Below are 108,900 nucleotides of genomic sequence, written 5' to 3' on the forward strand. Positions count from 1 at the left end.
ACTAGTTCTTGGCAGGAGACCGACCAATCAGAGGCTCTGTGTTTATAAATAACCAATGGGGGGATTACGCTCTCTAATTAGGCCACTGCTCTCTGCAGGCCTGACAGCCAGATGTGGAGGCTTGCCAAGTGCTCTGCTCAGTTTCACAGACGCTGTTCCAGAAAAGAGAGCACTCACTCCGAGAGGTCTCTGCGTGTTTCAGACCTGACTCCTGATTATCTTAAAAGCTATTGAAAGACTCAGGCCCTGCCAGGGTGGCTCAGTGGCTGAGCGTCAACCCATGAACCAGGAGGTCATGGGTCTATTCCTGAGCAGGGCACATGCCTGGGTTGCGGGATTCCTCCCCAGAAGGGGGAGTGCAAGAGGCAGCAGATCAGTGATTTTGTTGCATCCATGATGTTTCTCTCTCTCTCTCCCTTCCTCTCTGAAATCAATTGGAAAAAAAAATTTTTTTTAATTTTTTGAAGAAAGACCCAGGTTCTCAATGGACTCGCTAACGCTTCGGCCTCCTCTGCTGAAGAACCCTGACCCCAGACCTCCATCGGCGAATCACCAATGACCACAGACGGTCAGCGAGAAACACTGTGCTCGGCAGTAGTGACACGTGGCAGCTCACAGGCGGGACCTTTCATTAGAAGGAGAGGAGGCAGTGCCTGTGTGTACCTGATAGACCATTGGCAATCTCTACCAACCAACCCTTAACCCATGGCAGACAGGTATCTTTTTCCTTTTTTTTTTTTTTTTTTAATCTGCAATGGATTACAGAATAAAGAATGAACAGAAAGGTCTTTTGCTAAAATAAGAAGCCAGCCCCATCTTGGCACAGTTCTCATGCGAATATTGCACCCAGTGTTAACTAACGCTAGAAGCTTCCCACTGTATAAATTTAAATGTATTTGCATATTATAAAAATAAAGATAAACATGTACATATTTTACACTAGTTTACACGGAACAGCGATGCATGGTCGGGCGCGCCCTCGGTCACATTGGACAGAACTGAAATCTGAGTGCTCTAACTACTGCCACCTGCACTGGAACTATGGCTTATATGTGCACAGAAAACAAAATCCCTGAGAAGCCATTCGACTTTTTTTTTTTTTTTTTTGTCTTTTCTTCAAGTAGCGCTCTCTTTGGAGGATCACAGTTCTGAGGTTCAGGTTGTAAAACACTTGCTCCACAGTCTTTCTCCCCCGACTATCCCCCACCCCTCCCCCAGCTTGTCTGCAGGTCAGGCGTGCTCCCTCCTCTGAGGGCACCCTGAGCCGTGCCCCCAAGTTCAGGACACACTGGGAGTGTGGAGGGTTACCAGGTACGAAGCATGGTCCGGGTGGGTCTCTTCATGGAAATTCCACAGCAATAAAGGTCACTGGTTTCTGTGCTTTTCACCAACGTTCTTCCTATGTGGGTGGACAAGAAGAAAGCACAGCAATGACAACAGGCAGGGAGCGAGACTCTAAATCCACTTTTGCACAGGTTTTCATTTCTATTTTTAGAGCGCCTTACATATGCCTAATAATGTTCCTACCAAGCAGAGTCCTTTCACGAGACACCTGTAGAACATTTCTGTGAAAGGAGGCTCAGACACAGAGACTAGACCAGTGGTCAGCAAACTGCGGCTCAAGAGCCACATGCAGCTCTTTGGCCCCTTGAGTGTGGCTCTTCCACAAAATACCACGGCCTAGGCAAGTCTATTTTGAAGAAGGGGCGTTAGAAGAAGTTTAAGTTTAAAAATTTTGGCTCAAAAGAAATTTCAATCGTTGTACTGTTGATATTTGGCTCTGTTGACTAATGAGTTTGCCGACCACTGGACTAGACCAATGACACAGAAGCACTTACTCCACTGCAATCACACAGAGCCCTGGATTTGTGATGAAGAATCTCGAACTCTAAGCATATCACGCCCCCTGACCAGGAATTCACAAGGACACACGCTAAATAACCCTCCAGGAGTAGGGATGTACACTAAAGAGTAAGAAGGATTTTCTTAAAGTGTAAATGAGGCTGTTGGAACTACACTCAGGAGTTGGGTGAATATAAAATGAAGAAGCTACTGTGTCTTCGGTTAAATGAAGTGACCTTCAATTCAGACAAAAGAGGAGAAAATGGCAAATGTCCCCATCCCTTATTTTAGCTTTTCTACAAAGGCAAGCTGTGATGTTTTAAGAACTGGTTTAGCAACGTTTAAAAAAACATACACATACCTCTTCCCTTACCCTCCACCCTCCATCTCTCCTAAGGCTACTTGATTTTAAGGAAACTGGTAATTCAGTATCTTCCTAAGACATCTCTCCGGCCCATACAAGAATCTGCTGAACATAACATTAATAATAATGTCACCAAAAACAGACACCTTCTACTTACTAACAACCCTCTACACGCCAGGAATAGGATTGTTCACTCTAGCTCAGTGGTCGGCAAACTCATTAGTCCACAGAGCCAAATATCAACAGTACAACAATTGAAATTTCTTTTGAGAGCCAGATTTTTTAAACTTCAACTTCTTCTAATGCCACTTCTTCAAAATAGACTCGCCCAGGCCGTGGTATTTTGTGGAAGAGCCACACTCAAGGAGCCAAAGAGCCGCGGTTTGCCAACCACGGCTCTAGAGCATTTTTTCAGGAATCATCAGCTCAGCTCATCCTACCAGGCAAGCACCAGTTTCCCCTGCGTTTTACCAAGAAGCGAACCAAAGCTCCACGTGGTTAAGTAACTTGCCTGAGGGTCCACACCAGAGAGCAGCAGAGCCAGGCCTTCAAAGGAGTTACCTGACCCCAACCGGAGCTGGATGGGTTAGAATATTCAGGGCCCCAGGACAGTCTCCAGTTTCTATGGCACTCCGCCAGAGGCCCCTCTGAAGGCCTGGCATACGGTAACTTTGCAGGAGAGAAAGATTGGAAGACCGCCTGAAGTTCAGGTCATAATACAACACATCTCAGCGTAAAGAGGATGGCCCCGTGAAAACACACGTTTCAACCACGCAGTTAGCTTCGGTGCTGGGAGATGTGGGTTTGTGCGAGAGAAGTGCTATGTAAATGTTTTGTTCTCAGAATCCAAGGACCTGCGGAAATGCCGACAGCTGTGTCTGGCTATCGGCTCACGTGAGATTGAGAAGCACCAGAGTCCCTCATCAGGGGCTCCTCCAGGGAATACTCCAGCGTGGGAGGAAGTGAAAGGAAAAGCGGTGTGAACACTGCCCCACATGAATACCACTCTTCACGTTCAGGCTCTTAGAGAGAAAAAAATCCTTCGAGTCACCGTTTCCCCATCTCATTTAGCTTGTCCTCACCCATCAATCAAGAAGCACTCAAGCTCCTAGAACTTCTCCCAGCTCTGGCTGGTGGTGGTCTTTCTGCCCTGTGCCTACAGGACTTTGCCGATACACCGGTCAGCGGGTATCGCATTTTGGTTGTAATTACTCACAAGACTGCCTGGTTGTATTGTAGCTCTGGTTCTCATTCTCCCCTAAGGAGGCTATTAGGTTCTTGAGAGTAGAGTCTAACTCAGTTATTTCTGCATCAACACCTGGCACAATGCCTAGCAGAGGTTAAACACTCAACAAAGACCTGCTGGATGAATGATTAATAAGATGGGATGAAGAAGTGAGAGGTAAAAAACAGCCAAGCTACTGTGAGCTCATCAGAAGGCTGACGGCTTCTCAGAGGTGACACGGGCCTTGGTCTTAGGAATCATGGGCCTTCAGTGGGTGGGAGGGGGGGGGGGGCTGCCAGCTGAGGACTGAGACCCAGCCAGGGATGCAGAATGGCTGACCCCTCCCTCAGTGAGAGGGTATCACACATGTCTGATTGTGAGTCATGCCCAGGATCTGATCCTGAGACTATAATCACTAGGAAGCCATTCCAAGCTTTTTGACCGGGAGAGAAGGAACAGGGTCGCACACTTGAGCTGAGACTTAATCCCAGAAATCCTGGCAAAGACAGGTGGGTGTAGAGAACAGCGTGGGCCAAAGAGAAAGTCCCACAGCGGGATTCACTCCTGTTGAGACACGTGGATATGACCGCAGAGGATCTGCAACCTGGAGAAGAGGCACAGCGCTGAGGCTGACAGATCCTTAGCTTCACAGATGGTGCAAAGCTAGAGTAATTCACACCCATGAAGCGTACCTCCAAGGGGGTTGCCAGTAGGAAGTTGGAAACAGAGGCCTGGAGAAGAAGGGAGAGATCAACTTGGGGGCGGGGAGGGTGTCTTAGACCCAGCATCCTCTTGGGTTTTTGATAAGGTGACCAGACGTCCCAGTCCTGATTTTTAACAATTTGTCTCGTGGTGTTTTAAAAAGTGCCGATTTTTGCCAAAAATCGGGACTTTTTTAAAACGCCGCGGGACACAGGACAAATTGTTGAAAATCGGGACTGTCCCGCCAAAAGCGGGACGTCTGGTCACCTTAGTTATTGAACATGCATTCCTGGGATATGTGTTATTGAAGGTATTGAAGGCCCAAAACTGAAGCCACACCATGAGGTAGTAGCCGTGCCTTTGACTTCCTGTATTCTGAAGTTTTGGCATTGGGATCTTGCTGCCGCTGGAGGGGCTGCCCTCCCAACATGAGCCAGTTGCCAGAGATGGTAAACAACTCAAACGTGAGTGTACTTCTCACATGCAAACCAGAACCCACCACCTCCTCACCCTCTGGGCCACCATCCACCTGCCCCGAACACGGCAAGGGTCCCAGACAACCAGGGACAGTCCTATGGCCCAGAGCCCCCCGAAACTACCCACACTGGCCAGGGCTTAGCCTGTCCCTCCGCCTTCCCACAGAAACAGGCCCTTGCCCAGTTCCTCCCTCCCCCTCCGCCTCGTGACCGACTCGGTGATTCCCCATGTAGCTCCCCGCCCCGACCCCCCACGGCATGCCAGTCCTCTAAGGAAATGTGAGTCATCAACTATCTGTTCACTGGCAGCCGTTTCCTGATCTGTTGGCCTTACTGTATCTCTAATGTTCTATTAATACGCTACCAGTATAGTTTGAAACCAACGTGAAAGGAAGAGCTTGCTGTGAAAACAGCCCTGACTGGGAGCCACGATGCGGATAGCAGCCCAGTGGTGCACTCAGGAACCGTGCTGTGGGCTCAGTGCCTGGCCCTATGGAACTTACAGGGCTGCTGGGAGGAGCGAGGGAGTTGGGGTCCCAGGCCCGTGTGACCACAACACAAAAGACATGCTACCTACCGCTCATCTCTTTAGCTCCTGAAGCCCGGGCCGGGTATTGATGCCCCGCGGTAACTGCAGGCGGCTTTACCCACAGGTTCCCGTGCATTCTACCCGGGTCCCTTCATGGGCAAGGAAGGGAAGGGAAGCCCACACGCTCACCCACCTATCCCGCACTCCTGTGGGCCTTCCCTGAGCAGAGACCTCCATGAATAAGTCAGAGGGTGGATTTTACTCAAGTATCTCTATGTGTCTTATGAAATTTTTTCATTATTACTTGTATGTGCCACCCCCAGTGCACACCACTAATAATTCTGAGTAGAAATAAGAGCGACTGGGTTTACTGAGCATTATTTACTCAGTGCAGGGAACAACACTGAATGCTTTCCCTGTGTCAGTCTCCCTCAATGCTCCCAGGAACCCCGGGAGATGAGCGCTCCCGTAATCTGCGTCTGACAGATGCTACCTCACAGCTGAAACTAGTCAAGGCGGGAAGATTCCAACTCAGGAAGTTAATTCCAGAACCCACCAAAGTGCCCTGAGAAAATAAATACAAACACTGCTCTTAGGAGGCCATCGGCTGTGCTGATCAAGTGAGCTTTTCCTGATGTTATTATCTTGCCTAATATTGCAGTGATTTTTTTTTTTTTTTTGGATGACTTCTTTTTTCCAGTAAGGATCTGATGACTGATATATGCAGTATTTCAGAGAATTGGGTGAAAGAATCAAGCACTTTCCTTCTCCTGAATTCCCATGTGGGTGTAGAGGGCCACCCAGGGAAGGCACATGGGCATTTTCCTTCAATTGTCAGCTGAGTCCGAGACAACTGGCAGAGCCGAGGCTCAGATACACATTTCCCCAAAGTATAATCAGCCTGGCCTTCATATCAGCCCAGGTGTCCGCAGGGGCAAGTCTAAATATGTAAATTCAGGCAAGCTAGGGCCTACTTAAGAATGCAAATAAGCTCCTTTGATCCTAAGTTGTGGTGTTACTGTCTGATGTTCGGGGTATAAAATAAATGTGCTGGGAGGGGTCTTCATTGTCTTGCAGCCTCTCCATCAGAGAGGAAGGATGGCGTCCCACCCAGCTCCCAGCTTTAAATCTACTTCTGCGTCTTTTTTCTTTATTTCTATTATTTCTCAATCCCTGGCCGCCTCCCCTTAGAACCAGTTTGTTCATCTCTCTTCCCACGCTAGATGTGGAGAAGGGAGATCCCCGCCATGTCTGATTTTGATTTCTGGAGAAGTAAAAGATGTGTCATCCGTCCTTCTCTATACAATCGTTCCATCCCAAACCCAATCCCCCCACTTCCCCTAAACTCCCTAAGTCGGCCGTTCAGAAACCCTCTCTGCTTCCCAGACACTTACCCTTAAACACTGGTGCTCCTAAAGTCAGAGCGGGCACAGTAAAAATGGTGGCATGGGGGAAAGGAGCACTATCTTTTCCACTTAATTTTCCAAGAAAGGATGGAGATACCTAAGCAGAGAGGGAACAAACGCCAGTATCAATGTGGCTGACGGGAGACTACGTCATCCAAGAAACACGACTGCTCCTCGCCTGTAAAAGCTGCGAGGCCAGGAGCTGCCTCCCTCTGGCAAGGAACAGGGCACATCAACGCACATCAACCTGCTCCAGCCTCTGCATGCAGCCTGCCCCGCCCTCTGCATTTAAAAAATGCTGTCATCAGTGGGAAAGTCTCCGCTGTGATAAAGCCAAATCTATCTCATCCCATTGTTTAGGAGAATTTTTTTTTTTTTATCAGGTTCATATTAACGAATCTGAGTGCGATTAAACACACTTCGCCTGTTTATTTGGTGAGATACACAGGCCCCAGGGTCTTCATCCTACTTTTTATAAAAGGCTGTTTCAGTTGGTCTTAAATGTCCTTATGTCATAACAATATACCTGCCAACATTCCTCTGCAACGTGATCACTATATTTTTGAGCATACTTACAACAGTGCACAACTGGAATTTTCCTGGGATCTTGCATGAATGGAACGCTACACTATATACACAATAGCCTATGCTAAAAAGGCAGCTTTGAAATGCGGCACCTCAACCTTGCCTCCTATTATTGGTAGTACTTTCTGGAAAAGGAGGAGGCTCAGCCCATCAATTTTCAAACAGTTTTTTTTTTTTTTCTCACTCGGTAACACATGACCTGCCAAAACCAGGATGAAGGTCCTTTTTCAGTGCTGCCACCCCGCAAATGATGGAGCCCAGACAGACAAGGACCAGCACAAGAGAGATTGCAGCTGTCAGGAAATAAAAATGATAGATTCCCATTTCCTGTACATTCAAGGAGCAGTCCATTAACAAACCACAGGAAAGAATGTGGGCTGCACTCTAGTGCGGAAGGTCAAGCATTTTCACATGCTAACCTGTTGAATTCTACCTTTCACATGAAAATCAGGTGATACACTGGGGTGTCTGGGTGGGGGGGGGGTAGGAGGTGTTGTCCTACATTTCTTTGGAAATGAGGAAGAGAAATAAATATCCTGCAGGGAGCCTAACAATGAAAGGCACAGGCTGCTCTTTGCTCAACGTGTGCACCTTCCCTTCAGAATCAGAGTTTTAAGAGGCTCAACATGCATAGCAACAGGATGGAGACAGGGATTCACAAATAAACACTTTTTCAATAAAATTTAACCATTATCAATCTCCTTTCTCCTTTCTTTTCTGACCGAAAGTATATTTTTGTCCCTTATGACTCTTAACACCCAAGGCTCAGCATCCCTTTAAGGCCTGGGGCCAGCTGGGCTGCCATTCAAGAGCCCTGAAGGGTAAACATATGAGAGGGGATGGGTGTTTTCCTTCACCAGATGCCAGCCAACTTTCACAATGTGCATCAGGGTGCAAACTCTAAACATCTTACAGCTTTATGTGCCAATCACACCTCAATGAAGCTGAAAAGACCAAGATCAGTGTGTGCCAAGGGTTAAGGAGGCGGGGCACATAGAAATTTCAGGGCAAAAAAATCCCGTATACGATACTGTAACATGTATGATATATGTCACTGTACACTTGTCCAAACCTACAGAATGCACACCACCGAGTAAACTCCAACATACACTGTGGACTTGATGATTACTTGTCAACAGTGTCAAATGTGCCCTCTGTGGGGGTAAGAGTGGTGGGGAGGCTGTGCGTGTGTAGAGGCAAAGGGCGTATGGGATCTCTCTGTGCCTTTGGCTCAATTTTGTTATGAACCTAAATGGCTCTAAAAGATAAAACCTATGTTTGAAGTTGCTACCTAGACTAAAAAAAAAAAAAAAAAAAAAAGCAAAAAACAACTTCTAAAGGAGGTTGATTTCCCTCCAAGAAGCTCTATTTCCCCTCTTTGTCCAGTCAACTGGTGGGGGCCAAGTCAACTCGCTGCCTTTAGACTGAATGGGACAAGGAATGAGTGTTTATCAGCATTTCGTTAAAACTACAAACATGTTTAATACCATCACCACCAGCAGCAAAGCCATTCCCGAAAGGCCTACTGAGATGTGTACTGACCGCAGGAAGCTAGGTGTTATATCAAACACAAGCATCACACATGGGCCGGAAGTTTCTCTTTGGAGTGTCGAAAAATGTTCCAAAATAAGACTATGTTGTCAGTTGCAAGTATCTTCATAGTCTCTCAAGGGGCCAGTTTTATGGTGTGAAAGTCTACCTCCATGGAGCTTTAAGAAACATACCCTTCAGAAGGTCAGCATTTTTTAGAGCAACCCACCCAGCTTGCTGCTGGATAAATTTTCATCTCATCTCAAATGCAAATCTTGGAACATCAGCTCCAAAGGGCAAAAGTATGGAAATGACTTGTAGCTCTATCTGATAACCAGCCTCTTGGGGTCTCCCTGGGGGCATACCCCTGGAGGCTGAGGTGCAGGAACAGAGGTTGCACTTCATTCCCTTCAGGACAGGTACCCTCTCCCCAGGGCAATATCTGTCCAGACCTCAGCCACCCACCACAGAGACCAGCCAGGAGGGTAAATCAGTCCCTGTTCTTTGTTCTCTGTCCCTCCCGACTCAGGAATGAAACACCTAGAACATTTGTAAATGAGCAACGGAAAAGCTTAGAATTCATAAGGAATATCCGATCAAGTAACAGTCCTCCGTGGATTTTTTTTCATAAAGCTCACTGAACACCGCCGCTGTACGCATCCATGGTCAAAGGCAGGCAGCTGCGTGGCCAATAAAGGGAAGGAGTAAACTGGTCAAAGAAGAGCTTGGCATGTCTTAGACCCGTGACCCGAGAGCAGGTGATTACTCTGGTGTGCCTGGGACAGCTCTGGACGATGCCTGGAATTCTGGTGAATAGCCCTCCTGCTACCCTCAATCCTTCCCGGATGTGAACAACAAATTACGTTCAGCTCTGAAGGTGAATGGAAGGTGGAACGGGTGTGCTCATCCAGGCAGCATGGCTCCGTGTTGCTCGGTGAGGCCCCCGGGCCCGGGGCCCACCCGTAGAGCCAGCCATCCATCCACCTGCACCGTATGGGCTGACAGAAGTCGCAGATCGCTCTACAGTGACCTGCTGCTTACGTTCACTTGGCTGGGGCTGCAAGGCCAGTGCAAGAGCCCCCCAACTCCCCACCCTGCCTCGTCTCCCCGTTTCTCCTGCCCGTTTGGGCCCCAAGTCTAACGCTCAGGCTCAGCCCCCGGCTGTGTTGACGTAACGGCCATCTCCTGTGACAGCTTCCCTCACTGTCTCCTAAATCGCCTGCTTCCACTATATTGTCATCTACTAGTAAGTGAGAGCTCCCACTGGGCCTGGCCTGGATGTGTTTTGTTTTCACAGATTTCCTTCATTTAGAATAGAGACCTACACTCCAAATCTGCCACCCACTGTAGAAGGCCTTAAAAAAAAAAAAACCCATTTCAAAATAAAACCATTCACAGAGCGAGGCCAACAGCGGTCCAGTCCTCAAGGCATTCCCCTCCAGCATCTAGATGTCTGAGGCCAGGGCGGCTCTGATTACCTGGGGCTGTAAAGAGCTGTTCATTTAAGAATAATAAGCTGTGGGAGAGACGGGGCTGATAGCATTTTTCCAGGACGGTGTGAGTGTCTTGCTGTGGCAGTACAACAAGAAGCCCCTGGGAAACACCGATAACGCTGGCTCCGGGCCACTGCGGTTTCTCCTGCAAATGGATCTGTAAATCCCAGCTCTCTCCTGCCTATTAAATGCCACGTGGCTGGGGCGAAACAATAGGTTAAAGCCTCTCCCGGCTCAGGGATGTCTACACCGATGCAAAGTGTATTGAACAACGGTTTCTCTCCCTCCCACTCCCCGCTGTTTCTGTACTGTCCCCTTGTCCTCACCCCACTGGATCTGAAAGAATGGGATGAATTCAAAGACCGGGAAAATCTCTTTAGTTTGACAGGTTCAGGACTGGAGAGTTTCTGGTTACTATGAAGTTCCTGTGTGATTCTACTTAATATGTAAGAAGCACTGCAAGGTGTGACCATGTCTTAGGGGCATATGAGTGAGGCATGACACTCTATTCGTGTGAGCTAAAACAGCATTCTGAATATAATGCTTTAGATATGCGTTTCTTTGATGCTCCTGTTTCCCAGGAAAGAGGGGATGGGACGGAGATGTTCTGTCTAATGAGTCAAAGGAGTGTGCCGCTGAAGGCCCCTTCTCCCTCCGCAGAGAGCCCCACAGGCAGGAGAGCTGACACCCCAGGGACACAGCTCTCCCCAACACAGCTTGACAGCAAGCTTCTCCAGAGGAGATGACCATCCTCAAATGTGAACTTCCCAACCTCCCTGTAAAAATCTTATATATGAAAGAAAAAAAAAAATCTATGTGGTCAACTAGGAGGGAAAAGTGCAGGTTTCCGGCATGAATGCTTTGCTGAAATGACAGCACCCAAGATACCAGATCTGCTCAGGAAGACAAGTTTTACGATAAGAATGCATTTCATCTTAGTTAATAAGTGAAGCCTCTTTTCAATACCACCGGAAAAAAAAAAAAAGGATGAATTTTATCTATACTAAGCTAACATTGCATCCAAAAGTTAATTCAGCCCTAGCCAGTTTGGCTCAGTGGATAGAGAGTCGGCCTGCAGACCAAAGGGTTCGATTCTGGTCAAGGGTATGTACCTCAGTTTGATTGCAGGCTCTTCCCGGGCCCAGGCCCTGGTCAGGAGGCAACCAATGGATGTGTCTCTCTCACACCGATATTTCTCTCTGTCTTTCCCTCTCTCTCCCACTCTCTCTAAAAATCAATGAAAAAAATATCCTCGAGTGAGGATTTAAAAAAAAAAGTTAATTCACACAGGGGAGTTCTCTGTCTTTAAGTCCCTTTGGGGGAAGATGAGAGCAGACAATACAGCCTCTGAGTACCAAGGACTGACACAGAACCAAAAGCCCAGAGGAAAAGTAACCCATGGCAACTTTTCCGCAAGCTTTTCTTACGTAACGGGCCCTCACTGTTCCTTGAAGCAAGGGCCCACTTACCTCTGCAATAGCAGAATTAAGACTACCCGTGAAAACAATGCTTTTTAAAAATTGCATTTAGCTGCAAAAATGAATTATACACTTCTGATGAGTGAACTGAATGGCATATAAATAACATCTCAATAAAGCTATCATTAAAATATTCTGCCTTTTTTTTCCAGCAGAAGCTTAAAAATAATCATAAATAAGAAAAAAATAAAAGCACGGTGTTGGCATCACCTAGATAACTAGGTCTGTTCTGGGGGCCTGGGGGAATACTTTATAAGGTCTGTTGAGATATACTTGAACTTGGCTTTTTGTGATCACAACTACGGAGGCAGGATCCGGAGGGAGGGGCAGGGGCTACCACGTTGGGAACTCACTTGGAACAGGGGCTGATCACAGTCGGCGTAGGTGGGTAAACCAAGGCAACATTCACTCGCTCACTGCCGTTCTTGGGGCAAATGATCTCCGCCACTCCTTCGGGTCTGGGCTGGCTCAGCAGCTCCCCTGCAGGAGGAGAGAGAGAAATGCATGAATGAGATCTGCCGTAACAATGGGACCATCTGGCAGAGGAACTGAGCTGGGGATGAAGGAAGCAAGGAGATGGCAGGTAGTGGGGAAGCCCACGAGTGCCTGAACAAATATGCAAGGAGGACAGCAGCCTTGGCTCTGCGGCCACCTGCGCTGCCGAAATTCTCATCTGCATCACCACGGGGAACGTGCTGCGGGCTGTGGCAGGAAGGCCATCATTCCAGACAAAGGCAGCATCTGCCACCAGTCCCCTCACCTTCCTTTTCGCAGACTGACTCCCGGCATCTTTATCTACACGTCAGACGAACAGAGCCAGGATCCCCAGAGCCCAGAGAAGCTGCCAAGGAGGTAGCTATGCACCGTGAGGACGGGGCAGATGGGATGCGGGCGGAGGGAGCAGCCGGTCCACAAAGCCCCACACAGATGACCTGGAAAGGCGGCCACCAGAGGCGTTATCAAGGTGAACAGCCCGGCCTCGCACTGGCACGAGGATTTCCTGGGTAGGTCTGTGTGCGGATTTGAAAAGACCAACACAATACTATCTTGTTAGTAATTGGGGTCTAGGAAACACAGATAATTAACATAATGGGTCCCCACAATACTCAAAGGAAACCTGTGTCCCCAGCACGCCCGGGATACAATTTCTCTCCAACTGGATCATTAAATCCCAAATCCCTAAGAGCCGGATGAAGGCTGCTCCTTAGTCCCCCCCTCCCCGCCCCCCACTCCACCGGCCCCCCCTCCCCATCCAGCAGCACTTTCTCGGTTGCCATGGCCAGCACAGCGCTCTCACTCAGTACAACCGCACACTCCTAAGGGCATGGTGACAGTATTCTTAGGATTTAAGAAATGTGCTGAATTGCTAAATTAAGAAAATAACAGAAACAGCTTTTTCACCCCCCCACCCCCAAAACCCATCTTAATCATGAGTGCAAAGAGTGGTTCATAACATGAGCTATCTGCTAAAATAGAAGCTCGTCTTCTCAAGTGTCTTTAACACAAATTTGATTTTAAACCAAAGCTCAGCCACTCCCTGAATATTTACATAGAGAGACGGTGTTGTGTGTGAGAAGCTGCAGGAGACGCAGGAGATAAGGAGTCTAAGGCAGGGTCTCTCGTGTGGAGGGTCAGTCCTGCATGATGGGTGCACGCAGCCCAAGCACCCATCAGCGCTACAAAGGCTGTGGCACATTTACACCATGGACCACTGCGATCGGCTCTAACAAAAGAAGGAGGTCTTACCCTTTGTGACAACAAGGATGGACCTGGAGCGCATTGTGCTAAGTGAAATAAGCCAGTCAGAGAAAGACAAGTGCCCTACAATTTCACTCGTATGTGGAATTTGATGAACAAAATAAACTGACAAAATAGAAACAGACTCATGGATGAAGAGCAGACTGACAGCTGTCAGAGGGGAGGGGGGTTGTGGGGCTGGGTGGAAGAGGTGAAGGGGTTGAGGAAAAGAAGCATGAACACTCATAGACACAGACACAAGCATGGTGGTGACCAGAGGGGGGAGGGAGTTTGGGGGAGGGGGAGGGGGAGGAGAGCTAAGAGGAGGTAGAAGAGGGTACAGGGAGGGGAAATGGTGACTGAAGGAGACTAGACCTGGGTTGGTGAATACACAATACAACATACAGATGAGGTGTTATAGAACTGTGCACCCGAAACCTATATCACTTTATTATAACCAATGTTACCCCAACAAATTCAGTAAAAAAAAGTAGGCCTTGCTTTCTGACAAAAATTATACAGTGATTACTCCTAGCAACACTATCCACAACAGTGAAAACTTGATAACCCTCTTAGATGTCCAACAACGGGGACATGACAAACTATGACCCTTGAATCAGATAGAATTGTCTGTGCTCACAAAAAACTCCGAGACTGACACTTCAATGTGGAAATGTAAACTTGAAAGTACATTCTAATTAGAAACATAAATTGACAAAGCACACACAGGAACTCGGAGCGAAATGGGTCATTCAAGACCAAGAGGCCCTGGGGCTGCCGGCTTGTTTATTTTTACGTGGAGACGAGAACAGAGTCCGCCTCACACTGAAGGGACAGGCCAGTGCTAAGGGCCAACGCTTTCGCCTCCACAGGAAACTGTCTGGTCATGTGCAACGTATAATGAACGCAGTGGAGATGCAGACACTGGGCCTCGTAAACAGACCCCTCCATTAGCTGGAGCTGTGTTAGGCCACTGAACTGCCTCCTTGTGCCCGTTAACGTTATGAAAAACTGTTCTGAATTGCCCTCGCTCAAGATTTCTGGCATTAAAATGTGAGCAAGCCCTTATCAACTGTGTTGCTCCCTGTGAAAGAGCAGAACACCACATTTTATTACGGTTTTTCAAAGTAAAGTCAACAGAAGATAAAGTAAAATGAGCTCAGATTTTTCCCTCCCTCATCAGAACTCTCCAATATTAGGCACATGATGAAAATACTAAAAATGTATCACACTGACAACCCAAACCACAATATTAAAAGCCCCAAACCTTGCTTTTTAGTGCAAATAAAATAAAATAAAAACCTACTTCCTGATGCAGGATAATGATGTAGGTTGTGAACATCCCTCCAAACAGCAAAAGGAGTCTTGAAACTAACCAAGTATAGAGGTACTATTAAACAAGACAGTATCTGGGTATCTTTCAGGCCTCTTTCAGCTCCAATGCTGTAAAATTCATACCCTCTAGCCCCAAGGGCCACTCCTGTCTTTTAATTAATTTAATTCAGTGAGACTCTGGACATAGCTGGAATGAGGTACAGGGATGCATCTTCCATGTCTCCTCGGGGCAAAGGCAGCATCCACTGCGACCAGTGAGCAGGCAGGATCCCCGCTCGGAGGGCCCAGCGTCACCGGGGGCCTCACGCACTGGAGAGCTCCTCGGTCCCTATTGTGTGGAACAGGAAAGCCAGAGACAAAAGGACACCTTGTCTTTTTAAGACAAAATAAAGCCCATCCCTGACTGGTTTGGCTCAGTGGATAAAGCATCAGCCTGCAGACTGAAAGGTCCCAGGTTCGATTCCGGTCAAGGGCATGTACCTTGGTTACGGGCACATCCTCAGTAGGGGGTGTGCAGGAGGCAGCTGATCGAAGTTTCTCTCTCAACGATGTTTCTAGATTTCTATCCCTCTCCCTTTCTCTCTGTGAAAAAAAAAAAAATCAATAAAATAAAAAATTTAAAAATAAAAATAAAGCCCAGAAAGCAAATACAAGGGAGTAGAAATACAAGGGAGTAGTAAACACAGAACGTTAACACGTTCCATTTAAAACCGTGTCACGGCATCTGCTGGTTCCAACGTCGCCAACCGTCTACAAAAGGGGCTGCCCAATGCGCTCCAGGGCGGGTCCCAATTCCTGCTCCTCCTGGCACCATCCCGGTGCCTCCCTCCAGACCGCAGCTAAATAAATCGAATAAGTAGGCCAGGTTGTACTTTTGCATAGTCTTGGTTTAAAAAAATACTCCACTGTGTGAAGGGACTTTGGTCTCAGCCCTTGATGATGAACGGTAACTTTTTTCAGAAGAGAAAGTGACGGCAGGAAGGAGCAGAGCGAGTCTGTGTAGAGAGCAGAAACAGGTCTGGGCCTTGGTCGCCGAGCCCAGGGCTGTGCCCATCTCGGACAGTCAGAAGTAAAAGCTATGCATAATCTGAGCTCTAGCTGGTTTGGCTCAGTGGACAGAGCATCAGCCTGGGGACTGAAGGGTCCCAGGTTCGATTCCGGTCAAGGGCACATGCCTGGGTTGCGGGCTTGATCCCCATTACGGGACATGCAGCAGGAGGCAGCCAGTCAATGATTCTCTCTCATCATTGATGTTTCTATCTCTCTTTCCCTCTTTTCTTCCTCTCTGAAATCAATAAAGATATATTTAAAGAGAAAACAAACTATGCATAATTTGGAAATAACTTGTAAAAATGTTTTTTAAAAATATCCAAAGAGTTGCAGGTCATGAAATGCCATGTAAAAGTATTTTCTATCAGACCTAAACTAAAGGTGACGTTTAAAAGAAAAGTTTAAATGCAAATGAATTAAGGTAATACAACTTCGGAAGTGTTTTAAGAAATTTTACCATAACCTCTAAGTAAACAGCAGATATCAAGAACTTGGAGCCAGGAAGTACTTCATTGGCAAAAGACATCCTGGTATAAATCAGAGGAGAAATGAAAGGGAAAAATCCTATGTCCCAGGCCTATGCCCCAGGCCTGGCTCTGCCACTGAATTCACTCATTCATGCAACAGCTGCAAACCAGCCCCTCACTAATGTGAGGCAGGCACCACTGCAGAATGAGAGAAGGGCAGGGAATAAGTACACAAAGATCCCTGATTTCATGGAGCTTACAGTCTACAAAGAACACTAGTAAAAAACAATCTGCATAACTGATAAAAACTTATTATCCAGCCTGGCCGGTATGGCTCAGTGGCTGAGTGCCAACCTATGAACCAGGAGGTCATGGTTCGATTCCCGGTCAGGGCACATGGCCAGGTTTCAAGTTCCATCCCCAGTAGGGAGTGTATAGGAAGCAGCCGATCAATGATTCTCTCTCATCATTGATGTTTCTCTCTCTACCCTTCCCTTCCTCTCTGAAATCTATTTTTAAAAATGTATTTAAAACAAAAAAATTTTACCGAAACCGGTTTGGCTCAGTGGATAGAGCATCGGCCTGTAGACTGAAGAGTCCCAGGTTCGATTCCGGTCAAGGGCATGTACCTTTGTTGCGGGCACATCCCCAGTAGGGAGTGTGCAAGAGGCAGCTGATCAATGTTTCTGACTCTCTATCCCTCTTCCTTCCTCTCTTTAAAAAATCAATAAAATATATTAAAAATAAATAAAACAAAAAAAAGTTGTTACCCAGGTAATTAAAACAGGCTAATGAATCGGAGAGTGACTGAGTGCCTGCTTCCCCTGGCATGTCCAGGACAGGATGCCTCTCTGAGGAGGCACCAGCAAGCTAACTAAACCCTAAACAATAAGGAGACAGGAGCTACAGGAAGAACATTCCGGGCAGAGGGAATCTCTCAGGCAAAGACCTGAAACGGGATGATGCTCGGATGCCCAGAAAAGAGCCCTGGTGGTGAGATCATGGGTGAAGGAGAAAGCGGACAAGGGGAGGAAGCGAGGCAGTGAGGGCCAGACCAGGGGCCTTGGTTTTCATTCTAACTGGTAGGGAGCCACATGCAAGATTTTACACGGAGTAACGACATCTGATCTGTTTTTATGAAGGTCACTCTGATGAGGGTAGGGACACTGTTAGGAGGCTCACACTCAGGCCCGGAGAAGAGGTGGTGGAGGCCTGGTGTGGACAGATGCTGGTGGAGACAGGGACCCTGGGGTGTGTTTTGTAGACAGTCAACAGGACTTGCCACTGCACTGGATGTGCAGGTCAGAGGCAGAGAAGAACCAAGGATAATTCCAAATCTTTGGTTTGAGACACTGGCAGATGGTGGTGGTCCTATTTGCAAGACCAAGAGAAAAAGGTGGCTTGTGGGAAGGGGAGCAATGAAGAGTTTTGTTCTGGCCAAGTTAGATTTGACTGTTAGACACACATGGGACTAGGTATTAAATGCGTAATTACATAAACAATTCCGATTTGCAGGAAAAGGTTAAGGCTGGAGGTAGGGATCTGGGAGTGATTGGCCAATAGATGATATTTAAAGGCAAAAAAGTAGATGACATCACTGAGAAAAGTGAGGAGATAAAGAAGAGAAAGAAACCATAGACAAACTCCAGGAGTGGCTGAAAACTTAGAGGCTGGGAAGAAGAAAAGAGCAGCCAGAGCTGCCAGAAGGCAGAAGGAAAACCAGAATGTGGCTTCATAAAAGAAAACAAACTCCTCAACAAAAGGAAGTTATCCATGGTGCCAAATTCTGCCAAGCAAAATAACAGAAAAGGGACCCAGGGTTGGAAGGTCCCTGCAGGCTTTCAGTAGGAAGGTGGGGTGGATGTGTGCGTGAGGAGTGTTTGCCCAAGGAAGTTTGGAAAGCGAAGTGGAGACCACAACCAGAAGCGGTGAATTACGTTGTAAGCATCACGTGCAATCTATGAGCTGGACAAACCACATCTGAAAAAAAACAATCAGAAAAACGGACTCGTGCCTCCTGGTGTCTGACGAGGCTCCGCATCTGAACTACCAAAAGGAATGAAAGATCCCAGGGCTTAGGAGACCAGAAGAGGAAGGAGCCCCAGAGGGGAAGGCACTAGATTGCTATTTGGAAAAGATAAACAGGGACGTTACTCCTGTTCTGGATGGCTTCCGTGAGAAGGAAGCCAGCCATCAACACGGTACACGTCTCCGTTCTTAAAAACGATGACCATGAAATGACAACTAGGTGCTACTGAAAACAGATTTTAATAAAAAATGTAAAAGCAGACTAAAACTCCTTAACCACACTAACCAACTTAACGTATTGGAAATGAATGGTCCTTGAGAGACAATCAGACAGAGTCGAATCTGCAGTCAGACAGCCTTAGTTCCCACCCAGTCTAAGACTGAAGGCTGCATGGATCAGCCAGGATCTAGTCACGTGACAGAAACCACAGCATGGGGCTTCATTTACAGGGAATCTATTATCACGAGGAAAGAGACTTCTACAGACCACCTTGAGACGGAGGGAGATTATCTAAGGAAGAAAACCTTGGATGTGGGGAGATCCCTCCCCAGACCTGGTTGGATAGGGTATGGCAGAGGTCGGCAAACTCATTAGTCAACAGAGCAGCAAACCGTGGCTCGCAAGCCTCATGTTGCTCGAAAGCCGCAGTGTGCCGACCACAGGGGCATGGCAAGCCTCCTATATAGTGGAGAGGTGGGCTGGATGGCCCCGGGTCAGACTTGCCCACGGTCAGCTGACCAAAGCTAGCAGGGATCCGTCCTCTGAGTGCCAACAAAATTCCCGGAGAAGCTGGATAGGGTACCCACAGATTCAGCAGGAACTTCTGCTGGCCACTGGGAAGTCAGCTGGGTGGCCAAAGATATTGTCCGGCACTTGGTCACATATACTCTTAGGGAGTTCTGGGATTCAGAGCTGTCTCCCAAATCACAGGGGTGTGGCTTTCTTCTCCCAGTGAGTTCTAGGCCAGTGGTCGGCAAACTCATCAGTCAACAGAGTCAAATTTTTTAAACTTAAACTTCTTCTAACGCCACGACTTCAAAATAGACTCGCCCAGGCAGTGGTCCTTTGTGGAAGAGCCACACTCAAGGGGCCAAAGAGCCGCATGTGGCTCGCGAGCCGCAGTTTGCCAACCATGGTTCTAGGCAATTGGATGAGGTCCAGCCATTGGTTGAATTCTCAAATCCGGTTTTGATTCTGAATGCTGGGACTTCTTAAAACACACACACATACACACACAAAAAACACTCTATGACTTGAACTTTGATGACAATTTTGTGTTATCTTATCAGTAAGAGAGTACAATCTATAAGCCAAACAGAAGCAGGCCAGCGGGGTTCTTAAAGATGCCCTTGAATTAGGGGCACAGCTCAGTACTATCTTCTGAGAGTCTGTGTGGCCTGGTCATCAGGCTGCAGGAAACAAACTAAATCTCAGCACTTCTTCAGCTCCTTCCCAATATTCTCCAAAGTGGTGGCAGGGGTGGCAGTTACAGGCAGAAGGAACAAAAGTCACGCTCCTGAGCACCTCCATGACGCGCACGATGACCCCACCTTGCGAAGTCCTCCTTCTCCTGATGAATAATGCAATGGAAGCCCTCACGCTGGGCACAAACGCTTCTTGTTTAGCCCAGTTCCTGTCAGAAGGTGACTGTCCTAATAGTAATGTCTGCTTATATAATCACATAAAGCATTTCTGTTTGTGTGCCTGAGGGACAGGAGATGACTAAGGAGCTCAGGTGTCTATGCCGAGAAGCGTGGCATTTGGTCCGTGGGGCCCCTTCCCTGACGGGTCATCGCTGGGGTCTCTTTTGGATCAGGAGCTGTGAACCTCAGGTCACAGCACCTCTTCCTGAGCATTTGGCTCAAGTTCAGCCATAGGGAGGAAAATCTGTTGACAAAATTTGTTTTCAAATGTCTGAGTGCAGTCACATCCCTCGTATTACAAGCTAACACTTCCCTTAGCTAATGTCTCTTTTTGTCTGTTTGTTTGTTTGATTTGCACACATCCAACCTGCTTTCCTATCAGCTACCTCATGTCTGGCTATTTGAAATTCTCTCTCCTATATCTTCTCCGCCCCGTGCCCCCTTCCTCCTCCCCCCTCCCCACCACCCCAATTCCATCACCTGCAGTGGAACAAGAGGCTCATCTCACCTCCTCCAGGCTGTTCTGCCTAGACCCTTTCCATCTGCTCAATCAGCCTCGGGTTGATTCAGAGTTCCTGAGAAGTTTCCTAGGACCACATGCCAGGTAGAAACTTCTGGAAGATTCCACTTGGCAGTGAGGCTTCAATGAAACAAAATGAATCTCCCTGGGGCCAGAACAAACATCCGGGACAGCAGGTGAACTTGGCTCCTTGTGGCATTTATTAATACGCAGGAGAAATTACTCCAGGGAAGCTGCAGGAAGCTAAGGCGCCTACCAGGAAGGGCTTTGCTTTTGGTTCTAGAAAAGTGAACAATAGCAAATAAAAGACAGTTTGATATCAAAGTTTCTTCTACTTGCTGTGCTCAGCATCTTCATCGGTTTCACATGAGGCCAGAAAATATACAAACCGCAGCAATACAATAACAAGAGGTCCTGTCTTTCAATTCTGTGTGAGATTTTTCTAGAAGGTCTAAAAATGAATCACCCTGCATCCCAGAAACACAGAACCACAAGGAAACCACATGAAGCTTAAATGGAGTGGTTTCATGACAAGAAAGCTTTCGTATTGATGGCAAGCACACTTTCAAATTGCACTACCCACGAGAAGTAGCAGGGATTGGCCCCAAAATGGTGTAGACCAGGGGTCCTCAAACTTTTTAAAGTGGGGGCCAGATCACGGTCCCTCAGAGAGCTGGAGGGCCGGACTATATGAACTACTAATTCCTACTGTAACACCTCGGCTGCGCTCACTGCCCAAAAAACCTGGCGGGCCGGATCAGACTCCTCTGCGGGCCGAATGTGGCCCGCGGGCCGTAGTTTGAAGACCCCTGGACTGTAGACAAATCCATTTGTCAATCTACCGTGGGACACACAGTGAGAAGGTAAAGCTTCCTTCTGAGGCCAAGTCAGAGAAAACTAAGTCTTCCACATCTCCCTTCTCTTAGTCACAACAAAGAAATAAAGTGACTGGTTAATTCATAGTCATACAGGATGGGGCAAAAGCACAGTTTACACAATTTACAGTTGTTTGTGTAAATATAATAAATAATACTAACGCAAGAATAAACTCTGTGTTTCACGTACTCACTATTGTTAACCCACTTTTGCCCCACCCTGCACAGACAGCTCAGTGGCGTCATTGTCAGAGGTTAATGGACTGGCTGCTGCTTCAGCCTACGCTGTGCTATAATATAATGGTCCACACAGAGGCACGTCCTTCAGAAAATGCATGTAAGCCGAAACCGGTGGTTTGGTTCAGTGGATAGAGCATCTGTCTGCGGACTAAAAGGTCCCGGGTTCGATTCCGGTCAGGGGCATGTACATTGGTTGAGGGCACGTCCCCAGTAGGGGGTGTGCAGGAGGCAGCTGATCGATGTTTCTCTCTCATCAATGTTTCTAGCTTTCTATCTCTCTTCCTTCCTCTCTGTAAAAAATCAATAAAATATATTTTAAAAAAAGAAAAAAGAAAATGCATAAGAGGTCTCATACTACCCTCTCCTCGCTGACCCCTCTGCCACCATCTGGCCCACGTCGAAGCTGCCTCTTCCCGCCATTCATTCATTCATTCACTCATTCCACCTCGGCTCCCGGTGGACGTGAGTGCGCCTGCCACTTGGATCTATTTTCACTGCTAAGGGTTTATATAAATACAAATCCATCCAAGAAAGGAAAAATATTTCCCCCTTTTCCTGCTCTGGATAAAGTTCCAGCAGACTTGGCTGAGGATTAGACATGCTTCAGAGATCAAAGGGAGTGGGGGGGTGGGGAGGGGAGGCGGATCAGAGCCGAGGCCCTCCAGGTCTGGCCTTCCCTTTCTCCAAAGGCGAGTGAGGCTGGAGCAAAGCCCTCCCTGCCGCTGCCTGCCGGGGTGAACTGCTGGCGGAGGCTCCTCTCGATCGGGGCGGCCTGTCACCTACTTCTTCCTGGAAGTGGTTCCAGGCTCAGAGATGAGCATCAAAGCGTTCAGGCTGAAACCGTCTCCCTCCATCATCAGTCTTCCTTTCAACCCAAAACGGGAGGAACTTTCATGACCCGAACTGAAATTTGAAACGCCGGCCCAGAGGTCTTATCAAAATCGACCCGATTCTGAAATACTCCAGGAGCCGTTTGAACTCCTTAGCCACGATCAGAAACCACCCATTTTCTTCCCGTTCTCCTAACAAGGAGGATGACAAGAGTGTCTGCAAATTCATTTCCTTGAAGGGAGGGAAGGTGGGGGAGTGGATGTGGGGCTGGGCAGGGGGAGCTTGAGAGACAAAAAACCCACGTGAGTGAGAGCTGGACAGGACCTCAGCGCCTATGGCCGGAAGGAATCTCGAGATGGTTGACCTTCCTTTGCACATGAACAAGGTCCCCCACACGCACAGCCAGCAGTGCAGGGGATGGGGCCAGCTGGGCCCGGGCCCAACACGAGCTTTTTCGGATCCAGCCCGGACCTGAGGCCACTTGAACCAAACAAAAAGCATCTCTGATGACCTGAAAAGCAGTAAATTGCATGAATAATCGAAGCTGAGCACTCCCCAGCCCCTGCAGCCTCCTGGAGGTTGTGATTATGGACAAGAAAGGCTCTTTATGTGTCTGCTGAGCTCCACCTGCAAAGCCGAGGCAGCTGGCTTCCAGACCGGAGCCCAAACGCAGACAGGCCAGCCACAGCCAGTTACCAAGTTCGGGATCACCACACAGGCCCAGCACACAGGGGAACCACCGCTTAACTAGGCCACTGGCCTGGCCAAGGTCTCAGTGTACCTTCAGTCCTCAACTCTCGCCTAAATATCAGACTGAGACTGAAATATCCACTAAAGCCCCAGACGGTCTGGCTCAGTGGATAGTGTGTCAGCCCTTGGACCTAAGGGTCTCAGGTTTGATTTTCTGTCAAGAGCATGTACCTCAGCTGCAGGCTCCATCCCAGGCCTGTGTCAGAGTGTGTCTGGCTCACATGGATGTTTTCCTCTCCCTTTCTTCCCCTCCCCTCCTCACTTCCACTCTCTAAAACATCAATGGAAAAATATCCTCGGGTGAGAATTTTAAAAAATGAAAAAAAAAATTTAAATACACACACACACACATGCATATATACTATATAAAACATTGCTACTTGGATACTGATGTGTTCAAAGTCAAACTCTTAATGCCCACTGGCCCCATCTGCCAAAGTTACTCCTTCCCCAGACTCCCCCATATAAAAAAAAAATGTCCACTCCGTGCTTGCAGTAACTTTAGACAAAAAATGTGGAGTCATCTTTGCCCCCCCCCCCTTTCTCTCTCACACACAATGAACCCATCAGCAAGTCCTGCTGCTCTGCCTTCAGACCATCCAGCCCCTGACCACTTAGCAGCTCACGAGTCCACACCGTGGTCTCCTTAATCCAGGGGACCTACTGGGCGCTGCCTCGGCTCCCCCTCTCTGCACCACAGCGTGCACACTTCCCAGGCCCTAGCTGAGGCAATTCTGGGACTTGTCCCATTTCTGTATCTCAGGATACGGTCCTTTGTTGCCTGATGCTCAGGGTCTTGAAGATTATTATTTTACTAGAGGCCCAGTGCACAAAAATTCGTGCACTGGGGGGTGGGGAAGAGGGTGTCCCTTAGCTCGGCTTGCGCCCTCTCACAGGGAGTCCTCATGGGATGTCCTACAGATGGCTGATGGCTGAACCACAGTCTGGCCTACCTCTGCAGGTGACAGGCCTGCTGATCAGGGGATGGCGCCACCCCCATCACCCCGCCTTGCCGCCCAGACTCCCTCTGCAGAAGGCAACCGGAAGGGCCAATTAGGGGATGGTGCCCGCCCCCACAATCACCCCTCCTGTGAATAAAATAGTATCTTTCTGTATGGCAAGCCCATCATCGAAGTGAAAATCCTATACTCTTCCAAAGACACTGAATGAAAAGACAAGACACCGGGAGGGAATAATTGTAAAGCATATATTTGACAAAGGGTTTGTACCCAGAATATATAAAGAACTCTCAAGAATCATTAAAAAAACAAAACAAAAAGAATCATTAAGAAAAAAATATAAGCAGCCCAATTAAAAAAAATTGGGAAAAATTGGAAAAGACATTTCACCAAAGGAAGTATACTAATAGTAAATAAGTACAGGATAAGACACTCAGCATCATTCATTGTTAGGGAAATGCAGGCAAGACCACAATGAGATACCACTTCAGAAAAATTCCCGTGCTGAGTAAATGAAGCCAGACCAAAGAAGAGTCCGTGAGTATATGATTCCACTGTGTAAAACTCTATTAGATGCAAACCAAACTAACCTATCGTGACAGAAAGAGGATCCGTGGTTGCCTGGGGTAGGGATGGGGACAGAGAGGGCAGGAAAGAAGAGTGTGAACAAGCGAAAACTCCAGAGGGAGATGCATTTGTTCATTATCTTGATCAGGGTGATGGTTTCACGGGTCTAGACGTATGTCAGAAGTTATCAGATTGTACACTTTCAAACTGGGCATCCTACTATATACCAATTATATCGCATCTGTGTCTCAATGAAAGACAAAGCCCTATAGTAAAGCAACAATCTGAACTAGAAACACCAACTGGGGTTTCAGCATGACCACCCTTCCCAAAAAAAGGAAAGGCTTGACAGATGTCAGGAAGGACAGATTTCATTTACCATATTATTCAAGCCAAAAAAATATATATATATCAGGGACTCTCACAGATCAATCCACAGAAGGCAGAAATGCCATGAACGCATGTGTCTTTTGCTGAGATTCTTTTTTCAGCTTATACTTATGATTATTTCATTGACGCCTCACTGTGATAGTTATAAATAAAAGGGAAAATACATATTCTATTAGATGAAATTCAAGCTGAAGCTATACTCAATCACGTAGAAAATTCCAATATTGATAGTACTAGACACATACTATCTAATGTCTAATAATGATGGGTAGGTGACACTGCCTGCTAATGGCTATTAAATTAGCAGGTCCAAATAGGCAAAGATAACTGGTGGGTGTCAACTATCAAGAGGCAACAATCACATGAACATGTTATGGGAGGGAAGGTTACGGGGAACATACTCCCAGCACCTCTAATCAATTAGAGACAACTGAGCTCGGCTTCTTCCTCCTCTCCTTCCTCTTCCACCTCAGGAAGTTACTCCCTGCCTACTGCAAGGTTAAGCGTGTGCATCTTAGAAGTGAAACCTAAGTTTTCATCCAACACTATCCCACCAAACCTCCAGAAGACAGGGCTAAGGGTGAGAAGAGATAAGGGCACTGGCTCCCTTCAGTCTGGAAGCCAAAGGTCATCTACTGGCCAACTCACACAATGAGCTCAGAAGCACACCATCTTCTCTCCGGCTAGACTGGCACCTACACCACTTTTGATAAAATGAGTAGGAAAAATGAAAAATTACCATAATAATCCCTACTACCCATGAGAAAATTTATCTTGGCTTGGATGGGAGGGGGGGGGGGGAAAGCTCCTTATCTCTTGAGCTGAAAAATTACACCAAATTATAGCCAAATTATTTAACTGAAGTCCATTTGTATCAGAGGTCATTGGCTTAATAAAGTCACGTGGAACAGAAAGCAGAGGCATAGTTGCCAACCTACAAACATCTAACTTTCAAAAATAACAAGTGGCCCCATTCCTTACGTAGTGATGTGGTAGCACCTAAGCCAGCCTCTACTGTCCTGTATCCCTGGTCCCAGCCCCCAGACTCTGCAGCCAGGCCCCAGGTAATCCAGCTATTTACTCTTAGGGATTTCACCCGGAAGAATGTGAGGTCTCTCGCCTCTCCTATTTTCTTCCCTGCTGTGACTCTAGCCTTTACCTATCCATGCATCCTCCCCACGATGGACTGAGCCCACCAAGGAATTATGGCCACCACACTCTCAGAATACTGTAGATTATGTGGGAAGAGAACCAGCATTCAGAGCATCGCTGCTTCAGGTCTATCTTCTCTGTTAGAGTTAGTAGACAAATAATAATAATAATAATAATAATAATAATAATAATAATTTTTTTTTTTTTTTTGAACACAGCCCTTCGGTTAAGGACAATCCTTATAACCCAATGGCAAACTTGAAACAGATGTACTGAAAGGGACTTCTGAGGTACAAGCAATGTCACACATTATAGGTCAATCATAGGTGACTCCTACCTTCTATACCTAGTTCATGCTCAATGCATCTCCCGATTTTCTGCAATGCCAGAGCTACAGAGATTTCTAATTTTTTTGTTTTTTGGGTGGGCCGGGGGAATCAATGAGAACCCCAAAGATCACAAGTTCTTTACCAAAGTCTGAAATCTGAGTCTCCATGTATCCACAACTCCACTTCCAGGTATTTGCTCCATGGACATACCCATACATGTCAAAAGATACAGTCATAAGTATTTACTTCAGTGCTGTTTCTAAAGTAAAACACCAAAAACCAACTCAAATGCTCAATAGAGAGCTGGTTAAATAAAACCAGCTTATGCCACAGAATAATATACAACCAATAAGAAAGGAATCAGACAGTTCCATACATATTCATATGACCAGTAATTGTATATATTTTCAATTTTTAAAGAAGATACAGAACAATGTTTTTCTTTGGGATATGGGGGTGGGGGGAGCTCGCTCTTCTCCTTTTACACATAAAAATATGTACATATTTGTAAAAACATAGAGCATCCTGCAAGGACACCCAAGAATCTGGCAAAACTGGCCTCGGAGAGGGAAGACGGATGGCCTCCTTTCCCCACAGCGCCATTTGTGGCTCCTGAATTTTGTGCCATTCACATAGACCACATCTTAAACATGAAACCTAAAATGATCTACTCCAGTGTGCAAATTACAATATTTTTCCTTTTTTTTTTTTATCCCTAAAATGGCTTTTTGGTTCTTTAAACCTTACCTTAAATCTATTTATTTTTAATTACAAAAGTCACTATGCAGTCATTTTAATAAGTAAATTAATAGGAAATGTGCAAAGAAGGTAGAATCACTTTGCCCTTCACCCCTCGGCAAGGATGCAGGGCTGGGCTGGCCTGAGTGCATCCCTCCGTCCCTTTCTCCCGCTCTCTGACGTTCTGAGAGAGCCCAGACACGGACCAGTTTTTGGCTGATTTCCCTCCTCCAGGCAGCAGAATCACATGGTAAGCATAAATGCAACATTCCTTTCTTTCACCTGACAGGATGTTCTCTGACAGCCACGTGAAAACTGTATTTGTCCCCAATTCCTTTATTCAACTGATCTCAATGTCCTCCTCTTCCCTGCCCATACAGATATAAGCAATCTATATATATAAAAGGCTAATATACAAAGTGTCTCCTCGGGAGTTCAACCAGGAGTTCGATCACTCGCTATGACGTGTGCTGGGCCACCAGGGGGCAGCGTGGAACAAAGGAAGGCCCCAGCTGGCAGCAGGCAGTCAGGGAAGGAAGGCCCAGGCCAACAGCCAGAAGGCCCCAATCGGCCCTGTTCACCAGCCAGGCTAGGGACCCTACCTATGCACAGATTTCATGCAATAGGCCTCTAATTTTATATAAATATGCAAATAGACTGAACAGCAGAAAAACCAATCTAAGTGTAATATGCTAATGATATGTTAAGGCTGCTCAAGTGCTCACTGTGATGTGCACTGACCACCAGGGGGCAGACAGTCGACCAGTCGCTATGACATCCACTGACCACTAGGGGGAAGATGCTCCGACCAGTAGGTTAGCTTGCTGCTGGGGTCTGGTCAATTGGGACATGCCCTGGAGCCTCCTGTAGTCCCTCCCTGGCCCGATCATGCACCAGTAGGGTACCTCAGCCTGACTTGCACCCTCTCACAATTTGGGACCCCTTAGGGAATGTCAGAGAGCTGGTTTCAGCCGGATCCTGCAGGCCACTCCCCTTAAGAGGGCGCCAGATGCTGGGCTCATGGCTGGTGAGCGGCAGTGAGAACCTCTCCCGAATGGGCGTGAGCCCACAGCAGGCACAGTGGGGCTGGGATGAGCAGGAACAGCAGGTAGGAGATGCAGATGGCATTGGACTGTAGGTTTCAGCCTGATCCCTGCAGGCCACCCAGAGGGATCCCACCTGTACACGAATTCGTACACCAGGCCTCTGGTTTTATATAACTGGATTCATGTCACACACGAATTTTTTTTTAAGAGTTTTAAAAATATATTTTATTGACTTTTTACAGAAAGGAAGGGAGAGGGATAGTTAGAAACATCGATGAGAAAGAAACATCGATCAGCTGCCCCCTACACACCCCCTACTGGGGATGTGCCTGCAACCAAGGTACATGCCCTTGACTGGAACTGAACCTGGGACCTTTCAGTCTGCAGGCCGACTCTATCCACTGAGCCAAACCAGTTAGGGCACACACATAAATTTTTTTAATGGGGTCCTTTCATCTGTCTGATTTTTACCACCACTCTCTAAACAACCTCGCACCCCCTGGCAGGTGAGTCTGGTGCCCACATCCCACTTGACTGTTGGGCCTCCAGGGCCTCTGTGCTGGGGCGGCCTCCTCCCCTGAGGGTGGCTGAGAGCAGAGGATGCCCTGGGCAAACAGTGGCCAGCTGGCCAGTCAGGGAAGCTGGGCTCTGGCCACATCGGAAGTGTGATTCCAGACTCAAGCCCAGGTGCCACTTGCATCACAGGATTAAAGACTCTAAAGGGAGAGGCCACAGGCAGCCTTTCCCAGACCGACATCACATATCTGATTGGGACATAGCAGTACAGGGACAGAGAAAAGCTCTCCAGCAAGTAAAGGCTGCTCGTGTCAGCTGCCGGCCCTATCCTCTTCCTTTAAAGCCAACCGAGATGAGAGAGGCAGATCTGGACAGCATCTGGGTCGGGCCGCCCACTGGGGTCCCAGGCCACTCCCTGCCCGGCCTTGGCTGAGACAGGGAGCAGCTGTGGGAGAGCCAGAATGAGCTGCTGGGAGATTAGTGGCTTCTGTGCAAAGCTCCTGGGAGGCCAGGGCCCACAGCAGGAGGTCAGTGCAGGAGGGTCAGGGAGTGGAAGTGAAAGCTCTCTGACCACTAAGCCCATTTCCACCCTCTATTTCTTGGGTCTTAGGTTTCATCATGGCAAATTTCACGGAACATAAAAAGTACTTAAAATCTTTGTCTGCAAGGAAGATAGTGGAGAACTGATCACCGCCCTCCCAAGTATACCTCCAATTCTTTTCTTTTTTTTAAAATATATTTTATTGATTCTTTACAGAGAGGAAGGGAGAGGGAAAGAGAGTTAGAAACATCGATGAGAGAAAAACATCGATCAGCTGCCTCCTGCAAACTCCCCACTGGGGATGTGCCCACAACCAAGGTACATGCCCTTGACTGGAATCGAACCTGGAACCCCTGAGTCTGCAGGCCGAATCTCTATCCACTGAGCCAGACCAGTTAGGGCTATACCTCCAATTCTTATGTCCATATAAAACCTTTATGGATTCCAGGGTTATGAAAATATAGGTTTATTATCCCTGATTAATCAAAATTTGGTTTAGGCCAGAGCTTCAGATATTCTTTAAAAGGAGGGTAGGGGTTTCAAAACCAACTAGCGATGTTTAAATGTTTAAACCGTACTGGGTGTTTCTACAAGGTCTTGACCTAGATCCAAGAAATCCTCTTCATGCCCCAGCTCAGTGCATAGAGCACTAGCCTGTAAACTGAAGGATCCCAGGTTCAATTCCAGTCAAGGGCACTAACTGGGTTGTGGGCTTGATCCCCAGCAGGGGACGTGCAGGAGGCAGCCTATCAAAGATCCTCATCATTGATGTTTCTTTTTTTTTTTTTTTTTAATATATTTTATTGATTTTTTTACAGAGAGGAAGGAAGAGGGATAGAGAGTTAGAATCATCGATCAGCTGCCTCTTGCACACCCCCTACTGGGGATGTGCCCGCAACCAAGGTACGTGCCCTTGACCGGAATCGAACCTGGGACCCTTCAGTCCACAGGCTGACGCTCTATCCACTGAGCCAAACCGGTTTCGGCCATCATTGATGTTTCTATCTCTCTCTCTCCCTCTCCCTTCTTCTTCTTTGAAATCAATAAAAATATAGTATTTTTTTTTTTTTTTTAAAGGAATCCTCCTCGGGCTCGAAGCATGTGAAGCTGTTAGCAGGTACCATGCAGGGTTTCAAACAAGGTTTTCACAGAATCCTATCGCGATGGAGCCTCTACTGACAGCTCAGGTGCCTTCACGGTAACTTCCACGTACAGGAGGTGCACAAGAGAGTGGGGCCTCCCGGCATGAGGACATTGTGACTCATTAGCAGTAACTGACTCCCTGCAGGAAAGCCGAGCCCCAGGAGGTCAGTGCAGTGCTGACCCCAACGCTGGCTCCCAGCTCGACCACCTCCTGGCCATGGAACCCTGAGATATAGGCTTTAAGGGTGAGGCCTGAGTGTCCACACCCCTTCAGTTGTCAGGAGGACTGAGATCACACACACTATTTCCCAAAGGCAGCTGCCTCCCTCAGCACTCCTGCGGCCCCGGGACCCCGCTCCACCTCGCGCAGCACTGGCCACCTGGCCCCGGGCGGCCCATGCCTGAGTGCGGCAGGAACCAGCCTGGTGAGAAGCGCTGGGGCAGATGGATCCGGAGGCTCCCCGGGGCACGGGAAATGGGGTGAGAGACAGAATTAGCCTGCGGGAGTGACGGAAGCAGAGAGGCTGGTCTGAGGGGAGAAGGAAAAGCAGGGCGAGTCGTTAGGGACAGAAAGCAATGGCACTGAGAGGTGACCACACCGAGGTGGAAGGACAGAAGCTGGGAGGGGGACAGGGGACTGAGGTAGGCCCAGGGGACCGGGAGACAGAGGCCCGGGGGAAATGGAGCTGAGAGTCAGGGTGATTGACAAGTAGAATGACAGACAGGACGGGGGGGGGGGGGGGGGGCGGATTATACCATCACACAGGAGATCTGGGGCAGGGGACACAGAGAGAAGCTGGGACAGAGGGACAGAGACACAGACCAGTCCCACGTTCCAATTCCCATCAGGAACAAAGCCTCTACTTTGCTTCCTTTCCTGGGACTCTGGGGTTCGCTCTACTGCTGACAAATCCCGCTTTTCCCCCCTTAAATAAGCTCGAGAGTTCTGACTAGGACTTCATCATTAATGCATAGCTTTTATTGAGCATTTCCATTTCTTTCATTAACTATAAATGATTACTTACAACTAATTATGGTGCTCTGATGAATTATTATAAAAATAGCTTTTTAAAAAAACATCCTTTTAAATGTTTTTTATTGGTTTCATAGAGGAAGGGAGAGGGAGAGAGCGAGAGAAATATCGATGATGGGAGAGAATCATCGATCGGCTGCCTCCTGCCTGCTCCCTACTGGGGATCGAGCCCACAACCCAAGCATGTGCCCTCACTGGGAATCAAACCGTGACCTCCTAAACCTGGCCACACCAGCCAGGTTATAAAAACACCTTTTAAACCCTTGGTTTTAAGAGTAACAGTGTTACTCCTCTGCATTCAGGGAAATGCTTGGCAGAGGCTGAGTGAGCATTCCTGCAGGGAGGGAAAGGGCCAGGAGCAGGCTCTGGGTCCTGGGTTCTAGTCCCGGGCTGCCCTAACACCCTGCGAGGTCCTGACACACCCTCACTCCGCTGGGCCTCAGTCCTGCAGCTGCAAAAGGAAGAAGCTAAACTGGTTTACCTCCAGGGTCTGTTTAGCTCCAAATAGTCTGTTCCGGCTTAACACGCTGTGAAAATGTTATTTTCTACTGAATTTTCCAGGCTTCTCCAGTTAAACGCCTCGCAAATTCAGCACGATGTAGAGCAATCTCTTAAAGAGGCCAAACAAACGTGTCCTGGCCTCTCCCCAGCCACCTCCCTGGTTCCCGGCCTGGGCCCTCCACACGAGGTGCTGCAGCCTCCTGGCACCCAGGAAAGTGTCACCTGATCCACTGCTTATACAAACGCCTGTCTTCCTATTGGGCTTGTTGTAAGCAAGGCACAGAAACTGGGATAGCATATGCAAATGGAGTTACTAAAAAGTTTTAATTAGCCCTAACCAGTTTGGCTCAGTGGATAGAGCGTTGGCCAGCGGACTAAAGGGTCCCAGGTTCAATTCCGGTCAAGGGCATGTACCTGGGTTGCGGGCACACCCCCAGTAGGGAGTGTGCAGGAGGCAGCTGATCGATGTTTCTCTCTCATCGATGTTTCTAACTCTCTATCCCTTTCTCTTCCTCTCTGTAAAAAATAATTTAAAATATATATATTTTTTTAAGTTTTAATTGTATGTTAGGAATGCAGAGCATCCATCGGGAAAAGCAGCCCAGGTGATCCGTGTGCACACAAATGTTGGCAGAGCACGGACTTAATTCTGGGAACCACTTGCTTTTTTCTCAAAGAAATCCCTGGATGCTGCCTCGTCTTTATTCCTCCTGGTGCTTCGGGGCATACAGATGCTTGTGACATTCCACATTACCTCTCAACGTTCTCCCTTATGGTTTGCAAATTTTGATTTACAGATTAGGATGGTTTTAACCAACATAAAAACAAGAAAGGGGGTGTCTGCTTTGCATGTAAGAGTGTGGGAGAAAAAGAAGGGGTCGGTGTGAGAGAGAAAGGGAAAGAGCAAAAGGTGGGTAGATGCAGGGTAGATAGCGCAAGGCAGAGAAGAAAACGAGGAGAGAGGAAGGATGGTAGAGGAATGGTCATTCCCCACCCCTGGACTTCACCTTACGGCCCCTCCCTCTCCATAAACACTAACAAATTCATCCCATATTTTATAGACTGAAAATAAAACACTAGCATTCCTCTTGAATTTAGCTTTTGCACTGATGATGAACCAAAAAAAATGGAAAGGTAGAAGAAACGAAAGACTTATCTCTCTGTTTTATCATTATCTGGGGCAGGATTAAATTAAGTAGCAGAAATCTGCTTTTAAATTATTGTAGAATAATCCTATATAATAAAGGGCTAATATGCAAATCAATCAAACAATGGAACGACCGGTCGCTATGACGCACACTGATCACCAGGAGGCAGACGCTCAACACAGGAGCCGCGCCCACAGAGTGGGCCTAAGCCGTCTGTCGGACATCCCTCGAGAGCTCCCGGACTGCCAGAGGGTGCAGGGCAGGCTGAGGCCCTCCCCCGCACCTGGCCCAGTGCACAAATTTTGTGCACCAGGCCTCTAGTCTATAATAATAAAAGAGTAATATGCTAATTAGACCGGATGTCCTTCAGAGCATCATTCTGGACGAAACTGGGGCCGGAGGGAAGCCCGGGTCCTGGGTGCCAGAGGGAAGCTGGTGCCAGCAGCCAGGGGAAGGAAGGCCTAGTCTTGCATGATTTTCGTGCGTTGAGCCTCTAGTTTAATATAAAAATCTACTCTCCTCTGGGACTCTGACGACATGGATGTCATGCTGAAAGACATGAGACACAGATGCTAATGGTCTGGAAAACTGGGATGGATGGAGAGGAAAAGAGCCCTGAAGTCAGAGAAGCCTGGGCTGCAGTGCCAGCCCTTCTGCTCATTGGAAGGGTGACCTTGGGCTCAAGATTGCCAGGCTCAGCTTTGTCATTCCAAGAAATGGAAGAAATCAGGCCCGATGATTTCCTAAGGTCCCTCCATTTTATCCCTTAAAAAACATGATTCTATAGCATATACCTATTGTTCCAATATTACCCCATCTCTTAAAAATGGGGAAAATAATCCACAGATGTTCTCACCAGGTGCAGGCTTCACATGTGTTATTTGTTCAGTGTGGGAAACAGAACAGCCCTCTTCAAGATACGACTCTATTCACATTTAACCAGGTTTCTTTACAAAAATACAAATAAACGGGCATCTACGTCACTCCTGTCGTTTAAAATTAGCATGCCTGCCGAAACCAGTTTGGCTCTGTGGATAGATTGTCCGCCTGCGGACTGAAGGGTCCCGGATTCGATCCCGGTCAAGGGCATGTACCTTGGTTGCGGGCACATCCCCAGTAGGGGGTGTGCAGGAAGCAGCTGATCAATGTTTCTCTCTCATCGATGTTTCTGACTCTCTGTCCCTCTCCCTTCCTCTCTGTAAAAAATCAATAAAATATATATATTTTTTTAAAGATTAGCATGTCTTTGCATCAGCTTCTCACCTGGAAAGGGTCTAAAAGCACACGATTGAGATGCTATGGTTCTGCAGAGATGAGGCTGGCTTCCCTCCACCTTCTCTGTCAGAATCCAGGAGACTGGTGAAGGTGAGATCTCAGCCTCAGACGCCTCCTTCTCAGATCCTCCTAGGCCCTGCACCTCCCATCCCTCTCTCACTCCGGTCCAGCCTGCACTCCCAGCCCATCAAGGTGCTGCACAAACGCTGCTAAATAAGCAAATTTAAGTTCCAACACCGGTCATATAAGAAGGCCCAAATACTATCGGCATAAAAGAGCAACACTTAGGTAAAGTTAAAAACAACTGCCACCACAAAAAGTAAAGATGAAAAGAGAAAAGAGTCAAGGAGGACTCTGAGAACAAAACAGACTAAGCTATAACTTCCCTCGGTGTCTTAAATGCAGACGTGTTGTTTTTTCCTTATAGCTAGGGATAGAGCTTTAAGCTGGCTGCTTTCAACCACAGGCAAACAAAAGAAACTTGGTAGAGTGAATGTTTCTTCTTCCACATTCTGCTTCAACTGCAATTCTTTCTAGGGGTGAATACGCTGAACAAATAATGAAGTTTTCTAGCGTTAGTCTGTATAGATTCAGAAACAGTTCCATAAAAAAAAAAAGAGAGAGAGAGAGAATAAAAAAGCTTCTTTCACAGTGATTGCCAATACTGGCAAGATCACAACAGATTCATAAGGCACCAAAAAAATCATATTCCTTTTTAGCCCCGTCACATAGCACGTCAGGTAGCCAAGTCCAAAGCTGGGTGCACACCAGCCAGAGCCAGACATAGGAACAAAGGATCATAAAAGACATTTGTGAGACTGTCTGCAAAGAGGTCTCAATGAGAAACCTACAGTTTAATTAAACTGCCTGTAACAGACCCGGGCCCAAATAATACTCCTTGGAGACACCTTCTCCTAACTGGTCTTTTCTGGCCTTTCCCTTAAATTTTCCTTTCCATCACTTAATGTTTCCATATCTAAAGTTAGTGTTGCCCTGATATTTATTAGGAAAAGCACACTGATCCCTTTGGGAAAGCACTGGGAGGATTAAATAAGACAATAACAGGTTTTCGTAACAAGCACAATAAAAAAAACTAAGCTGGTTCCAACGCAACGTCTGACTTCTTGCTCAAAATCCCAGCTGTCTTTTCCCAGCCCAATGAATGGCAATTATCATCTTTCTGGTTGCTCAGACCAAAAACCTTATGTCTTCCTTTCCTTCCTTCTCTCATGACCCAGAGCCATTCTGTCAACAAAGCCTTTAGCTCTGCCTTCTCCCAGATTTAGAATGTGAGCGCTTCACTGGCTCCACTGCTCGAATGCAGTCCACAGGGCCACGTGTCTTCCTGGACTACTTACTGCCCCGTCCTACCTCCCCTCCCTGCTTCCCCATCTATTCACCACACACCCTCCAGGGTCTCTGAAAACTATTTAATTTAAATTTTTCTCAGCGCAGAAACCCCCATTGGCTCTCCAACTCTCATCCATAGCGCTGGTGAGATTACAAGTGACTTATCTTCGCCTTTCTCGTTTCATGCATTGTAATTAACATACTTTATTGTCCCTGAAAGGAACAGTGACAGGGTCTTTGGTTTTTGTTTTTCCAATACACTCGTTAGAAATGTCATGAGAGAACAAGATTCTTCGAAGTGGATAGAATGCATTTATTTTTTTTTAAATACATTTTATTGATTTTTGTACAGAGAGGAAGGGAGAGAGATAGAGAGTTAGAAACATCAATGAAAGTCATTGATCAGCTGCCTCTTGCACACCCCCCACTGGGGATATGCCCGCAACCAAGGTACATGCCCTTGACCAGAATCGAACCCGAGGCCCTTCAGTTCCCAAGCCGACGCTCTATCCATTGAGCCAAACCGGTCCTGGCTAGAATGCATTTAAATCGTAGAAAGAAACTGTGCGCTGGGGTAGGAATTCACTATTGACAACTAGTGGTTATTCACTAAGAAATAAAAAACAACCTCTATTTTAAATTGTCATCCATGAACTGAAATGAAGACACCTCGTCCTACAGGTACAACTCATTTTGCAATCAATTCCTCGCACACCGCCTAGACCTTCAGAAAACACGTCTTGACTAAAATTCTGTCTTACCATCAATGAAGGGAATGTTTCCATTTCCAACAACTTCCAATAGCAGGTGCCTGAGTGCCATCAGGGCCCATGCTGCCTAGCATACACTAAGCATCCCGAGTGGAGGAATATTCGCTGTAGCCACAACCTCAACTTCCCACCTCGTACACGCGTCGGAAAAACGCTGCGGATATTTGGCATGGCACGAACAGGTGGGACAGAAAGCGGTACACACACATCCCTCCCTCTGGGGGGATATCCCCCCTCGTGACAAAGGTGAGGTAGGAACTTAGCCAAATGCTGGGGAATCCACCCGGCGCCACCTTCCGATTGAGGTTCGGTAAATCCCTTGCTCCCCAGCCTCCTGGGGCTGGACGCAGAGGATGCGCTCCTGACACCATGGGGCTTGAAACGGCCCCCGTGTCCCGCTGTCCTCTCCTCTTTCATCACTGCCAGCGCATTTCCCACAACAGCACTCCTCCAGTTCTTCAAAGGGAGGATTATGACCCCAATCTACACACAGCTGAGCATGTCAGCCATTCGGAGGGAGCGGCTCTCCTCTCCGTTTTATAGAGAGCCAGTCAGGCTTACCAATGAAGAAGTCATCCAATCTCATTCCCTCTGCCATCCCCAGCCAAGGAATAGCAGTGAAAGCCATTAATATAAGGAGACACAAAAATAACAGCAAATGGAGCTCAGGGGACTCAAAAGCTCCTCGTCATTAGGTCTGAAACTGAGATATTAAAATATTCATGAGATGAAGAGAGCGGGATCATCATTCTGAAACAATAGTAAAATATTCAACAGAGGGAACTGAAAAAAAAAAAGCTTTGTGTACTTACACTAGGACTTTTTTAAAAAGCAAACATGAAAAAAAATGCAGACGGCTGTAGCAAGCCACCAGCCCGCAGGCTGCGTTAAGTATTAACTTAGAACTGAATGTCCACAGAAATACTTTTTCAAACCCATTGCAATGCCGGCTTCCACACACAAAACTGGTTTGGAGAAAAGTGGTTAGACCAAACTTTTTTTTCTGACGATGAGAGATTTACTTCTAATTTCAAACCACCCTTTACACTTCCTTTCCTCTTAGTTGCTAACTGATTGAATTTATCATTTCCCCCCAAATATCACAGTGAAGATGCATAGCTAAATGTAATCCAGCTCTCTGAAACAACTCTGTAAGTTAACAACTCATGGACTTTTATCTCTTCATCCACCCATGCATATATGTGTGTAAACATACAGACGTGTGTGTATACACACATATATACACGTATATATGTATGTGTGTATATTGAATACATATTGTCAGTAATGTTTATTACTATAATGATATAGTGAAGTAACATACAGAAACACATTTAGCATTGCACATTGCTAACTATTGAGATTACGTATTTTCCTCTGTCAGGAAGAAGAATGTGGGTTTATTATAAAGGCATTTATCCAGTTCCACATTTGTACCTTCATGGGTCCCTCAGAATCCGGCCCACCTCGAGCACCCAGCACCTCCCAGGTCTCACTGGCTGCTGCACTGTGGTCAAAGAAACCAAGCTCTTGAATGAAGAAACGATCCCTTTCTTTAATCCCTTTCTGTAAAGTGCACACAGGTAGGGGGAGATAAGCTTTACTTTCTAGCAAAAGCAAGCGTTATCTCCTTTCCCTTTCCCTCCAAGGGAACCAAACCCTGAGAGGGTTCACAGCTCACAGCCGATTGCCTGGCCTGACCCAGGAAAACGCCCTTTTGACAAAACGTGCTTTCCTCTGGCACTGCGAGCACACAGCAGCCCGGTCTCTGAAGAAGCCGGGGACTTCCTCAGGACGGCAGACACTTCTAGAAAAGCAATGGAAGTGAAGGTACTTAAACCTAACAGAGTTTGAAATCCTTATGAGTAACCCTGATCGCTAATACCATGCCCGTGCTTGCGAAGATAATTTTATATGCACCACCTCTGCCTGACTGGTTTTGAGGCAACACACACTAAAAATGAGACTGTCAACTTCTGCATCCAGCGGCAACGACCAGCTATTACACTAGTTAGCACTTAGACACCATTAACGCTCAGCCACACCCCTGGGTAAATGTTCACAGTCACGTAGGGTTCTCTTCCAAGAACTGGAATGCAAATGGGTTAGCATGGGTGTGACGGCGCACACTATGCTCCCGCTTTTTATAAGTGTTAACAGCAAGAGTAACGCTGGCTGGTACCCAACCAAAAGATCCTTCCCACGTCAGGGAGGTGGCTGTGGTGCTGTATTTTCCTAGTGTGTGTGCAAATGACAGCAGAACGTTTGAACTGAAAGAGACTTTAGAGATCACTTAACCCCGCCCCTCCTTTTCAAGATTCGGAGACAGGACCAGAGAGTTGGAATGTCCACAGTCCACAGAGTTTATTAGTAGAAATAGTATCCAAAGACCCTGTATTCCCAGGCCATCGCATTACACACCAATCCACACAACGCTTCACCACTCATGTAATCGCAAGAGAACTCTTCTCCTTTCTCTCCTCCATCTCCAAATTCACACTGCCTCTTCTCTTCCAGCGAGTTCCATATACAGCACATCCCAACCCAACGGCTCCATCATTGTACCGCCCTGGGAACCAATCACCTGTAGCTGATCGGCTTTTCCTTAGAGTAAACCTCCTCTTCCTAATGCAGAAGAGCTTACCTAAGTTAGGGAAGTATATCTCCCTCGTGGACTTAGGGGCAAATTCCAGAACTAGATGAATTACTGGAAATTGAAAGTACCAAGTTCAATTTCCCGATGTATTAAGCTTGGGTTGTTTTCAGGATGCCCAACTCTGCCAACAGGTGTAGAGGGCCCCTGGGAATGCAGATAAATGACCTTTAAATTAATGTCAGCTGAGTCCAAGGTGACTGGCATGGGCCGTCACCAGAAACAGCCTCCCAATGAGACTGTTATCAGTACTGATTTCTTATGAATAGGACCTTGACTTACCCAGATCTTGATATGCTAAATCCTGTCCTAGTACCAGGAATAAGGAATGAATAGGACCTGGGCACACCCAAAACTCCTTTGACCTTAAACCCGCCTTTGGACTGCCCCTCCATCAGAGTGACAGCCCCTCACCCGGGTCCCAGCTTGTCTCTATTTCTGTGTCTGATCTCATTTTTTCTTTAATTTCTTAATCCCCAGCTCCTCCACTCAGGAACCTGTCGTTTTCCGAGCAGGTCGAGGAAAACAGAGAAACAGCCCCCCACAGACAGGGGTCTGCGCTTTCTTCTGTGCAGTGGTTTGGAGATGGGCTTCTGGTCACCAGGAGCTAGGTTTAGCCATCTGATCCCAGATGTTGGTATTTAGTATTCTTCCGGTGCTTACAATTGGCAGTTTCTGTCATATAAATGAGAAGCACCACTGGCAAGAGGTGAACCCTGCCGCTCTCAGGGACACGGGGTGCCAGCGAGCAGCAGCTCCCCGGATGGGTGGGTCCGTGCAGGAGAACCCTCTCCAGAGTGAGGTCTGGAGTCCCCCCCAAAGCAGCCTCTGCAAACTCCACATCTGGAGTCGCGATCTACACAAGAAGACTGATTCACTTGGCAGTTTAACCAAATGCACCATGTCACGTAGCACTACAAAATAGCGTTCTGTGGTTTTACATATGTACTAGCAGCCCTGCGCACAATTGAATGGTGCGGTGTCCCTAGGCCTAGCTGCACTCCGGGTCACGTCTGCTGTCCAGCGTCACTCTTCCACCTCCGTGGCCCTGTCCTGTGAACCTCCACACTAACAGCCTCCACCCTGCGAGATTCCTCTGCCTCTGCTGCCCACGCCCCAGGATGCTCCTCAGCCTCAGCAGCCCCACAAAGCTCCAGCTCACAGCTCCCACCCCACTCCTCCACCTTGCCTCTGCCGCCCTCACCCTCGAGGTTCCTCAGCCTCCGCAGCCCCGCCATGCCACACTGTGAGAGCTGGACCGGTCCTTTGGTCATTTGGGCCCTCAGCTCCCTCCTCCCAGCCGCCTCGGGTGGACAGGGGCCCACAGCTCCAGCTCCCTCAGCTCCCTAGCCTGGCATCCGGTCGAGCCTGCGGTCATTACTGGTCATTACGGACCCAGGGTTTTTATATATTAGGACTAGAGGCCAGGTGCACGAATTCATGCATGGGTGGGGTCCAGCTGGCCCGCCTCAATGGGGGCTGATGGGAGGAGGGGCCACCAGAGGTTGACTGGCCGGCCCTGCCCCCGTAGGGGGTTGGGGGCTGATCAGGGGTGGGGCCGGCCAGGGTAGTGGGGAGGCCGTGGGAGGTTGGCTGGTTGGCCCTGCCCCAGATCTGGGGAAGAAGGGCCGGTTGGGCCCTGATCGGGCTGGTTGGCCGCCGCAGTGCGTGTCATAGCGACCAGTCATTCCCTAGTTTTGGTCGCTGGGCTTTGATATACAGAGATTTTATTTTATTTTATTTTATTTTATTTTATTTTATTTTATTTTATTTTGATTGATTTCAGGTTGTAAGGCAGAGGGCGGGAGAGATTGAAACATCAATGATGAGAGAGAAACACTGGTCGGCTGCCTCATACACACCCCACACTGGGGATTGAGTTCACAACCCAGGCATATGTCCTGCCAGGGAATCTCCTGGCTCATACATCAACACTCAACCACTGAGCCACAGCAGCCGGGCCGGAGTTTTAATGTGTAGTTAAAGGACCGGAAGACACAAAAGTTACAGGACTTATCTACTATTTCAAAACAGATGGAAGCAAACCTGTTGTTTAATATTCTATTCCTGCCCATTTCACCCAGTGCGTCCCTCCGAAGGACTGAGAGCTCCTCTGAACACCTCCGCAGAGCCCAGCTTTAGAGGCACAGGGAGGGGTGGTGCCGGCTTCTTCTCACGGAGAGTCACACCATGCAGACCCCATGCCTAACCTTCCCCTCCAGGGAGCTGAGGTTCCAGAACTGCCAGGCACATTACGCAGCATTCGTGTGACTCCTTAAAACACACCACACCAGGTTCTGTATCCAGCATCTGCTGGTTCCGATGGCTTCCAAACAGATGGGAACATTGTTGCTTTTCTTTTTTTAAAATCTTCACCTGAGGATTCTCTTTCCTTTAATTTTTACTGATGGGAGGTAGGGAGGGAGGCATCGATGTGAGAGACACACATGGACTGGTTGCCTCCTGCATGGGCCACAACTGGGGTTGGGGATTGAACATGCAACCGAGGTACATGCCCTTGACCAGGAATCAAACCCAAGACCCTTTGGTCTGAGGGCCAACGCTCTAACCCCTGAGCAAACCATCCAGGGGCATTTTGTTTTTTTAAATTCTGTGTTCTCAGGACACCATCACCCTTCATCAAGGCTGGGATTCCAACTTCTGTGGCCCTTTGCCACCAACGCTCTTAATAACCATACATCGATGTGGTTCTCGAGTCTAGAGAAAAAGCTCTCTATTTTTTGTTTACCCTCACGGGGTTCAGCCCACAGGGTGCACCCACCGTGCAGAGCTCTAATTTGGCTGACACAGAAAAAAGGCTGTTCAGTGCCATCATTGTTTTTAGCCCCAATTAGTCAGATTTACATTCTGGGAAAAGGGCATGGGTTCCCACTTCCAAATCCACACTTTGTGGGCAGGAAGATGACCTAAAAACACCAATGTGACCCAAAGGAGGGGAGCTCCCGGCCTGCTCTCAGCAGCACCTCCTGCCTCGGCCTGTGTCTGCTCTCAGCCTGACCTCACCCCTCCCTGCCCCCTCTCTCCTACGATAAACATGGGGGTGTTACCATCCACTCACACTTAGTTGCATTATACACTGAGTGGCCAGATTATTCTGATCTCTGAACGCATAACAATCTGGCCACTCAGTGTATATCCTATATAATAAAAGGCTAATATGCAAATTGTCCCCTTGATCAGGAGTACGACCAGCAGGCAGGCTGGCCAATCACTCATGTCCCCTCCCCCTGGCCAGGCTGGCAGGACCCCACCCATGCATGAATTCATGCACTGGGCCTCTAGTGTGTGTGTGTGTGTGTGTGTGTGTGTGTGTATATATATATATATATATATATATATATATATATATATACACACACATACATATATATATACACACACACACTTGAGTGGCCAGATTATTATGCGTTCAGAGTTCATAATAACCTGACCACTCAGTGTACAGTTACACTGACACACACAGAGAGACTTACAGCACCCCACGCTGCCACAGCCCACTCGGAAGCTATCTCCCCCAGCTCGACAGACGACAGCCCCCTCCTGCCTGCCCCTGCCCACCTCCCAGCAGGGGTGGGGAGCAGGGGAGAGCTGCACAGGGAGAAACAGAAACCACAGTTCCTTAGCCAGACAACTACTCCACGAGGTGCCATGCACAGCCTCAGGGCGGCTGGTCACAAACATGGAAAACCTGGGTTTGGACGGCCTGGCTCACAGTGGCCAGGAGCACCCGCAAACCCACCCATCAGGTCCTCCTGCCCATCGAACTCCCGGTTGAATAATTTGCATATTAGGCTTTTATTATACAGGATACCTATTTTGGTTTTTTTTAAAAAAGTTTCTTCTAAGTAATGAATTTTCTATAGGTTTGCCTAATTTTGCAAGTAAAAACACAGGATGACCAACTACATCCAAAGGTTGGATGGGATGCATTTATATGAAAAAGTTACTTGTTGCTTATCTAAAATTAAAATTTAACAAACATAGGCACGAGATATATTTAGGATAACACTTAGTCGATGTTTATCTGAAGTTCAGATTTCACACAAAAATAGAGCATCTTCCGTTTCATCTGGCGGCCCTACCACGGCTTTAGGACCTGGGAGAACAGAGGTGAGTGAGACTCGGCATCTGACTCCTTGGAGCTCACTGTCCGGAGAGAACCAGACCTGGACGAGTACAGCACAGGTTACAACGGAGGGAGAGGTGTCTCCCAGGTGCTTTCAGGAACTCAGGCAAAGGAGCCATTAAACCCTGATTTAGCGCCTCACGTCCCTATCCTTCACAACGAAGATGAAATTATGGAACTTCTCATTCTAGAATTCTCAGTATCCTACAGATTCTACAATCCTGATTCACGACCTCAGTAAGCATTCCAAATGTTCCTCCCTGACGGGCCATCACCCCCTTCAGGAGTAGTGTCCACAGCAAAGGCATTTTCTGACACATCTGGGACGCAGGCAGCTCTCTCCTTACCCCGGGGCTGCGGCGGTCACCTCACCAGGACCCACATAAGAGCCGAGAGCCACGTGGTTTGCACGGCTCTCAGTAAGGGTCCTCTGGGTAAGAAAACCCAACGTCACTGATGCCGCCCATCTTCATGTGCAACCCCAAAGTCTGAGCAACTGTGAACGACATTCACGGTGCCTGCGCCACGGCTCCCATCAGAATCAAGCGGCTGCCAAGGGCATCTGAAACAAGGTCATCTGAAAGGAGCTGGAGAACACCGGCCGCAGGGCAGGTGTGAGAAGACGGGGGAGGAAACACACGGAGCTGCACGCACTGCCACAGAACCCCCGCCACGCACATGCTGAGAGCGAGCACGGCTGGAGGGTTGGCCTATTTCAGATCCATCCTCGCCACGTCAGCCGGGATGTCATACTACTCATGAGCACACTTCTGAAAGTACAAGTTTTGGGCCCATATTTGGAAAACTTACTCTCGGGAGCTCTTTTCTGAGCCAGCGGCTGAGGGAGCTGGGCACGGAGCAGGCGGGTCAGGTGGGGTCAAGCAAGGACAGTGCCCGAGGGACCTGCCCAGGCTCATGTTATTCCCTCCTCGGGGCCCTGGGGCAGGCGTGATGGGCACAGCCTGGCACTGAAGCGGCTCCAGCCAAAAATCACCTGAACCGTCTCGTGAAGAGCTGCTCCATTTCCCCAGGATTTCAAGATCACAGGAGACAAAGCAAAAGAAGGACAGGATGTGGGGAGGGGGGAGCAAGGAAGCTAAGAAACAGGTGGTATGTTCCTATTTTCTGCCAGGATTGGCTTAGTCTGGTGGTCGGCAAACTCATTAGTCAACAGAGCCAAAGGTCAACAGGACAACGACTGAAAAGTCTTTTGAGAGCCAGATTTTTTTAACTTAAACTTCTTCTAACGCCACTTCTTCAAAATAAGACTCGCCCAGGCCGTGGTGTTTTGTGGAAGAGCCACACTCAAGGGGCCAAAGAGCCGCATGTGGCTCATGAGCCGCGGTTTGCCAACCACAGCCTTAGACCACGGAAAAGAGGGCATGACCCAATATTGCCAAGTGCATTCGGTAAGACTTTGGGACCCACGGTGAGAAACCAAGGACATATTTCATGTCCAAGACAACCATTTGAAGACTTAAAATGGGATAATTAGATGAGTGGTATTTTACTTACAAGGGCTCAGTTTTCCAGTGTTAAAAAATAAAATTGGTCTTCCATTCCTAGCCTATTCATGTCTGCATCCCCGGCATTGAGTACCATGTTGGCACTAGCAGACGTCCCATGGTGTCGGATAAATTGATAAGTTGCAGTGTTTCCCAAACTTCTGACATATGTGTACCCCTTCTATAATTTTTGTAATGCTGAGTACCCCTCATACTCATGAGAACGTAGAATTAGGCGCAACTAAGCACGGTGCAGTGCATATCCCCACCAAACTCCGGTGCAACGTGTACTCCCACCAAACTCTTCCCGTACCCCTAGGGGTATGCGTACCACACTTTGGGAAACACTGAGTTAATGGATGGTGTCCAGGACGTTTCAATCCTGTGAGCCAGACCCCCTCGAGGGGCATTCGTTAGGGGATGACTGAACCTGGGAAACTGTAGCCACATGGTTTTGCTTATACATTTTTCCTAACAGCCACGGTGGTCCTCCAAGTGATAGAGAAACAAGTAAATGCAAATTCTCATCTTTCAAGGCCCAACATTAAAACTTACTCAAAATAAGATGCTTTCACAAGTCAGAAAAGTGAAGGCACTTTTACAACTTCAATATATTAAAGAAACATCAACTTGTTTATAATTTAGTTTTATTTTTACTTTTTTATAATATATTTTATTGATTTTTTACAGGGAGGAAGGGAGAGAGATAGAGAATTAGAAACATTGATGAGAGAGAAACATCAATCATCTTTCTCCTGCACACCCCCTATTGGAGATGTGCCTACAACCAAGGTACATGCCTTTGACCAAAATCAAACCCGGGCCCTTCAGTCCAAAGGCTTTACCCACTGAGTCAAACTGGTTAGGGCTATAATTTTATTTTAGAGGCAGTGTAGAAGAAAACATTTTGAAAGCACTACCAAATTCTAAAAAAAAATTAAAATAATTTGTACAAATCCCAAATAAACCCAGTCCATTAAAGAACACACACACACACACATACACACACAGTTTCAATTCAAGACAATAAAGGTTTAGACAGAAACTTCATAAAAGATTAACAACTAAATTCCAAATATGACTCCACAATTTAACTATTAAACAGTCAAGCCAAATATAGGACAGGTCTGCTTCTAACTCAATATCCCTATTGGATCTCTGACTCTACAGCAAGGTATCTTCCAAGCCAAAATATGCCAACTACTTCCGCCTTGAAATAAATACTGTCTGTGAACTTCCTGGGCTTAGGTACTTCCTTCTCTGTTATTCAGCCACAAACGATCCAGTCATCTCAACCACATTTAATAGTAAGTAATCTATAATAATAAAAGTGTAATATGCTAATTAGACCGGAAGTACTTCCAGAGGAAGCCAGGGCTGCGAGGGAAGCCCGGGTCCCGGGTGCCAGAGGGAAGCCAGTCCCGACAGCTGGGGGAAGGTAGGCCTACTCTTGCATGAATTTCGTGCATCGGGCCTCTAGTGTGTAAATAAAAACATACACATGTGTACGGTAGCCTCCACATCCACAGTATCGCTTTCTATAGTTTCACTTACCTATCGTAACCAATCATGGTCTGAAAATAGTAAATGGGAAAATAGTAAATTTGTCCAGAAATGAACAAATCCTAAGTACTAACACTCTGAGGAGCATGATGAAATCTCAGGGCATCCTGCCCCATCCCACAGGGGACATGAGCCACCCCTTTGTCCAGAGTGTCCATGCTGTATACACTCCCCACTCATTAGCTACTTAGCGGTGGTCTCACTATCCCAGTGCTGTGTTCAAGTCCCTCTTGTTTTACTCAATAACGGCCCCAAAGTATAACAGTAGTAATGCTGGCAATCTGGATAAGTTTTTAAGTGGAAAAGTGAGTACAGTACATTATGATATTTTAAAGGGGGGGGGGGAGAGACACACAAATTGTATTACAATGTGTTGTTGTAACTATTCTATTTTATCATTAGCTATTATTGTTCATCTCTTACTGTGCCCAATGGGCTAATGGTAATTCAAAACAGGGAACTACTATACTGCACTTTAGTTAACAAGTTAAAAGCCCAGGGATTTTTTAAAAATATATATATATATTTTTTTACTGTTTTTTATTGATTTTAGAGAGAGAGGAAAGCAGAGGGGTTAGAGAGAAAAACATCCATTGGCCTGCACGCCCCCTACTGGGGATCAAGCCTGCAAGCTGGGCATGTGCCCTGACGGGAAATCACACCTGAGACCTCTTGGTGCCCGGGACCTGAGCCACTCCGGCCGGGCCAAAGCCAAAGTCTCTCTCTCCTCTGAACTCGCATGGTGTTTGCCTAGAATCCATTTCACAATGCATCGCAGCTGCGCACAAGCCCCATCTCCCTTTCTGGACCGAGGTCCCCGAGGACCCTCCCCTGGTGCCCGTGCCATGCTGGAAGGCTGGAGCCCATCCCTGCTGAACAAAGACAGGATTCGCCAATACATACCCTTACTGGCTCCCCGTGCCTTAACCCTAATGCTATTCTACTTCTCTGTACTGCATGAAGAATAGTTAATAATAGAGTGCTCTTAGTTATTAATAGAGACAAACTAAGTTAAACCATGTTTCTTGTAAAGATTCTTTTCGTCTCGTGTGAGCTAAACCCATCCTAACCCCTGAGAAGGCAGCCCCAACCTTTTCCAGCGCCCGGGAGCTGGAACTCCGGCGTGGGAAGCTGCCCTCCGTGGACGTGGACTTCATAACAGAGGCGGATTCCCCTCCTTCGGAGCCACGCCCGGCTGCTGGGACCCCTGCCTCTGATCACCCCACAGACGGCCCTCCTGGAAGGTGAGACAGCTCACCAGCCCGCAGTTCGATCCCCGGGAAGCCGGTTCCAATTAACCCAGATGAGCCAGGCGGACGCCTGCCCGGGAGGCCCTCCCCGCAGAGCAGGCCCTCCCTGTCACACAGACATAAGCACCGACTTAAATGACTCAACTGAGCAGCGTTACAAGCGGCTTCCGCCGAGAGTCATCACAACGTCATGTGTGAACTTTAAACAACACCTTTGATATCATCACGCAGTTCCCAAAGGAATCTTTAGCAGAGGGGGAAGGGTCACAGAGCACACACTAATTCTCTGCTGCTGGCATCGTTGTTTTTTTGTTTGTTTGTTTTTTGTTTTTTTAAATATATATATATATATGTAATATTTTATTGATTTTTTCCACAGAGAGGGAGAAAGATAGAGAGCTAGAAACATCGATTCAGCTGCCTCCTGCACACCCGCCACTAGGGATGCGCCCGCAACCAAGGTACATGCCTTTGACTGGAATTGAACCCGCAGGCTGATGCACTGAGCCAAACCGGTCCTGGTTGGCATCGTTTTTAATCCCCTGGTTGCAGCTAGAGGCTAGAGGAAAACAGTGGGAGAAAAGATCGTGGGCGTGCTCTTTGTGTCTTATTCCATTTTGCTTTCTCATTACGCGGTTAAAAAGTAGTGAAGGCTTAAACTGCTTTTTCTTGGAGCCTGAAGATCTTCGTGGGGGCCACTGCCCTGGAGATGCCCAGGGAGCAGGAAGGAAGAGGAAGGGGCAGGAACAGAACTGCTTTACAGCTGCCAGGAGCCGGGAGAGGTGTGCCCGCTGTCTGCTGGGTCATTAGGCCAAACCTCAGCTGTTAACATCAGAGGCCGCCTCCTCCCACGGCCCCCCAACCCCGCCCTGCCGGGGACCAATTTGATAATGAATAAACAAGGCACCAACAAAAGCCACCAAATGAAGGGAGTGAACAGCAAAAACAGATCGTCTTACGCCAAACAGATTTCTTGAGTAGATGTGCTGTGACCTCTTCTTTCACCAGCACCACCAGCGAAAATGAGCGAGAACAAAAGAGGCCTCCACGGGCACAGCCCTGGAGAACTCCGGGCGCGCGGCATGCATAATTCATGAGGCAGAGCCAGCCGCCATCAGCATCGGTTATCCTTCCAATATTTTACAGTGGCGAGAGGTTACTAGATATTCATAGAGTCGCTTCTTTTCTTCCGTGCGGCTCTTCCAAATGTAAGAACAAATTGGGAGCTTTATTACCTGCAAACGACATTACTTACGAACCTGACACTATAAATCTGCTAGAATTTCGCTCCGTATCCATCATAGGACGGTGGCTAAGCAACCCTAACCAACCAATTAAGTCAGCAGGCGATATATATCAGCCCTGTTGGAACTGATCTGATCAAATCACTCCCGCTTTGTTTTAAAATACCCTCCCTCCCCCCCGTTTTCTTCCCGTTGCGGTTAAAAATTCACCCCATACACTCAAGGCAAAGACACACACAGACGAGGACTCTGGAACCAGAGAGGTCACCTGTCTGTCTGAGATCTCACAGACAGGCCCAGAGGCCCAGGCCCCGGAGTGCCTCCTGCCTTCCCAAGGACCTGTCCAGGGCCTGTGTCCCGTGCAGCGCTGTCTGAATTAGCCCAGGGTGGTCCCCCTGGCTCCATCCACATTCCATCCGAGGCAAAGGTCCCTGCTGTGGTCCTGAGTGTTCGTAAACACTGTAAATTTGACATTTCACCACTTGACCCTCTCCAATATTTCCCCCCTCACCGAGAGGGGGGAAAAAATCATCAAATCAAAAAAATATTTTAGCTTTATACCAAGCTGCCAAGAGTTCTGTTCTAATGAGAGAAGGGGAAAAAAAGTTAGCTGATAGGATAGAGAGGCTAAAAAATACTTCCAAGGAATGTGCACCTACAAGGGATTTCCCAGTAATGTGGCTGATTCCCAGTAATGGGCACGACCCTCCTCCCCTGACCTCGACTGCATCGAAGTTCAATGGCTCTCATGGTTTGCAGAGAGGCCCCCAGAAATCACCTCCACGTTGCTGGAGACCTGCTCCTATGCATCCAACCCCAGCCACCTGGCCCAGAGGGCAACCTTCCCCGGGCCTCTCTTGGCTCCTGAAGATCTCATCTCAGCATTCACCACCCAGCCCCACAGCTCTATGTCTACTGATTGCTCCCTTCCCTGGACTGCAGCTTCCGGGGACAGGGCCTGCTCGCCCTGACTCTCCCTGACCTACCCAATGCCTCGTCATTGCAGTTAATGTGTACACAGGGATAAGCACGTGCCTTGCGCACACACTGTTTTGTTTTCCATTCAACCGACCACCCATGTGTGACAGCCGGAAAGCTATCGTTTTCCCGAGAGGCATTCTATACAGGGTGGTGGCAGAGAGCGCAGGTTCCGAGTGGGCAGCCTGGGCGCCGCCACGTACGTGGCGGTGCCCAGGCCACGTGACTCAGCCCCCCTGAGCCTCAGCGTTCCTCACCTGTACACAGGGATCGTGATGATCAGAGCTACCGTTTATTAAACATTCGGCAAAAAACGACTGTGGTTAATCCCCACGTCACCTGAGGCGGCTGACAGCAGGAGCAAAAGCGTAGGAGCTGCTAGAATGATTCCCTTTGTTCACATATAAGGAAACGGAGACCAGGCTCCTGGAGCCCCTGATCCACAGGATCTCAGAGATAAAAGATGAAAGGCCGCTTTATCAGATGCTGGTGAAGCCGGCATGCTCACCTCTGTCCACAGCAGCAGTCACCAACCTTTCGGACCCCGAGGGCCACCGGTTAGCGACTGCTGGTCTAGGGGACATCTGTCCTCTGTCCCCCTCCAGAGAGAAGTACGTGGACTCCTTGGGGTGGAAGTGGAGGAGGAGGAAGAGGGAAATTACTCATACGTGACAATCTGAAGTTACACACGCGGATTCCCAGCATGCCACACTTATCTGCGTGACGCCCAGGTCCCTGGAAGGCCAGCGCGTGTCTGGGCACGGCTGAGAACAAAGCCACCAGCACCCCACCAGAGCCTTCAAAAGCAAGTATGTGTCTGCAACTAAAGACACGGGATTCTTTTCTAACAAAGGCTTCCTCCCGGTTTTACAGTGGCTCTGCCTTCAATGCAAACCCCCCCTCCCCACACCCCATCCTCGGTGAGTTAACTAATGCGCCTTGAGTCACAAACGGCACCACAGGTCAGGAGATTTATGAGCTGCAAAAAGGGACAGCGGGCGGGTGTATTCCCAGCTTTCGGTGAACACCTGGTGCCAGCTACACTGCACTCGATCACTTCCTGGAAACAGGACCTGTGTTTCTGGCTCGGACACAGAATGGTAACAGCCCTGCTCATCGACCAGATGCAACCACCCCTGCTATGTGGATCAGCTTCTCTCTCCCTCTTTTTTAAAATATGTTTTCACTGATTCCAGAGAGAGGAAGGGAGAGATATACAAACATCAAAGATGAGGGAGAATCCACTATGGGCTCCCTTCTGCATGCCCCCTACCTGGGATGGAGCCAGCAAAAAATTAGCAACCCAGGGATATACCCTGACCTCCTGGTTCATGGGTCGACACTAAACTACTAAGCCACACAGGCAGAGCGGGGTCTTCTCTTGCTGCCCACGTCACACAGACAAGACTCGGAGGGGCAGAAACAGTCCTCAAGAAGCGGCTGGCACAGTCCTATTCAGGGGAAAGGCCAGCTGCAGGAAAGCTGGGCCCAACCGTCTCAAAAGCCAATTCCTCACACAACCAAACAGAAGACAAGCGCCCTTTCCTCTTGCCCACACCAAGAAAAAGATGGAAATACGGTAGCCACCAGGAAGAATGCACATGAGGAGAGGAACCAGAGGGTGTGCATGTGTGCGGGGGGGGGGGGGGGGGGGGGTTTGGGGGGCGGGGAAGAAAAGGCACACACAGTCACAGAGGATTAACAAACGAGAAAACTCAAAGGAAACACCTGCCCCAAGCTAGAGGGGCACAACCAGGGCCAGCCATCTGGGGTGTGGGCGGAGGGGACAGGTGCAGCCGCCAGGGGCTGTGCGGCCCATTTTGGTTACTGTGCCCTGGGCACACAATGGCCCGGCTCTCCGCAGACCCGGGAGCTGTTCTGGGCATCCCAGCATTCTGGAAAATTCACATGTCTCTCTCTCTAGTTCATTCTCTCGCAATTTATAGGCACCAAGCCTCCTGAATCCGAGGCACCGCAGCCATGCCACAAAGACGTGTAGCTTAGGTGAACTAAGAGAAGCCCAGGATTAACACGTATTCTTCATGCCGTGTTCGGAAAACGTGGCTGCTCTTTCCTCCTCACCGTCTGCACTGATCTGGACACTCGGTATGAGATGGAGGCTCTATGTGCCGTTCTCTTTCTCCAAGAACCTGACGGGGATTTTGTTAGCTGTGAATAACATTTTAAACACAAAAGCCACTCTAGCAGGATTTGACTATTTACCTTCTGTGCAAGTCAAACACATTTTAGTGGGCTGGGTTAGACCCATCCTTTTTTTAAAAACATATATATACTTTATTGATTTTTTACAGAAAGGAAGGGAAAGGGATAGAGTTTGAAACATCGCTGAGAGAGAAACATCGATCAGCTGCCTCCTGCACACCCCCTTACTGGGGATGTACCCGCAACCAAGGTACATGCCCTTGACCGCAATGGAACCTGGGACCCTTCAGTCTGAGGGACCGAGCCCACAACCCAAGTATATGCCCTGATGGGGTAGCAAACGGTGATCTCCTGGTTCATAGGTCGGTGCTCAACCACTGAGCCATGTAGCCTGGGCTAGACCCATGATTGGCAAACAGCAGCTCGCGAGCCACATGCAGCTCTTTGGCCCCTTGAGTGTGGCTCTTGCACAAAATAACACGGCCTTGGGCGAGTCTATTTTGAAGAAGTTTAAGTTTAAAAACTTAGGCTCTCAAAAGAAATTTCAATCATGGTCTTGTTGATATTTGGCTCTGTTGACTAATGAGTTTGCCGACCACTGGCTAGACCCAATCTTTATTCACTATGCTCACGGAAGAGCAAATGGTGCGGATGATCTCTTAAATTTTGAGTACAGGATCCACCAAAGGCACATTTCCCGAGGCTAATTCCCAAGCTGAAGTCTAGAAATGGGGTGGTGTGGACTCCGAAGGCTGGTTGTAGGGCGGAGAAAAAGCCGCCCCCCTGGCTCAGGCGGGTTTTCCCGGGGGCCGAAAGCCAGACACGAGGTTTCCAGTCAGTGAAACGCGGCTCATTATCAATTCTTTCCCACTAATTCCTCACCTCCACACAGCGTTAGTCTATCTGCCACTGTCTTGTTGAAATCAGCAGCACATTTGTTTGCAGGCATGTAAGATTTGCAATTATTGCTGTGTCTAAACATTACATCCCGTTATAATGGATGAATTAAGCTGTGAAATGCATAATTATGCTGAAAACAGTGGTATTCCAATATGCATCACAAAAGCCAATTACAAAGATTACTCTTCTTTTAAATCACAGAGGTAAGCTTTTTTATACCTCCCAAGCCCCTTTTTAAGTCCCACCGTTTTGACTCAGTCATTTGTCTTTTTCTAATTGCACCGCCACAGTGTTCTGAGCACAAGGAGGGGTTATCAACCCTGAAGGAAATAAGGTTGTTTCTCAAAATTCTGGAAAGTGGAGAGCTTGCTCAGCTTAAAATCTGTAAAAGAATCTTGAAAGAATCAAAGACCTGTCACTTTAGGACTAAGTAAGCAGTACTTCCATTGTAGAATACCATGATATATATACACACACACACACACACACACACACACACACACACGTACATATATGTACGTATGTATATATGTATACTAGAAGCCTGATGCATGAAATTTGCACAGGGGCGGAGGTCCCTCAGCCAGGCCTGCACCCTCTCACAATCCGTGATCCCTTGGGGGATGTCCAGCTGCCGGTTTAGGCCCAATCCCTGCACTTTGGGACTGCTCACCTGCCTGCCTGATTGATTGCCCCTAACCACTCTGCCTGCCTGCCTGCCTGATCACTTCTAACCTTCTGACTACCTGCCTGCCTGATAACCCCTAACCGCCTCTGCCTGCCTGCCTGATCGCCCCTAACTGCCTGTGCTTCAGCCCCTTCTGCGGCAGCTTCACCCAGAAGGAAGTCCATAATGGCATCCAGAAGGTCATTCGGCTATCCAATCTAATTAGCATATTTACATTTTTGTTACTATAGATTATCTATAGGTTTGTAACTGTTCATATAGAAGCATCTTGAAAATATATTGTAAGTGATCAACAGCAAGGCACAGAACAATGACTATAAGTGATCTATTTCAGGTTAAAATATATGCAAATATGTTTTCTTTTCCTTACAAGAAATTCACAAGAAACATTTCACAGAGGAGAAAGAGACCTAAGGAGGGACTAAAAAAGATGGGCTTTTGCTTCTAAATATATCATCCAAGTACAGGTATTACTTTTTATTGTCAGTCAAATTTATATTGATGGAGAGATTATGTTACACTGTGTGATTCCCTCTCTTACATCTTTGAATTTAGAAAAATAATAATACTTCATTTAATCATAAAGGAAGCTATCAATAAATTGTACCCAATGAAATTTGAAACTTCAAAACATGTTTTTTAAACACTGAAAAGGCAGATAAGCTAGAATGCCTGGCAGGTGTGGCTCAGTGGTTGAGCATTGATCTATGAACCAAGAGGTCACCGGTTCGATTCCTGGTCAGGGCACATGCTCAGGTTGTGCACTTGACCCCACTAGGGGGTGTGCAGGAGGCAGCCCATAAATGTTTCTCTCTAATCATTGATGTTTCTCTCTCCCTCTCCCTCTCTCTTTCTCTAAAATCAATAAAAACATATTTTTAAAGGCAAATAAGCTAGAAAATAAATACCTTAAATCTGATAAACAAAAGGTCATCATCTTTAATACATAGTGTTCCTATAAACTGAACTCTGTGATTAGATCACTGTGATTAAAAACACACAGCTAAGATGATGATGCCAAAAGACATGATCAGACAACTCACAGAAGCAGCTGCACAATCAGGCAACACTCAGAGGAAAACATTCACGTTCACTAACTGAAATCTGACCCCTCAGTGAGGCGTGGTTTCCCGTTCACTGTCAGTGCACATTTAAGATGATGCCCAAAGCTGAGGAAGGACAGCGAAATGGACCCTGCACGCTCACAGGTGGGAGTGTGAACTGAGTCCTCCCATGAAAGGCAATGTAAACATGAATGACTGCGCCTACACAGGCTTTGCCTTTGCCTTAATGACTCCACCTCGAAATGGGGGGTGGAGGGAGGAGGAAGGGGCGTGGAGGACTACTGCCCAAATAAGAGCGAGCTTTTACATAGAAACTAGAGGGCCAGTATGAAGTTTCCTCAAAAAAACTGAAAATGGAACTCGCATTCGACCCAGTAATCCCACTCCTAGGAATATATCCCAAGAAACCAGAAACACCAATCAGAAAGGAAATATGCACCCCTATGTTCATAGCAGCACAATTTACAATAGCTAGGATTTGGAAACAGTCTAGGTGCCCGTCAGCAGATGATTGGATCAAAAAACTATGGTACATCTACACAATGGAATACTATGCTGCCATAAAGAAGAAGGAATTCTCATCATTTGCAGCAACCTGGATGGAATTGGAGAACATCATGCTGATTGAAATAAGACAGTCAATGAAAGAGAAATATCACATGACCTCACTCATTTATGGATAATAAAGAACATTATAAACTGATGAACAAAAAGATAGATACAGAGACAGTAAAGCAACAAACAGACTGTCAAATTACAGCGGGGAGGATAGGGAGATCTGGGGGAGATAAGAGATCAGAAGGACTTGTATGCATGCATATAAGCAAAACCAATGGATGAAAAACTCTGGGGGGGGGCATGTATGAGCATGGGGGGGTGGGGGCAATGGAAAGATATGTACACATATAATATCTTAATAATAAAAAAAAAAAGTAACTAGAGGGCCGATGCATGAAACTCGTGCAAGGGGCTCATCCCTCGCAGCCACGATGGCTTGCCTCGGCCCTTGCAATGGGAGGACAATGGTAACCCCTAGCTCCTGGGAGGCCTAAATGAGATCGCCCATAAGAAGCACTTAGCTGTCTCTGGAACATGATGAGAACTCAACAGTCGCCGACTCTTATATTTTCCCCCAAGCCTCCACTCTTAGACAGACAGATGTGATAATCTATATAATAAAATCCTAGTGGTCATAACGCCGTAACAACCAAACAACCAGTCACCAGGAGGTGCATGGAGTACTTCTCGGTCCCTTCCCCCCAACCCCCATCCCTGAGCCGCTTGCCATGAGGGGGTGGTGGCAGCAGGGTGGGACTGGAGACTGTTGAGGGACGGCAGCTGTAGGGAGTTTCTCAGAGCAATTGTGGGATGGGGGCAGTTTCATGGGGCAGTCTAGGGGCAGGGGAGCCTCGAGGAGCATTCACAGGGTGAGGGGAGTTTCAAGGGGCAGGGGGAGCCTCGTGAAGCAGTGGTGGGGCTGGGGGGGGGGCCTCAAGGAGAAGTCAAGGGGCAGAGGTCACGAGCACAGACTAAGCCTAGGGATCCTACTTGTGCACGATTTCATGCACTGGGCCTCTAGCTAATACAATAATAGCCCTATGGCATGAAAAATAAGAATCTTATTGAAACTATCATAAAGTTTGATAGCCAAACGGTACCTAGGAGAAATATGATTTTTCTGATTTTATCTCTTCCTTCTCCATTCTCTTTCTTTTTAAATCCCCCTTTTCAAAATCAGAAAGGAAGGAGGCTTTGATCTACTAAGCCCAATTCACTAGTGCCGTAACAATGTATTAATACTACGTTCATTTATATGCACCTTGTTTATATGCATCGTTTTAGCTGTGGGGAGGATCTAAGAAAAGTTAACTCTTTAATTCTCTCAACGTTAAACATGCTAAGAATGAAAAACCACCTCAACAACGTGTCCCTTCATCAAAGAAATCTGTAAGTAGCAGCCATATATTTTCCTGATGACAGGATCCAATTTAATTTATACTGCCTTTGGAGTGACTGTGCGTGCCGTCTTTGGTGTTCAGAATCACTGATGACTTCAATCCCTCTCGATACAAAAGCAAATCCATAAATAGCTCTGAGAAATGTAAAGCCTTCTGAAAGAGGAGGCAGCACCCCCTTCCCTCAAAAAGCTGATTAGTTTTGGAAGTTCTTAGAAATCGTCAGATACCACACATTTTCCTATCTCAGCAGCCTGCCTATTTTGAGATCTGCCTGAGATTTCTTGAAAACAAATGATCTGAACTGAAAATCAATGGGAAAGAATGACCTGGGTATTACTTCACACCTACTCACACAAGTCATCAAATTCAAAGCTGTAGCCAATCTTTCTCAGTATGATCATATTTTCAACAAAAAAAAAAATCAAAAGCCAGTTTTTTTTCAGTAATTACTCAAGTATGCAAGTGAATTTCTGTGTACATGTCAGAGTTCATATATACAAGAATCACCAATTACATCAACAAAGTCCCTGCTCGGCTCCCCATGGCCAATGCCATGTTTTTGTGGACAAAAGGGGCCACATGCTAACCTGCCAAGCTCAGGGAAGGCCTGCATGGCAGTCTTGCAAACCCAAAGACCTGGAGTAACCACAAAGCACTGTCTGAAATTAAACTTTAACTAAAAGCAGTTAAGGTGGGTAGTCACTTCCTAGGCCCTTATCTTCCCTGACCTAGCCAACGTTTACCTTAACTGACCTGATAGTCTTTTTTCATCTACAATAAGATAACGTATCATTGAAATGTCAGGGTAACTTGTAACTTCTCTTTCCCCCCTTCCTCTCCAGGACCGCTGGGAACAAAACCAGTACCACAACAGACACCACAAATTCCTTTACTGTCAGTGGTATCATGTGAATTGTTGACTGTTAACCATCCTGCACCCATCTAAGTAAAAGAAGTGTATGTCTATCCTTTTATTTTTTATCCAATCTCAGAGGTTTCCCCCTTTGCTTTCTCCTGCCTCTCTAATCTATCACCAATGGATTTCATGTAACCCACCTACATCTCCTCCTTTGATTGTAATGCACAAAAAAAAAGATTTAAAAAATTCCATTTTCTGGAGCATTATCCCAATTCACTAAGATTCTGCTTTCTGGCAATTGCCGTCAGTCTGGCTCAAAGAAACTTACAAAAGCTGGTTTGGCTCAGTGGATAGAGCATCAGCCTGTGGACTGAAGGGTCCTGGGTTTGATTCTAGTCAAGGGCATATGCCTGGGTTGATTCTCTCTCATTGTTGATATTTCTAACTCTCTCTCTCTCTCCTGTTCTCTCCAAAATCAGAAAAAAATATATATATATTTTTTAAATGAAGTGCAACAAAGCACATACAGACAATAGGAATTGCACAGCACTCACATGTGTTCTTCTCTGGTCCCCATTAACTCACAAATGCCACAGACAGACCTTCTGTCCTTCTGTCCTCACATCAACTAGGAGTAAGAGGGTGTCCATTGCAGCCAGGTTAAAAGATGTTAAACAGCGTGGCATCTCAAGGCCTGGCTAAAAAGCCCTTCTCTCCTTCCGCCTGGTCTTAGTGTCTCAAAACTTGGCAAAGGAATTCCCAGTCAATCCCCCACCCCTGCCCCCAGGCAGGAAGCCAGCAACTGAATCTGCTCCTAGCCTCCTAGCACTTGGCTTAAAGTGTGGTTGTACAGCACTGGATGCACTAAATGCCAGGAACTGCTGCCTCACAAATGGTTACTCAATTTCCATAAAAGGAGGAGGAGGAGGAGGAGGAGGAGGAGGAAGGAGCAGCAGCTGGGACTCAGTGAGCCACTCCGCCCAGAAGCAGAAAGGCGCACACAACCAAAGAACAGCCTTGACACAGCTCCAGTTTTCCTTTCCTCCTAGCCCTTCTCGCAAGCGCCCTTGTGCACAGATTTGCAAAAGCAGAGGAAGCAGCTGGAACAGCCTGGGTGCCTGGGGCTGCCAGTCCAGAGCACGAGTTCCTTCCTGAGGCCCGTGACACAGCCTCCAGGCTCACCGTGCCCCTGGGAATCCACCGCCGGCCGCCCCCCCTCCCAGCCCCAGGCCCCCCCACCCCACCCCCCCGCCAAGACCCCGGGACCTCTGTCCCGCTCCACTTCCCCCCTGCAACGTCCTCTCTGCTTCTGTAAACCTATGGCCAAAGATAAACATTTGATTTTTGTTTTGTCTTGTTTTGTTTTGTTTCACTAATTTACTCTCTAAGTAACAATACGTACTTTCAGCTAAGAGATTATGTTGAGGAAGGAACATGAGAAAATGTTTTCAAGCACTCGGTGCCAAAAATAAAAAATAACTACGAATGTTCCCTTCTCCCTCTCCACGCAAGTCGGCCCGGCTGGCGAGGGTGTCTGGGAGTCGTTACGCATAGTAAACAGCACGTACAGCTCCATCTCTGCGCTCACTGCAGGCAGCAGCCTTTCCAGGCGCTTCCGTGAGCTCAAACCAGCAACTTTACTCCGTCCGGAGCTTCGAAAGACCAGCACCTGGGTGAAGAGTAAACAGCTGGTCCGCACCCTGAGGAACATCTTCCCGTACCACCAGCTCCACCCTCCTCCCCATCTAGTTTCCCTCTCTGAGAGGCCGAAGTCAAAGTCAGGGTTGGGGCGGGGTTAGCTGGAAAGAGCTCCGGAACCTTAACTTAGTGCTCGGTCCTGCAGGCTTGGGGGAGGGGGTGCTCACTGCTAAGGAAAGAGAAGGCAAGGTCAGGTGGCAGAACGCAAGGTCAGGTGGCAGAAAGCTCTCTGTATTCTGGATGTTGAATGCTTGAAAACTTTTTCTCATTTTCCTTCATTCGCTTTGCATCCTGATAGCTGCCCCCCTGCCCACTCTTGCCCCCACCACACCTTTCCTGAAAGAATTAGGAGTTGGATATGGAGGACAGGAATATATGTACCAGAAGTCACATGGGAAAGTTATATATGCTTACTTTAAAGTGCACACTTTAAGCAACCTAAAAAAAAAATAAAAGCACTTTGCCAAGGAATTAAGAAACACCAGAATGGCCGAAACCGGTTTGGCTTAGTGGATAGAGCGTCGGTCTGCGGACTGAGGGATCCCGGGTTCGATTCCGGTCCGGGGGCATGTACCTTGGTTGCAGGCACATCCCCGGTAGGGGATGTGCAAGAGGCAGCTGGTCGATGTTTCTCTCTCATCGATGCTTCTGACTGTCTATCCCTCTCCCTTCCTCTCTGTAAAAAATCAATAAAAATATATTAATTAAAAAAAAAAAAAAAGAAAGAAAAGAAAAGAAAAGAAAAGAAAAAACACCCGAATGTCTTGAGTTTTTTAAAAATAACCAATCCGCTCTGAGCCCCTTCCTACCTGCTCAGCCCTGCACCCGGCTCTGTCTAGGGCATGTGAGCTGCCGGCACAGGAGACATCAGGCCTCAGAGAGGAGAGTGTAACTGCAGGGGAGAACTGCCACACTTACAGAGAAGAGGGTCTTCGTGGTTCAACAGAGACCTGTCCTCATGTGTGTTCGGGGCTGTCCGGGATGCCTGTCCATCACTGTGGGTTCTGAGCTGCACAGACATGAGGAGCCAAACGGGGCTCAGAGGGTCGGCCTCACTAAGGCAGACGCAGGGCTGGAAGGCGGCCAGAACGGGGCCTCCTCACCTCCGATGAAGGGCAGGAAAGCGGCCCCCGAGGGGAGGGAAACCTGGCCGCCACCGGCAGCTGGTTCTGCAATCAGAGCAGCTGGGCCCGGGAGCACAGACCTGGGAGCACAGACCTGGCCGGGCCTGCCCCGGAGCAGACCCACCTGGTGTGCTTTCCAGGCGCCCGGAACACAAAGCAGCTCAGGAGCGCCAAGCAGAGGGCCAGAGAAGAGGGCCAGAGAAGAGGATGGCACCTGCCCCCTGGATTAAAAAAAAAGGGGGAGGAGGGGGACTGAGGGGGGGGGGGGCGGGTTCTGCCAGTGTTGCTCGGTGGTTAAAACATCATCCCATACCCCAGTGTTTCCCAAACTTCTCTCATGATGAGAATCACCTGGTGGAGTTAAAATACAGATTCCTGAATTCCAACTAAGAAGTGCTAAACTAGAATTTTTGGGAACATATAGGTAAAATTGTATACTTAACTTAGTGCTTTAGGGTAAGCATATATAATTTTCCCACGTGCCTTTCCTGGTACACATATTCCGTTCCTCTGCATCCATCTCTGTAAGCACTAAATTAAGTATACAATTTTACCTATATGTTCCCCAAAATTCTAGTTTAGCACTTCTTAGTTGGGATTCAGGAATCTGTGTTTTAACAACTCCACCAGGTGATTCTCATCAGGAGAGAAGTTTGGGAAACACTGCTTTGGGTTCGGTTCCCGGTCCAGGCACATACCCAGGTTATGGGCTCAATCCCTGGTTGGAGCACATGCAGGAGGCAACCCATGGATGTTTCGGACATCAATTTCTCCACCCCTCCCCCTCTCTAAAATCATAAATAAATAAGTAAATCGGGCCCTCATGGAGGGATAGTCAGGTCCTCGATCCTAACAGGCTCCCATGGCGACAAGGGAGTTAATGGGTGAATGGAAACAGCAACCAAAAATGTAAAAGTGTTCGCTCTAGCATCAGCCCCACTCCTGCCCCCACCCCCACCCACCTATGGAGCAGAAGCCCCTCACTTCCTTACAAACACACCGAGAATAACCACTTCTCAACACGTCCTTTCACCTAATCCCCAAAACAGCCTTGTGAGCACACTAGATGTTTTAGGCATTAAAATGAAGTAAACGAGTAAAAATAAGAGTTACGTGAGGCTTACTGGGAGTGAGACTAGCAGGCAGCAGAGGAGGCTACAAACCCTCTGTGAACAAAGAAAAAACACTTTCTCAAGGGAATCTGCGCTCCTCAGGCAGGGATGGGCTTGCGATTTAAAGAAGAGACAGCCACCACTTGATGCAACACTTGAAGGCCTTCCCAGCCTTTGCATTCTACCAGGCACAGCATTTGTTTCTCCCGCTGCATGACTAACGTTTTAACTTTTATAGGAAGCAAAGCCCCGCAGAGCTCAAAGAGGACCCTTCACAAAAATAAAAGCCAAGAGGCATCAATATTAATAGAGCTGAACTCAAAAGATAGTTAATGATCTTTGTGAAATTAAAAACAATGACTAATCCAATCCAAACAACTAGGTCAGCTCAAATCCCAGTCGCTCTAAAACTGAGATATAACAAGGCGAGAACTTTGCTTTGCTTCAGTGGTCAGAATGAAGGGCCTATTCAGGGGAAGGACCAGCAATGCAGCGACAATGGGAACACTGGGGCATCTGGGGCACAGGGGAAGGAAGATGGGACGGGGGACAAAGCCAGAGGATCACTACAGAACCACCTGGGAGTTTGACAGAATATGTGACTGTCCAAGAAAGAAGACACTTCTCACAAAGACCAAACAGTCATTCAGCCAACATGTGACAGGCTCACAGAAGCCACAAAGCCTCAGGCGAGTCTCCTGCTCAGAGAAGCGAACCACCTCATCAAAGAGCAATCAGGGCACATACACAGACACCAGCAGGACAGGGCCTCGGAGAGCTACCCAGTGGGCAAGAACTTGAACTCGGGCAAAAGGCACTTGATGGGAGACGTACACAGGCATGGAGTTAACTAGTGAATGAAAGAAACCAAATCTAAAGTGTAGAGGGCCCCTTGGGAATGCACATGGATGACCTTTAAATTAATGTCAGCTGAGTCTGAGGTGACTGGCATGGCCGTCCCCCGGAAACAGCCTCCCAAAATGTGGGAGACGGTCATCAGTACCGATTTCTTATCTTTATCCATGTGCTTGGAATGAGGAACGAATAAGACCTTGACTTATCCAGGTTTTGATATGCTAAATCCCAGGAATGAGGGAATGAATAGGACCTGGGCACCCCCAAAAGTTCTTTGACCTTAAATCCCCCTCTGGAAATCAATAAATGCGCTGTGTGGTCTGTGGTGGGGGTTGACTGTCCCTCCACAGAGTTGACAGCCTCCACCCGGCTCCCAGCTTTTGGATCTATTTCTGCCTCTTGTCTCTTTCTTTTATTTCTTAACCCCCAGCTCCTCCACTCAGAAACCTGACCTTCTCCTTTTCCGTGCAGGACACAGAAAAAGAAGTACCCACAGCACTAAAGACCATGGACCAATGCTCTGTCTACCGGCTGTGGGTGCTTCCCAATTATCCTTAAAAATAACCTTTAATGATCTGGAGAGTAGGATGCTCAGTGAAAAATTACACTGACCCAAGTTCAACTCATTAAGATGCACTCTTTCCACTTAAAAACACACAGCATTCATTCAACTGCTTAATTCAGGGGTCCTCAAACTTTTTAAAGTGGGGGCCAGATCACGGTCCCTCAGAGAGCTGGAGGGCCGGACTATATGAACTACTAATTCCTACTGTAACACCTCGGCTGCGCTCACTGCCCCAGAAACCTGGCGGGCCGGATCAGACTCCTCTGCGGGCCGCATGTGGCCCGCGGGCCGCAGTTTGAAGACCCCTGGGCCTTAAATGGAAGAGCAAAGCACTAGAATCTTGCTGAAGGCCGATGTCCTGGCCTCAATAATCCACACGCCCAACCCTCCGGAGTATTCAGCTTTTCTGCCATCTTGGTAGGAAAGAAGAGAAGATGCCCGGGCAGTGTGGCTTAGTGGTTAGCATCAACCTGGGAACCAGGAGGTCAATAGTTCTGATTCCTGGTCAGGGCACATGCATGGGTTGTGGGTGTGGTACCCCGTGGGGGGGGCTTGCAGGTGGCAGCCAGTGAATGCTTCATCCTCCTCAATGATGTTTCTCTCACTCTCTCCCCCTTTCCCTTCCTCTCTGAAATAAAAAATACTTTTAAAAAAAGAACAACAAATAGCCGAAACCGGTTTGGCTCAGTGGTAGAGCATCGGTCTTCGGACTGAAAGGTCCCAGGTTCGATTCCGGTCAAGGGCATGTACATTGGTTGTGGGCACATCCCGGTGGGGGGTGTGCAAGAGGCAACTGGTCGGATGTTTCTCTCTCATCGACGTTTCTAGCTCCCTATCTCTCTCCCTTCCTCCTCTTTGTAAAATATCAATAAAATACATTTTTTTAAAAAGAACAAATAAATATCGCACAAGAAGACACTCCAGGACACCAGACAAGGTGGAGGGAGGCTGGCTGTTGGGAGCTGGCAGTCGTCAGTGCCCGCAGAAAGCAGGGGCAGGCTCCCACACCTGACCTTTAGGCTCATTAAAGCCTCATTCGAATTTCCTGTCACTCCACCCATTTATCTTAAGTGAGATAAATCAGTAATCTCTCTGGCCACATAATTAGATCTTTTTTTTTTTTTAAAGAACTTTGAAAACCAAGAGGTAGTCAGCTGAGTTTTCCAAAACATGGCACTTCTTTTATTAGTCAAAATAAAAAAAGAGAAACACTGTACTTCCCTAAGCCAACTGCATGAGTGCAGCTTAGGCTGGACTTAACGACCCATGGACATGACAGGGCCAACGCAGACTTTTCACAAAATAAGGTTTAAAACTGTCCATTCAGCATTTCTTCTCTGTAAACACAAGAGAGACGGTCATTTGCTTTTTACTCGCAATGTCCCAAAGCTGAAAAAAAATTCAAATTCTAAGTTTTTTTACATTGTGTCAAAATTATCAGTTTACAGGAGTAGTTGACACTAATAAAATGTAAAATTAAGTAACCAACTTTTTCAATGTTTCTAAAAGCAAAACGACTTCTTAAAAAAGACAAAAGGCTACCAATAGAGTCAAAGGTTTCCGCCCAGGGAAAATACATTTTAATAGTCTAGGGACTGAATAAACATATTTTAAAGGGTTAGGACCTAACCAACTGAACACCCAACATCATAATTCTGTTCCTACATCACCTTCTAATTTCTTATTACTTTAACTCTTCCCAAATCTTTTTTTTTTTTTTTTTCTTTCTTAAGCCTCACTTGAGGGCATTTTTTCCCACTGATTTCTACAGAGAACAGAAGAGAGGGGGAGAGACAGAGATAAACACGAATGTGAGAGAGACACATCCCTCCTGAGCCCCGACCAGGGAATCAAGCCTGCAACCAAGGTTTCTGCCCTTGACCAGAATTGAACCCACAACCCTTCAGACTGCAGGCTGACGCGCTAACCACTGAGCAACCGGCAAGGGCATTCCCAAATCTTTTGGAAATGTGGCAAATACTAGAGGATGATGGCTATCACAGAAAAATATGAAAGAAGGAAATATGTTTTTTTTTTCCTTGCTGTCTTAATGCAATGAATGTACTATAACCACCTTTTTCTATAGATTTTGTGCCCTCTGCTACTTTCAGAATAGAAGCCTAAACAAAACAAAAAGATAACTTATTTCTCTGCCCATAAATACAATAGAAATAGACAGTCTACATGATCAAAACACCTGGTAATTTATTCCTATTCAATATGTAAGATAATTTACAATTTTCAACCATTTCTTTGTTGAGAGGGGGGGAAAAAAATCATCTCTTCCTTGAAGCCTGGATTGCAAACCAGGTGTGCCTCCTTTAATTGGCAGGCAGGCCAAATGATAACAAGAGAATGGACCTGTTTGGGGAATTTTTGACTATTACCAAAAATAAACAGCTGAGGTTAGGGGGGAAAAGATTCCAGCCTCACTGTTTACTCCTCAAAGTTCTTGGAATTCCTCTGCACAGATAGTTACTTGGCCAATAACCTATGTTGCTAATAACCTCAGCTGTATGAATGTTCCATCTGGATGGAGTTGGCTTTCGTTAGCTCCTTCAATCAGCGACTCTGAGAATATGTAACCCTCAACCACTTCATTCAGTTTGGTCAGACAATAGAGAAGTGTCTGCTTTCGGGAAGAACATACAATGGCAAATATAAAACGAACTGAAGCATCTACCAAAGCCTCGGGCTGTGAGAAGACACCAGATAATCATACAGAGTGGGCAGCTCAGTTGACAGGTAATCGAATACGATGGCTTTTTTTTCAAGTCGAAGAATTAAACTCAGCCTAGATCTAGGGCAAAGGGAAGATGTTACCTTCGGAAATATTGGTGTCGGGTTCCTCCCCGATACTATGACGAGCTGCATCGGCGGAGGACAAAGATCACAGTGGTACAGTTTTCCGTTTCATCCCCGCTCAGGGTGCTGGGGGGGGGGGGGGGGGGGGGGGGAAGGGACCGAGGCGAGAAGCTGGCAGTGATACTATCATGGGGTTTGTCCTCAGGATGCCTGGAATGTTGTGAGCCGAGCCTGGGCTTCACAAATATCTGAGTTGTTTAAAGAATTGCTCCAAAGAATGCCTTCACATGTGGGAAATGGACATAGTCCAAACTCAATGCTCAGGAAGCCAATTAACCAGAATCAGAAGTCCCATACAACGTGTTCTGTGTTCTCCCATTCATTACAATGGTGTGTGTAGATAGATAGGTAGATAGGTAGGTAGGTAAGAAGGAAGGAAGGAAGGAAGGAAGGAAGGAAGGAAGGAAGGAAGGAAGGAAGGAAGCTGGAAAACATTCCCAGAGGAGAAAAAAATTATTGGCAATATTTTATCTCTTCTCTCTTACAAAGTACTTCCAAAAAGCTCCACTCTCTTAACACTTCCAAAAAAAAAACACAAAACCACCTTAAGACATCTGTAAAGCGCCAAATTGCCAGGAAATACCCGAGGAAAGTCCCCTGAGAGGTCTCAGTAGGCTGCGGTTCCTGCCCATGAGTGTGGTGAGTGAAACTGTGATCCCAGGAGTTAGTCATGCATGACAGGCTGAAAGTTTTGTCTTCACTAATTCATCATTAATATCAGTATCATTGTCTTCATTAATCCAAGGCCGATTACAAAACATTCTTCTCTGGAATTTCTTAGGAAAAGTGAGCTATACTTTCTACTTTATGACTCCCCTCTCTAAATCTAAACAAAACAAAAATGGCAATAGACATGTCAAACTCAGAGCATCTCAAAGCCTCCGGATGCGTCTAATAAGCATTAAAGCCCAGGCTCAGCAAGAGACTAACATCAGACACCACATTCTGTTCAACAACCTGACATTTCCTCCCAGGGAAGGCGGGCTGACTTGGGAAGAGGGGAATAATGGAGATCCACATGTTTTGACTAGAACCCACTTGGGAAGTCTGAATCTTTCTTGTACGAGAGCATGAGACTGGGGACCGTATGTCATAGGTGCTCCTGTACTTACTGCCTTTTGCTTGTCCCCACACCCCCTTGTATTATTATTATTGTTTGTCTAAATATATTTTATTGATTTTTTACAGAGAGGAAGAGAGAGGGATAGAGAGTTAGAAACATCAATGAGAGAGAATCATTGATCAGCTGCCTCCTGCACACCCCATACTGGGGATGTGCCCACAACCAAGGTACGTGCCCTTGACCGGAATCGAACCCGGGACCTTTCAGTCTGCAGGCTGATACCCTATCCATTGAGCCAAACCGGTTTCGGCCCCCTTGTATTATTTACCTTGAGAAGCTTTCCTGGGGGGGGGGGGGGAGGGGGCCTGTGAGGTTAAGCATCTTACATATGGGAAACAAAAATCTTCTTAAAAAAATGCATCTCAAAACAACACAGAAGACCCCTCCCCCCCGTCCCTCTCTCCACTCACCTGGGAAAGCGTGTGGATTGGGCGACCCTCTCTTAAGGCACTTAGAACAGAGGATGTGCACGGTGTAGTGCAGTCCGGGCCATTCCTGAAGCAGGACGTTCAGTTCTTCCACCAAGGGGGTGATGGCTTGCCATGCCGTCCATATGTTCGGCAACGAGGCGTGGCTGGCGATGGACAGGGTATCTGGCTGCAGGGCCCCCTTGGCGGGTCTGTAGCTCACCACCACAGGGACCTTCCCTCGGTAGGCGAAGATCTGCAGCTTCCCGTCCGACCTCTGCACCACGTGGCTGTTGATCTGGACACTGTAGCGTGCAAACAGCCCCGGCGGGAAGGTGAAGGGGAAACTGTACTCAATCTGCAACTGCTCGGCCACAAAGGACTGCCCGGCCAGGTTGGTCCCGTTAATCCAGGCCTCGGCGTGGGGCACCTCGTTCTGCACGTAGCAGGGGAACTTGTACCAGGCGGTGGAGCCGTTCAGGGGCTTGCCCTTGGGTTTGTTGAGGCAGTAGCAGAGCCCCATCTTCTCCAGCAGCTCCAGCAGCAGCTGCAGGTCCTGCTGGGCCTGGACGTGAGGCTTCAGCAGCAGCCGAATGGCGTGGGCCGGCAGGAGCCCGTGAAGCAGGAAGCCCTCCACGTAATGGTGGAGCTGGGTGGCCCGGAGCAGGTCCTGGCTCAGCGGCGGCAGCGGTGGCACGGCCATCACCAGGGAGCTCTCCCCGTCTCCCTCGCCCTCTCCGCTGGTCCCGGCGAGCAGCTTATGCAGCAGCAGGGAAGGATCCCTCTGGAAGAAGACGTTGAGGATGTCGATGAGGCGGCTGAGGTTGTGGAAGACGTGCTCCTTGAGGGCCGGGCTGTCCTCGAAGTAGAGCAGCTTGCCGCTCTCGTGCAGGTAGGACAGGGCGCTCTGCAGCCGGTCCTCGGTCAGGCCCGCCTGCAGGCCCAGGCGCGCCGAGTCCCACCAGCTCAGCCAAAGCCGCTGCGCCTGCGGGGGCTGGAAGTGCAGCTCCTCCAGCACCTGCCAGGACCGAGGCAGCACTCGGTGCAGGTTGGGGAAGATCTCCCGGTGCTCGGCGACCGACAGCAGCTTGTCCCGGAGGCGCTGCAGCTGGCGGGGGTCCCTGCAGCTCACGGGCAGCACCGGGGAGAGGATCTGCAGCCGGTGGTTGAGCAGGTACTGGAAGTGCGCCTTGCGCCGCCGGAGGTTCTTGTCCGAGACGCCGTAGTAAGCGGCGTGCGGGCTGGCGGAGCGCAGCTCGAAGTCGCGGGCCAGCGCCTCGTCCACCACGCGGGCCAGGCGGCTCAGGCCCTCGGCGTCCCGCTTCTCCTGCAGGGCGATCTGGCGGTGGATGTCCAGGCACTTCTCCTCCAGCTCCCTCTCGGCGCACAGGTCCGCGTGCGTGCCCACGATGCACACCACGGCGTGCGGCACGCGGGCCCCCACGCGGTGCAGGAAGGAGCCCACGGTGGTGGGAAACCGCGGGGGCTCGTAGGTGGCCAGGTTCACCACCAGCACGTACAGGGCCCCCGGGGAGAGGAAGAAGGGCTGGATCACCTCGTAACTCTCGTCCCCGGCCAGGTCGTACACAATGAACCGCAGGCCCCGGGAGGCGTCGGCTGTCCAGCTGGTCACCTCGATGCCCTTGTTCGCGGGAGGCGGCGGCGGCGGAGGCGGCGAGTAGCCCTTCTCCTGGTCGCCTCCTTCGCCGGAAGCCTCCACCCGGTCCTCGGTGAGGCAGTGGCGGAGCAAGGTCTTCCCCGCAGCCTTGTGGCCCATGAGGAGCAGCTTGAGGCGGGGCTGCACGGCCGGCTGGGAGTGGGCCAGCTCCTTCTGGTAGGCCGCGATGTAGGGGATCCCCTTCATGCAGACCTCGTAGGGCGGCTGGATCAGCGGGTTGTCCTTGATCTTCCACAGGCCCACGCGGGAGAGCTGGCCGAAGTTGTCGGGTAGCACGGCGATCTGGTTGCCCTGCAGCACCAGCTCCTCCAGGCCCGTCAGCTCCACGATGGCGTCGGGCAGGTAGCGGATCCGGTTGTTGTCCAGCCACAGGGTGAGGAGCCGGCCCAGGCCCGAGATGAGGGAGGGCACCGAGGTGAGCTGGTTGCGGCTCAGGTAGAGCTCCTCCAGGCCGGCCAGGGGCAGCAGCGCGGCGGGGAACTCCTCGAAGAGGTTGGAGGACAGGTTGAGCATTTTGAGCCGCTGCAGGCGGCTGAACTGGGCGGGCAGGGCCTGCAGCCTGTTGTTGTCCAGCATGAGGCTCTCCAGGCTGGCCAGCTCACAGAAGCCCTCGGGCAGCGTGCCAAGCTCGGCCCCGCTCAGCCAGAGGATCTTGAGGGCACGCAGGGCACTGATACCCTCCGGGAGGCCTCGGAGCCGGTTGCTGGACACGTCCAGCTCCTCCAGGGCAGCCAACTGCAGCAGCTGGCCCGGGAACGCAGTGAGCTGGTTGTGGTCCACGTCCAGGGTGCGCAGGCGGCAGAGGCAGGACAGGGAGTCGGGCAGGTGCGCCAGGCGGTTGAAGCTGACGTCCAGCTCCTCCAGGTGGGCCAGCGCGCCCAGCTGGGCGGGCAGGGCGGGCAGCTGGTTGTGGCTGAGGTTCAGCTTGCGCAGCTCGCGCAGGGCGCTCAGCACCTCGGCGCCCAGGGCCGCCAGCCGGTTGTGGCTCACGTCTAGCTCGGTGAGGTGGTGGCCCAGCTCGGCCACGGCCGGGGGCAGCCTGGCAAAGCGGTTCCTCCGCAGGACCAGGACGCGCAGGCTGCCCAGCGCCGAGCCCAGCCCCTCGGGCACCTCCTCCAGGCCGTTGTTCCCCAGGTTCAGCACCTCAACGTCCCCGAGGTTGGCCGGCAGCACGAGCTGCGGGGGGGAGCTGTCGGGGGAGTCGTCGATCCGATCGGCCCCGACCCCCGGGCAGCTAAGGGTGAGCTGGCGCAGGTTGCTCCGCAGCTTCCTGGCGCGCAGGGCGGCGTCCCGCCACAGCCGCACCGTCTTCAGGTTCCCGCCGTCCTTCCCGGCCATGGCGGGGCCCCGGGCCCACAGACAGCCTCGCTCACAGCTCCATGCCGGGCGGGCGCCGGGCTCCGGGTCCCTCTGGCTCCTCTCTCCCCACCAGCCCTCCGCGATCGGCGGCGGCGGCGGGTCCTAGCGCAGCAGCCGGCGGCCGGGCGCCCGCGGCTGGGGGCCGGCGGCGGCGGCGACGCGAGCAGCTCCGGGGGGCGCCGAGCCGGCGGGGCGGGGGGCGGCGGCGGCCGGCGGGGAGCGCCGCTCGCATGCTCCTACCTCCGGGGCCATGGGCGCGCCCGCCGGGAGGATGCCCGCGGCTCCGCCTCCGCTCCGCCCGCCGCGCGCTGCACCCTCCGCCGCGCCCGCCGCTCCGGCTCCGCTACCGGCGCAGCCGCGGCCCCGCGGCCCGCAACGCCCGCGCCTCCGCGAGCTCCGGGAGGAGGGCGGCGGCGGGCATGGTGCGCGCACAGGCCGGGGTGCAGCCGGGAGGAGGGGGCGGCGGCGGTCCCTGCTTTCTCGGGGCCCCGGCGCTGGGAGGGCGCGATCGGGAAGCGGCAGGCAGCGCCGCCCGGCGGCCCGGCCCCCACGTGACCGGGGCGGCGCCGCGGTTCCCGGCACCGCCCCGGGGGCGGGCGCCCCGCGCGAGGACCCGGCGCCTGGCCGAGTGCGGGCCGCTGGGCGGGGACGTGTGTGCGGGGAGCGGGTCCTGGCTGCGCGCCCGAGGCCCCGGGCCCTCGTGTTTGCATTCGGTGCGCTCCGGCTCTTTGTTGCCCCCGAGCCTCCAGGGACTAATTTCCCCTCCGGGTGTGGAGGCTGCGCTGTCTCCCTTTCCTCATTCTTGACCGTGGCCCCCCTCCCTTCCACTCACCCTGCATCCATCCACAGGGTCCTGGAACCGGCAGGATTCAGGGGCCTGGGTTTCATGGTGGCACCTAATCACTACACAAAAGGAGACATGCAAACAGCCATTCACTCATCTGATATGTATGTATTGAGGTCCTATGTTGTGCCAGACCAGCTGAGACAGGTTCTCAGAACACCTTTGAGCAGGCTCCGCAGGCCTGATTGGGGGTTGGGCTGCGGGGTGGGGGACTGTGCTTGGTAAAGCACAGTGTTTTATCTGGGGAGGTAGGGGGGGTCCCATTTATCATTACTACAACCTGGGAGGTAAGTACCATCAAACTTAACAGCCCAATGCTCCACTCCTAAGGTTGATATTTTCCTTTTTGAGGAAGTTTCCTTGTCACATCGATCCTAAGTAAATAATTCCTTCAAGAATTGGCCAGAATCTTAAGACTTACTGAGTCTCTGGGTATCGCCTCCCTCACTGCCTCCAGTTTAGTTCATAATTAAGCAAATTCTTTTCGAAGACGCAAAACTGAATTAATTGGTTAAATCCACCGCTTAACACTTGTGACTGCTCCCCACGCATGGCAATGCTGTCCTTGGGGTCCCCATATCCAGGTGAGAGGGCAGGGGTCCGGTGGGAAACAAAGGCAGGTGGAACAGGGGTGGGGGCAGACAGGGCAGTTTGCAAGCCTAAGCACAGAAACTAACCATGCAGGAATCTCAGACTGTTTTTAGACTCAGAGCCAGAGGCATGTGAAACTAGGGAGGGACAGCAACAAAGAGGTGAACTGACGCATAGAAACGGGGAAATTTCAGGCCCTTACCAGGCAAGAACCACTGAGGGAATCTATCAAGTGGTGACACAGGCTTGTAACACATATATACACGGGTGCAGGCAGTCTGAATCCACTTGCAATAAGTTTCCCATGCATCTGCTTAAATCTTCCGAGATCTCATTCTTCAGCTTCGGGACATGGCAGGGGGACAACTCAGCTTGCCGTTCCAGTTATCACTGGGGCAGTTATTGCAGTTATTTTAGTAGTTATAGTTTGTCTCTTCAAAAAGAGCTGGAAATTCGCCCCAGGGTTGGTTATCAAGCCTGGCTCAATGATCAGACGTCCGGCTTTTGGGGAGACAGTCCCGATTTTTAACAATTTGTCCCGAGTCCCGTGGCTTTTTAAAAGTCCCGATTCATTTTTAAAACGCTGCAGGATGCAGGACAAATGGTTTAAAATCGGGACTGTTCTGCCAAAAGCAGGACATCTGGTCACCTTATCCTAGGACAATGGTTGGCAAACTGCAGCTCGAGAGCCACATGTGGCTCTTTGGCCCCTTGAGTGTGGCTCTTCCACAAAATACCACGTGTGGGTGCACATGTACAGTGCGATTGAAACTTGGTGGCCCATGCGCAGAAGTCGGTTTTCGGCTCGCAAAAGAAATTTCGATCGTTGTACTGTTGCTATTTGGCTCTGTGGACTAATGAGTTTGCTGACCACTGTCCTAGGATGTGCCCTCGGACAGGTGGGTCCCAACTATGGGCATATTACCAGGGATAGCTGAGCGGTGTGTACCTGAAGGATTTCCTGGAAGATCAGATTGCTGGAATATTCCTTGACCTCCCACTCCAAGAAATATTCTCAATTATCTAGACCACATGTGTCAAACACAAGGCCCGGGAGCCAAATCCAGCCCGCCAGGCCTTGCAATGTGGCCCGCACCGCGCTGTCATCACTGCACTCTGCTGTCAGTTTATGACATTGTCAGTTTATGACTGTTCAGTAAACCATTCGGCCCGCGATTTAGGCTGGATTTTAGATTTTGGCCCCTTCTCTGATTGAGTTCGACACCCCTAATCTAGATTGACTTTTTTCTTTTTCTTTTTTTTTTTTTTTTCACATAGAAGAAACCAGGCCTAAGACATGAAGCAACTTCCCAGCCAGGTAAAGGGTAGAGTCAGGTGTGTCAACTCCCCTATGGAGTGATTCCCCTGAAGGCGTTACCTTTGTGGTCAGACCCCAACTCTCCATCTTTGGCTCCTCCTAACTCCAATCTGAGCCTCAGCCTGCAGCAGGAGCTGGAGAAGGCGTCGGCTTCCTACCTTCAGTGGCTGAATCGAAGTCCTAGAGTGGTTTGGATTCGATCTAAGTGACCTGTGCTAAGCTGGTCCCCTTCGGAAGCCATCAGAAAATTACACTTCCATTTTAAACGTCTCTGAAAATTGTGCTGTTGCTCTGCCAGGAGATAATGTGCCGTTTGCTTTATCTAATGAAGAGAGCTCGCGAAGACCAGACAACGCCCTGTTTGGAGCCACTCCTAGCCCTCCCAGCACCCAAGCCTGGTGCGCATGCGTTTGCTCAGCAGCAATATTCTTTTTTTTTTTTTTTTTTTTTTTTAATATATTTTATTGATTTTCCACAGAGAGGAAAGGAGAGGGATAGAGAGCTAGATCGACCAGCTGCCTCCTGCACACCCCCTACCGGGGATGTGCCCGCAACCAAGGTACATGCCCTTGACCGGAATCGAATCTGGGATCTTTCAGTCCGCAGACCGACGCTCTATCCACTGAGCCAAACCGGTTTCGGCAGCAGCAATATTCTTTTTGAGCCCCGTGGCCTGCTGTGTGCTGTTGCCCCCAATGTTGTGGGAGGCCTTGCTGTATAAAGTATGGTCCGAGAGTTCATTCTTTGGAAGTTAGATCAGGAGAATACCGTGTGCCCAGTGTGGCTCTTAAACCCGGACCAGAAGGATCCTGCCCTGGGCTCCCAGCCTGGTCCTCCTCCTGCCACATCCCACTCCTTGTGGTAAAATTTCTGATGGGCTGAGGGGCAGGACGGGTGAGCCCCTGAAGCCTTCTAGAACATGCTTGGCGTGAAGGACACTGAAATCCCTGTGCAAACAGCCTCCAGCTGGCTTGCAGGAGGCGGGGCAGTCTTTCAGAGCCATTCCGGAGTTTAGCGGCCATTGGAGGCCTCTGGAGTGTGGGTGGAGTTGACTGTCCCTCTGTGTCCACAGGCTCCTCCTTGTGCTGGATGGAGCCCAGGTTAGGATGAGAGGGGGCATGGGTAAACCACATTTGCTAGCCTTATATAGCACAATTAAACATTTAAACATATGGTATATGGGCCTTCATTTGTAGTCCTGCCCCAAGCCCGTGGCCCTGGACCTGTCAGGATCTTCCTAAAAGCATCAAATGATCATCTCAGTTTGGAGTAGAGGGATTCTGATTATTTGATGTTTTCTTGCCTTGGATATCTATCCAATGCCATGGTCCTAATCTATAAACTTTCCCAAATCTTTTCAATAGATTTTTATTTACTTCAGAGAGAAAGGAAGAGGGAGAGAGAGACGGAAATATCAATGATGAGAATCATTGATCGGCTGCCTCTTTCACGCCCCCTACTGAGGATCGAGCCCATCATCCAGGTATGACCAGGAATCGGTTCCTGGTTCATAGGTCTATGCTCAACCACTGAGCAGTCATGCCAGCCAGGCTCCCAGATCTTCTCATTTCTCCTGTTTTTCTTACTCTGAGGCTGTTTTCATTTTAGTCACTGCCCTATGATAGCAATTGTATCCCATGCACATTGGCTTCCTCCCAGAGTGCAGACACGCTGTTAGGGCACAAGTCTCTTTTGTGAAATGCATTGTGGGCACTAGTTTTTTATTCAAATACCCATCGATAGCAGTGTGGATGGTCCCAGGCAGCTCCAAGGAAGCTTTCATCCCTCACTTACTTTGTTCTGCCTTCAACATACTTGACTTTCTTCCATCTTGACAGATTTTTTTCTTGACCTTGCTAACTTCCTCGCTACTGTCTCATTGCCTTATTTCCTTTCTCTGTCAAATACCTTACATAAGTGGTCTGGGGCCAGTCTGGTTGTCTCCACTGGTCCCTGCTTGGACCCAGTCATCTGGCTTCTATCCCCAGTAGCCAGCTCATTGCTCTCTAGAAGGTTCACTCACGCTTCTTCCTTCCTTGACCGCCCATCATTGAAAATGTTAAGTAACTTCTTCACCTCCGTGATTTTAACCATTTTTTGTTTTTGTTTTGATTTTGTTAGATGAAAGTGTAGGCAATCCAAAGAAAGACAGAAAGAGGAGGAGAAAGGCTCCTCCCTCTAAAAGGTGTTAGGCCTGTTCCAAAGAAGAGGATTAGAAATAAAAATAAAGGCAAATTTGGCCACAACCGGTGTGGCTCAGTGGATAAAGCATTGGTCTGCAGACTGAAGGGTTCCAGGTTCGATTTTGGTCAAGGGCATGCACCTTGGTTGCAGGCACATCCCCAGTGGGGGGTGTGCAGGAGACAGCTGGTGGATGTTTCTAGCTCTCTATCCCTCTCCCTTCCTCTCTATAAAAAATCAATAAAATATATTTAAAAAATAAAAAAATTAAAGCCAAATTTGACACAAGGCAGTTTAACCACAGGGATCTTCAAGGTCATGTCCTCGAAGCTCTTGATGTTGGGGGTGGCTGAGCTGTCTAAGAATAATCCCCAGCAATGGCAGCTAACAGGCATGAAGGTTCCCCGTGCACTCAGGCTCTGTGCTGTAAGCTTACGGTGCAGTGTTCCATTGACCTGCACAACAGCCTTCCATAGCAGGCCCCATTATTGTCCATTTTACAAATGGAGACAGAGCTACCGAGTGGCAGAAGCCAGACTCACAACAAGGCAGAGTCCAAACCTCCTGTGTGAATCACTGTGCTGTTTCTTGGGGGTGCAGTGGGGTTGGGGGGGTGGGGGGTGAAGAGGAATGGGTCTGAGTTTGCCAGCCACCGGAGTATTGTAGGCTGTAGAGAAGTGCTACCAGCTGAAAGCAGGGAGGACACCCTTCCACAGTTAAAGTGAGCCCTGCTCTTCTGTATGAAGAATACTGGGCCACCCAAAGATTTAAATAGCCCCAAGCACAAGAACTAGGTTTAACATCTGTTATTAAAACAGAATCTCTCTGCCATTTGTTGGTAAATTGTTTGATTTGCTTCTTTGTTTGCTTATTCGAAGGAAAAAGGACAGAAGATAAGTGTCCATAAAAATCTATCCTTCAATGAGAAGGCAATTTAGATTTTGTCTTTTAAGAAGAAGATAGAAGATAGAAAAGAAGAAGAAGAAGAAGAAGAAGAAGAAGAAGAAGAAGAAGAAGAAGAAGAAGAAGGGAAAAGGAGGAGGAGGAGGAGGAAGAAGAAGGGGAGGGGGAGAGGGAGGAGGAAGAAAAGGAAGCGGAGGAGGAAAGAAAGCTTTCCTCATTCTTCTTTCCCCAAATTTAATAAATCTGCCTTGGACTCACCGATTTGAATGAGCGCCAGTTCGGAAAGCACCGGCTAAGAAGTCTGAGAGTGGTCACTTAACTACCAACAGGGAGCCTGAAACACTTGTTCAATACACCGAGGCCCCCTGAGAGCAGAGACAACGCTGTGCCAGTGTCTGTTGTTCTTTCTTTCCCCTGCTCCACGGAAAACAGATTTATCTTGGACTGGGCAGCACCAGATTTAACATTGGCTCTCTTTGTGTTTCCAGGTCAAGTGGGAACACATATGCTCCCTACTGAGGAAAATAAACTGCAGTGTATTTTTAGCATCCGCTGCAAGTGCTCGCAGCTGAAGCTACGCAGGATCCAGGCTATTCACTGAAGGGCCCAGGACTGGCCTCCATGCCACCTAGAATTCCAGAACGTGCCCTGGGGGTCTGTAAGTAACAGGGTCCCCTTGCCCCCACCTTACCCTCGACCAGTTGCAACCCCAATCCTGTTGCAAACATTTTTTCTCCTGAGAAAGAGGGAGAAAACACTCCAGTGAAAGATCAATGAAAAACATCTGTGAAATAGTTATGACACATGAGGCTAACTATAGCACGCTTGGCACCCTGAGCCGGAGCAGGTTCAGGAGGGAAGCGGGAGCGCAGGGAGCAGAGACGATGCCCCCCTCCCGGTGGTGCCTCACGCTGGAGATAAGCCATGCACAGGGAGGCACCGTATGTGTCTTCGAGAAAGAGGACAGGTGCCACCCTGGCACACCTGGCCACTGCGTGGCGTGGTGAGCTCGCCCAGATGGTCCCACCCTCCATGGGTGGCATGTGCAGTGTGTAAGGGGCCCGGAGTCTGAAATGGAAGGTCTGCTCCTGAGATTGGGTGACAGGGAGACATAGGGCTTAAGACCTTCCTTCTGCCTGCACAGTTTTGAAAAATATTTTCCATTTTTGAAAACCAATTTAGGCAACTGTGTTAGCGTAAAATCATTCAAACCGATAAAGAGTTGTTGCGAGTTTATTTGAGCCAAACTGACAATTGCTGGGAAGGAGAATACTCTACATCCCACGAAATTGCAAGATGGCTTGAAATAATAAGGGTTTATGGTGAGCTGTTATATAAGGATCATAACTTCATTATAAATTCATCTAATCTATAATAATAAAAGTGTAAGATGCTGGTTAGACTGGACAGCCAAATGACCTTCCAGATATCCTTCCCCATGACTTTCCAGATGAAGCCGAGGCTGTGAGGGTCAAGGTAGAGACAGCCGCAGTGGCTGTGAGGGCCAAGCCCTTTGCATGAATTTCGTGCATCGGGCCTCTAGTGTAAGGTTTGAGGCGCAGGAAACTGACCACCAACACATGCTAAAGTAAAGTTTGTTCCCCAGTAATGAGCAGGACTCATTATGGAGGTAGAGAAATCAGAATTGAAGGAGTGGGGAGAGGAGAAAGGACCCAGCCGGGCTGCCTCCATAGATGGCGATGGAGAGAATCAACACGTGGCTGGTCTGGGGAGTCTTTTTGAGGGGAGAAACAGGAAAGGGTTGGACCCAGGGTAGAGCAGGAAGGGGTGGGCTCCAGGGCACTTTGGCACACACTGATTGGTGGATCAATGTCTTGGGGATGTCTCCGTGGCAGATGTCATAACTCCGCCCACCAGTTGGCGGGAGGGAGGATCTCACATCTAGTAGTTATAGAAGGCCTGTGCAGGGTGCCTGAATACGAGACAACTTGAGAAAGCTTCTATCTCTCTTCTCATCGTCAAGGTGTAAAAAATAAAGCATTCATCTGATATTAAGGCAGACTTCGAAAGATATGGTCCTTTCCTAAGTTAAAAGATACTGTCCAGTTCCAAATTGTCAGATCCGAGGGGGACCCTTTCCCTCTCCCCACATGGGAGTCTGTACTTGTTCTTCAATAAATCTCCACCTTTGTTATATATATTAAAAAAAAAAAAATTGTCAGAGCCGGTTGAATGGAAGTCCTGATCAAGTCTCCAGCGACTCCTCAGCTTTGTTCCTTTGTTCCCTAACTACAGTGGCTCTTCAGGTGTAAGAACAATTTGAGGAAGCCCTTCCCTTCCTCTGTAAGGTAACATTATTCCGAGGGTGTGGTTGTTCTTGAATACAATTACAGTAACACTTACTTTACATTTTCTTTTTTTTTTTTTTTTTTTTTTTTTTTTTTTTTTTTTATTTTTTTTTTAAAAATATATTTTATTGATTTTTCACAGAGAGGAAGAGAGAGGGATAGAGAGTTAGAAACATCGATGAGAGAGAATCATCGATCAGCTGCCTCTTGCACACCCCCTACTGGGGATGCGCCCGCAACCAAGGTACATGCCCTTGACCGGGATCGAACCCGGGACCTTTCAGTCCGCAAGCCGACGCTCTACCCACTGAGCCAAACCGGTCCCGGCTTACTTTACATTTTCAAAGCAAAGAATATTAAGTTTATATATTAGGAGTTTGGGTTTTGTTCTAAGTACAGAATATTAAATGTATTACTTTTCCCTTCCTTTAGGCTTTTAAAATACTTTTTTTTTTTTTTAAAGTTTAACATGATGTACAAATTAAGTGAAAATATTTCCCAAAGTAAACTGGAAAAATTATAGGAGCCTTATACTAGAAGTTTAGGTTTGGAGGAGAGGAAAGAAAATAATTTTCCCTCTACCCTTCTGAATTCTTGGCTAAGACCTCTGTAAGGAAAGGCAAATCAACAAGAGAAAAACAAACAGAAGTTTATTCACATGTTTAACTCATGGCCACATGGGAGAGACCCAGGGATTAGTGACTAGCTCCCCAGGGTGACTTAGAATTCAGGTGAAACACAGCCTACTAGGGCAGCAGAGAGAGATACTGGCCTCTGGTGGGAGAGGAAAGAGTCTTAGGGGAGATGAATGGGCCCCTAGCAGAACAGATGGGCGGTATGATCCTCTGTGACAGGTGTGTCTTGGTGTGATGTCAATTTCTAGCCTCTTCTCCTGACATGAGTTAGGCTTCCCTGGTTGATGACACTCTTGGGGAGGGATCTGTGAGGATGAGTTCCTTTTGGAAGATCTTAGGGCAGATAAGGGAGCTCAGAGAAAGCCTCTCCCAGCATTTGCTGTATCTTAAGTGCTTCCAGTTCAGAGAAATCAATATGCCCAAGAAGCATTTTTAAATAAATATATTTTATTGATTTTTTTTTCAGAGAGGAAGAGAGAGGGATAGAGTCAGAAACATCAATGACAGAATCATCGATCAGCTGCCTCTTGCACACCCCCTACTGGGGATGTGCCCACAACCAAGGTACATGCCCTTGACCGGAATAGAACCTGGGACCCTTCAGTCTGCAGGCTGGCGCTCTATCCACTGAGCCAAACCGGTTTCGGCCCAAGCAGCATATTTTGAAGGGGCTCGTCCTGAACTCCTACAGTCGTATTCTGGGTGGCATTCAGCTGCTCTTCAGGTTCCACGGGACACTGGGCATAATCACCTACCCTTCCTGCTTGTCATTGCGTCAGAGGCTTTGTCTCTGCAAAAAAAAAAAAAAAAAAAAAAAAAAAAAAAAAAAAATGGAATTAACTAGGACTAGACGCTCAGGTTTTTTCTTACATTTCAGTAGTTGCTTTCTTGCAGATGATATTCCTAAAATTGATAGTTTGCATTTATTTTTAAAATGCCTGGCATGTAACCTTACATCTGTGCTAGAAGTTACAGCATAACTGATGTTTAAAAACACAGTTAATGTGATGCATACTTTTCATATCTGTGTAAATTCATAGCAGTCCTTTAGCTGCCCCCTGTCCCCCGAGAAGTGGGTTCCCACAGCCATTTGGACAAGGTGACCTCACACTCCTACTCTCAGTTCATTAGCTCCAAAGTAAGCACTTCATGAAAATCAGACCAAAGATCCTACCTTGGAATTTTAGATTTAGGATTGTAAGGGGGAAAAATCTCCCTCTAACCTTCTGACTTCTTGGCTAAGACTCCTGTAACAGAAGACAGATTTATAAGAGGAAAATAAACAGAAGCTTATTAACATGCATGCCTCAAGTATGCATGGAGATAATCAGGGGGAAATGAGTAATTAGAACTCTGGCTGATGGGGCAATTTCAGCTGACACCATAAGAAAGTGTGGGGGAGGCCAGTCTTGGGCGTGGTGAAAAGTTGTGCACATAAATTACTGCCTTTGTTAAGGGTCTAAAGTTGCCCCCAGGGATTAAATGTTGTCTTTCCTGGTAGAGAATGAAGGAGGGAGACCTTTGAAAATATGTGTCTGCAAATAAGAAGGCGGCAGGGTGCTTTTCTTACATCTGCTTCTTTTCAATTGTATTCAGGCTCAACATAATCCTATGCATATTCTGCAGTGGCAAGTTCTGCTTCCCTTAGGACTGAGAGTAGGAAAGTCAGTCTTCCTACGTTAAATTGGAAACCATGAGCAGCTATCCCTAAACACGTGGTCTGCAAACTGCGGCTCACGAGCCACATGCATGTCTTTGGCCCCTTGAGTGTGGCTCTTCCACAAATTCCACGGCCTGGGCAAGTCTATTTTGAAGGAATGGCGTTAGAAGAAGTTTAAGTTAAAAATTTTTGGCTCTCCAAAGAAATTTCAATCGTTGTACTGTTGATATTTGGCTCTGTTGACTAATGAGTTTGCTGACCACTGCCCTAGACTATCACAGAGACTTAGGAGCAGAGGAAATCCAGTACACCATGAAAGAAAAAGGCGGATATGACATGATAGCCGATGTGAGTGTGACAGCATGTGTCTTAGATTTCCAACATTTTGGTTTCTTGTCTAGTATTCTTGAGTTTTAGCTACATTTTCTGCCCCAGAGACTTATAATAAATCCTCTGTTTTTGCTAGAGCACCCTTGAGTTGGTTTCTCTTCTTTGAAACCAAAAGAATCTTAGCATAGACGTTATATGGAAGCGAGTCTGCACGTTACAGATCATCAAAGGAAATGGTTATGTCATAGCAGATGAGGTGAGAAGTGGGTAGTCCTGGTAACAAAGAACATACATATGTTAGAGTATGTTTTTGCAGCCTTTCAAGGAAATGCAATATGATCAAGAAAGAGAGAAGCTTCAGGCCGAGGTTGCTCAGCCAAAAACAGGCAGAAAAGGAGAGTAAGAATACAATTATGGCCCTGGCCTGGTGGCTCAGATGGTGGAATATTGTCCCATACACCAGGTTCCATTCCTGGTCAGGGCACATACTTAAGTTGCTGATTCAACCCCTAGTATAGGAGTCGACATATCAATGTTTCTTTCTCATGTTGATGTTTCTTGCTTTCTCTCTCTCAAATTAATAAGAGTGTATCCTCAGGTGAGAATTAAAAAAAAATTTAAAAAATATATATATAGTTATGTTCCAGAAGCTTTTCTTACTATAGCTAGACACCTGAGACTGCTCAAAGTTATAGACACCTGAGACTGCTCAAAGTTAGTCAAAGAGGCAAGTAAAAGACACAAATAAATACAACCAGATTCCATAATGTAGCCTTTTTTGAAATGAAAATTGGTGTTTATTGAGAAAAAAATGTATCATTTCAGCGATTAGAATGGGAATATCAGAGAAATCAGAGATGCTGAGAACTTCAACTCTAGAACTTCAGCTTTAACATCCCAAACTCCTCCCTCTATTTGTCCCACCAGATAAATGTGATGAGGCCTGCCCCATTCAAGCAGTTCAGCTCAAATCTACTGGAGGCACAAATAACATTTCATGATACATTAAGGGGGAAAGTGCCATCAGAAGCTAAAGAAAATATTTCCAATTCCTAAAACATAGGGCTTAAGTTATATAAGGAATTTTTATAAATCAGCTTGCAAATGATAAGTACCACAATTTTAAAAAAGCATGCATGGAAAACAATTTATAATAGAAGAAATAGAAATAGATAATAAATATATAAAAAATAGTTCCATTTCAAGAATAATCAAAGTAATGACCATAACATAGGATACTATATTTAGCTCATCAAGTTGGAGTAAATTTTTTAAAAACTTTCATTCTTTTTTTTTTTAAAGTGATTCATAGAGAAATTCATTTTCTTTACTTCTGATCTAAATACATACATACATTGGGATATATATGTATATGTGTGTGTTTAAAAGTCATGCAGACAAGTACTCTTTTTGTTCAAATTATTTTTGTTGCTACTTCATAACTGTAATTTTGCTACTGCTATGAATTGTAATGTAAATATCTGTATTTTCCCAATGGTCTTAGGCAAACTTGCTAGCAGTTCTCAACCTGTGGGTTGCGACCCACAGGTTGAGAACCACTGCTGTAGAGCCTAAGACCATCGGAAAATACAGATTTTTACACTATGATTCATAACACTAGCAAAATTATAGTTATGAAGTAGCAACAAAAAAAAATTTATAGTTGGGGGTCACCACAACATGAAGAACTGTATTAAAGGGTCACAGCATTAGAAAGGTTGAGAACCACTGACTTAGGGGCTATCAGGCAGGCAGGCAGAGGTCTGGATTGCAAGAGGGATGTCTGACTGCCGGTTTGCAAGAGGGTGCAGGCTAGGCTGAGGGGACTACCCCTCTTCCATGCACAAATTTCATGCACCGAGCCTCTAGTCCTATCTAATAAAGAGGGAATATGCTAATTGATCCTCACACCATCACAAAGATGTCGGTGCCCACAGCTAATAAGGAGGGAATATGCTAATTGACTGTCCTGCTCTCAAAGATGGCAATTCCCACAGCCAATAAGGAGGGAATGTGCTAATTGACTGCCACACCCTCAAAGATGATGGTGCCCACAGCCACAAGTTGGTGGTGCCTAGTCCTCTCAGCCCCCAGCCACCCATGGCTGGCCCAAGGCATAGGCAAGCCTCGGATGGCAGCTGCCCAGCTGATGCCCGAGGTGCAGGCAAGCAGTGGATGATGGCTTCCCAGCTTCCCAGGGCCACTTGAGGCTCAGGTAACCAGGGTCAGCTGAGGCTTGTGCTGCTGGCAATGGCAGCAGCAGAGGTGTAATGGGGTGTTGCCTTCCCTTGATTGCTGGGTCGCCTCCCACCCCTGAGGGATCCCGGACTGTGAGAGGGGGCAGGCTGAGCTGAGGGACTCGCTGTCCAGTGCATGAATTTTCATGCACAGGGCCTCTAGTTTAATAATAAACAGGAAAATCCTAAAGAAATGTTTACCTGGTAATTGTTCCAAAGAAATACAGATCCATACAGAAGGATATTTGGTGAGGGAAAATGACTTCCACCATAATTTTCTTTAGCTTTTGATGTAAATAGATACATACATTGGGATATGTATGTATATGTGTATGTTTAAATGTACACTCATAGAAAAGAACCTAAAAATACATGCATCAAATTGTCAGTAGTTTTTATCACTGCTTACTGGAATCACAGTTCTTTTTTCTTATTTTCCAGATTTTTCTATCATAGGTGTCATTTTATCATTAGAATAAATCATATTTCAAAAGAAAGTCATTAAGACAAGTACTCCTTTTGTTCAAGCAATCACAAAAAGCACTTATTATATTTAATGTTGTATTTCAATTTCTGATTTGTTTGAGGGCAAGGATGTTCAAAAGGAAATTCCATCTTTCCTGGCATATCAGTCTACGCTTCCTTCTTGGCCTTAGACACAGCCCATATCCAACATGTGCAAATTTCTCTACGTGAATTGCATGAGACTCATAAAACTGGAGACTTGTAAATACATTCCAACAATGTTGAGAATATGGTTGCCTAGTATTACAATATAAAACATTTCCAGAACTCTGGCTTCTAGAGGCAAAAATATTCAAAACAGATGAATTTCTGAAAATGCTCTCTTTACTTAACTTTAATCTCGCTATGGGGAGTTTTCTGCCCCATCCCCCATTTGTAACAACAGATCTCTCTAATCCCACCTCTTTGTTCCACTGAGCTGATGTGGGAAAAGTAGGAAAATACATAAAGGCAGCAAGGTCAATGGTAGGTAAGGAGACCCAGAATCCCAAAGGAGAATTCCCAGAGAAAGAATCTGGGCTAGTGACCCATATCATCCTCTAGTTGGCCTTTTCCTGGCATTTGAATGGAGGCTGGTGCTTAATGTTTTGTTCACGTTAACACAAGTATGCTACCAGAAGACCTCATGTGTGGGAACTGAAGGCACTGTGAGAGGCCAATGGGGTCTCTCACATTAGTCATCTAAGATAGGTGAGCTCTTATTTAGAAGTTTCATGACCAAGGGGTACTAAAAACCACTTTGCAGAGCAACCTCTCTACCATACCTCACATGGTGGCTATGGGCATGTTGCATAGCGACCATGATTCTTGGTTCAATCAACCATATAAGAAAGGGGATGAATTATATCTGAAGCTTAATTTGGAGTTCGGCCATGGGCATCAGAGGGTTCAAGAAGCAAAATTATATACATTTTTGTAGAGGGAAGATTCATAGCTTTCATCAGGTTCTTAATTCACAAATTCAAGGAAATGATGACCCCCTGAATTATATAATGTTTAAATATCAGTCGACATTAATATTCTTTGATTCTCCACTTATGCATATTTTGAGTAGTGTTTTTTACGTTATTAAAGACTTTATTTTATACCAGGTTAGGTTTATTCAAACTTCAAGTTGTTGAGGTCAAACCTCCACAATTACCTTTTAGAAGTAATTATTATTATTTTCTTTCTCATTTATAAGGAGTTTTGCTACAGCAAGGATTTGTGTATATAAATATGCACAAGAGCTACACAATGCAGAAAACTTATTAAAGTAGTTAGTAAAGAATCTAGTGCAGCGATTCTTAACCTTTTCCATCTCATGGCACATGTAAACTAATTACTAAAATTCTTCGGCACACCAAAAAATATATTTTTGTCCATCTGACAAAACATAGATATAATTTTGATTCATTCACACCAGATGGCTATTGTTGTGTTGACTGTTGTCATTTTTTTATTTGACAATCTAAAGGAAAAGAGGCCAGTGCCCCTGACTAAATAATCACGAATTGCATGTTTTAAAAATTCTTGTAGCACACCAGTGTGTCTGCCGCGCACACTGGTTGAAAATTGCTTGTCTAGGATATATGATGTCAATGATGGAAATCTTGCCTTTATGTGAAATTTGAAACAATTTATTAGTTTAGTTGATCTAATTAAAATATCTTAAAATGAACATATATTAATATTGATTATACACAGTGTTATCACTACGTGATCCTGATACTGACTTTGTTTTTAAAGAGTAGGTAAAAAAGAAGTTGGGAGAAGTCATAGAACTATATTTCCAAGACCCCAACTCCATCTATAATAATAAAAGCATAATATGCTAATTAGACCAGACAGCCGAATGACCTCTGGACATCATTTTTGGACATCCCTCCAGATGAAGCCTCCATGGTGGGGGCCAAGGCAGAGGCGGTTAAGGGCGATCAGGCAGGGAGGCTAGCAGTTAGGGGTGATTTAGACAGGGAGGCTAGCAGTTAGGGGTGATTTAGACAGGCAGAGTAGTTATGGGCGATGAGGCAGGCAGGCGAGTGGTTAGGGAAGATCAGGGAGGCAGGCAGGCGAGCAGTTAGGAGCCAGCGGTCTCAGATTGCTGAGGGACCCCACCCCTGCCCCCTGTGCGAATTTTGTGCACCAGGTTTCTAGTAAAAATATAATTAACTGTAATAAATTCAAATTCTTCAGATTTTTATTTTCTGTTTGACATCCATAATCAAATTGTTTGTTCATATCAGTCTTCCTGAAATTTGCCTACTTTTTCAAGAGACTGCATTAGAAGTGACTTAATGATGACACACAGCATCTGCTTGCTCCAAAAGCTGACTTCAGGTGTATTGGGAAATTCTGTCTGGGAATGAATCCTAGCAGTGTCTGCCAGGGGCACTGAATCAACACGCCAGAACACGGTCCTCTTTCCCGACCAGTCAAGATGGGCACCTGGAACCCACCTCGTGGTCCTGGGCACCACATCCACTACATGAAGGACAGCCCCGTAACTGCAAAGAACAGTTTGCTGTTATTTTTAAAGTATTTAGCTTTGGATTGTTAGAGCTCCGTAAAGGTCTTAGAGGGGTTTAAATTCTGTCATTTGATTCTTAGATTTCTCATCTCTTTGCATTTTGACAAATACCACTACCACATATTTTATGTGCAACTTTGCCTCCAAAGAATTAAGTGGATTTTCAAACAAAGACTGAAATAAAATAGTTAAAAAGAAGTATGGGACAATTGGATAAGTAAAATGTGGTATATACATACAATGAAATATTATTTGGCCTTAAAAAGAAATGAAATTCTGATAGATGCTATACCATGGATAAATCTTGAAGAATAAGCCAGTCGCAAAAAAAAAAAAAAAAAAAAAAAAAAAAAAAAAAGCGCTATTACATGATTCAGTTTACATAAGGTACCTGGATAGCCAGATTCATAGAGACAGAACGTCGAATGGTGATTGTCATACTTACTCTGAAGGAAAAGGGGAGGAATTAAGAGTTGCTTAATGGGTATGAAGTTTTAGTTTGGGAAGATGAAGAAATTCCGGAGGTGAATGATGTGATAATTGTACAACAATGTAAATGTACTAATGCCACTGAACTGCACACTTAAGAATGGTAAAAATGGTAAATTTTATGTTGTGTATATTTTTACCACAATTTTTAAAAATCTGCTTTGTTAAATAAGTTATGAAACTATAAAGAAATTTGAATATTGACTGGATAAAGAAAGTATTGTTCTTTATTTTAATACTACCTTTATCTTTTTAGAGATACATAATGAAGTAGTTATAAACAAAATTATATGTCTATTAGTTGGGAATAGATGAAACAATTTTGGCTGTATGTTGATTAAATTTAAAAAGAGAAAGAAAAAAAAGCAAAGCTATAAGCATATATTGCTGTTAACCTGTTAAATGAAATAAAAATATAGATTGTGGGTGTTCTTTTTTTTTAATCAAAATGCATTATCCATTACATTATTATTAATAGTTTTTGGTTTGCCTGAAATATTCAATATTTTTAAATCATTTTTTATTATCTATATATATAAAAGCCTAAGTGACCATTCAGTTGTTGACCGGTAGCTATGACATGCACTGACCACCAAGGGGCAGACGCTCCAACCAGTAGGTTAGCTTTCTGCTAGGGTCCAGACGATTGGGACTGGGTGAGACGAGCTAGACATGCCCTGGAGCTCTTCTGAGGTCCCTCCCCAGTGGCCAACCTTCTTTTGTCCTTCTCCAACCCCAATTATGCACCAGTGGGGTTCCAGATTACGAGAGGGTGCAGGCCAGGTTAAGGAACCCCAACAGTGCATGAATCTGTGCACTGGGCCTCTAGTTCGGATTATAAACATCTCAGTGTCTCCTTGTTCAGTACAATAGTTTGTAAGATGTAAAATTATAGAAAGCATTCACTATGTTCTCTTGAATGAATGATCTTTCAGCTTAATAATTCTAGTGTCTTATTTGAGATCATAAAGAAAATATAAACTATGCCTTTGGGGTCTCATGCAGGGTCATTTTTTTAGGAGTCACTTTTTTCTTACTATGCAACTTTGCTGGATTAAAAAATAAATTACATAGCATTATCATATAATCTTCCCTGATACTAACACAAATTTAACACTAATTTAATTTAGTTTCCTCATCCAAACTGTTTGATGTTGTCTGTTTCCCATACAAGATTGTAACTTCATAACGACAAAGAATTTGTTCTCACCACTACACATAGACACATGGCAGATCACAATTGAATATTTGTTGAATCCATGAATAGAGTTTCAAAGAGTTGAAAATGAACCTAATGACTAAAGAGAGTTAAACGTCTAGCTAGAACAATGAACTCAGTCATATCGTCAGCAACCTCTATGGGAACTTTCATGGAATTTCATTACATGCATATTTCATCTTCAAAGTACATTATAAGTAAAATTTTAATACCTTCTTGAAACAGATACCTATAGTCCATTTTTCAGATGGGAAATCTTAAGCACCAAAAATCTAAATCCTTAAAGAATAATGCATGAATCCATGTCAGAGTTAGATTGAGAAACTATTTTAAATATTTGGTCTTGAACGACTGTCTCCCCAAAGTCATTTATCCATATCTTGTGCTTGTTACAACTCATGTAAAAGAATTTACTATTCCTGAATTTGGAAGTCTCAGGTAAGAAATCAGTTTGTTGTGACAGCAGGTGACTCAGATACTGGAAGTGTTTTCTCAAGAACTTGTTCCTCAATCTGTATCCGGTAATTCACAAAGCAAGTTGCTCTCTTAGCAGAAATATATGGTGTGTAACTAATTTACCAATGAGTTTCCTTAATGCTTGTCCCTCATTTAGTTCTTAAATGGATTAAACCACCCCAAATCTATTGCAAACCCGGGGGGAAACCTTGTATGTCGGGTCTATAAAATTAAAATTTAAAAGTCTAATTTTACTGATGTTTCTTCAAACATTACCAGAAATGATATCACCCCAAAACCTACCAAGCCAGAAGGATCACACAACCTCATTTTTATTTTATTTTATTTTATTTTTTTATTTTTTATTTATTGAAAAGTCTCTTATGTTGGGACAGTGATTCTCTAATTCGGCTGCATTTTGGAACCACTTGGAAACTTTACAAGTACTGATACCTGGATTCCGCCCCTGAGATACTGATTTATTTGATCTGCGGTGTAGTCTGGGTTTTGTGACTTTTAGAAGAAGTTTCTAAAGTCCAGCCACGATGGAAGAGCCTCTTCATACATGACCTGGGAATGGAATCCAGGAAGGAGGCCAAGCCAGAGGACCGTGGACACAATGGTTTCTAGATTTCTCTTTAAATCCAGATATTTTAAACTATTTTAATACTGTAGTTTTAATATCTTATTGTATCTTCACCCTGGGATCATTTCTTAGAAGGCTCTAGTTTCACATATCTCAGATTTAAGTCAAATTGGATAAGGTGAAAAAGATGTCAAGCTGACAACAACTGGGATAAAGTGTGTGAAACACCGCTTAAAATGTAAGTAACAGGCTATAAAACGGTGAGATACAATGATTATTAATCAAAATTTTGACATGCTATATAAGCCATACAAGACCAAAGTGGTCATTTGTGTGATATGAACTGCCCCCAAAATAATTCTTTGTTAACAAACAAAAGTTACTCAAAATGTGTCCGTTTTTATTTTGGAGGCGTTGTCCTTTCCTCACCACCACTTTCACTCGCAGGAAAATGAATTTGGTTTTTCATGCCTGAACATTCTAATGCCTACAGTTTAAAGTAAAATAACCCTGTTGCATCACCCTAGTTATACATTTAACAATCCCGATCCCTTCAGAACAAAACATTATGAGATTTACTCCCAGGCCTGGTTTTCATTTGTCTTCCATCAACTTTTTACACTTAGTACTTCCTTGGTTGGCTAGCTTGCTTAATTGTGAATGGTAACTAAGGCGACAGAGAAAAACAGATCCAAATGAGGAAAAAGAAATGCTTTTCTACAAAATCAGCAAGAGAAAAGACATGAACTCAGCTCTTGGAAAGCAAGGACTAGACGCCCTGCCTCGATCAGTGTCTCTTCCTTGGCATCTTGTTGGTTGCTTCCAGAACCCAGTTCTCCCAGAGGCCCCCTCCCTTCCAGGGCTTGGGTTTATAGTCATTTGATTACTTAAGCTCTTGGAAAGAGTTCTTCTCCCTGCTTTGCTCCAGGCTGTTGGTTTGCTTTGGGGTAGGTTTTCTGAAGCAAGAGGCTAGTGTCATCATTTAGCAGTCCTGTTAAAAACCCCCTTAATTCCTCCTGTTTAGTCTGGCTCACTGGGTGTTGCCCATAAAAACAGTTTGGCTTTTGTAATCACAATTAGACTGGGGTGGTGTGACTAATCAGTCAGTTCACGGCATCTCTGTTATCTTCTGTGAAGTGAGTCAGTTTCAGCATTTGCTGGTGCTCGTGTGTCACTCCCTACTTTCTGATGTGCAAGTCTATATTTGTCCAGATGCTAGATTTTTTTTTTTTTAAGGCTGTTTGTTTTCTTTCTAAAAACATGTTATGTGCTCCCTCTCAGGAGTGAAACTAACTCCACAGGAATTTGGAAAAATTCCCATAATAGGAGTTCCTATACAGAAATTCCCAGGGCAGAGAGGCCGTTTTGTTCTCTCAGTTTGGGAAATTGTAACAATAATACAATCAGTTCAGGCCAATACACATGTACTGAATATTTGCCAAGTGCCAAGTACTTTTCATATAGCATTGTTTTAAAATAAGGTTTATTTTAGAGCCGTTCTAGATTTACAGAAAAATTATAAAGATAATAGAGTCCCCATGATATATCCCATACTCAGTCTCCCCTATTATTAGCATCTTACATTAGCCTGTTAATTACAATCAATGTAATGACACAATAATGTATTGACGTTGATATATTATTATTAACTAACATCCATATCATTCATATTTCCTTAGTTTTTACCGAATGTCCTTTTTCTATCCCAAGATACCATCCTGGATACATTACAACAATCATGTCTTCCAAGGGTCTGCTGGACTGTGACAGGTTCTCAGACTTTCATTTCAATGAACTTGACAGTTTTGAGGAGCACTCATCAGGTATTTTGTAGAAAGTCCCTTAATTAGGATTTGATTAATGTTTTTGTCATTAGACTGGAGTTAAATGTTCTTGAGAGGAAGACCACAGAGGAAGTACACCATTTTCATCACATCATGTCAAAGGGTATGATATATGTCAGCGTTTTTCAACCGCTGTTCCGCGGCACACTAGTGTGCCACAAGATGTTGCCTGGTGTGCCGTAGGTGCAGACAAGACAAGAATTTTATAATTTTTCACTATTTTGTTTACTTAATATTTCATAATAAAGTAATTATAAAATACTTTCTTTGTGTTTATTTGATTCCTATTCAAGAGAATTACTTTATATATAGTCAATATAGGCACAGAGTTAAATTTTTTAACATTTTCTAATGGTGGTGTGCCTCGTGATTTTTTTCATGAAACAAGTGTGCCTTTGCCCAAAAAAGGTTGAAAAACACTGATATATGTATACACTCAACATGACTTAGCATTGTTGATGCTAGCCTTGATCATATGGCTGAAGCAATAAGTGTCAGATTTCTCTCCTGTCATTTATTTTACAGCTAGAGATCCGGTGCACAAAATTTGTGCACTGGGGAGGGAAGGGTGGGGGGAAGATTCTTCAGCCCGGCCTGTGCCCTCTCACAGTCCAGGAGCCCTTGGGGGATTTCTGGCTGATGGCTCGGGGGATGTCCGACTAACAGCTTAGGCCTAAGCCTTTAGTTAGCCATCCTTAGAGGCTCCTGCCACCACCACTGTGCTCGCCAGCTGTGAGCCCAGCTTCTGGCTAAGTGGCACTCTCTCTGTGGGAACACACTGACCACCAGAAGGCAGCTCCTGCATTGAGTGTCTGCCCTCTGGTGGTCAGTGCTTATCATAGTGACCAGTTGTTCTGCCATTGGGTCGATTTGCATATTAGCCTTTTATTATATAGGATGACTGCCCTCTTTTCCCCTCCTCATCTTTAGAAGGAAGTCACTATGTATTACTCACATGTAAGGAGTAGGGTCACCTATTTGAGGGCTGATATTTACATATATTGTTTGAAGTTCTTACCTGTTCAGTCATTTATATCAGTATAAGTTTAAGCATTTTAAAAACATACTTTTTCTTATAGAGTAATCCAATAAATCCTTCTTTGTTCTCTTGCTAGATTTTCCCAGCTTTGGTCACTGGAAACTTTTTTTAAAAAAAATATTTTGTTGATTTTTTATAGAGAGGAAGGGAGAGGAACAGAGAGTTAGAAACACCAATGAGAGAGAAACATCAACCAGCTGCCTTTTGTACACTCACTACTGGGGATGTGCCCACAACAATGGTATATGCCCTTGACCAGAATCAAACCTGGGACCCTTCAGTCCACAGGCAGATGCTCTTTCCACTGAATCAAACCGGTTAGGGCTGGAAACTCTTTTTGTTGGTTCTTGGTCCCTTTGACATACTCCTTTGTTGTGGATTTCTTTTTCTTTTTCTTTTTTTTTTTTTTTAGCACTTTCTTAATTTGTGGGTTTATAAAATGCTCCAGCCTTATTTTGCATTTTTCTTGCCCAAGGCCTAGAAATCGGTCATTTTTCTAAGAAACCCTGGTTCCTTTTATTGGAGAGTTGTATTAGAGATCAAGATCTGGGTAATAGATATGTCCCTTGTTATTGGGGTGTTTTTGCTTCTCAGCTGAAAAGGAAAGGAACTAACCCAGGTAATTACATATGTGCATAAACGTTTTTATATATAACCATTGGTATCTATATTAAGCACAGCATGAGTTCATACAGATGTTTCCAACTCTAATCCATTACCACATGGATCACTCTAACCACTTTCCTTGCTCCAGCAGTGAGAAACCTGGCTCCCACCACCCACCATTCATTTATTTGATTGTTCAATCCCAGGACACATGGATAGCAGTTGTTAATCTGTACCCAGTGGGAGGCCATTTATCAACTAGAGTAGCTTTCCAGGGAGTCTGGGAGACAGTATTCTGGATGGCCCTGAGCCTGTGTCAACCAATAATTTTGTTACCAAGGAAGAAGGGAAGGATCAATGGAGTTGACAATTTTAGATCCACTCTTTAAACTTGACCTGATATCTAGGAAGTGCTGTGCCAATACATGGGGAAGAGCAAGTGATCCCACACAAGAAATCTAAAATTCTTCCTATAAAGTGAGAAGACTCAGAGGTTAAGATTCCTTGAAAAAAGAAAATAGTGAGGTAGAAGGAAAGAGGGCTTTGCAGATCCATTTGTCTGGGTTTGAATCCTAGCTCTGCAATTTAACAGCTTGCAACCCTAAGCAAATTATTTGCTGTTGTTTCTATTAAATATATATTAACATACTAAATTATTAAATACTAGAGGCCCAGTGCACAAAATTTGCACACGGGGGGTAGAGGGGTGTCCTTCAGACCGGCCTGCACCCTCTTGCAATCCAGGACCCCTCAGGAGATGTCAGGCCTAAACCAGCAGTCGAACATCCCTCTCGCTGGCTCCTAATGGCTGACCTGCCTACTTGATCACCCCTAACTGCCTCTGCCTGGGCCCTGCTGCAGAGGCTTCGTCCAGAAGGATTTCCGGAATGCCATCCAGAAGGTTGTTCGGCTGACCAGTCTAATAAGCATACTACACTTTTATTATTATACATAATTTATTAAAGCAATATCACAATGATACAGTTTATTGATGTTTTAAACCAATGATCAGCAAACTCATTAGTCAACAGAGCAGCAAATCATGGCTCGCAAGCCACAGTTTGCCAACCACTGCTTTAAACAATATGTGACAAAACCCATAGAATTTTGTAGCACAAAAAGTGAGCCTAATGTGTGCAAATTTAGAAATCATTTAGGAGGGTGAGGGATCCCAGAATGTGACAAAAGGGTGTGAATTATAAATGCATGAAACAGCCTCACTGGGGATAGTGTTGACCTAAACTGGAACAGAGTGGAGTCTGTCAGACTGCAGGCAGAAGAAACTGCACAGAGACACTGCTCTCGCTGGAAGGGAGACAGGATACTTCCAGGAGGGGTGTGTGCTTCGCACTCTCCTCCTTCCTGCTGGCAGATAGGACGCTCTGTGTGGGTGGAGCACCGGTCTTGGACAAGGTGGGACACAAGGTTTGAAGAAGATAGAAAAAGAAAGAATCTGCCTGTCTTCTTATGATTGTGATGCCACTATACCAGTTGAATTTGCATGAAAAGAAAAAGAAACTACTGCCTTAACCACTCTTTAAAAAAAAAAAAGAAAAAAATATTTTTATTGATTTCAGAGTGAGAAAGAGAGAGATAGAGACATCTATGATAAGAGAGAATCATCAATTGGCTGCCTCCTGCACACCTCCTACTAGGAATCAACCCTGCTACCCAGAAATGTGCCCTGCTGGGAACTGAACCTTGATGTCCTGGTTCATAGGTCAGTGTTCAACCACTGAGCAACACTGGCCGGGCTTACCTCACTCTTATTTTGACTTTCCCGTTACAAATGAATCTAATCCCAACTAATATAGATTTCACTTGTATATTTTCCTCGTTGCCTTTTACCCCTCCACCAATTCTTCAATTCCCCGCCTCCCCCAAATGAGGTTACTTAACTTTCTTAAGCAACTAATTCTAGCCAATGAGAGATATGCAAAAAATAAAAAATAAAAAATAAAAAAAATAGTGGGCTTTGTTCCTAAAACAATTATGCCTTTTCATGGAATAGTAATAATTGTTCAATATCATAATTTGTATCCTCACAAAAAGGGTTATTTAACTGAGCTAAGCAGTATAAATATAGCTTTTATTTCCTTTATATCTAAAGTACACACTTACTAAATTTTGGGAGAAATGCCAGAAAGTACAATCTTTAAAAATGTAAAGCAACCCAAAATAAGAACACTAACATGTTGGCTTGTGAAGTAAATTCCATTGACCTAAAACAATGGAAAGGTTAAGAAAGTAGTTATTCATGAGTGGCATGTTGCTTTTCTTTTAAGTATTTCCATAAGTGGGCACCCAAAGTCTAAGCTATCTCTCTCTCCCTTCCCCACCCCCCGATTGTTGAAGTTAAATTGAATTTAGAAATTACAAGTCCCTTCATGGAATGATAGAAGAGAAAAGGAAGATGGCAGCTAATAGCCACTAGGTGTCCGTTTCAAAATGGTTACCTAGCAACAGTTCCAGACCATAGCTACCTGGAGTAGTGCCAGGGGCTTACAGTTAAAAAGCTTGCTTGAGCTACAAACTTGCTTCTCTGACATCTCATCTGCATGGTTCTCAAAATTAGAATCACCTTTGGTGTCGTGTGGGCTGCTGCACAATTAACCATCTGTTTTATCTGGGTAATTCTTGAAACAAGAATGTGCTCGCCGTGTTTATAGAAAACCACTCAGGTTGTGGAAAACACACACACACACACACACACACACACACACACACTAACAAAAAACAAAACAAAACAAAACAAACAAAACAAAACAAAAAAAAACCCTGACAATATTTGAAGGCAAAAGAAAATCTCTTTCAATAATCCTTGGTGCCATGGATAGCAGCTATGTGAATTTATAAACAGATTTAAAAATGCAAAGTCCACTTTCAAGTAAGAAAACGAATAGTTTATTTTGACCTACAGAATAAGTTTGAGAAGTTTAAATAAATATTAAACAAAATAATTTTCACTAAAGTTAAGTATCACGCTAAGAGCGCTCTAACTAACTAACCCAGCCTCCCAAGTTTATGTTCAGTTCCTGGAAACTAGGACAAATATCTATAAAAGAAGAAACGAAGGGTGTATTTAGGTGGTTGAGGTATTTAATATTTATATCTGGTCATCAAGCTACTGCACCTATATTTCCTCTGTGTTAAGCCTCTCTCCTGGTTTAAACCTATTTTCTATCTGTACTTCACAATTGCACAAATATTTCATTTGTATGAATTCTTTGTAAAGTCTTTGGATATTTTAAAAATATTTTATTATTATTTATTTTAGAGAGAGATGGAGAGGGATAGAGAGTTAGGAGCATTAATGACAGAGGAACACTGATCAGCTGCCTCCTACACGCCCCCTACTGGAGATTGAGCCCACAACCTGGGCATGTACCCTGACTGGGAATCGAACCATGACCTTTTGGTTCATGACACTCAATCACTGAGCCACACTGGCTGGGCATCTTTGGAGATTTAACCTGTCAAAGGGAAAGTCTCTCAAGAAGGTTTAAATACTCATCACACATGATGTATGTGTTAAGACATGAGATTTTTGTTAAAAATCAAATTTGTAGGGACTCGGGTATTATCACCCTAATGTTCATAGTAGCGTTGTTCATGAGAACTAAAAGGTGAAATAATCCAAGTGTCCACCAACAGGTGAACGGATAAACAAAATGGGACATTTCCATACAATAGAATATTACTCAGCCTTAAAATGGAATTAAGTTCCGACATCTGCTCCACATGGATGGAACTTGAGGACATTTTGCTAAATGAAATGACCCAGACACAAAAGGACAAGTATTGTATGATTTTGCTTATATGAAGTACTGATAGTAGGCAAATTCATAAAGACAAAAAGTAGAATGGCAATTGCCAGGAATGGGGTGGGTAATTCTTGTTTCAGTGGCAGAAGATGAAAAATTTCTAGAAATGGACAGTGATGATGATTGGACAACATTAAAAATGTAGTTAATGTCAATCATCTGTATACCCCAAAAGGGTTAAAAATGGCAAATTTCAGTTATATGTATTTTACAATAAAAAAATTAAGTCCAGACCAAATAACAGTGCTCAGAGTTCTAAAGGGGGATAATTACATGGAGATTATTTTTTTTAATTATAGGGATAATTACATGGAAAATGTGCTGTAGGTATTACTGTAATGTGCACCCATGTACAGAATAAACCTTATTGTCAAAGAGCAAAGTCCTGCCAGATTCTTTCTAGGAATTCTGACATCTGTTAAACCAAAAATTGTAAAAAAAAAAAAAAAAAAAAAAAGAGTGAAAGATTGACTGTTTTAAAGGGTGAAAGGGATGTCAATATGTATTCTAACAAATATATTCATTGTATTGGTTTTCGTTGGCCTTTTCCCTTCTATGGCCAGACAATAATCTCTTAAATTATGTACCTAAAGAATTAAAGAAAATATATTTAAAAGTGAGCTAGACTTGCAATTAGACATTCTTATTGCTTCCCCTGAGCAGAACTTTCATAACCACACTGGCTTTTATAATTGACTAAGGGTCTGGTGCATGGATTCATGCACTGGTGGGGTCTCTTGGCCTGGCCTGTGCCCTCTTGCGATTCGGGACACCTCAGGGGATGTTGGAGAGCTGGTTTCGGTCTAATCCCCCAGGCCAGGCCGAGGGACCCCACTGGTGCACAAATTCGTACCCAGGGCCTCTAGCATGCATATAAGATCTTTGATTCATCTCTTCCCACCCTCCTCTCTTCCCTCTGAGATTTATCAGTCTGTTCCATGTTTCCATGTCTGCCCCCTGGTGGTCATTGCACATCATAGCTACCAGTGGGCCAGTCGCTTAGGCTTTTATATATATATATATATATATATATATATATATATATATATATATATATAGACTAGGTAGGGGTGTCGAACTCAATCAGAGAAGGGGCCAAAATCTAAAATCCAGCCTAAATCGCGGGCCGAATGGTTTACTGAACAGTCATAAACTGACAATGTCATAAACTGACAGCGGAGTGCAGTGATGACAGCGCGGTGCGGGCCACATTGCAAGGCCTGGCGGGCTGGATTTGGCCCGCGGGCCTTGTGTTTGACACATGTGGACTAGAGGCTCAGTGCACGAGATTCGTGCACTGAGGGGCAGTCCCTCAACCTGGCCTGCACCCTCCTGCAGTCTAGGGCTCCCAGTGGGCAATCGGACAGCCTTAGTGCTGCTGTGAAGATGGGCTCCTCCCACTGCCGCTGCGCTCGCCAGCTGTGAGCCCTGCTTCTGGCTGAGCTGCTCCCCCATTGGGAGTGCACTGACCGCCAGGCGGCAGCTCCTGCATTGAGCGTCTGCCCCCTGGTTATCAGTCCGTGTCATAGTGTCATAGTGACCAGTAGTTCTGCCCTTAGATTGATGTCCATATTAGCCTTTTTTAGATAGGATTCTGCTCAATGGTATAATTATAATGCTAGATTCACTTGTTTTCTCAACTGGCCCCTATTCTGAGACACCATGGTAGCTGTTATATAGAGATATTGCCATTTTATTTATTTATTTATTTATTTATTTTAAATATATATATTTTTTAATTAATTTATTTATTTTTTACATATTTTTAAATATTTTTTTATTGATTTTTTTTTTACAGAGAGGAAGGGAGAGAGATAGAGAGCTAGAAACATCGATGAGAGAGAAACACCGACCAGCTGCCTCTTGCACACCCCCTACCGGGGATGTGCCCGCAACCAACGTACATGCTCCTGATCGGAATCGAACCTGGGACCTTTCAGTCCGCAGACCGACGCTCTACCACTGAGCCAAACCGGTTTCGGTGAGATATTGCCATTTTAATTACAGTGCCATGGGTTAATCATGATGGACCCCAAAGGAAGACCTTTAGACTTTTAGGCTCTCCTGAGTCACAAACATAAAAGGTGTCATTTTAATAAAGGCGACTCGCTTCACTTAAAAGCATGATTTTTAACTTTAGACATATATTTTCTATATATTTTTTGTTCTTGCAAAAGTAAAAGGTGTTTATTATTTTTAAAAAATCAGGAAATATATGTAGGCCTACTAAGTCTTAGGGGCCTATCTTGCCCAACGGCCATACAGAATTCTACCCAACAAGCCTGGTTGGCTAGCATGTTGCTCTAACTGCACTGAGTTGATGATGTCCCATTTACTGCACCCATTTCCTCCTTGTAACCCCAACCTTCTCTGTCTAGCCTCTCAGAGGCCAGCCCTTGAGCACTGTGTCACCCGGGTTTCCTGTCTTTTGGTTGGAGTCAGCCAATGCAAACATTAGCAGCCCCCCATCTCCAGCATCCCAGAGAAGTAGCTACTGGCCAGGGGAAATACAGTGTCTTATGTGGGGTTCCCCCAATAGCAGATCTTGAAACAAGGATTTGAATGCAAGCAGTTTATTTTGGAGGTGATCCCAAGCACAGTGGTAGGGAAAGAGAAACAGGGAACAGAAGAAAAGAAACAAAAGAGATCATTATCCTGTAAGTCACCCAATGAGGGGAGATCCTGGAAACAGTGAAGAATCTGCGGCTTGGAGCTCTCTGGGACTTGGAGTTTGTATCTGTCATCGACGGAGGACGAGATGGGGATAATGTACATGAACATCTACGGACAGAGGGCTTTAGGAGGACACTGCATATTGGGTCATGAGGACAGAGAAAAGCAGGTAAAGATTGAGTCACAAAGCTGCATGATGATGCTGAACTGTATCCACTGGTTTCTCCAAAGAAGTTGCTGGGAGGACAGTCTTGGTGTAGAGGCAGGAGTTGAAGCAGGAATCTTCAGAGAAGGAAGTGGAGGTATTATGTGTGGACAATTCTTTCAAGAAACATGATTCCCACCCAACTGGCATGATTCGGTGTTTGAGCATTAACCTATGAACCAAGAGGTTGATGTCAATTAGGGAAGCTGAAGAACATAGCTGCAAGGATTAAGATATATAGCCTTACAGATATTCAGCATTGAAAGGAGCTCTACAGAAAAAAACATCAGCAACGCATACACACATACCCCGAGAGAAAGACACTTTTTTTTTTTAAGAAAAACACTTTTTTTTAACAGAGCAACTTTTGCAGCTTGTTATGGCCTTTCCAATCTTGATCTACACACCTATGGTTTTTAAATCGTTGTGGTCAATGAGTTGAATATTTCATGAGTAACCCCAGACAAACCATTTCTCCATGAGTCTGTTTTCTTATCAGCAGATGGTGGGAACGACTTCTGTCTCACAGGGTTGTTGTGAAGAACCAATGAGATAATGTGATGCAAAAACAACTTATAAACTCTAACGTGTCTAATGACGAGGCCTAATGCATGTGATCGCTTCTTATATGCTTTCCTATGCTCCATTTTTAATGGTTGCATATTCTAACTGAATTGCTATCCTAGTTTATTTAACCACTGTCTAATTGTTGCTCATTCTTTCTCTTTTGCTATCCTAAAGTTGATTGCAATCATCTCTGTGTGATTAGCATATTTCCTCTCGTGAAATGTTTTTTTAGGATGAATTCCTGGGACTGAGTCCAAATAGTAGCTGAGACAGACATTCTTCTGTAGATGATGTACATCTTCTCAGTACAACCCCTGCCCCGTAAAAGGTAAAAACTTTAACTAGAATGCATCCCAAACCAGATGGATTAAAAAATGAACCTAATCCTGGTGGTGGTAGCAAGTCAGGGCATAGAACACGCTGGTAGCAAGTCAGGGCATAGAACACGCTATGATCAGAACTTTCAAAAGGCGAATAGGTTAACTTTTCTCTGATTCCGGAACATGTCTCCTAATGGCTAAAAATCTTTTTTTTTTTTTTTTTTTTTTTTTTAATGTGGCCAATAAACTGAAATACAGAGACCCTGACTTGGTCGCTGTCTTTTCCAGTGTGTCATTTATTAACAAGACAACTGGGCTTTAAGGGGATACAGTTCTTCCCATCTGAGACTCCAGACTTCTTTACTTCAATTGCTTTAGACTATTTTGCTACACAGCTTTTAGGTTTAAATTCAGGAAAGTGAACTTTGTGCTGCCCATATAAAAGTGTGTGTGTGTGTGTGTGTGTGTGTGTGTGTGTGTGTGTGTTTGGAGAGTCCATCTCTAATATCAGCAGTTTAAAAGCAGGTTGAAACAACACTGTGCTCTCCTGTGTTTGGGCAAACAGGAATCAGGCCACCCTGACCTCATGGTCCCACGGAGACTGGCTGCCAGGAAGCCTGTGAGGCCGTCCAACTCTGAGAGGGCGGCCTGGCAGAGCCCAGGGCTTGGCAGAGCCCAGAGGAAGCTGGAAGGCGCTGTGCACAGAGTGAAAGCCTGAAAGACGTGGACACGGAGCTTGGCAAGGGGGAGGCAGGTAGGAAGAGCTGAATTAACACCTGCCTTGTTGTTATTATTAGCCCTTTCAGCCTTGTCTGGGGAGGGGAGAATGACTTTTAACTTACCCAAACTTCTCTTTAGGCACATTAATACCTTTTAAAAACAAACTATAATACTTCTTTTTTCCTTTAAATTCTTTTTTGAAATTCATCTTTTTTGTTGAAAGTATTTCAGATGTCCTCTTTTCCCCTCCATTGACCCCCATCCACCCCACTTGCCCCTTCCATGCCTTCACCACACTATTGTCTGTGTCCATGGGCTATGCATATATGCATGTAACTTCACTTGTTAAACCAACAACAATTATATATATATTTAAAATAAAAATCTTATATAATAAAAGGCTAATATGCAAATAGACCAAACGTTGGAATAACTGGAACAACCTGCCGAACAACCAGTTGCTATGATGTGTGCTGACCAACAGGGAGCATGCGTGGAACATGGTGGGCATTGGCCGTGGTAGGATGATGGAGCAGGTGAATGGGGGCACCAGACCAAGGCAGCCTCTGGTGGTTACTGAAAATTCTTTGCAGCAGTCCCGCCTGGCGCTTGCACCTGCCCATCCGGCCCCACTCGCACCCGCTACAGGTGCCAGAGCCGCTGCTCACACCCGCTGCTGGCACCTGACTCAATCACTCCATGCCTTCAGCAGGTGCTAGAAGGCTGGCGGAGCAGGGGGAGTGGGGCTGCTGGCAGACAGGGGGCCGTGGCGGGACGAGCTGGCCCGGCAGGCAGGGAGGATGGGCTGAGACTTGCCCTGTGTCTATGGCAGCCTCGAGGCCCACAGTTCCTTTCAAGAAAGTTCCAACACAGGGCCCCTAGTAAAAAATAAAAGGCACATCTGAAACTCAAAAAAAAAAAAAAAAAAAAAAGCCGAAACCGGTTTGGCCCAGTGGATAGAGCATCGGCCTGCGGACTGGAAGGTCCCGGGTTCAATTCTGGTCAAGGACATGTACCTTGGTTGCGGGCACATCCCCAGTAGGGGGTGTGCAGGAGGCAGCTGATCGATGATTCTCTCTCATCGATGTTTCTAACTCTCTATCCCTCTCTCTTCCTCTCTGAAACAAATAAATGAATAAATAAATAAAAGCTGCTATAAACATTCACGAATAAGTATTTAAAAAAAAAATTTAAAAATCTCTCACCACCCACTTCCACCTTCCCTCAGAAATTCATCGGTCTTGAAGGCACTAACACTCCTTCCAGGTTCAGGTTCCGGCAGCTGTTTATTTCTATCTTGCTTTGGTATCTTTCTGCATCTCCATTGGCTCTGAGGCCCACGTTGGACGGTCAGCAGCTACATAGCTCAGCTGTGCAAGCTGAGTGAGAGCAGGTCCCCGTCTCCTGGGCCAGCCTCTCCATCCGGCAGCCGTCTCCCCTGGAGGCCCTGGCAGGCCCAGCCTCTGGCTCCTGCAGTCCGCACACCTCTGCCGGTACCACCTACAGCCACTCTCATTGTCCCTGAAACCTTTCTGGCCGCCTCCTGGCCTCGCTCTTCTTCCCACTGGCCCTGAGCTCCAGGGAAAATAATCCTGCTGTGGACTTCCAAGTGCCTTCCCTGGCTCTGCCTGCGAGCTTCCAGTAACGCCAGGAAACTGCTTGTTGGCCTAGTAAACCCGCACACCTGCCATCCTTCAGGACTCGCTCAGGTGTCTCTCCTCGGAGCTGCCTCAGTGCGAGGAAAACTACACACATACAGGACACGGTAGGTTTCTGAGGGCACTTTACTTTGACTTTTGCGTTTCTAGCACAGAATCTATCAAATAAGTGTTGAATACATATTTAGACCCACATTCTAATACTCTCATCTTCAATTCCCATTTAGAACAAGGGGGGGGGTTAAATGGGAAATAAAACCCGACATGAGGGACCTCATATTAAACCTGTTTGTGTTTCACTGCGCTGTCTGGAAACTCATCTTTAAAGATGAAGAGTGGGACCAGATGACCTACAGTCCCTTTTAGCTTTAAAGATCTCACCTCAGAGGAAAATCCCTCAGCATCCACCAAACTTACCACTGAATTTCTTATACGTTTCCTACCAACCATGAACCCATTTAGGTTAACACGTTACTCTTTGAATCTGTTTATTACTTGCTAGAAAGGCCTTCTTTATCAGTTGGTGGGAGTGACGTTAGGTAGAGATCCTCTCACGGAAATTATGAGTAGTGGTGGCAGTTCCTAGGAAAAGCGGGACGGATGGGTGCTGGGGACAGTGAGTACTGGGCAAGCGGACTTCGGAAGGAGGACTCTTCTGGATACAGGTCACAGCTCTGAAGCTCATTAGCACTCCTCAGCTGCAACCCACTCTTGGCCCCAATTCCTGGCCCATGAAAAGCCAAAATCCGTAAAGAGCCTAGGGATCTTGCCAGACACAGCCAGTTTCACATCCCGGCTCTGACACCTACTAGCTCTATGATTTTGGGTCAGTTACTTAACTTAATAGATCATATATATATATATATATATATATATATATATATATATATGATGCCCCTTGCAGGAAGATTCCTACAATAGGGATTCCTGCTTCAGTCTCCGCTGCCCCATCGGCTTCTCTCCCTTCTCCCGCCCCACCTGCTTTCCTCCCTTCTCTGCAGCTTCGCTCCCTTCTGCCATGCTTGGCTTCTCTATGCTGTCTTGAGTCTTCCCTCTGGCCTGGATATGCAAATTACCGCCCTCTTGGTTGGGTTAATTTGCATAGTCACCCTGATTGGCTGGTGGGCATGGATTGTGAGTGTAGTGAAGGTATGGTCAATTTGCATGTTTCTCTTTTATTAGAGAGGATATATATATATATATATATATATATATATATATATGTACTTGATTACAGAGAGGAAGGGAGAGGGAGAGAGAAACACCAATGATGAGAGAAAAATCATTGATCAGCTGCCTCCTGCATTCCCCACACTGGAGATCAAGCCCACAACCTGGGCATGCACCCTGACTGGGACTCGAACTGTGACCTCCGGTTCATAGGTCGACGTTCAACCACTGAACCACGCGATCCTCTATTTTCTCACCTGTAAAACTGTGGTAATAACAGTAAATGCCTCTCAGCTTTTATTGAGAAGATTAAATGAGATGATGTGCTAAGGTCCTGTCACATACCAAATGCACATAAATGGCAGCTGTCGCATTTTTCATAGCTTTGGGGCTCTCTAGATCCCCAGGACTAAGTTTGGGTCAGTGGGTTATTGGGTCTTGCCCTGAACTGGAGATGGGGTGGGATAGGGTGGGATGCAGTTTGGTCATAAGACAGGAGGCCTGGGGAATAGTCGCTGTGGAACCCTGAGGTTTGATCTGCTAGGGGATGTGGTATTCCAGGAGCTCCGGCACAATCCAAAGGCACACCCTGCCTGGGGGGGGGGGGGGGGGGGGAGGGGAATGGTTGATTAGATTCTAGCATCTACTTCCTCTTTTCAGTTGAAGATCGTTTCCATCCCCAGCCCTCTGAACCCAGGGAAGGCCACCAGTTTGCAGACTTGGAATGCACACAGAAATGTTTATTTCAGACATTCAAACCTTCATCTATGAATTATCTGCCTCTCCTTTGGAAGTACCCATAACAAATTATTTCTCTAAGTGTGGGAGGGGAATTCAGAGCAGCTACATCTGAGCCCTGTCTCACGTGTTGAGTCAAGATCTCTGAGATGAGGACTGAGAATCTATAGTGAACCAAGTCCCGCAGGTGATCCTGATGCACCACACTCTTGCTTCTGCAAGTGCGGTCTCAGAGCCAGCACAGCCTCACTTAGACTGTAGGCAGTGGTTCTCAACCTTTCTGGTGCCAGCACCCTATAATACAGTTCTTCATGTTGTGGTGACCCCCAACCATAAAATTATTTTCATTGCTGCTCCATAACTGTAATTTTTCCACTATTAAATGTATTGCAATGTAAATATCTGTGTTTTCCAATGGTCTTAGGCTCTTCAGCAGCGATTCTCAACCTGTGAGTCCTGACTCGGAGACCCTGCTAGCAGAGCAGATTCAATGAATGTGAATCCCCAGCCTGCAGTCTGGATTTCCTAACCCATTCTTTTCCAAATCTTTTCTTTCTTTAGTTTCGCTCAGGTGACTGCCTCATTGCTAGGACTTATGGTCTGTACCTTTGATTTTGTGTGTATGTGTGTGTGTGTGTGTGTGTGTGTGTGTGTGTATATATATATATATATATATATATATATATATATATCTCACATTGACTTGTGAATTGTCTTCTATCATTATACCAAGAGCTCTTGTAGAGAGAATACACAAAAAATTAAAAAGATTTATTTAATGTATTTCCCAGCACAAATGGAAATGTCTTTTAGGACAGGAACTTAACCTTCTGCTTCTTTCTGTGTTCCAGCCTCAATTCTGCAGTGAGACTCACTGAGCTGATTAAGCACTTTTAAGAGCACAACAAGGACAATCATTCAGATGGGCGGTGATGCTCCTGGAACATTCTGCAACCCCTGTTCAAATGTAGGGCATCCATGCATGGCTGACACCATGGACCTATTTACATTCTGACGATGTACTATAATGATGGAATCATATCTTTATGTGCTTTACCTTTTAACAGAATTCAAAGTATTAGGAAAAGAGATATTATGCCGGGGCTGACCAGCAGCCCCTAAGCAACCAATGAATGATTACTCTGACACAACATTTGCTGTGAAAGAGAGGGCTAAGGGACTGCCTGGCTAAACGAACCAGACGGCCTCGATTGCCTGCCTCTTTAGCCTTTTATTGTGATAGCAGTTTGAGATAAAGTTTATCTGTTAGATACAATCAGTAGAGTAAGTAATATTGGGAGTACACACGTGTCTGCAATGTCCTTTAAGCAAGGACATCAAAAGATTAAGCATATGGCTGAAACCGGTTTGGCTCAGTGGTAGAGCGTTGGTCTGCAGACTGAAAGGTCCCGGGTTTGATTCCGGTCAGGGGCATGTACGTTGGTTGCGGGCACATCCCCGGAAGGGGGTGTGCAAGAGGCAGCTGGTCGATGTTTCTCTCTCATCGACGTTTCTAGCTCTTTATCCCTCTCTCCCTTCCTCTCTGTAAAAAATCAATAAAATATATATTTTTTAAAAAAGAAAAGATTAAGCGTATGGATTCCAGTAAACACCCGGGGGTCTGCATGTGCACAGACTTGTTTGGAAGGGTCAAGGAATAGGTAAGGGCTCTGCCTTCAGCACTCCACTAAGTTGGAATTCTGATACACAGGGCAGGTGGCCTTCTGCACACTTCCCTTTTCTCAGAATGTCCTCTTTATAAACTGTCCAACCAAGTCTTGTGTGCTCCCTCCCCAACAATGTTATGTCTTTGTTTATTTATACGCTTTTAAATATATTTTATTGACTTTTCACAGAGAGGAAGGGAGAGAAATAGTTAGAAACATTGATGAGAGAGAAACATTGATCAGCTGCCTCCTGTACACCCCCTACTGGGGATGTGCCCGAAACCAAGGTACATGCCCTTGACCACAATCGAACCTGGGACCCTTGAGTCCGCAGGCTGACACTCCATCCACTGAGCTAAACCGGTTTCGGCACAATGTTATATCTTTAAATTGTCATGATATTGTTTGTGTTAAGACAGTGGCAGAGAATAGAAATTTCCTCCTCCAATCTAATCTCCCCAGTTTCTTTAAGTAACAGATCCCCAGTTTTTGGTTGGTGCATTGCAGTCCAGTTGACAGAGGACATTCCCTAGTTTCAAGGGCAGATGACTTGGACAGATGACTAGGTGCTCACCATAGATATGTTTGTGAGAGCATCGTGTGGCACTTCTGCAGTAAGTGTCCTTATGAGGAAAGTGTTCTGTGCTAATTCTTCCTCTGGGCCTGAAACATGGCTGAGATGGCTGGAGCACCAGTTGTCTTGTTAGGTGAGGAGTATAAGGGCTGTTAGAGATCTTAGAGTTGACAGCCAGAAGGAGATTGAGCCGTTAATGAATTTTGGGCTCCTTGCCACACCAACCCCCAAATTACCTATTTATAAAACCCGTTTGCAAGAGAAAGTGGCCAACAGTTATATGCAGCTGACCTAATTTGAACTGGTACAAGGTATAGTTAAATTATGCTCCTTTTGTATTCAATTCATATGAATGAAGTTTAATCACAGATAATTAATACACCTATTCCAGGATGATAAGATAGTGTAAAGTCTACTAATTGTACTGAACTGCTGGCTGAATGTGGCATTTTTATTTGTAGCACAAAATAAAAAACGTTAAGATGCTTTAGAGAGTATAGTTGATCCAAAAGCCAATTTTAGACAGCAATAAATAGCTCTAAGCTCTTCGGGCCACTGAAGACTTCCCCTTAATGGAAATAAAAAGCACCACAACCTAGTTAAAATAGAAACATTGCCATTGGTTTTGTCGATTTACTAGCTACTTTTGTTTTAAGTTTTAAGTAGATTTTAAACACGTTTATTGTGCTGAAGAATTTTCTTCTTCTTCAGAAAGAAGGTCTCTGTTCTAGAAACACATACATGAAACTTTTTTAAATAACCAGAGTGGGAGAGAGCCAGAGACTATGGTAAAGGCAATACAATGGAGGATCATGATACTGGTCAGTAGGAAAACAGGGAAAAGCAGAACTTGGAGGAAAATGATGATCGGGAGGGTCCTATGTGCTGGCTGGGACATAGGGTACTGATAATAACCACTGTAGTCATTTGCCGCATAACAACATTTCAGTCAACAACAGGCCGAGTATATAAGGATGGTCCCACATAATTATAGTGAAGCTGGAAATTCCTACTGTCTAGTGACATCATAACATCCTGGCTCAGTGCATTACTCACGTGTTTGTGTTTGTGGTGATGCTGGTGTCAACAAACCTAATGCCCCACCAGTGGTATAAATGTATAGCACATACCATTACAGTAGTCGGCTATGCCAGCCACGCTTGAGTAAGTGTACTTTATGTCTGTCCCCGATGTAATAGCCTCACGCTGCCTTTCTCAGAATGGCTCATTACTAAATTTGAATAATGGATTTCTGTTTACAAAGCCCATGAATTAACTCACTCTGAGATAGGAACACTGGGAGGGTTGTGAGGGCTTATGGGTGAGGAGAGGGAAGACCATAAAGGAAGCAGGAGACAGTTCTTCTGGATGACAGGAAAGTATAAAGTCTTCGCATTCCAGCCATCCAAGATAGCCAAGGCTGGTCACAATGTTTGGTCGTGTTTATAAAGAGCAAGGCATGGTTCAGTTTTTGCACCTCACTCTTATGCTGTTTTGGAGAACCTCTTTAAGAAAAATACAAAAATTAAGTTCAGGGTCTTGAAAGAGACCTACGCAAGTGAGTTCCTAAGACTTGGTTAGTGCCACAGTAAATTCAATTCTGGTCATTCTTTATGCCTTAAACACAAACAAAACCGGCACCATAGGATACAATCGCTTCAGTAAACTCTTCCCCTCAGCTACATATCTTGGGTACCCTCCTCTGTCAATACATGATTTAGCTCATCTTTTAAAATAATTCTGTGTCCGAGACCGGTTTGGCTCAGTGGATAGAGCGTCAGCCTGCGAACTCAAGGGTCCCAGGTTCGATTCTGGTCAAAGGCATGTACCTTGGCTGTGGGCACATCCCCAATGTTGGGTGTGCAGGAGGCAGCTGATCGATATTTCTCTCTCATCGATGTTTCTAACTCTCTATCCCTCTCCTCTCCCTTCCTCTCTGTAAAAAAAACAATAAAATATGTTTAAAAAAAACCAAAATAATTCTGTGGTTGTCCCTCATTGAATGATATTTAAGTTTCATTCCCTCACTTTGATCTTCTCACGGGGTGGGGGGTACTTTACATAACAACTCAGCCTGGAATATGGTGAGTGCTAAATAAACAGTTGTTAAGTTGGTATGCTGTTCTTCTTCTTTTTTTTTAAAAAATACATTTTATTAATTTTTTACAGAGAGGAAGGGA

General features: G+C 46.4%; 1 protein-coding gene across 2 annotated transcripts; it reads right to left on the reverse strand.

Annotated features, from left to right (window-relative positions):
• Nucleotides 1–441: 441 nt before the first annotated feature.
• MFHAS1 (multifunctional ROCO family signaling regulator 1) lies at nucleotides 442–70,889 on the reverse strand. 2 transcript variants are annotated; one of them, XR_014794443.1, is made up of 4 exons: nucleotides 67,290–70,889; nucleotides 11,984–12,110; nucleotides 6,533–6,641; nucleotides 442–1,399 (listed from the first exon to the last, which is right to left on the reverse strand). XR_014794443.1 is itself a non-coding variant. In XM_084877033.1 (3 exons), exons 1-3 carry the CDS (start codon nucleotides 70,300–70,302, stop codon nucleotides 1,366–1,368), a joined length of 3,174 nt encoding a protein of 1,057 aa, XP_084733159.1. In that variant the 5' UTR covers nucleotides 70,303–70,888; the 3' UTR covers nucleotides 442–1,365. The 2 variants fall into 2 exon arrangements, 1 of the variants encoding a protein (XP_084733159.1); XM_084877033.1 differs by lacking the exon at nucleotides 6,533–6,641 and having other exon boundaries at nucleotides 67,290–70,888.
• Between the last annotated feature and the right edge of the window lie 38,011 nt (nucleotides 70,890–108,900).

Source organism: Pipistrellus hanaki (assembly GCF_964339955.1).
Source record: "Pipistrellus hanaki genome assembly, chromosome: 3".
Classification (NCBI taxonomy): Eukaryota; Metazoa; Chordata; class Mammalia; order Chiroptera; family Vespertilionidae; genus Pipistrellus; species Pipistrellus hanaki.

Excerpts from the sequence above, each read along its gene's own strand:
- MFHAS1 (XM_084877033.1), bottom strand. The coding sequence starts at position 70,302 with ATGGCCGGGAAGGACGGCGGGAACCTGAAGACGGTGCGGCTGTGGCGG. Across the intron at positions 12,111-67,289 it reads CAATCCACACGCTTTCCCAG|GGGAGCTGCTGAGCCAGCCC; the intron begins GTGAGTGGAGAG and ends CTCCTCCTGCAG. Across the intron at positions 1,400-11,983 it reads GTGATCAGCCCCTGTTCCAA|GAAGAACGTTGGTGAAAAGC; the intron begins GTGAGTTCCCAA and ends CCACCCACATAG.